The following is a 135000-nucleotide window of genomic DNA, read 5'->3' as shown; positions in this document are numbered from 1 at the left end:
AAATCCTGAAACAATTATTTTGTTCCCGCAAGAGGCTTTGGTTCTATTCTTGCTGCCCCTTCGGGTGACCTTCCGCCTATTTCTTAGCAATTTAGCAATTTCCCTTTTCCAGAATGGGTTAGGAACCAGCAGAAAAGCAATTGGGAAAAAAAAAATAATATCCTGCCAGGATGTCAGGTTAATTTATTATGACTGTTTTAGCTGCTTATTGCGGTTGAAATCTAGGGAAAATCTTCCGGATGGTAAAATCTACACGTGGCGGAAAGATCTTCCAATGGAGATTTGGGGTTCTCTACCTCTGGAATTGGACAACCAACTTCCCATAGATGGCTTGATTGAAGAGGGTTGGACTAAATCAGAGGTGTCCAATCTTTAATACCACTCTACAATGCCTTGGTAAGGCCACACTTGGAATACTGCATCCAGTTTTGGTCACCGCGATGTAAAAAAGATGTTGAGACTCTAGAAAGAGTGCAGAGAAGAGCAACAAAGATGATTAGGGGACTGGAGGCTAAAGCATATAAGGTAATATGGAATAATGAACAATCATTACAATAATGATGTGTCTGCATAATTACTGGAATAGTGCTGTGTATGTGACTAACCTAATGCGCATTGCACTTGGATACAATGTATGTAGCAAACTCTCCATTGTATACCCGTGAAAAACCTAGAGAACCTAATGTATTACAATGTGTATTTCAATGTGTATTCTTTTGTTCCTGAAAAAAAAAAGGGAAGTATAAAACTGAAGTCTGAACCCGCCCTTGGGGTTCAGAATTGCTTGTTGCTATTGCTTCTGAACCTGCACATTAAATCTCTCTGCTAAAACCCTCTGGAATTCGTAAGAGTCCTTTCATTTTCCACAAGAAGGAAAGGCTGCTGGAATTGGGTATGTCTAGTTTAATGAAGAGAAGGACGAGGGGGGGACATGATAGCAACCTAGAACTAAGGAGAAACTTCCTGACAGTTAGAACAATTAACCAGTGGAACAACCTGCCTCCAGAAGCGGCGAATGCTCCAACACTGGAAGTTTTTAAGAAGAGACAGGACAGCCATTTGTCCGAAATGGTATAGGGTTTCCTGCCTGAGCAGGGGGTTGGACTAGATGACCTCCAAGGTCCTTTCCAACTTTATCATCATCATCATCATTATTATTAACCTTGGCAACTTTAAGACTTGTGGACTTCAACTCCCAGAATTCCCCAGGGGTGTCCATGCAGGGAAGAAGAAGAGGAGGAGGAGGAGGAGGAGGAGGAGGAGGAGGAGGAGAAGGGAAGAAGAAGGAGAAGAAGAAGAAGAAGAAGAAGAAGAAGAAGAAGAAGAAGAAGAAGAAGAAGAAGAAGAAGAAGAAGAAGAAGAAGAAGAAGAAGAAGAGAAGAAGAAGAAGAAGAAGAAGAAGAAGAAGAAGAAGAAGAAGAAGAAGAAGAAGAAGAAGAAGAAGAAGAAGAAGAAGAAGAAGAAGAATCTTAAAGTTGCCAAGGTTGGACATCCTAGAATAGATGATCTCTGAAGTTCCTTTCAGTTGTACAAGTTTTGTCATTTGGATGCTGTTGTGAACTGATGGCAGCTCAACTCAATTGTCCTCAATTTACAACCACCCACTTAAATGACCGTCTGAAGTTACAATGGCACTGAAAAAAGTGACTTATGACCATTTTTCACACTTACGACCGTTGCAGCCTCTCCACGGTCACCTGATCAAAATTCAGATGCTTGGCAACTGGTTCGTATTTATGACGGTCACAGTGTCCTGAGGTCACGTGATTCCCTTTTGCGACCTTCTGACAAGCAAAGTCGATGGGGGAGCCTGATTCGCTGAACAACCTTATTCCTCAGTTAACAACTGCACTGATTTACTTAACAGCCGTGGCAAGAAAGGACATAAAGTGGGGCAACACTCACTTAACACCTGTCTCGCTTAGCAACAGAAAGTTTGGGCCCAGCTGCAGTCGTAAGTCAAGGACTACCTGTACACAACTTTAATCAGAAATCAGAAATAGGGAGTTGATTTCTTCCTCCCACAACAGGATGAATTTGATGAATTAATTGATTCCTGCCTGTTTCGTTTCTTAAGCTCTCAAACGATGGATGCAAACCCCAAACTGGGAAATTAAGTTGCGTTTGGCATTATGGGAGCAATTTTCCCCCAACCTAAAGAAATACACACAAATCTGTTACAATCATTGTGAGAACTAGCCAAGCACAAAAACCACAAGAATAATTGGGGTCACCCTTGAAAGATTTTCAGTAATTTTGTGGTTTGTGGGTATCTCCGGAAAGTGAGCTTAACTCCAAATATCTTCACAGAGTCAACAAATCTGAGAAAAAAAAACCTCATACTTTTCCTTTGGTGTCAGCTGTGCTTGGAAAAGAGTGCTTTGTTTTTTTCTTCCAACCAACACTATAATCAACACTGCTGGTATCTTACGACTCTCAGTTTGTTGATTGTCTCTTATGATTTATGACTTATAATTTATCACCTTGTTGCTTTGCATGTACAGTGAGACAAATTCTGAAGACACTGAAGGCAAATTCCTTATGTGTCCCATCACACTTGATCAAATAAAGAATTCTCTTCTCTTCTCTTCTCTTCTCTTCTCTTCTCTTCTCTTCTCTTCTCTTCTCTTCTCTCCTCTCCTCTCCTCTCCTCTCCTCTCCTCTCCTCTCCTCTCCTCCCCTCCCCTCCCCTCCCCTCTCCCCTCCTCTTCTATTCTCTCCTCTTTTCCATTCCATTCCATCCCATCCCATCCATTCCATTCCATTCCATTCCATTCCATTCCATTCCATATTTTCTATTCCAGTGATGGCGAACCTTTTAGAGACTGAGTGCCCAAACTGCAACCCAAAACCCACTTATGCATCGTTGGATGCCGAGCGGGTGTGGCCCATTGGGTGGGCATGGCTGCAGTGGTAACAGCAGACTGGGTGGGACTAAAAAGTTCGATCAATTAATTCCAACTTTGCAAGATCGTTTTTTTTTCCCGCGAGAAATTGAAATTGACTGATTGATTGAACCTTTTTTTTTTGTACAGGGCGGTGGAGGCCTAAAGCGAAAAGGTTTTATAAAACTCAGCTGAAGACCTAGGACTGGGGCCACGACGCGGGTGCCCACAGAAAGGGCTCTGAGTGCCGCCTCTGGCACCCGTGCCATAGGTTCGCCACCACTGTTCTATTCTATTCTATTCTATTCTATTCTATTCTATTCTATTCTATTCTATTCCATTCCATTCCATTCCATACTTTCTATTCTATTCCATTCCATTCCATTCCATATTTTCTATTCTATTCTATTCTATTCTATTCTATTCTGTTCTGTTCTATTCTATTCTATTCTATTCTATTCTATTCTATTCTATTCTATTCTATTCTATTCTATTCTATTCTATTCTATTCCATTCCGTTCTAAATTTTGAATTTGTTTCTGTCAAATGGTAGCTTAACCATTACCAGGACTGCATTTGTCTTCTTTATCTCTTTCAGAGTCTGAAAACAGCCCACCCTGATATTGTCTTCTCCTGAAATGGCAAATGGTACTGGTAGTCCTCAACTTACAACAGTTCATTTAGTGACCATTAAAAGTTATAATGGCACTGAAAAAAGTGACTTAAGACCGTTGCAGCATCCCCATGGTCACCTGATCAAAATTTGGAAGCTTGGCAACTGACATGTACTTATGATGGTTGCAGTGTCCTGGGTTCATGTGATCCCCTTTTGTGACAAGCAAAGTTATGGATGCTGTTGGCAGCTGAGCAAAAGAATGTGCTGTACAGGTGGTCCTCAACTTATAACACTTCATTTAGAGTTCATTCAAAGTTACGACAGCACTAAAAAAAGTGACTTCTGACCGTTCTTCATTATTATAACCATTGCAGCACTCCCGTGGTCATGTGATCAAAATTCAGATGCTTGGCAACTGGTTCATACTTATGATGGTTGCAGCATCCCAAATGTCATGATTCCAACAGATGAAACTCTTCAAAAGAACTTAGAGGCACTGTTTACCTTAAATCAGGGGTTCTCAACCTTGGCAACTTTAAGACTTGTGGACTTCAACTCCCAGAATTCCTCAGCCAGCAAAGCTGGCTGAGGAATTCTGAGAATTGAAGTCCACAAGTCTTAAAGTTGCCAAGGTTGAGAACCCCTGCCTTAAATAATCTTTATTTTGAGTAGCATAATATCGGCACTGTCTAATCGAAGCCAAAAACTGAATTCCCCTCCACTGGGCACATAGTATCAAAGCACAATTCCCTCCTCCAATTAACAGTCATAAATCACATTCCCCAATTAGCTTGAAGCACAGGGCTTCCTCTCCAGTTCTCCAACCCCCCAATTCTTTATCAGCTCTAGGCTCAATAACCTTGATTCTCACACTAAGTTTAGTGTTGTTATGTCTAGCTGGACTCTCATTCACATCCCCCCCCTCCTCCCAGCATCATCTAACTCTAAAAGTGAAAGGGAAAAAGATGGCTACATTTCCATCTGTTGTCAATGCAAAACATCCGATGTTAGCACCGTTGACACCAAGGTCACGTGATCCCCTTTTGCAACCTTCTGACAAGCCAACCAATGGGGAAGCCAGATTCACAAGGTCTCTCAGCTGGCATCATGACTCAGTATCTCCCACTTTCTGAGCCTTCACCATTACACCAAACTGGCTCTCCGAACGATATCTAAGCCCAACCTGCTTAAAAAGAGAGAAAGATTTACTGTAATGGGGGAGAATTGAAAAAATTTATCCTCGTCCCCCTTTGCTTCCTCCAGAGTTCCTTCTACAAATCTGGGCCTGGCTCTCCCCATCCCTGCAAAGTCAGCCATTTTGGTTCTGCACAGCCATGATATTCAGTCTCGCTAAATGCAATTTCAGATTGCCAATTCCTTCTTCGTCCTTGGGGGGGAAAGTGCTGGATATCTCAAATAACTCTGAGAAAACCATGGATTCTGCTGTCTGTGGGGGTTAATCAGGATGAGCAATATCTTGGAATTAATAAAAATGACAGACTTGATTGGGTTCACTGAAAGGAGAGAATCTTTTAATTCTCTTAATAAAGCTAGATGCTGCTGTGCACTTTTGAGCAGGGCAGATTTGAGATTGACATTAATAATTTTATCAGTTTAATGAAATCTCACATTTTTCGTTGTTCTGTTACTCAGAATAATTCATAAGGGCCAAAGAGGTGCATTTAAAAATCTGCAGTTAATCCTACAGCCACATTCCTTGGGAAGGTTTCCGTTAAACTCTCTGAAATTTCTTTCTGAACAAATCCAAGCACCCCACCCATTCTGAATTCTTCCTGTGCCACATGCCATTTCCAGTATTGCTAACTCATTTAATGTTTAATGTTCTCCAGGCAATTTGCTAAATGTTTAAAGGAGATGAAAGGTACCCAAAATTTAAAAACTGTTAAGTGCGAACAACCGGATCCATACATGAAAAGATCAGATCCATACATGAAAAGATCAATTAGCTACTTTGTTATTTAATGCCTATTTTACAGGCAATCTTTTTAGACTGATAGTTTGTACCTGGGAAAGACTAGATAAAGTCCAGTGTCCTTCAATGGGGGTTGATCTTGCCCTGTTGTGCCTATATAAGAATTCCAGACTAATTCCTTGCTTGAATTCCTATCACTGGCTCAACCAGTCTCTATAAAGGAGAATATTTGCAGCTCAGAGTTGAAATGAGGGGTCCTTAGTGCCCTATGAGCTTGATTGTTTTCTTGCAGACATTTCATTACCTAACTAGGTAACATAATCAGTGCTAATCCTATCCTTAGCATTGATGATGTTACCTAGCTTGGGTAATGAAACATTTGCAAGAAAACAACCAAGCTCAGAGAACAATCTTAGCCAGTCTCTCCAACATAAGAATGGCCCAGCCTTCAACAATTCCAGCTAAGTCCCACTTTTTCTAGCTAGCTAGCTTGCTTTTCTGGAGAGATTCTTATTATATTAAAAAAAGTTAAAAAAATAATTTTTCAAAAAAATTAACATTCAAATGGTTTAAAATTAACAGCTCTAGGAGTCTTCCACTTAAATTTCAGCCGGGACTGACCCTGACAATCTGGGGCAGTGTTTCTCAACCAATCTAAGATGAGTCGACTTCAATTCCCAGAATTCCCCAGCCTGAAGATGCTGGGAGTTGAAGTCCACCTATCTTAAAGTTGCCAAAGACACACTAAACTAGACCTGCAAACATTGATTGAGAGGGAAGCCCAGCCAGCAGGATTCTGGGAGTTGAAGTCCACACATGGTGGCTGGGAAATTCTAGGAGTTGGAAATCCACCCGTTTCAATATTGCCAAGCTTAAGAAACACTGCTTCAGACTATCACATCCCTTCTACCAGATGCAGAATCCGCATGCATGCATCTCAACCAACTGCCCCTCCCCACCACCAAATAATCCTGAACTGGCTGTTATAGATGAACTAAAAATCACAGGACAAAACAAAATAAATAAATAAATAAACTCAAACATTCTATAGCCGCATAGAAAACAAACACCGTATTAGGAATTAGTAACAAAGAAATGTCAAAATTCACAGCTGCGCATTATGATGACATGAGCCCTCAACAACCTATTTGCACTTCAAATGCTGTTTGCAATTTTCGGTGCTCCACCTTGATGGTGAAAAATAAATAAATAAATAGAATTGGGAAAGTGGAGAAGGGGGAGGGGGAGAAGAAGCGACGAAAATGATCTGTGGATTGACAGGTTGTTTTAAAAAAGATGAGGCTTTTTTTCCCCAAAAGGACGCATAATGGAGGTTTACAAAAATCACAAGTGGTGTGGAAAGCAGTGAACAGAGAGAAAATTATCCACTTGCTTTGATATCCAAAAAGTGAGCCGCGTCTAGGGAAATGAATAGGAGGCAGATTTAATGGAAATAAATGGAAAGATTTCAGTGTATGTACCAAGTGGGATCCTCCCACGCTGTCCAAGTCTTTTGCGATAGATTCTTGTGCAATCCAGCTATGGCTTTAAAATCCGTAAATGACTTTTTTTTAAAAAAGAGATAATTTTCTAGGCTATAGGCCTCTGTGGTTGTTTCCAGCTGAACGTGTTGAGTGCCTGTCCTCTGTGAGTAGAGAGCATGCACTGTGGTCTTTTAGCTTTTTGATTGTCTGTTTTGAATGGTGTGCAGATGTTATTTATCTCTATGTGTCTGTTGTTGGCTGACTTGCCTGAGTGCCTGGATTCTGAGTCTTTTGGTTTAGAACATAGAATAAAGAACTTGGAAGGGACCTTGGAGGTCTTCTAATCCAACACCTGCTCAAGCAGAAAACTGACGGCTGTCCAGTCTCTTCTTGAAAGCCTCCAGTGATGGAGCACGTACAACTTTTGGAGGGCAAATCGTTCTCATTATCAGGAAATTTCTCCTTAGTTCCAGGTTGCTTCTCTCCTTGATTAGTTTCCACCCATTGCTTCTTGTCCTGCTTTTTGGTGCTTTGGAGAATAGGTTGACACCTCTTCTCTGTGGCAACCCCTCAGATATTGGAAGGCTGCTATCATGACGTTCTTAGTCATTATTTTTTCTAGAGTGGCTAACTCTTGCAACTGAACTCCTCTGAACTTCGTGTCAGACTAAGAAGGGTGACTGTTTATAAGGTGGTACCCAAAACTCAGAATACTAACCAGGGGTTTCCATAGGGTAGGGCTCCAAAAGTTCAAAATGGGGGCTGCAATGTTGGGATCAAAGCTCCACCTATATTTTAATGCACATTGGATGTGCATACGTTGTAAAAACATCACCATCCCCCATGTCTTTGAGGAAATGGACTGCCATTCACAAAAAGCTTCTGTAAGAATACCTGGAACAGCCCTTCAGTTTTACTAGACTCTAGGTGTGTTCACACAATCCCTGAACCATGTCAGGTGTCTTTGCCAATAAGTGAAGATTGATTGGTCAGTGGTGGCTTAATATTATTTGATGGCTCCATTTTGCTGTCTGTCTGCCTGCCTACCATCCCCCCTCTGTCTCTATCTATCTATCTATCTATCTATCTATCTATCTATCTATCTATCTATCTATCTATCTATCTATCTATCTATCTATCTATCTATCTATCTATCTATCTATCTATTTATCATCTATCTATCTATCTATCTATCTATCTATCTATCTATCTATCTATCTCTATCATCTCTCTTTATTTATATATCATCTCTCTCTCCTAAATAGACAGAATAATCTTTCCTCCTTCCTTCCTTCCTTCCTTCCTTCCTTCCTTCCTTCCTTCCTTCCTTCCTTCCTTCCTTCCTTCCTTCCTTCCTTCCTTCTCTCTCTCTTCCTCCCTCCCTCCCTCCCTTTCATTTTCCTTTACATGGGCCTGAAGGGAGAGGGCCAGGGAAGAAGGACCAGGCTGGCGGTGTGTGTGTGTGTGTGGGGGGGGGTTGTAGCACCCCCTCCCCGAAGGAGCTCCAAGGATCCTCCTGCAGTGCCTAAATGCAGTGTTGAGTGACAGCAGGAAGAGTCTCTTGTTTGGAGATTCGTGAAGTTGCAGAGTGGTTCCAGATGGACAGTGCCTTGCATTTGGGGTCATTACCCAGGAATTATTCCTCCTCCTCCTCCTCCTCCTCCTCCTCCTCCTCCTCCTCCTCCTCCTCCTCCTCCTCCTCCTCTTTGCAATGAGTCTGTGCTAAGTGGGAAAAACATCCTTTGCCCTCCCCCCTCCTTTTTGACTGTGTGCTTCCTCTGCAACGACCTCATCTAAGAAGGCCCCTGGAGAATCCTTTTATTGGGTAATCATTTCAAGGGATTGTTACCCAGAATCCAAACATCAGCTTTTTCCCGACCGAGGCCCGTATTGTGCAGAAAGATTCCCTCCCCACCCCACCAAATGTGGTATTAAAAATGCAGTTAAGCTGTTGCCAGAAGAACCAGGAGCTCACGGCCTTTCTTGGTTCCTACACTGAACTTTCAGGTTGCATCTTGGATCTTCTGGAGGCAACGGCTTTCCTGCTGAAGTTGTAAGTGCTCCATCACTGAGGGTTTTTGAGAGGAGACTGGATAGCCATTTGTCCAGAATGGTATATAAGGTGTCCTCCTTGAGCAGGGGGTTGGACTAGAAGGCCTTTAAAGTCCCTTCCAACTCTGTTATTCTATGATTCCATAATTCTACAGGTCTACAATTCTACGGTTTTAATGATTCTATGATCTCCACCAGGTTAAGGGTGCTGCACCTTCAGGGGGTTGGACTAGAAGGCCTCCAAGTTCCCTTCCAGCCTTATGATTCCATGATCCTATGATTCTGTGATTCTATAATTCTGTGAATCTGTGATCCTATGATTCTGTGATTGTATGATCCTGTGATTCTGTGATCCTATGATTTTGCGATCCGATGATTCTGTGATCCTATGATTGTGTGATTCTCTGATCCTATGACTCTGATTCTACAATTCTGTGAATCTGTGATCCTATGATTCTGTGATTTTATGATCCTGTAATTCTGTGATCCTATGATTTTATGATCGTATGATTCTGTGCTTCTATGATTCTGTGATTCTATGATCCTATGATTCTGTGATCCTATTATGGGGAGAATCCAGAGAAAGAAATATTTTGGGGAATATTAAAAAGGCAGAATATATTTCCCCAAAGGAATAATGGAGAAGATCTTTAAAAAGACAGAAATCAGCCCCAGCCCCTCCCCCCCAAGCAGAAACTAGGCAGAGGCCAGCTTTTAGAAATGCAGATGTAATAATCCATTCAGGAAGGTTGGATCCAGAAAGCTATTAGGAAGACAAAGACACCTAAAATCTACATACCCCCACCCAAATTCTAAGGACAGGAGACATAATAGGATTAACCCATAGATACCAAAAGGACACACTCAGACTCAGGTCAAAATACAGGAAATACAAAGCCTCAAACAGGAACAGGAAACAACCACAAGAGACCCAGAAGGTATAAAAACCCACCACTCCCTGCTACATGTGGTCAGTTTTTCCAGAGCCATCTTTCTGTCTGGCTCTCCTCTTCAATAAACTACAACCTTATTTCTAAAGCAGTCTCCATTTTGTTTATTCCCAGCTTGGACTGGACCCTAATGAAGACTTTTCTTTCAACACTATTATTCTGTGATTATATGATTATGTGATTCTATAATTCTGTCCTTCTATGATTCTATAAGACAGGGATCATGCAATGGGGCCAGGCGATTTCCAGGATGGACTAAGTCCTGGCAGGGCATTGCTCCTTCTGAGGTCGACACACTGCCATAGGATACCTTTCTGTGTCCTTTGGGCATGTCTCCCACATCCAGTTCATCTCTTCTTTTGATATCACAGAGACTAGAAACAGACTAGGTTTGAAGCCTGAACCCTGGGCCAAAGAGGCAGTTCTGCCTTTCTTTCAAAGCTCCTTTGAAATGCAATAAGTTGTCTAAGTTAGAGTTTCTCTACCTTGGACACTTTAAGATGTGTCAACTTTAATTCCCCTGCTGGCTGGGAATTCTGAGAGTTGAAGTCCACACAGTCACACAGTTGAAGTCACACTGTCAAGAAATTCCTCTTTATTTCCAGGTTGGATGTCCCTCTAACTTCAACTCCCAGAGCAGGTTGTTGGACTAGAAGACCTCCAAGGTCCCTTCCAACTCTGTTATTCTGTTATAGGGCTGGAAGGAGCCTTATAGGTCTTCTAATCCAGGGGTCCCCAACCTGTGGGCCAAGGCCCACTATCGAGCCATGGCCTGCTGGCCACAGGCTATGGGACAGGCTGGCCAGTGCTCACAAGTGTGCACACGCACTCATCCCCACTCGCATTAGCCCCGTGACTGCACATCCTAAACGGGGATCTGCACGGCCTAAATGGGACACTGTGCGGCCTAAATGGAGCACCATGTGGCAAAAATGGGGTACCGCATGACAAAAATGGGGCGGTACTAGGGCCCACATGGTGAAAATGGAGCAGAGCTAGTGAGTATCACGTGGGCCCTAGCGCTGCTCTGTTTGTGTCGCGCTTGTGCTCGCGATCCTGTTTGTGCACATAATGCATGTAAAATGCTTCCCCTTCCTTTTCCCTCTGGTCCACCAATCAAGAAAGGTTGGGGACCTCTGCTCTAGTCTAAACCCCTGTGAAAGGCAGGAGTCCTCATCTCATCCTGATCAAATGGTTGTCTAATCTTTCTTTGTAAACCCCTGGCGATGGAACACCCACCACTCCAGAGGGCAAGCTGTTCCATTGGTTTAAGTTCTCAGTGTCAGGAAATTCCTCCTTTTTTTCAGATTGGATGTCCTTCTGAGGAGCCATTGCTTCTTGCCCTGCCCTCTGGGGCTTTGGAGAATAAGTCAACCCCATCTTCTCTGTGATGGCCCTTCATGTCACCCCTAGTCCTTCTTTTCGTTAGACATCACATCGGATGATGCCCCATCAGAGAAGTATTGTTTTTAGTCAATACGAATTGAGAAGCTTGGCGATTTTTCAGAGATTAGCAGCATATGGAAATTATTGGCTGTGGAGAGGTCAAACTTTGCAAAAAAGTTGGGAAGTGGAGTATGTGTTTGTGTGTGGTACCTCTAAGCCAGCGGTTCTCAACCTGTGGGTCAGGACCCCATTTGGGGTCGAATGACCATCTCACGGGGTCGCCAAACAACGCAGTCCCCCTTTTCCTTAGCTGTGCTACTCCCTTTTATTCTATTGGCTTTTGAAAGCCAATAGAATAGACTCTCTTGAATAGAGTCTAATTCTATTGGCTTTCAATAACCAATAGGAATTGTCCAGGCTGTCTCTGCCCTGCTGAGCCCGCCAAAAGCCCCAGTCTGCAAATGGTGCTGCAGGTTGTATGCAGCGAAGGCGAGCTGTCTGGAAGCTTCCACCCCCTCCCTGCTGAGCAACTACTAAAAATGTAAGTAAAAGAGGGCCAGGGGTGGGAGTGGGAGGCCGGCGGGTGCACGGAGGGTTGCTGGTGCGCGTGGGGCCCGGCAGGTGCCTTACCTCCCTTGGGCTGGGCCAACTGGTGGCCCAGCCGGTGGTCGGCCTGCGCTGTCTCTGCCGCTTGCCAGCTACGCCTTGGCTGGTATGTGTGGCGCTCCCGGGCAGGGAAAGTCCTTGACTTACGACTTACGACCGGTTGGGTAGTCCTTGACTTACGACCGGTTGGGTAGTCCTTGACTTATGACCGGTTGGGGGTCGCAGCATTAAAAAGGTTGAGAACCACTGCTCTAAGCAGAAATTGGCAATTTTATTTATTTTTTTTTTAAAATCACAACCTGGGAAGGAGAAATGCAAAATTGCTGGTGGAAATAAAGTGAGCCAAACACCCTGAGCTTCTCCTGTTGAGCACCTCTTGTTCCGGGAACCACAATTAAGGTATGGAAGTTTTTCAGCCTCCGTCACGGAGAGCCTGGCGAATTTCTTAAAACTGCTCTCCAGCACCCTTTGAAGCTTAACTCCTGTACTAAATTAAAAAATGCTAATTGCCAGCCAATAAATAAAGGCGTGTATGCTTCCCTTTGATTTCAGAAGTTCTGTGCAATAATTACTTTTGAAAACTGGATTCAAAAACAATTAGCAGCTGGGTTTTCGGCTCTGTGCAAAGAAAGTCAAGATGGCAAGATTGGGGGAATTGGGGGGAATTTACAAATATCAAGATGGCACCCACAAACACACAAAGCCTGGCTTTTTTTTGATCTGTGTTGTGCATGGAAGGCACATTAAAAAGGGGAGGGGTTTAGATCATACAATTACAGCTGCCATCTTGACTTTCTTGACCTGTTTCCACTGGCACACCTCTTTTTAGGCTGAGTTTTGCTTAATCGGAACAATGCATATTGTATTCACACCACGTGCTAAGTTTAGTTAGGGTTCACCTTTAATATTTTGGGTCATTCTGGTCATAAACTGCAGCCTCTTTATGGTTCCTCCAAGACAGGGGTCTTCAAACTTGACCCTTTTATGACTTGTGGACTTCAACTCCCAGAATTCCTCAGCCAGGCACACTGATCAAGGAGAAAAGCAACCTGGAATCCTGACAGGAACGGCTTGCCTCTGTGGGTGCTCCATCACTAAAGGTTTTCAAGAAGAGACTGGATAGCCATTTGTCTGAAATGATATGAGGTCATCTGCTTGAGCAGGGTGTTGGACTAGAAGATCTCCAAGATCCCTTTCAATGCTGTTATTCTACAATTCTGTCCTCTTCCATCTTGTGGGCTTCTGAAGGGCCATCAGACCTTGATCTTTAGGAAAGACCACCAGGGATGAGGCAATGATTGATGGAATGTGATGTATTTAAGCCTACATTTGTCATTCTGGAAGCTGCTTTGATCATACAGGAAGTAGCAACACCAAAGGCCAAATCAATCATCATCAATCAATCAATCAATTGATCAGCTGGGTCATGGCAGCTAACAGGAAAATTTGTTTACATACGTGTATGTTTAAAAACCCAAGCTGGCTTCTAGGTTCATATGATCAAAGGCCAGCAAGCGAGCGAATTGATCAAATGGCATCAGCACCATCTTGATTTTTTTTAAAAAAAAAAATCTTGCAGACTTCTTGAGTCCTCCCTAATCTGATTGCAGAAACAGAAGAGAATCTTTTGTTTCAGTCTAGCTCAGTGATGGCGAACTTTTAGAAACTGAGTGCCCAAAATTGGCCCCGCCCCCACTTCACCCCACCCCACCTGCCTGCAGGGCCACTCACTGCCTCCAAGGCCCACTGCAGATCGCCCAGGCAGCCCAGCAGTGCCATGGCAGCCACACCCTCTTCCCGCGCCCTGCAGCATCAATTGTGCGCAATGGGGTGTGAGGGCAGAGTCTTGTTTCTACGCTGCTTAGCTGCCATGTCCTTGGCTGCGCTGCTCCATGTGGGCCATGCTTGGGGGCGACTCTCCTCCAGGGGCTGCTGGTGAGGAGGGGGTCTCAGGGGGAGGCAAGTCTGGGGCAACGGCACGTATGCCCACAGAGAAGGCTCCAAGTGCCACCTCTGGCATGCGTGCCATAGGTTTGCCACCACTGGTCTAGCTAAATTTGTATTTTAGTGATTTATCTCTTTAGCTTAAGACTTACCTGAGAACTTTCAGCCATAGTCCCAAAGTGGCTCCCAATTGACCATTTTCTAATGTGGTGGAAATAATTGGTGGAAATTAAGGATGATAATCAGCAGGGTGGTTTAATTAAATGTTGTAACCTTAAGAAAGATAAATCTAATCTAATTTCCATTTAACCTTCCCCATCCTGGGCCAGAGTGATTTGTGAATATGCATACATTATGCAAACGTTTATATCTTGCTTGTACTTCCCAAACTTGATTTATGTTTTGCTAAGGTCTTTTTTTTTTCCTGTTGAATTTTTTATGACTTGTTTGTAAACTTTTACACCTCACCGGTGTCCCTTGCAATGTGAATGATAATAATAATAGAATAGAAGAACAGAATAGAATTCTTCAGTAGAATTTTTATTAGAATGTTATTATTATTATTATTGTTGTTGTTGTTGTTGTTATTTTCTAATATCATTAATATGTATTAGAATATTATTATTGTTGGAATTAGAATACTTATTACAATAGAATCTGGATAGTGGATGTGGCAGTACCTGGAGAGAGCAGAATAAAAGAGAAAGAACTGAAGAAGATAACAAAATGCAAAGACCTGCAAACAGAAGTAGAATGACTGTGTCAAAAGAAAGCAAAGGTAGCCCCGATAGTGATAGGTGCTTTAGGTGCAATCTCAAAACATCTGGAGGACCATTTGAACATCATAGGCATTGACAAATTCACCATCAGTCAATTGCAGAAGATAGCTTTATTTGGAACAGTTTCCATCCCATGATGATACCACTAACAACACCTGCCTATCCCAGGTCCTTGGAAAGGACTCAGGAGGCAGACAAAAAATCCAGATCCACTCTCTAAACATCTGGCTGACTCTATGTGACCAACCACAATAACAGAACACCATTTGACCATCGTCGGCATTGACAAGATCCCCATCAGTCAATTACACAGAAACTATCAAGCTGCAAAGCCTGTTTTTAGGACCGTTGCGTGCTTCTAGCTTGCCAACAGTGTGGGGAGGGGAAGACGGGAAACTTTTGAATCCACAGATGTTTCTTATCAATGTGAGAGCTGAAGAGTTGTTTTGGTGAACTCAAGTTTCTTCTCATCACAATTACTGGAAGATACATTGGACAATGTGACCTGAACTATTAGTGAGGGGAAGGAAAGTTTTACTCTTTTAATTATCTGTTTCCCTGCCATAGTTTCAGAGTTGGCTTTTCTTCAGACTTGCCGGATTGTTTTAAACCTAATAAAGTAAACATTGGAGTTTATCATAATCATGCCTCTAGTGCAAGGGTCTGGCTGAGGAATTCTGGGAGTTGAAGTCCACAAGTCATAAAAGGGCCAAGTTTGAAGACATCTGCTCTAGTGTTTGGCTTGGATGGGCTTTTCAGCTGGAATATGACAGAAACATAGAAAGCATAGTGGTCCCTCAAGTCTGCCTTTTGAGTTTATTTGTGTTTTATTTTCTTTTTAACCTAATTTATTATTATTATTAATTGTTAAATTATTTAAATATTTACTTATTATTACAAGAGGCAGCTTTACTGGGGACAGCTTCATCCCTGTGACAAGACTTTTAACACTATCAAAGAACAACACCTATCTCAGGCCCTTGGGGAAAACTCGATAGGTGCATAAAAGTTCCAGATCTGGTCTAAACATCTGGCTAGACTGTACAACCAACCATAACAATAATATTATGGATTTCCTCTCATTGGGGAGAGGGACTTGTGATGTCCTAATGTGGCTGAGACCTTCTACCAGAAGGTCACCCATGCCAGACAGGCCTCAGCAGAAGGGCCAGACTAAGGATATCCATCAACTCATTTAATATGATGAGAAAATAGAACAGCAATCGTAAGCTGGATTGGCCATTACCCAGATAAACAAGGATCATGTCAGATGTTAGAGTTCCTGTCAAGGTATTGATTTAGCAGCTAACCAGCTTATGCAATGTAAGATGTAATGATGGGAATGACTCCGCAGGGTCTGTGTCTCTTTAAGAGCCTTTGTATAAAGTGGAACGGCTTGCCTCCCAAAGTTGTGAATGCTCCAACACTGGAGATCTATGGAAATTCTCAGTCATCAAGGTCATGGTTGTCCCAAAGGTGCTTTTTCAAAAGGCAACTGGACTTTGTTTTTCCTTGAAGACATTTCACTTCTCATCCAAGAAGCTTCTTCAGTTCTTCAGTCAGAACTGAAGAAACGTCGTGGATGGGAAGCGAAACGTCTTTAAGAAAAAGCAAAGTTGCCTTTTGAAAAAACATCTTGGGGACACCCATCAATGGGGGGTTTTAAGAAGAGATTGGATAACCATTTGTCTGAAATATTATAAGGACTCCTGTCTTGGGCAGAGGGTTGGACTAGAAGACCTCCAAGGCCCCTTATAGGCCTCGGATTCTATGATTCTAGGACAGTGATGGCAAACCTTTTAGAGACCGAGTGCCCAAAAACTGGTCCCGCCCCCACTCCACCCCCCTGCCCACCCCCACTCTGCCCCCCACCCCACCCCACCTGCCCACAGGACCACTCATTGCCTGCTGCAGATCGCCCAGGCAGCCCAGCAGCGCTATGGCAGCCACACCCTCTGCCCGTGCCCCACAGCATCAACTGCATGATGGGGTATGACGGCAGAGTCTTGTCTACACTGCCTGGCTCTCATGTTCTTGGCTGCGCTGCTCCACATGGGCCACACTCAGGGGTGAGTCTCCTTCAGGGGGGCTGCTGCAGAGGAGGGGGTCGTGGGGGGAGGCAAGGTTGGGGCAACGGCACGTGTGCCCACAGAGAGGGCTCCGAGTGCTGCCTCTGGCACCCGTGCCATAGGTTTGCCACCACTGTTCTAGGATCTTTAGACAAGTGGGCAAGAGGACTCAAGAGTTATGGCTGGGCAACCAGGGCCTGGTCCTGTAGGATTACTGGAAGAACAATAATCACAGACAAAAAAATCCCCCATGCTGTGTTTTAAAATTGCACCATTATGCCTTTCTATTATAAATCGGAATCAACAAAGCGGTGCTACTTAAAAGAACTGTAGAAAGAATTTATCCAGATGCAAATATCAATGAACAACGATTAGCACATCAAAGGAGATTCATGACCAGAAATAAAATATTCAGGGATGCTGAAGAACTGGAAGAGATTCAGAAAAAAAATATATGGAAAAATGGAAGAGCCCAGAACAATAAAGGAATAGTAGAAGAAGTTCAGATAACAGCCACTGGAAATATAGAAGAAAACGGCCGATATGAATCGGAAAAATGATCACCGAGAAAAAGTAATAACAACAAGAGAATCAGTCCAAGTCAGTACTGATGCAACCTATGAATTGATTTCGACAAAAAGAATTAAAAGAGAAAAGCAAAATTACCAGTAAAACAACAACAACAACATGGCAGAAGTGAAAGTCTAGGTCAGGGGTCAGCAACCTTAAACCCCAAAGAGCCACTTGGACCCGTTTCTCACAGAAAAGAAAACACCGCGAGCCACAAAACCCTTTTGACATCTAAAATGAAGATAACACTACATATATCCTTTTTTACCTTTTTGCTATGTATATATATAAAAAAACTATAGTGTGTTGCATTTATGAAATCAATGAACTGCTACAAAGAAAACAAATTTTTATGCAGGAGAAAGAGGGGAAAAAAAAACCCGTTCTCCTTCATCCCAACAGGTGAAAACAATTTTAGTAGCTTATCTACCATCTTGAAACACAGCATAATTATCCCCATACTTCAGCTTTTAATTAAAGAAAAATCAAAATATTTCATTAAACGTTCTTTGCTAAAAGTTCAGTAAGGATAACATATATTCATATTCTCTCTCTCTCTCTCCCCTCCCTCCCTCTCTCTCTCTTTCCTCTCCCTCCCAACCTCTCTCTCTTTCCCTCCCTCTCTCTTTCTCTTTCTCTCTTTCCCCTCCCTTTCTCTCTCTCTCCTTCCTCTCCCTCTCTCTTTCCCCCTCTCTTTCCTCTCCCTCCCTCTCTCTTTCTCTCTTTCTTCTCCCTCTCCCTCTTTCCTCTCCCTCCCAACCTCTCTCTTTCCCTCCCTCTCTTTCTCTTTCTCTCTTTCCCCTCCCTCTTTCTCTCTCTCCTTCCTTTCCCTCTCTCTCTTTCCCCCTCTCTTTCCTCTCCCTCCCTCTCTCTTTCTCTCTTTCTTCTCCCTCTCCCTCTTTCCTCTCCCTCCCAACCTCTCTCTTTCCCTCCCTCTCTTTCTCTTTCTCTCTTTCCCCTCCCTCTTTCTCTCTCTCCTTCCTTTCCCTCTCTCTCTTTCCCCCTCTCTTTCCTCTCCCTCCCTCTCTCTTTCTCTCTTTCTTCTCCCTCTCCCTCTTTCCTCTCCCTCCCAACCTCTCTCTTTCCCTCCCTCTCTTTCTCTTTCTCTCTTTCCCCTCCCTCTTTCTCTCTCTCCTTCCTCTCCCTCTCTCTCTTTCCCCCTCTCTCTTTCCTCTCCCTCCCTCTCTCTTTCTCTTTCTTCTCCTTCTCCCTCTCTCTTTCCTCTCTCTCCCCCCCTGCTCTCTCTTTCTCTCTCTCTCTCTCTCTCTCTTCCCCCCCTCCCCCTCTCTTTTCTGGGATAACTCGGGGGGGTTACCTTTCTCAGCATCTATCACTCCCCTGAGGCCAGCTCACATCTGCCACAATCCAAATTTTCTGCGGGGGGAGGAAGCAGAACCCAAAGCTCTTTTCTCCCTCTCTCTTCCTGGCTGAGTCGGGGGCTCCATCCCAGGACACGGCTAGGCTCTGTGGATCCCCTCAGTGGGGCGGTGGTCAACCCTCCAGCTCTGAATAGTGAGCGGCAGAGCCAGCCTCCCTTGGAAGACCCCCAAAGCTGCTCAGCTGGGCTCCCTTCAGAGCAAAGACCCATAGCTAAGCAGAATCAGGAAGAGACACCCCAGGGTCTTACAGAAGACCCAATTCCCTGCCCTGCCAATCTGGGGACCTCACCGCAGCTCCCCTGCAAAGCAACCTGCAGGATACTCGGGGGGGGGGGGGGAAGCCCAGCACCGGGCTGTGGGGGGAGCTGGGCTCCCAGCAGAGGACTCTCCCCCAACATGCCCTGATCCTTCCAGGCGGCCTCCAACTTCTTCCTTTTCCCCTCCGGCTCTGGGGCTCCTTCAGCGCCCAGCTTCCTCCCCCCTGAGCCCTGAGCCAGGCTCCCCGGGAAGCCATGGGACCCCAGCAGGTGTGTTGGGGATGGGCTGGGGAGGGGTCCTCCTGCTCCAATTGGGTACCCCCCTTTTCAGAAACAACACCCGAAAGGAAAGGAAGGACGGAGCAAGCTTCCCCCCGCAGAGGATCTGGCACTCGTTGCCTACTTCCCTTTCCTGGGCGGGGGTCCCCCAGCGGATGCACCAGGCTGGCGAGAGGTCCCTTGAGAGAGCAGCTGCTGCCACCTCCCCTCCCATCTCCTGGTGGGCTTTAGGGGAAGCACGGGACTTTGGGGGCAACTCCGAAAGGAGCCCCTGACCCTAAATGGGGCAGAACGCTTTCCTGGGGCTGCGGCTTGCGGGAGGGCTGGCCCGCTCAGCGGAGGCTCCAGCAGGCCGCTCCGAGGAGGATCCCGGGGCTATCCCGCGCAGGTCCCCGGCCACCGCCTCGGACGGGGCCAGCCCAGGAAAGGGACTTCCTGGCTGTGCTTCTCCCAGGGGGCGGGGTGCCAGGGCACAGGGCCAATCAGGAGCTCCACGAGGGGGCAAGTCGGCATCGGAGAGAGAGAGAGAGAGAGAGAGAGAGAGAGAGAGAGAGAGAGAGAGAGAGAAGGGAAGCGCAAGTGCCTTTCTCTGTCTCTGTCTCTGTGCAAATGGCAGAGGAGGACTGGAGCCTGGAGCCACAGGAGAAGGCTGAAAGAGCGACATGTGGCTCCAGAGCCATGGGTTGCCGACCCGTGGTCTAGGTAGTCCTTGACTTACAACAGTTATTTAGTGACTGTTCGAAACAGCACTGAAAAAAGTGACTTATGACCATTTTTCACATTTACAACCGTTACAGAATCCCCAGGGTCACATGATCAAAATTCAGAAGCTTGGCAACTGACTTGTACTTATAACTGTTGCAGTGTCCATGGGGCAAAACTGAATTGACAAATGTCTTGCTTAGCAACAAAGACTTTGAGCTCAATTGTAGTCATAAATTGAGGACTACTTGCAGTGTCCAGAAAAGACCTGGCACCTGTAATGAAGGTTGCGAATAAGGCCCTTGCAAGGATTAAAACAACATTTATCCAACAGACTAGTCAGGTTCCTCACAGTACATCAATGCTGATTACAGAAGAACTAATGATCAAACTTAGAAAATCAAAATCATATTCAATCTTATTCAATATTTAAAGTGGAAGATCAGACTGGAAGGCAAGATAAAAATATTAAGATCAGGTGCAATTAATTTAAAGAATAGGAAAGAGCAAAATTTGAAGAATATAAGTGTGAGAAGTTAGTCCCCACCACACAGGGAAGGAAATATTAAAAGGGCAGAAAATATATTTCCTCAAAGGATCTTAAAGAGGCAGAAAAGCATGCCCAGTTTTTCTTAATAGCCCCAAGTTTCCCTCCCCCAAGCAGAAACCAGCTCTGTAGAAATGCAGATGTAAACCATCAGGAAGGTTGAAGCTAGAAGATTAAGAAGACAAAGACACCTAAAATCTACATACCCCACCCGAACTCTAAGACAGGACATAATAGGATTAACCCACAGATGCCAAAGAGGTACAAGTCAAAATACATGACACAGGAAATACTAAGCCTCAAACAGGAAACAACCACAAGAACCCCAGAGGGTGTAAAAACCCATTCCCTACATGTGCTCACTCTCTTTTCTTCCAGAGCCATCTTTCTGTCTGGCTCTCCTCTTCAATAAACTGCAACCTTCTTTCTAAAGCAGTCGCCATGTTGTTTATTCCCGGCTTCGACTGAACCATGATGAAGACTTTTCATTCAGCATAAGGATCAAGACTAGGTTAATAAAAATAAAATTGTCTCAGGACCAGAAAAATGGTAGCAGCTCTGGAAATCTTAGAGCAACAAATAACAGCAATAGCAGGGAAAATTGAATGCTATGAGGCACAAATGACCCCTTCTAAGCAAAATCAGCTCTTTCAATCAGATCAGAAGAGAATCTACCAAAATATAAATGCCAATAGAAATTCTGAAAATGGAAAAGGCATAAAGGGAACAATTCAGTTTTAGAAAGATATATGGAAACTCAAAACTCATAATAAAAATTCTGAATGGAGAAAAGAACTTGAAGATGAATTTAGTGAAAAATCAAATGGAAGAAGTGGTAATAACAGCAGGAATACAGGCAATCCTCAACGTATAACCATAATCAGTATAAAAATGGCCATTGCTAAGCAAGGATATGTGAGTTGTGACCCATTTTAAGAGCTTATGGCCATGGTTGTTAAGGGAATCACGACCATCGTAATGAGAATCATGAGGTCATTAAGCGAATCTGGCTTCCCGTGTTGACTTTGCTTGTTAGAAGCCAGCTGGGAAGATCCCAAATGGTGATCATATGATCCCAGGATCAAAACTGTCATAAGTACATGTCTGTTGCCAAGTGCCCGTTTGATTATTATACATCCAAAGGGATGCTGCAATGGTCATAAGTGTGAGACATGTGAGACAATTTTTTTCAGTGCCTTTGTAACTCTGAAATGGTCGCTAAATGAATAATTGTTAAGTTGAGGACTAGGTGTAGTTAAAAACAGAGTGAAAAGGATTAAAAACTGGAAATATTCTGGAAATGGTAATTTGCGTTGCCTTTTTGGCTCATATATTTGACTCATTTAACAGTTTAACGAAGTATTAATCAACTGCCAGTTAATAAATGGCAGAAAGAGAAAGAAAGAAAGAAAGAAAGAAAGAAAGAAAGAAAGAAAGGAGGGAGGGAGGGAGGGAGGGAGGGAGGGAGGGAGGGAGGGAGGAAGGAAGGAAGGAAGGAAGGAAGGAAGAAAAAGAAAGAAAGAAAGAAAGAAAGAAAGAAAGAAAGAAAGAAAGGAAGGAAGGAAGGAAGAAAGAAAGAAAGAATACCAGGAAACTGTATAGACTGATAACATGTCTGCCTACAATGTTTAAATTACTCACAGGCATAATAGTGGACCAAATCCAAAATTATTTAGAAGAAAACAAGATCCTTCCAGTAGACCAGAAAGGAAATGAAAAGCAGAGGTACAAAAGATCAATTTTAGATTAATAAAAGAGTTCTGGAGAATTGCAAAAGCCGAAAGACCAATTTACACATTGTCTGGATTGATTATAAAAAGGCATTTGATTCATCACCCACAGAGTTGGATTATCAAATGTTTCGAAACAAATGGTGTCGGTGAAAACATTACAATATTTATAGAAAGAAATAATGAAGCAGCAGAAGATAAAATTGGGGGTTGGAAATGAAATATAAGGGTTTGTAAACGAGAGGCATCTTCCAGGGTGACTCATTGTCACCCTTATTTATCATTGCCACGATCCCACTTTCAGTGATTTTGAAGAAAACAAATCTTGGCTCTCAAACAGCCAAAAAAAAAAAAAAAAAAAAATGCTAATAAAAATCCCCATTTGCTTTATATGGATGATCTGAAGTTTATGGAAAATCAGAAATTGAAATCCAGTCATTGACAAATACCCATAAGATTTTTTTTCCTTTTAATACAGATATACTAATGCGGGGGTCTTCAAACTCAGCCCTTTTATGACTCATGGACTTCAACTCCCAGAATTCCCCAGCCAGGCTGGCTGTGGAATACTGGGAGTTGAAGTCCATGAGTCATAAAAGGGCCGAGTTTGAAGATCCCTGTACTAATGGAATTTGGCCTAGATCAGGGGTCTTCAAACTTGGCCCTTTTATGACTTGTGGAATTCAGTTCCCAGAATGCCTGGCTGAGGAATTCTGGGAGTTGAAGTCCATAGGTCATAAAAGGGCCTAGTTTGAAGACCCCTGGCCTAGATGAATGTGCTACAGTAATACAATAAATAGGGATAAAATCAAAAATTGTAGTGCAGGGGAGTCAAGCTCAATTTCATTGAGGGCCGCATCAGCACTGCGGTTGCCCTTGGGGGGCCGGATGGGTGTAGCCAGGGTGGGTGCAGCCTACTGGGTGGGTGTGGATGGAGTGGGTGTGGCCTACTGGGTGGGCATGGCCAGCTCTACATTGTTTGCGTCAAGGGTGCCTGTGGGGGCCTGGGCAGGAGTGGGACAGATCTGAGGGTCTCTGGCAGAAGGGAGTGGGATGGGGGCAAGCACCAAGGCATGGTGCATTTCTTCATTCCTCACAAAGGGTGACACCTCCCCATCATGCACCCAGGGGGTGGTGCTGACGTGGCAGGGTCTGGTTCCTCGCTGTTTCCAGACGGCCTTGTGGAGCTAAGACTGAATGGTTTCAGCATAGATGGCCACCACAAAATTGTATATTGGCTCCCAGCTGGCCTGGGCCAGGGCCAAGGCAGCGGGGCCGTTCGCGCACTGTTTTCCATGATGGCTTCATGGGCCACATGAAACCACTTCACCGGCCGCATCCGGCCCCCGGGCCTAGTGTTTGACATGTCTGTTGTAGTAAGGTGACCATCTTTTTTACAGTGAAAAGGAGGACACAAATAAATTGAAGAAAAAATATCATAAATAAAAGAAACATTTTATTCATTGCAACAATAATACAGACAACTTGCATGTGCAAAGTTTGCCAGCTGGGTGTTTTGGCATGCTCAGCAGCAATTCCTATTGGCTTTCGAAAGCCAATAGTGGAAGTAGCACAGCTCATGCAAAAGCTGAAAAAAAAATCATCAAAAAAACAGTGCGAGAACGCCATTCTGAGCGTTTTATGAGGCAGGACACTTTTCGAGGGAGGACAGAACTTACAAAAGGAGGACTGTCCTCCCTAAAGGAGGACGGTTGGTCACCTTAGTTGTAGTGGAATTGAAATGACAAATGGCTTAACAACACTTAACAACCATGTCCCTGACTTAACTGCGGTGATTTGCTTAACAACTATGGCAAGAAAAGTCATAACATGGGACAAAGCTCACTTCACAACTTCTTACTTAGGAACAGAAACTTTGGGTGATCCGTTGCAGTCATAACTCAAGGACTACCTGTAGATTTGTCAATGAGCCATTTGTCCTGGAAGGAATTTCTCCCTCTTAATAAAAAAACCTACCAAGCTTTGAGCTTTCTTCCTGCAAAGTTCCCGCTTCTAATTTATTATATTAGGACAGTTATTGGAAGACTTTCAGGCAAACAAATATTGTATTTATGTTATTTCAACGGCTCAGCACTCTCTTGGGTTATCATAATGCAAAATGGGTTTTATCCCAGCACAGAAAAACCTGTGTGGATTATTGCAACTCTATCTGCAGTTGCTCCGAAGATTTGTTCTCCAATTATGTCGGGGGGATTGCTATAGATCCAGGAGGAATCTGTGTGAATGACTTGAGGTCATTATCTATCCCAAAATATAGGCAAACATTTCCATTAGGGCGTTTCTAAGTTCCCAGAGCAGCTATTTTCCAGGTAAGATTTAATGGCTTTCCATATGCAAAACAATCTTGCAAATTAGCATCATTATGTGCTAACACAACAAATTATTGCACCGTTTCCATAGAAAGATGAAGGAACTTCGTTCTCCCCTACCTGTTACCTTTACAGGAAGGTTTTTTCAATAATGTATAATGCTTCTGCTCATGCATTCGCTGCTTTTTCCAATCTGTAGCAAATATTCTTTCTTTCTCTATCTGGATTCCTAAACAACTGTTGCTCAGCTGTTAACACACACTGAAGCTTTTGATCTCGGTATAAATATATCTAAATCCTTGACAAGGGGGAGCTGCTTTTGATCTGTTCGCTAACCTTTTTGTGTTTATAGAGTTTTGTCTTCCTCTGCGCTAATCAGTCAAATATTTGTTTCTGAAGATGATTGTCTGGATACTATTAATAACTCCTGAAACCAGAAACAAGGCAGTAGTAATCATCTTCTTCTTCTTCTTCTTCTTCTTCTTCTTCTTCTTCTTCTTCTTCTTCTTCTTCTTCTTCTTCTTCTTCTTCTTCTTCTTCTTCTTCTTCTTCTTCTTCTTCTTCTTCTTCTTCTTCTTCTTCTCTTCTTCTTCTTCTTCTTCTTCTTCTTCTTCTTCTTTCTTCTTCTCTTCTTCTCCTTCTTCTTCTCCTTCTCCTTCTCCTCCTCCTCCTCCTCCTCCTCCTCCTCCTCCTCCTTCTCCTCCTCCTCCTCCTCCTATGACATTTCTTAAAAGTTTGGTTTTTTGTAATTATTTTATTGAAAATTCCATTCGCAACAATGAAAGATAATACAAACTGCAAAGAAGAAAGAAAAGAAAGAAAAAGAGTGCAGTGAAGCAAAGACAACCTCTCCAGGGAAGCAACTTCCCACCCTCTTCACACATATAAACAATTTCAAGATCTTTTCACCTCCTCTTAATTGCCAAAACTCTGCATTCGTTCTTCTCTTAACTCTAGGCAAATCCAATATGTTGCCAAGAAAAAGTCCAAACAGGGCTCTAAAATAGTGCTAATTAACATATATAAAACTCAACACTCCATATCTCAACTATTCAAGGTAATTATTAAACCTCATTTAAGAGGCATAACGTGGTCCTGATATCCTGGTGTAAATGAAAAACTGAAGTTTAACAAGACAAAGAGGAACTCTTTCTCTCTTAAAAAAATGAAGCTTACCAATATCCCTTATCTCTAGAACAGCAGTTCTCAACCTGTGGGTCGGGACCCCATTTGGGGTCGAACGACCATTTCATGGGGGTCGCCAAACAATGCAGTCCGCCATTTTTTCCCCTTTTCCTTAGCTGTGCTACTCCCTTTTATTCTATTGGCTTTTGAAAGCCAATAGAATAGACTCTCTTGAATAGAGTCTAATTCTATTGGCTTTCAAAAGCCAATAGGAATTGTCCAGGCTGTCTCTGCCCTGCTGAGCCCGCCAAAAGTCCCATTCTGCAAACGGTGCTGCACCAGTTGAGTAGTCCTCGACTTACAACCGGTTGGGGGTCGCAGCATTAAAAAGGTTGAGAACCACTGCTCTAGAACAATTGTAGGGAAAAAAGCTGAAATACCATGTTAACTGTAAGAAAACCTAATGCACAGCCATACTTTATTGAATTAACTGAAGTTTCTGGATTAATAAGAAACCTTCACCCATAAACCAGCCATAAGAGCAAGTTTGGTCTAGTGATGAAGGCACCAGGCTAGAAATAGGAGATGGTGAGTTCTAGCTCTGCCTTAGACATGGAAGCTGACTGTGTGACTTTGGGTTAATTACCAGGAGACGGTGAGTTCTAATCCCACTTTAGGCATAAAAGCCAGCCAGTGATTTATGCCAATCACCAGGAGATTGTGAATTCTAGTTTCTCCTTAGGCATGAAAGCTGGTTGATTGACTTTGGGTCAATCACTAAGAGATTGTGAGTTCTAGTTTTGCCTTAGATGTGAAAGCCTGCTAGGTGATTTTGGGCCAATCATCAGGAGACAATGAGTTTTAATCCTACCTTAGGCATAAAAGCCTGCTGGGTGATTTTGGGCTAATCACCAGGAGACAGTGAGTTCTAGTTTCTCCTTAGACAGGAAAGCTGACTGGGTGATTTTGGGCCAATCACCAGGAGATGGTGAGTTCTAGTTCTGCCTTAGACATGAAAGCTGGCTGAGTGATTTGGGGCTAATAATCAGAAGACTGTGTGTTCTAATCCCTCCATAGGCAGGAAAGGTAACTGAGTGACTTTGAGCCAATCACCCTCTCTAGGTCCACCTCTCAAGGTTGCTGTTGTTGGGAAAATATGAGGAGGAAGGAATACGTCTACTGCCTTGAGTTACTTATTAAAAACAATAAAGTCTTGATAAAAATAAATAAATGAACCAGGCAGTGTTTGTTCAGCACCATAGGTGGAAAAGCCAGGGATCCAAAGGATAAAACGTGCATTGCAATGCGTGTAATTGTGCAATTGTGGTTAGGCACGGATACCTTTGCTCTGATAAAGTGCAGCCAACTGATTTGCAGCCCCATTAAATTAGCCAGTTGAGCTCTTTTTCTTCGGCATCATTATCCCGGGGTCAGGTCCCTGCCTCACAATTTATCCAAGTCCCCAACTATTTTCTGGGTTCCTGCAGCACGATGCACTATAAATGAACTGCATAAAACTGGGTTCACCCAAACTGCCATAGGAAACAGGTTTGTCTGCTTTACGATTCAACATGTCATGAGGACACAGCCCAGCTGGGACTGGTGACATGGCACCCAGCCTTATTCAACGCAATAATAATACATTAAACTTCTATGCCACCCGACTGGCTGGCGGCAAGCATCACACAGAGAAACTGCAATAAAATCAATAAAGATAGAAAAATAAAAGTTGGCCAGGGTAATAAGGCCAAGAGTCTTGCTCTCCCTCACCAAAGGCCTGCTTGGATGGCTACTGCATTCAGTGGCATAAATAATGCATACATTACTAAATTCGTGCCTCTGCATTTCTCTCTCTGCACAAGGGGCCAGGTGCTGACCTGGTGCCAAGGGAGAGCTCAGGGGATGGACGAAAAAACCCAAGATGGCAGCCTTGAACCCACCATCAAAGCCTTATTTCAATGTTTAAGTGAATATGTGGTTCAGTTGCTTGAAAACTAAGTTCTTGTTCCTAGGCAGGAAAAACCAAACACACGGGTACAGTATAGGTCAGTGATGGCAAAACTTTTAGAGACCGAATGCCCAAACTGCAACCCAAAACTCACTTATGTATCGCCGGGTGGGCATAACCCACTGGGTGGATGTGGCCTCCGTGACCATGGATCCGGGCTCCAGAGGCTTGGAAAAGGCCTCTGGAGCTCGGATCGGGCTGCTGGGGGGCTGCAAAATCGCTCCATGTCCATGGATCCATGCTCCAGAAGTTTGGGAAAGACCTCTGGAGCCCGGATTGGCCAAGGGGGGGGCACGAAATCACTCTGCAGCCATAGATCCGGATGGCAGAGGCCTTTTCCAGGCCTCCGGAGCCTGGATTGGACTGCTGGCGGTCTACAAAATTGCTCTGCAGGCATACCTGGACTCGTGATGGCAGCTTCCGTTCAAAAAAAGGTGCCGGAACTCCGTTCCATGCGTTGTATGACAAAAAAAGCCCTGCCTCCACCATCCAGCCCGGATCCGCCCAGCTCTTGCAGCTGTTCCCTGACTCCCAGTGCACAGAGAAAGAGAGCAAGAGTGCTGGTGCACGTGGAGAGGGGGAGGCGAGCAGCCCAGCCCCATGTCCCTCTGGGGCAATGACGTGCGTGCCTACAGGGATGGTTCTGCATACTGCCTGTGGCACACGTGCCATAGGTTCGCCACCACAGGTATAGGTGGTACCTGGCTCAATAGTAGTAACTGTGAGATGGATTTAGGAGTCCTAGTGGACAATCACTTAAATATGAGCCAGCAGTGTAGGTCAGCAGCCAAAAAGGCCAACACAATGCTAGGCTGCATCAACAGAGGGATAGAATCAAGATTACGTGAAATGTTAATACCACTTTATAAAGCCTTGGTAAGACCAGACTTGGAATACTGCATCCAGTTTTGGTCACCATGATGTATAAAAGAGGTTGAGACTCTAGAACAGGGGTGTCAAACTCACAACATCACGTGATGTGTCACGACATATCGCGACTTTTTTTCCATTGCCAGTAATGGGGTATCGGCATGATGCATCCGGCCGATGGGCTGACAGTTTAACACCCCTGTTCTAGAAAGAATGCAGAGAAGAGCAATGAAGGTGATTATGGGGCTGGAGGCTAAAACCTATGAAGGACAGTTGCAGGAATTGGGCACGTCTAATCTAATGAAGAGAAGGCTCAGGGATACATGATAGCAGTCTTCCAGTATTTGATGGGCTACCACAAAAAAGAGGGGGAGTGTGTGTGTCAACCTACTTTATTTATTTATTTTCTTTGTAATATATTTTATTGACTTTTTAAAAAACATAAATCACTTAATAATTGGTGAACAGTGTGTTGTCTGGGTTTACATTTATAAAACAATCACTAACAATTGATTTCCATAATCCATAATCCACAAAATAGTTTTAGTTGATTTCCTCTTTTCCCACAATATCCTCTTTTGCAAGCATTGAGGTAGTACAATTCTTATTGTTTTGATAGATAACAATTAAATATATAATTTTTCCCCATATTCGTAAAATAATAATCTCATCAATATAATATTTCTTTTCTATCTGATCATTCTAGCTGCCTTATCATAGATCCTGTTACAATCCTTATTTTAATTTCTTTCTCCCACCAAATTCTAGGTATTCTTACTAGTTAAGATTTTCTCAAAAATTAATTACATTTAAAAATTTGACTCTATTTTTTCCATATCTCACACTTTTACATAAAAAATAACATACTACTTAAAATATAAATCCCTCCTAAGCTAATATACATTTATTCCCAAGATTTCTTATTCTTTATCAACCATAATTAAAAATATGTTTAATTTTTAAATATTCCAATTAATACATCTAATCATCTAATCCTTTAACTCTTATTCAAAACATTTTTAATCCATTACAATTTTCTTAAATTCAATCACATTTAAATATCTAAAACATTTCCTTTATCTAAGTCAATTCAACTTTTTTATATTACTCATATCAAGAAAGAGAATAAAAAAGGGGGGAAAAGCATATTAAATTATTTAGGGAACTCATCCCTCTTAGAATGACATATATATTCCAAATCTTTTCTATTTCTTTAACCATATTCAAACAAGTGTATCTTTTTTAAGTGTTCTCTCTGGTAAGTCTCATCATCTATTTTCTTAGTTTCCACTTTAATCTTTTTCTTTTGCCCAATATCTTTCATAATCAATGTATTTTGCTGAATCAAAAGGTTTTTCTGTATGTTCGTAAATGTTATTGTAGATATAAAAAGTAAATCAGGTGAAGTGTCTTTGTACAAGGCTTCTGCCTTTCCATGTTTGTTGAAAATCTTTTTCTTTTTCTTTCTCTCTGCTTCTCTTATCATTTCCTTTCTCTCCGATGTTCCTGACATCTCTACAGTCCATTTTATCCAATCTGTTTTCTTGTCCTCAGATTTATTTTGTAGTCTTACGGAGTAAGTTGTTTTTTCCAATTCTTGTAAAAAATTTTCCACTAGAATTAAATCATGTTTGTTTTGTTAAGTTCCATCTTTAAGTCTCTATTGTCAGTTCTATATCCATTTATCTATTTTATCTGCGCCTTCTCTATTGTTTTCTGGGAATTTTTATGTTGTAGAGGTAATTTGGAAATAGATTGATTTATATTTTCAAACTTATTTTGGATTTCTTTGTGGTTTAAAGTCATTGTTGTTTGAAATAGTTACAGTATATTATATATCTCCTCCTGTGAAGTATTTATGTTTTCATGATAGGTTCTTTCTACATGTCTCTGATCCATGATGGCCAAGAAGACTTCCGGTTTTGCATGGTAGCAACCAGTCACGAGCTTGTGGATTCCCTGCACCCCCGCGGCTAATTTCGCCCTGCCAGGGGACCCTAAATGGGTCTAAGTCACCCAGGAGTGGCGGCAAAGAAAGAAGGGTGCTCCAGCGATTCTGGAATGGCAGTAGCCGTTCCGTTCAACTTGGGGAAAGCCTTCTATCCCGACAGGAGAAAGGCTGCCCATTTTGCATCAACCAGCCCAAGCTACTAGCAACTGAAGTCCAAAAGCACTAACTAGCACAACTGTGAACAGCGTGCTTGAAACTGGGTGAGTAATCCAATCTTCTTTTTTCTTTTTTATATGTAATTTCCTGGAAAAGATCCCCAAGAAACAAAATACCTCTGAAAGGGAAGGAGGGGGATTTCCGCCCCACCCTTATACTAACGGAAGCGGTGAATTAATCTTTTTATGGAGGATCAAACTACATGGAAGTGAAATGTTGCTGACACCTAGTGGTAGATGAAGACTATGACAGCTATGACTTTAATATAAGACTTGGCAAAACCTAGGAAAAGCTAATCTGTGTCTGTGACCTTCAAAGCTTTAACAACAAAGATCAGCTTTGAAAAAAAAAGATAATAATCTGGGCTGTAAACAAAGAGAATTATAAATTTCCGAAAAAAACCTTTTTTGAACTATTTGGATTACAAATATCTATTTAATTGGAACTCTAAAGCTATTTACAGAGAAAACAAAGGAAGAGGGTGTCAACCTATTTTAAAGCACCTGAAGGCAGGACAAAAAGCAACAGATGGAAACTAATCAAGGAGAGAAGCAACCTAGAACTAAGGAGAAATTTCTGGACAGTTAATCGGTTAATCAATGGAACAACTTGCCTCCAGAAGTTGTGGATTCTCCAACACTGGAAGTTTTCAGAAGAGACTGGACTACCATTTGTCTGAAATTGTATAGGGTTTCCTGCCTGAGCAGGGGGTTAGACTAGAAGACCTCCTAGGTTCTTTCCAACTCTGTTATTCTGTTCTATTTTTAAATGCACCTGAGGGCAGGACAAGAAGAAACAGATGGAAACTAATCAAGGAGAGAACCAATCCAGAAATAAATGGAAATTTCCTGACAGTGAGAACAATCAACTAGTGGAATGGAAGTTGCCTCTAGAAGTTGTGGGTGATCCAACACTGGAGGTTTTCAGCAAAAGATTAGACAGCCATTTGTCTGGGATGGAATAAGGTCTCCTGCCTTCAGCAAGGTTTGGACTAGAAGACCTCCAAGGTCCCTTTCAACCCTGTTATTCCATGATTCCAAGTTGCCATCTTGACTTGTTTGCCTCTCCTGAGAATGTCACCACAATGCTTTGTATGAATCCATAAAGCCACTCTTGCCTTCACTCCAGATAAAAATGGAGGGGCATGTTGGACTGGGCAGATTGGTGGAGACCATATCTTTGGCACTCCTTCTAAATTCAGCTGCCTTCCTGGGAGGACTTCCCATTTAGCATTTGTAAGTGGCCTAGGGGCTCCTTAGCCAGGGCCTGGGTCTCCCTTTTCTGCAGCTCTGCAGACCCTACTTCACAGCTGAGCCTCCTTCCCTGGCTCAAGTTGCCTACCTCTCATCTGGCACCTGCCAGAAGCATCACGGTTTGATCCTGTAATCCTTGGCCAACTGGGAGGCATCCACCAGTGCTTGGCCTGGTGTCCTTCTTGTGCTATTGTCGCTTTAAAATGCAGCTGGTACCAAATGACACTTTTGCGCCACAGGCAAGTCTCTCTCACCACGCCAGGCCTGATCACAATCTCTCTCTCTCTCTCTCTCTCTCCCTCTCTCTCTCTCTCTCTCTCTCTCTCTCTCTCTGTGTGTGTGTGTGTGTGTGTGTGTGTGCTTATGTTTATCCGTGTGCACAATGCAGTGTTTAAAAAGAGGAGGTGCATAAATCACCTGGTGTGCATTGGGCATTTTACAATTCTCGCTTTCCCTCCCCTCACCCAGAAACATCCATAAATAAGCTGTCGGTGGGCTCTGCCACTTGTCTCCTGCGGATGATTTATTTGGGGGCGAAGGCATAGATCTTGGTGGGCCTACAGGAGCTGTAAATAATCCAAACTTTAACTGTTGGCTGGGGATTATTTTTGGTGCACAAATACTTCCGTGCACCGGGCGTCCACCTGTTTGTCTTCACCGGCTAGTCTTGCTTGGACCGCCGTGCCCCTGTTTTGGCAGAGGAGCATGGCAGGCAGAAATCCAGGGATGTTGCCAGCATTGCACATCTGGATTAGCACATTATGTTCCGGGAAGGTGCAAAATTAAAGAGAATGTGAGAAGCACTGCCTGGTGGGGAGGCAGCCTTGGACACGATGCTCCTTTTCAAATGTTCTTTTGAGTTTATGGCTCAAAAATGTAATGTTGCTACTACTATCCTTTACTGGAGGATTTTAAGAAGAGACTGGACAGCCATTTGTCTAAAATGGTACAAGGTCTCTTGCTTGAGCAAGTGGTTAGAATGAATGAACCTTTATTATAAAAGTAGAACATGTATACAGTGAGATTGGCTGAGCCTCCCTCCGTGCCCCCCTGCCACAACTTACAGTGATCACAACCCACCAATGTATTACCCCCTGTGAGCTAATTGCACAGCACGCCGGCCTCACAAGTCTATCATGCATAAAATTATGTCTCATTCAAGAGCCTGACAGCCCATGGGTAGAAGCTGTTCTTCAGCCTGTTGGTACGGCTGGATATATTTCTATATCTCCTACCCACTGGTTGGAAAGTAAAGAGGTACCAACCAGGGTGTGAGTCATCCCTGAGAATTTTCCTCACTCTGCCAAGGCAACGGGCCCTGGCGATGTCATCCAGTGGTGTCAGGGAACAGGCCATGATGTTTTGTGCTATGCTCACCACCCTCTGTAATACCTTCCTGTCCGCGGCTGTCAAGCCAGCATATCAAACCACAATACAGAGTGTAAGAACGCTTTCAATAGTAGACCGGTAGAAGAAGATCATGAGTCATCGTTCTACCCTGTTCTTCCGCAAAACCCTGAGGAAGTGAAGTCTCTGCTGGATCTTTCTGGGGACCTGGGCTGTATTAATTTTCCAGATAAGAAGACCTCCAAGGTCCCTTCTAACTCTGTTATTTTGCGACTCTGTTATTCTGCACTTGTGCGATTCTATTATTTTGGTCCATCCTTGTTTGCATTTTGTGGCACAAGACTGCATGGTTCTGGGGATGATATACAGCTCCAGGCTTCAAGAGTCATAAAAAACATCCCATTTCCATCAAGTAAATTGGTCCTTTGCATGTTCCATTTCTTGAATTGAACAATCAGCCAGTGGAACAGATTGCCTCCAGGAGTTGTGGGTGCTCCATCATTGAAGGCTTTCCAAAAGAGACTGGACAACCATTTATCTGAAATGGTGTAGGATCTCTTGCTCAAGCAGTGGGTAGGACTAGTCGAACCCCCTGCTGAAGCAGAAGACCCCATATCATTTCAGACAAATGGCTATCCAGTCTCTTCTTGAAAACCTCCAGTGATGGAGCACTCACAACTTCTGGAGGCAGGTTGTTCCACTGGTTAATTGTTCTAACTGTCAGGAAGTTTCTCCTTAATTCCAGGTGGCTTCTCTCCTTGATTAGTTTCCATCCGTTGCTTCTTATCCTGTCCTCAGGTGCTCTGGAGAACAGCGTGACCCCCTCTTCTTTGTGGCAGCCCCTCAAATATTAGAAGACTGCTATCATGTCACCCCTCATCAGGAAATTCTTTCTTCCATATCAGCTTCTGCAGCAGGAAGGACCTGCATGGTATCAAGGATTTGGATCAGTGCCCCAGAAAAGACCTCACCACTTTTGTTCTGGCCATCAAAAGAGTTACAAGGCTTCTGGGTCCAGATCTTTGGGGCTAAGAGAAGAGAATCTGCTTCTTTTTCAGATGCTGCTCCTTTGTTTCACAATGGGTCATTTTTAAAACAAGGTGTTTATGCTTGTTCCATTTGCTTGAAATCACTCTGGCCAACGGAAGATGTGAGTTTCACATTTTTAAGGGAAGGAAATCAAGGAAGGAGCAGTTTGAGTCTATTGGGGAGACCCAGGTCCAAATCCCCATCCGGTCATGCAGATCACTGACTCAGTTTACATAAAACGCTTAGCGTAATTGAGTTGCTGATTTAACTCATTTTCTGGGTTTATACAGTACACTGACTCATAAATTAACTATTCAGGCTAAGTTATACAATCTAGGACATGAAAGACACACTCCATTTCTAACCAAAGCAAAAACCGGTCAAGCTTAGTATGCTGTACGAATGGAACTATTAACATTCAGCAGGGATAACACAATCCAATCTGCTCCACAGGGATCAAAGCCAGGAAAATCTCCATGATGTTGCCTAAGGCCAAAATGTCATGCCCATGTAACTGGGACCCACAGAACACGCAACATCACGGGCTGTGGCCCCATAGAACATATAGGGGGTTCTTATCTTATCATTTGAGTCCCTGTTGCCTCCTGGTTCTTGGCCTGGTCTGTGGACTTTGGGGGTGAGAGAGAGACCCCAGGTCTCCAGAGGATTCCAGACAAATCAGTTTGCACGCACATAAGAGGGTACATGGATGTACAGGGTAGTCCTCGGCTTACAACCACAATGGAGCCCAAAATTTCCATTGCTAAGCAAGATGTCATGGTTCCGACAGATGAAACTCTTCAAAAGAACTTTGAGGCATTGTTTACCTTAAAGAATCTTTATTTTGAGTAGCATAACATCGGCACTGCATAATCAAAGTCAAAAACTGAATTCCCCTCTCCTAAGCACATAGTATCAAAGCACAATTCCCTCCTCCAATTAACAGTCATAAATCACATTCCCCAATTAGCTTGAAGCGAGGGCTTCCTCTCCAGTTCTCCAGCCCGTCACTTCCTTATCAGCTCTGGTTACAATAACCTTGTTTCTCACCCTAGGTTTAAAGTTGTTATGTCTAGCTGGACTCTCATTCACATCCTCCCTCCCAGCATCATGTAACTCTAAAAGCAAAAGGTAAAAGATGGCTACATTTCCATCTATTGTCAATGCAAAAACATCCGATGTTAGCAGCATTGACACAAGACTTTGTTAAATCGGTTTTGCCCATATTATGACCTTTCTTATCACAGTTCTTAAGTAAAATCACTGCCATTGTTAAGTTAGTAACACTCTTGTTAAGTGAATCCAGTTTTCCCCTTGACTTTGCTCATCAGAAGATCACAAAAGGTGATCACATGAGCCCGGATACTGCAAATGTTCATCATGTGACCGGGGATGCTGCAACAATGGTTGTGAGTCTGAAAAGTGTCCGTAAGTCCCTTTTTGCAGGGCTGTTGTAATGTCAAACAGTCACTAAATGAATGGTTGTGAGTTGAGGACTACCTTTATATATTTCGGGGGGGGGGGCTGGAGACTGTGTGTCCCAGTTGTTGCTGAACTCACTCAAAATTCAGCACAGATGCTAAGCACATGAAGATCTCCCTGATCTGGATGTAGTGATGGTAGTGATAACAATGGACTTTTTGTAACTGCAAATCAAGACTTCTGTGGTGGAATGTGGTCTGGGAGGGAGGGGATGCTTCCCAGAGGGCAAAGAAACAGCTGAGCTCAGGAAGTTTGGTCCATAGGAAAAGGATTAAGATGTCTCTTCCCTAGCAGTTCACAGAATAAATCTATAATTTTGCAGATAATTGCTTTAGTCTGGCAAGATTCTGTCTGTAGGTGGAGAACAATAAGGGAAACCACTGAGAAGTAACTCCATGAAATCAATCTTCCAGAAACTGGGAGACTGTAAATTCTTATCCCCCCTTAGGCATGAAGGTTAGCTGGGTGACCTTGGGCCAATCACCAGGAGATAGAGAGTTCTAGTCCAGCCTTAGGCATGAAAGCTGGCTAAATGATTTTGGGCCAATCGCCAGGAAATGATGAGTTCCAGTTCTTCATTAGGCATGAAAGCAAGCTGGGTGAGTTGGGATCGATCACCAGGAGATAGAGAGTTCTAGTCCCACATTAGGCATGAAAGCTGACTGGTGAGCTTAGGCCAATCACCAGGAGATGGTGAATTCTAGTCCCGCCTTAGGCATGAAGGTTAGCTGGATGACCTTGGGCCAATCACCAGGAGATAGAGAGTTCTAGTCCCGCTTTAGGCATGAAATCTGGTTGGGTGACTTTGGGCCAATCACCAGGAGACTGAGAGTTCTAGTGCTGCTGTAAGCATGAAAGTCAACTGGGTCCCTCTCTTTCCATCCAACCCACCTCCCAGGGTTGTTCTTGTGGGGAAAATAGGAAAAGAAAGAATATTAGATATGCTCACTGTCCTGAATTATTTATAAATATAATGAATGCAGGATCTTTTTTTAAAAAAAAAATAAATTAAAAAAGGCATCCAGCAGCTTGCTCCTGAAAAGAAAACGGCACAGTTAGAACTGGGCTCTCTTTGAAATTCAGTCTTTTATCCAAGTATTGTGAATTTAAATCGCACAGCTTCTGTTCAAGCCTTTGAACAGGACTGGCTGTCAGTTTAGAATGGGTCACTTTATAGATTATAGCGCCCCTAAGGATCCTGGGAATTGTAAACCATAATAACCACAGTGCCGTTATGTGTGTGTGGTAGCGATGGGAGCCGAAAGTCTTCACTACAGAGAACTTCTGGCTGGAGAAAGTGTCTTTAAGCCCTCTTGGATTAAGGAGAGCATTAAACTTCCATCAGCATCACACGTGGCTTCCATGTCATCAAACCGAGCTCTGAGATTGTCTGCAAGTAGGTCACAAAAGTGGATGAAAGCGGACTGTGTGGTGTCTTTGAAGGAGTTGGACACACAACAGTCGGCTGGGGTTTCAGTGTGTTCAAACTATCTGGAACAATTGATTGAAAAGAATACTTTGCTCGTTAACTCCATCGTCAGAAGACAGGAGCGCAGAAACAAGAGCCCGCTTGGGGATTGGGGATAATTACAGGAAGATTATAGAAAGCATTAAGAGCCGCCAGCAAAGGCCAATTTGGAACCTTAATTCCGTTGCGGTGATACTTGGCGAATCCCAACCGAAGCGTGAAAGAGGCCTGGTTGATTGGGAGGAAAAGCGAGGAAGATCAGCCGGCTGGATTTAAGGTGAAGCTCTAGCTAAAATTGGCTTTCATTGAAGATTAGAGTAACGTTTGTGTTTACCTGGAAATAGAACGAGGCTGGGGAATTACAGCCAGGGCGAATCACAATTCGCACTTCTTTAGGCAAATGTCGATGGTGTGTTTATCCAGAAAATGCCGTCAAGAAATGGTGGGCTGGCTAGGAGAACAAACACCATGATAAAATCTCTACTAAGGGACTGAAAACATTCAGAGTTCTTTTAGCTTCCCTCTCTCTGTTTGTATGTGCGTAGGAAAATAGATCTAGGTGTCTCTCTTTCCCATATTTCACACAAAAATGGAATAGTGTCATCCAGTGAAACAGAAGTGGTGCAATTCAGAATGATAACTGGATTCAATCCAGATTGCTGGACTGGACGGTCTCTTGGTCTGGTTGAGCAGGGCTCCTTTTTCCTTTCAGAATAACACAGTTGGAAGGGACCTTGGAGGTTTTCTAGTCCAATTCCCTGCTCAAGCAGGAGACCCCATATCATTTCAGACAAGTGGCAAGGAGTTCCACTGGTTAATTGTTCTAGCTGTCAGGAAATTTCTCCTGATTTCTAGGTAGCTTGTCTCCTTGATTAGTTTCCATCCAGCCTTTCCCTTTTGGCTATCCTCTTTCAGAAATAACCCCGCCCCCCCTACTCTTTGCTGATTTCCTATCAGCTAAGTCCCAGCCCACATCCCCACAGGATCAAATGGGAATCAACAGGAAGGCAGAACTCAAAGGAGTCAGGAGCTCTTTCAAGGGCACCAGAGACAAGTTCTGCCTTCAGATCAAAAGGTCCCTCAGTGCTTGTTTCTGGACAATCACAATTTGCAAGAATTCAGGGTGAACTTGGTTTCATCCCATTTGGTCCCTCAGAACCAGGTAGGAAGAGATGGTGGGGAGGCTGGGAAGATAACAGGAGGAACGTTTGTGCACATTCATGAACACCAACTAGCAGTCAGAAGACATGACGAAAACTCCTTAATTGTACAACATATGGACAGATTTTGCCACTGTATCAACTGGGAATGGAATGGAATAGAATAATGATGATAGCCTAAAGTAGACTAGACTAGACTAGATTAGACTGGACTGAACTGGACTGGAATAGAATGGAATGGAATAATGACAATAGGATAGGATAGGATAGGATAGGATAGGACAGGATAGGATGAGAGGAGAGAAGAAAGGAGAGGAGAGGAGGAGAGGAGAGGAGAGGGGAGGAGAGGAGAAAATGGTAATAGAATAGAATAGAATAGAATAGAATAGAATAGAGTAGAGTAGAGTAGAGTAGAGTAGAGTAGAGTAGAGTAGAGTAGAATAGAATAGAATAGAATAGAATAGACCAAGCTAAGTCCAAAAATGCTAGAGAATTCCTGGAAGCCTGGCACTCAGTAATCAGACATCAACAGATACATTGAGATAAATGATATTTACACTCCTTTCAAAAGAGACAATCAAAAAGCCCAAAAGGAAACAAAAGAATCAAAACCTCATTACCAGCAATCAATTGCCAGATAAGCAGAGATTAACTCCAGGATTAACACTAGACCAACAGTCAAGCAGTAAACAACATGACATGACAGCAGTGTTCCAGTATCTGAGGGGCTGTCACAAAGAAGAGGGGTCCACCTATTCTCCAAAGCTCCTGAAGGCAGCAGAAGAACAACGGATGGAAATTTATCAAGGAGGGAACCAATCTAGAAATAAGGATAAATTTCCTGACGGTGAGAACGGCTTCCCTCCAGAAGTTGTGGGTACTCTATCCTAGAGGTTTTCAAGAAGAGATCGGACAGCCATTTGTCCAGAATGATATGGGGTCTCCTGCTTAAGCAGGGGGTTGGACTAAAAGACCTCCAAGGTTCCTTCCAGCTCTATTATTCTGCATTTCTAGTTATGAAGATACGAGAACTTGGCAGGAGATCGTCCCTATCTAGTGAGGTGTGTTGGAAAACACATCACCTTGACCGTCTTTGGGAGATTCCTCTCCGAAGCTAAGCTGAGCTGTACCTGGTTTTTAATTGGAGGGAAGAGAATAGGGGAATCCCAGAGCTATTAAAGTCACTCTGGGAGATAAAGGGGGGGGGGGAAAGCATATATATCAATGCTATATTACTTCTATACCTTCACCAGGAGAATAACATGGATCTGTCCATGTAATAACCAGGAATTAGGGCTGATAAATCTAGTCCCTGGGCGATTCAGGATTTTGCACCCTGAAATAGCAGAAATGTGCAGAAAGGTGTGACTGGTGATATAGCTAGTCCAGTTTCTTCCTTATATTTAATTGCTTGTTTTCCTTCTCGAATGTCTCCAGTGGTTTTCACACTTGGGTGAAATGGTTGCTTCATTACTTCTGTGGTCTTTTTTCTCACACGGGTGAGCCTGGATGGGGGAAAAAAAATCACATTACAAGCCATCAGGTGAGGGCATTGGGTGAGAAGAAGCCGATTCGGAGGGCGAGAACTCAGATATGGCAATATATTCTGTTGGTCCATCCACGTGATCACGTCTAATACATGGTTTTAGGCAGAAAAACGCTCTAGAATATCAAGTGAGGCCTGGGCAGCAACAGAACTATAATCTCCAATTCCAAACCAAATTACAGGTAGTCCTCAATTTATGACTATTCATTTAGTGACCATTCAAAGTTGTTATTGTTGTTGTTGTTTTTGCACTCTCCTCCTCCTCCTCCTCCTCCTCCTCCTCCTCCTCCTCCTCCTTCTTCTTCTTCTTCTTCTTCTTCTTCCTCCTCCTCTTCCTTTTCTTCCTCCTTCTCCTCCTCCCCCTTCCCACAAACCCCTTATAGAACTGATAATATTCCCTAGTTGGGTCATGAAACGTCTGCAAGAAAACCACCAAGCCCAAAGAGCACCAACCACCTCCTCCTCCTCCTCCTCCTCCTCCTCCTCCTCCTCCTCCTCCTCCTCCTCCTCCTCCCCCCTAGTACTGAGTGACTTATGACCATTGCTGTATCCTCATGATCATGTGATCAAAATTCGGATGCTTGGCAACCGGCTCATATTTATGATGGTTGTGGTGTCCTGGGATCACAAGATCCCCTTTTGTGACCTTCCGACAAGCAAAGCCAATGGGGAAAGCAAGGTTCACTTAAACAACTGTGTTACTAATGCAACAAGTGCAGTGATTCACTTAACAACTGTGTCAAAAAAAAAGTTGTAACACGGGGCAAAATTCACTTAACAACAGCTTTGCTCAGCAACGGAAATTTTTGACTCAATTGCGGTCATACGTCAAGGATTACCTCTATTGCTTTTTTTTTTTTTATCAGTGTCCCTTGTAAGCTTCCTTATGTGTTTTTGGTTAGAAGGCCATCTACATGGCCTTTGGGTTTCCATAAAAGCTCTAAGCCCAGAGGGCAGTTGCCAATCCCCACTTCTGACTATGCAGGACTAGGGGCATCAAATATGCAACTGAGATTGGAAAGGAAATTTCTGCTCAGTATTTGTTGAGTCTCATCCAGGTTGATGGTGGCAGCTCTGCCTTTCTTGGGGAACTGAAGAAGGAAAAGAAGAAAGGGAATGAATAGAAGAAAGGAAGGAAGGAGATACGTTATCTAAAGACATGTTATAACAACATAAGGGGGGATTTTGGGGAAAACAGCAGTCCTTTGTGGCAGTCTGCCTTTAGTGTTTTCCCTCCGGTTCCTTCAAGATCAGGAAGAACCAGACAGAAGGTGAGAATTCACAAGAATTTTGAAGGATACAGGAAGGGCATGAAAACACCAATGTTCTTCTTAAACAGAAGAGAATACCAGAATTGGACGGGACCTTGGAGGTCCTCTAGTCTAGTCCAACCCTCGTCTTAGTAGGAGATCACCTACCATTTCAGAGAAATGGCTGTCCAATCTCTTCTTAAACACTTCCAGTGTTGGAGTAGCCACAACTTCTGAAGGTAGTTTCTGTTCCACAGGTTAATTGTTCTCTCTGTCAGGAAACTAATTAATGAATTAATTCTAGATTGATTCTCTCCTTGATTAGTTACAAAGATGGCTTTGAGTGGAAGAAATACTTCCCATCCCAGCCCCAGTGTCAGTCCTGCCTTGAATCTTTAAGCAAGAATGAACCTTGACCCAATTTTTTTGAGAAATGTATAGTTTACTAAAGATCAAGTGGAACTAACGTTTGCCCACCAAATCTCTAAGTGTAATTTCCTCCCCTCTGAAGCACATCCCATTGCTGATCCTCCCCCCCCCATTGTCCAATCAATTTGAAAGAAGATGTTTTTGAAATGGTCATTCTGACTGTAGACTGCCTTTCTTCTCCCAGGGAAACAACCTCCAATGTCCCTTTCAACTCTGATTCTGTTCTGTTCTGTTTCATTCAGTTCCATTCCATTATTTTATTCCATTCCACTTTACGAGACGTTATTCCATCCTACCTACATTGTCACTGCAAAATGTATGACCTATTGCTTTGTTGTTTGTATGTACACAAACAACCAAAGACAAGAGGCTTCTGAAGCAGAGACAAATTCCTTGTGTGTCCAGTCAGACTTGGCCAATAAAGAATATTCTATTCTATTCTATTCTATTCTATTCTATTCTATTCTGTTCTGTTCTGTTCTGTTCTGTTCTGTTCTGTTCTGCTCTGCTCTGCTCTGCTCTGCTCTACTCTACTCTACTCCATTCCATTCCATTCCATTCCATTCCATATTCTAGTCTAGTCTAGTCTAGTCTAGTCTAGTCTAGTCTAGTCTAATCGGAACTGTTCTATTCTATTCTGTTTTGTTCTGTTTTATTCTACTCTACTCTACTCTACTCTACTCTACTCTACTCTACTCTACTCTACTCTACTCTACTCTATCCCATCCCATCCCATCCCATCCCATTCCATTCTCTGTTCTGTTCATCTCAGTGACTCTCTTTTTAAGTCAGCCACAAAGACCTGGGATGGGGGGGGGGAAGCGGAAGGTCAGCATTCCTGGCCATTCCTCAAGACCCCTACAAAGAGCCCACCTACCCTCTCTCTCCCCCTTGAAGACCACATTGATAGCATCCAGAGTACAATGACAAAATCATTTTCTGGATGCTGCAGCACCGTATTCCTTGAACTGTGAGCAAAAGCTGGCAGCAGCTATAAATCAGCTCTGAGCACCAGCACCTGCTGAGACGCCCTGGGGTGAGGCCCAATTGCTTCCCCATTCGAAGATGGCTCATTCTAACATAGTTTTGAACATCTAACCTGCAAGGGGGAGCCACTGCTGTGTTCATGTTGACCTGTGGGCTTTATTTCAAATGTAGGATTCATCAGTCATCCCCCCCCCCCATAACTTAAGGAAGGAGTAAGGGGGCTGTTGCCAGACAGGTGAAATAGTGCAGAGAAGAGCAACAAAGATGGTTAGGGGAATGAAGGCTAAAACAGTTGCAGGACTTGGGAGTGTCTAGTCGAGGACAGGAAGGCCTGGAGGAACGTTGTCCATGGGGTCGCGATGGGTCGGATACGACTTCTCAACTAACAACAAATCTAATGAAAAGGAGGACTTGTGCTTCTTATCCTGCTTTCCAGTGCTTTGGAAAATAAGTTGTCTCCCTCCTCTTTCTAGCAGCCCCTCAAATATTGGAAGATGGCTATCATGTCACCCGTAATCCCTCTTGTCATTCAACCAGACATACCCAATTCCTGCAACCGTTCTTCATATGTTTTAGCTTCCAGTCCTCACGTCCCAAAGGTCCGTAGAGAGAGGTGACCCCTTAAAGCTGGTTGAAATCCAGGTCCACTGTGTCCCCTTGGCCCATCTAAATAGGAGACGCTGCCCCTTATTAACCCTGGGACACACCCACACCCCCGGGGCTGTGTTCAGATGACACCTGTGCAGTTACAAGATTTGAATTGGAATCCTTGCACTGAACAGTGGGCCGGACTTGATGACCTCTTTTACTGCAAGATTTTAAAGAGGATTTATTCAGAGAAGGGGATGAAACCCACATTTTTCCTAAATAAATAAAAGAGTTCTTTTTGCTCCCATCTCCCATGTTATGTGCGCCCATTGACGGATTAAGAGCAAGAAGGAAAAAGAGATTTTTTTTTTTCTTTTCTCCCCGTTAGTTAAAACTGGGTCCCGGTTGCAGCGTTTTCCCTTCTGACCTTTGACCATTCATTTTGGCTTAGGGAAAGCAGCAGCAGCTGTTCCCCATTAAAGTTTGTCAAACCATTCAGTATTTCATTAACCTCCTCCTTAACCTTCTGGGCCATTCAAAACAAAACCGGCAAAGTTCGCCTTTCAGAGGCTAGATAATGACCGAGGCTTCAATACTGCCGATTCTGGCATTATCCTGTCCCCTGTGAGGAATCTTGAACTTTGATCAGCTCAGTTAAAAATTACAATACATTTCAGCCTTTGGCTTTCCTGTCTTGTGTGTTTCTTTCTAAGCTTCCCCTCTATGCACAGGATCTAAAAGGCAGAATTGGCTCCCGGTGATTGCCTGCCCAGAGAGCCACAAGTGATCTCCTAAAGACCAAACAGTTGCCAAGTGTTGCTTTTTGAAACTCCAACGACATTGTGTGTTTTGCAATCTGAGTCAGAAGGGACCTTGGAGGTCTTCTAGTCCAACCCCCTGCTCATGCAGGATATCCCATACTATTCCAGACAAACAGCTGTCCAGTCTTTTCTTGAAAACTTCCAGTGTTGGAGCACCCACAACTTCTGGAGGCAAGCTGTTCCGCTGGTTAATTAACAGAATAACAGAGTTGGAAGAGACCTTGGAAATTAATAATAATAATAATAATAATAATAATAATAATAATAATAATAATAATAACAACTGCTCTGGGATTTCAGAATTCAAACAGACAAGCACCTGCAACATAACACCCCAGACTTAACAATTGTCGATAAGAAAGACAAAAAAGTCTGGATAGTGGACGTGGCAGTGCCTGGAGACAGCAGAATAGACGAGAAAGAACTGGAGAAGATAACAAAATACAAAGACCTACACATAGAAATAGAAAGACTGTGGCAAAAGCAAGCAAGGGTACTACCAATAGTCATAGGCGCCTTGGGTGCAGTCCCAAAACAACTGGAGTACCACTTGAACACCATTGGCATTGACAAATTCGCTATTAGTCAATTGCAAAAGGCGGCCTTACTAGGAACTGCTTCCATCCTGTGACGATATCTGTAATACTATCAAACATCCACATCTGCCTATCAGGTCCTGGGTAAGGACTCGATAGGTAGACAAAATGCCAAATCCAGTCTGAACATCCGAATGACTGTGCGATGATCCATAATAATAATAATAAAGTTGGAAGGGACCTTGGAGATCATCAAGTCCAACCCCCTGCTCAGGCAGGAAACCCTATACCATTTCGGACAAATGGCTGTCCAGTCTCTTCTTAAAAACTTCCAGTGTTGGAGCATTCACCACTTCTGGAGGCAGGTTGTTCCACTGGTTAATTGTTCTCACTGTCAGGAAGTTTCTCCTTAGTTCCAGGTTGCTTCTCTCCTCTTCTCTTCTAGTCCAAGCCTTCACTCAAGCAGGAGAATTTATATCATCCCAGACAAATGGTTGTCCAATCTCTTCTTGAAAACTTCCAATGTTGGAGCACCCACAACCAGAGAAGGCAAGCTGTTCCACTGATTAATTGTTCTCACCCTCAGGAAATTCCTCCTTAGTTCTAGGTTGCTTCTCTCCTTGATTGGTTTCCATCTGTTGCTTCTTGTCCTGCCTTCAGGTGCTTTGGAGAATAGGTTGACCCCCCTCTTCTTTGCGGCAGCCCCTGGATACTAGAACACTGCTATTATGGGAAGAAGCACTTGAGCAAAGGGAACCAGCAATGCCCCACCAGAAAAATAATAATAATATTATTGAGCCCCATCCTCTATAGGACTTTCTCTCAGTTGTGGGAATATGGGATGGATATGGATGGCACCACTAGAAGAGATTAACTGTAGCTTAGGATGGAATTGTGGGGTCCTTGGTGCTCTCTGAGCTTGGTGGTTTTCTTGCCCATGATGTTTTGACACCCAATTAGGTAACATTATCAGTGCTAGGAGAGGGAAGGGGCTGCAGAGAGGAGAAGGAAGAGGGGGAGGGGATAAGGAGGAAGAGGAAGAAGGGGAGGAGAAAGACTGTAGGGTCTTTGGTGCTCTCTGAGCATGGTGGTTTTCTTGCAGGTTTTCTCGATGGTTATCTTACAGATGTCTCATGACCCAATTAGGTCACCTCATCAGTGCTAGAAGGGAGTGAGTTTGTGGAGAGGAGGAGGAGGAGGAGGAGAAGGAGGAGAAGGAGGAGGAGGAGGAGGAGGAGGAGGAGGAGGAGGAGAAGGAGAAGGAGGACATGGCGGTGATGGTCTATGGGTCTTTGGTGCTCTCTGATCATGGTTGTTTCCTTGAAGATGTTTCATTACCCAACTGGGTTACATCTTCAGTTCTTGGATAGCTTTTACTAACCAGATGGGCAACATCTACATTTAACAAACAAACAAACAAATAAAGCAGAAGAAGCAGGACTATCCTTGAGATTAAATTTTGGCAGTGGAGGTAGATCTTCTCCCCTTTCCAGTTACTTTCCAACACCTCCTCAGAGATACAACAATTTTGTGTTTTCCTGAGGGATGGTGAGGGATCCCCCCTCCTCCCCCCCTCAAGTCTGGCAATTCCATCTCCCTTTTTCAGGACCCTGAGATGTCACGTTTGTCTTCTCCATCCCCTTCCATGGGAGTCTGGCAGAGAAGAACAAAGGGCTGTTGTGCCAAGGAGGCGTCCCCCGTTCACCTGAACAAGCTTGCCAATTGTTTCTTGTTGTTTTAATAGCTGTATTTTTGGGAACATGGCCAATTTGTCATTGTATTTTTCCTTTTGTTCCTCAACGTTTACAAGAGACACCGGCAATGTAATTGAGGCTGAAACGCTCTGCTTTAGCAACATGCAAATCACTTGGGAAGAGACAATCAACTCCAATCATGACGCAGAAAAGCAGATGATTTAGCCTCTCCTGGAGAACTTTCTGCCTCCTTGCTACTCCAGCAAAAATGATCTTCCATACAAAGGAATGGCAAAGCTTGGCATCCGTGATCTGCAGTGGAAATGCCTGGTCATTAATTAATTTGAGTTATTGCTAAACCTCTTCCCCTGCAATTGGGAGGTAAGGAGGCTGCAATAAAAACCGAATAACAGGATAACAGAGTTGGAAGGGACCTTGGAGGTCCTCTAGTTCAACCTCCTGCTCAGGCAGGAGTCCCTATACCAGTGGTGGCGAACCTATGGCACGCATGCCAGAGGCGGCACTCAGAGCCCTCTCTGTGGGCATGCGTGCCATGCCCCGGAGATGGCAACCGTCCCTCTTCAACCAGCTGCCCCCTAACTCACCAAGGTCCCACATGGCTGGATGCATCCCAGCATGGCTGGTTTCCCTCCCTCCCCCAGTCCCATCCCTCCTGGCCTCTCATGCTATCCTTTTCCTGGGCACGACCTACTGCATCGCCTCCTCAGTTGTCGGCTGACCATCCAGCTGAGAGGCGGCTTCTCTGAACTGCTGGCGGTGGGCTGCAGAGCCCCAGAGTGCTGGTCGAGGGGCTGGCAGGCTGTGGCTGCTGACAGACACTGTCAGCCCCCATGTGCTGGCTGGCCTCTGTGTGTGGGGGCTGATGGTGTCAGGCAGCAGCTGCCCCGGCCCCTGCCTCGCCTTGCCCTTTGACAATGGCACCCTCACCCTGCCTCGCCTTGCCTCGTCTCACCCCGCAGGATGAGCCTCCTGTCCCATCTGCCAGATCCACCTGGATCTCCAACGCTGCCTGGTCCCCACAGGCGTCCCTCCCCACGAGCAACATCAAGGTGACCACGCCTACCTTGGCCACACCCACCCAGTCTGCCGTCACCACCACAGCTACGCCCACCCAGTGGGCCACGCCCACTTGGCACCTGCTGATACATAAGTGGGTTTTGGGTTGCAGTTTGGGCAGTCGGTCTCTAAAAGGTTTGCCACCACGGCCCTATACCATGGCTGTCCAGTCTCTTCTTGAAAACCTCCAGTGATAGAGTACCCACTGGTTAAGTGTTCTCACTGTCAGGAAATTTCCCTCCCTTCCTTCCTTCCTTCCTTCCTTCCTTCCTTCCTTCCTTCCTTCCTTCCTTCCTTCCTTCCTTCCTTCCTTCCTTCCTTCCTTCCTTCCTTCTTCATAGGAAAATTCCCTTCCTTTCCCTTCCCTTCCCTTCCCTTCCCTTCCCTTCCCATCTCTCTCCCTCTGTGTGTGTGTGAAAAATATATATATGGTAACCACAATGGTAGTATTGAAGTTCACGGCGGATATGCAATATGTGCTGAAGTAGAGGAGCTTTGATTGTCTGGTCTTGGACCCCTTCCTCTTAAATTTTGACCCCCCCATGTCCCTCCTTCCTTTCCCTGTCAGTGGGCAATATCTATCCTCCATCTCCATCCTGTATTTTTCTTCATGTTTTGAGGGAAAGTCAGGGGAGGAGAGAGCCTGTGTCTGTGTACTTTGAAGTGTGATTTGTGTGTGGGGAAGGGGGAGGGAGAGAATGGCTGGTATACGCAGACAAGGGATCAATTAATTCTATATATGGGCTCCATATTTTACAGGCAATTAAATTTAACCAATGGTTACAAATTCTACTACTACTACTACTACTACTACTACTACTACTACTACTACTACTACTACTATTATTATTATTATTGATCATCGCACAGTCAGCCAGATGTTCAGACTGGATTTGGCATTTTGTCTACCTATCGAGTCCTTATCCAGGACCTGGGATAGGCAGATGTGGATGTTTGATGGTATTACAGATATCGTCGCAGGATGGAAGCAGTTCCTAATAAGGCCGCCTTTTGCAATTGACTAATAGCGAATTTGTCAATGCCAATGGTGTTCAAGTGGTGCTCCAGTTGTTTTGGGATTGCACCCAAGGAGCCTATGACTATTGGTACTACCCTTGCTTGCTTTTGCCACAGTCTTTCTATTTCTATTTGTAGGTCTTTGTATTTTGTTATCTTCTCCAGTTCTTTCTCTTCTATTCTGCTATCTCCAGGCACTGCCACGTCCAATTATTATTATTATTATTATTATTATTATTATTATTATTATTATTATTATTATGGATCATCGCATAGTCAGCCAGATGTTCAGACAGGATTTGGCATTTTGTCTACCTATCGAGTCCTTACCCAGGACCTGGGATAGGCAGATGTGGATGTTTGATGGTATTACAGGTAGAGTATTATTATTATTATTATTATTGTTGTTGTTGTTGTTGTTGTTGTTGTTATTATTTTTGGCTCCTGCCCTTTTCATGGAATGGATATCTTGACAGTGTCGATATCCACACAGATCCTACGGTGACCCCAGCACAGGTATTAACTGAGCACAAGAAAATCTGCAAGCTGACTTCAATTATATCTGACAACTCCAGAGTGACACAGTGGGAAAGCTGATCATTACACAGGATTTTGCGCGCTCTCTCTCTCTCTGTATGTGTATGTGCATACATCCCCGTGAGTTGCTCTCACACAGAGTGCCTTCCTTTGGGGGAAATCGCACTAAATCCAGGTCAGAGTCATCATCTCTTTTTTAAAAAAATGACATAATATGCCAAAAGCAAAGCTTAGAGTTTGGCTCCCTTGCAACTGGCAGCCAGGCCACTTGCTTTGGGACACACAAACAGTGCACAAAGCCCAGGGCCTCTTCAATGGCATGGCCAGCGCATTCTGTCCAGCCAAGCTGCTGGACTCCTTCAACCCCACTATGAGTGTGTTATTCTTGTCCAAATGGGGGTTGCCAGCATACAAACCATAGGTTTTTTTTGCCTATCTCTGCCCGTTTCCCATCCCGTGACTTATGGCATCCTCCTCAGTCATTATAGAGGCAATACAGATAGTCCTCGACTTACAATAATTTACCTAATGACCATTTGAAATTACGACGGCGCTGAAAAAAGTGACTTTCACACTTACAACCATCGCAGCAATCCCTGTAGTACAGGGGTGTCAAACTACCGGCCCACGGGCTGGACGTGTCATGTGGGAGCTGCTCCCATCCCATTGCCGGCAATGGCAAAACCAGCCCGATACATTGCGCGATGTCACATGACGTCGCGAGTTTGACATGCCTGCTGTAGTATGTGATCAAAATTCAAAGGCTTGGCAACTGACATATTTATGCAATTTGACTATATGAATTTTCCAAACAACAATTTTCCAATCATTTACTATAATAATCTTTTTTTTTTTAACTTTGAAATTCAAATATATCCAATCCCAATTTCTGCCATGGGCAGTTCATGCATGTCTGAACGTTCTTTGCAATTCCTATTTCTGAAAAACTGACACATTTTACATTTTATTTTGCCTGTATCTGAATGTTAACGCCTGGCTAAAACCAACATCTTTAGCCGTTCTTCATCATCTTCAGGCTGAGGTCTTCGGCTTCGTGCTTGTGCACAAATATCTATCTCTATCTCTATCTCTATCTCTCTATATCTATCTATCTATCTATCTATCTATCTATCTATCTATCTATCTATCTATCTATCTATCTATCTATCTATCTATAGGTCTTTGGTTATTCGGGTTTTCTCCCGCATAAAATTGGAAGTGTCTTGGTGACGTTTCAATGAAGTCCCATTCGTCATCTTCAGGCTGAGGTTTTCGGCTTCATGCTTGTGCACAAATATCTATATCTATATCTATATCTATATCTATATTTATATCTATATCTATAGCTATAGCTATAGCTATATCTATAGCTATATCTTTGTAGGTCTTTGGTTATTCGGGTTTTCTCCCATGTAAAATTGGAAGTGTCTTGGCGACGTTTCGACGAAGTCTCATTCGTCATCTTCAGGCTGGTGCTTTCGGCTTCGTGCTTCTAGAAGCACGAAGCTGAAAGCACCAGCCTGAAGATGATGAATGAGACTTCGTCGAAACGTCGCCAAGACACTTCCAATTTTACATGGGAGAAAACCCGAATAACCAAAGACCTACATACAAACACCCGCAAAAACCTCAGAAAACATCTATCTATCTATCTATCTATCATCTATCTATCTATCTATCTATCTATCTATCTATCTATCTATCTATCTATGTAGGTCTTTGGTTATTCTGGTTTTCTCCTGCGTAAAATTGGAAGTGTCTTGGCAACATTTCGACAAAGTCCCATTCGTCATCCTGGTGTTTTCGGCGAATACCAGCCTGAAGATGACGAATGGGACTTCGTCGAAACGTCGCCAAGACACTTCCAATTTTACACGGGAGAAAACCCGAATAACCAAAGACCTACATACAAACACCTGCAAAAACCTCAGAAAACACACACACACACACACACATATACATATACATAAACATAAACATAAATATATACATATATACATATATACATATATACATATATATATATATATATATATACACACATATATATATATATATATGTATGTATATATATATATATATATGTGTGTGTGTGTGTGTGTGTGTGTGTGTGTGTGTGTGTGTTTTCTGAGGTTTTCGCGGGTGTTTGTATGTAGATCTTTGGTTGTTCGGGTTTTCTCCCGCGTAAAATTGGAAGTGTCTTGGCGACGTTTCGACGAAGTCCCATTCGTCATCTTCAGGCTGGTGTTTTCAGCTTCGTGCTTCGAGCAGCAATTGCTTCTCGAAGCACGAAGCTGAAAACACCAGCCTGAAGATGACGAATGGGACTTCGTCGAAACGTCGCCAAGACACTTCCAATTTTACGTGGGAGAAAACCCGAACACACATACACACATACACACACACACACACACACACACACATATATATATGTATGTATGAATATATGTATGTATGTATGTATATATATATATATATATATATATATATATATATATATATATATATGCCATTGTATTTTTCCTTTTGTTCCTCAACGTTTACAAGTGACACTGGCAATGTAATTGAGGCTTCAGGTGCTTTGGGGAATACGTTGACCACCTCTTCTTTGTGGCAACCCCTCAAATATTGGAAGACTGTTGTCATTAAGGTCAAGATGTAATAATACCAATGTATACCACACTAATGAGGCCATGTCTGGTTATCGCAATACAAAAAAGATGTTAAGATCCTGGAAAGAGTGCAGAAAAAGAGCAACAAAGATGATTAAAGGACCGGAGGCTAAATCGTATGATGAACAGTAGAGGGAGCTAGGCTTGTCTAGCTTAACAAAGAGAAAATTATGGGGGTGATGATAACTGTTTTCCAGTACTTGAGGGGCTGGCACAAAGAAGAGGTGGTCAAGCTGTTCTCCAGAGCACCTGAAGGCAGGATAAGAAGCAATGGATGGAAACTAACGAAGGAGAAAAGCAACCTAGAACTAAGGAGAAATTTCCTGACAGGGAGAACAATTAACCAGTGGAACTGTCTATCCCCAGAAGTTGTGGGTGCTCCATCACTGGAGACTTTTAAGAAGAGACTAGACAACCATTTGTCTGGAAAGATATAGCATCTTCTGCTTGAGCTGGGAGTTGGACGAGAATGCCAAGGTCCCTTCCAGCCCTAAGATTCTATGTTCTTCTTTGCAAGCCAGACTCTGGCCTTCTGAGTGTTCTTCTCCTCTGTGTCTCCATTTCTCTTGCAAGCTTCCTCCATCAGCCTCCTTCCTCCACGTCTGTGAGCTGGAGAGAGGTTGGAAGCCCTTGGCGTTGCTGCTTCTGAGTCCAATCAAGCGCTCCTCCAATCTAAAAATCTCTCAGCCAGGGCCTTTAAGAAATGTCGGGGAATATAATGTGCCGTTTACCCCAGGCTTTGGAGAGGAAAGGATCCTAAATCTTGGAAGCCTCTCTTTCTCAGCGGGGCCTGAAATGTCCTCATTTTGCAAAAGTCACTCTGGTGAGATGTTCTGTTGCTGTAGGCTGCCTTCCAAAAAAAAACCCCCCATGAATTATGAGGTGTTTAATAGCAGGAGATAAACAAGGACAGTCTGGAGCAATCACAGTTTGTCGGTCAAGCTTGCAAATGTTACCTGCAGGAGTTTGTGGACCGTTTGTGATTTCGTTTGGAAGTGGAGAAAGATTTGGACTGTGTGCATTTTTCATTCAGTACCACATTCTCAAAACAAAGAGAACCCTGTGCTTTTAAGATGCTGAGACTCCCAGTAGAGCAACAAAGATGATACAATGCAGAATACAAAATAACAGAGTTGGAAGGGACCTTGGAGGTCTTCTAGTTCAACCCCCTGCTCAAGCAGGAGACCCCATACCATTTCAGACAAATGGCTGTCCAGTCCCTTCTTCAAGACCTCCACAACTTCTGGAGGCAAGTAGTTCCGCTGATTATTTTTTCTCACTATCAGGAAATTTCTCCTTAGTTCTAAGTTGCTTCTCTCCTTGATTAGTTTCCATCTGTTGCTTCTTGTCCTGCCTTCAGGTGCTTTGGAGAGTAGGTTGACCCCCTCTTCTTTGTGGCAGCCCCTCAAACATTGGAAGACTGCTATCATATGTCATCCTACTCCTTCTTTTCATTAAACAAGACATACCGAATTCCTGCAACTGTTCTTCATATGTTTTAGCCTCCAATCCCCTGATCATCTTTGTCACTCTTCTCTGTACTCTTTCTAGGGTCTCAACCTCTTTTTTATGTCATGGTGACCAAAACTGGATGCAATATTCCAAACTTGAGCTTACCAAGGCATTAAAAGTGGTAGTATCCTTTCTCGTGATCTTTTCTATCTCTCTGCTAATGCAGCCCAGGATTGCACTGGCTTTTTTGGCAGCTGCAACTCACTAAAGCACGGGTCTTCAAACTTGGCCCTTTTATTACTTGTGGACTTCAACTCCCAGAATTCCTCAGCCAGCATTGCTGGAATTGGGTATGTGAAGTTTAATGAAGAGAAGGACGAGGGGGGACATGATAGCAGTGTTCCTGTATCTCAGGGGCTGCCACAAAGAAGGGGGAGTCAAGCTGTTCTCCAGAGCACTTGAAGGCAAGACAAGAAGCAAAGGATGGAAACTAACCAAAGAGAGAAGCAACCTGGAATTAAGGAGAAATTTTCTGGCAGTGAGAACAATTAACCAGTAGAACAACCTGCCTCCAAAAGCGGTGAATACTCCAACACTGGAAGTTTTTAAGAAGAGACTGGAAAAGCCATTTGTCTGAAATGGTATAGGGTTTCCTGCCTGAGCAGTGGGTTGGACTAGATGACCTCCAAGGTCCCTTCCAACATTATTATTATTATTATCATCATCATCATCATCATCATCATCATCATCATCATCATCATTCCAGGGTCATGTGATCCCCTTTCGCCACCTTCTGACAAACAAAATCAATGGGGAACTCAGATGTACTTCACAACTGTGCTACTATGCTAACTTAACAACTCCAGTGATCCACTTAACAACTGTGGCAAGAAAGGTTTTAAAATGTGGCCAAACCCATTTAATAAATGTCTCACTTAGCAACAGAAATAACAGAATAACAGAGTTGGAAGGGACCTTGGAGGTCATGTAGTCCAACCTCCCGCCCAAGCAGGAGACCCTACACCATTTCTGACAGTGGGCAGTCCAGTCTCTTCTTGAAAGCCTCCAGTGATGGAGCACCCACAACCTCCATTGGCTGATTGTTCTCACTGTTAGAAAATTCCTCCTTATTTCCAGGTTGAATCTCTCCTTGATCAGTTCCCATCCGTTATTCCTTGTCTGGCCTTCAGGTGCTTTGGAAAACAGGCTGATCCCCTCTTCTCTGTGGCAGCCCCTCAAATATTGGAAGACTGTTGTCATGTCTCCCCTGGTCCTTCTCTTCACTAGACTAGCCAGGCCCAGTTCCTGCAACCGTTCTTTATATGTTTTAGCTTCCAGTCCCCTGATCATCTTTGTTGTTCTTCTCTGCATTTTTTTTTAGTGTCTCAACATCTTTTGTATAGTGTGTTGACCAAAACTGGATGCAGTATTCTAGATGTGGTCTTACTAAGGCTTCATAGAGTGTTGTTAGTACCTCAAGTGATCTTGATTGAATCCCTCTGTTAATACAGCTTAGGATTGCATTGGCATTTTTGGCTGCCACTGCACACTGTTGGCTCATATTTAATTGATTGTCCACTGAGACGCCAAGTTCCCTCTTACAGTTACTGCTATTAAGCCTGGTTTCACCCAGTCTATATGTGTACTTATGGTTTTTCTTGCCTAAGTGTAAAACTTTAGTTTTTTCTACACTGAATTTCATTTTGTTAGATAGAGCCCAGAGTTCAAGTCTGTCAAGATCCATCTGGATCTTGAGCCTAACATCAAGGGCGTTGGCTATTCCTGCCGGCTTAATATATCTGCAAATTTGATAAGTTCCCCTTCCATTCCCTCATCCAAGTCGTTTATGTGGTCATAACTCAAGGGCTACTTGTACTATCATTTTATCTTTTTTTAAAAAATAAACTTTCATGGCTATTTCTAAAAGGGAATTTCCATGAACGTTAAATTCTTCTCTACATTCCCAATACATTTTTACAATCCTGCTTTTCCTTCCTTTCCAAAGCCACCCTGCTAAAATCATCTTCTTTAATAACGCCAAGGTATTATCATTTAATTAACATCTTTAAATTCTTTCAAGTAATTAAGGCATTGCCATGTGCACGGCAGCATCAGATGAATCCAAACCAACATTCATTTGATCACCTAAAATTGCTGTAGACAGGATCTCTGCCAGCACCCATTCATTTCCAGACTCAGAAATGACTTGTGGCTGATATTTTGGTAAAACCAGTCAACAGCTTTGAATTTCTATAGGGATGCAGGAGAAAGATTTTTTAAGGATTTCTCTCTGTCATGTATCCACCCACAGTCCCCTCTCCAGATGCAAGTTCCATCAATCAGAATAGAGATGGAAGAGACCTTGAAGGTCTTCTAGTGCAGGACTTTTCAACCTTTTCACCCATTGTACCACTCTTAGGATATGACAATATCCAAGTACCACCAGTTGCCTAGCAAGGTGTCAAAAACTTGATGATCCCCCCCAAAAGGAAAAAAGTGATGAAGTACAGGTAGTCCTCAACTTACAACAGTTCGCTTAGTGAGTATTCAAAGTTACAACGGCACTGAAAAAAGTGCCCCCCAAGCCACCGCCAAGCAAGACACCTGCCTGCCCACCCGGCGGCGCTCTTCCTCCTGGCCGAGGTTTCCATTGTTGTGAGCATTTCTGTTGAGGATTGGCAGCGGGGCTGGGGGGTGGGTGTTTGGTCTTTATTGCCGTCTGCTGGGTGGTTGCAGCAGGTTTTGGTCACGTCACATGATCCTGGGACACTGTGACCATCATAAATATGAATCAGTTGCCAAGCATCTGAATGTAAATCACAAGACCCTGGAGATGCTGCAACTTTCCACCTGATCGGCACTTCTTCTGGGCTCATCAGAAGCACCAGGATCAGCGCCGAACTCCAGCTGGAGCCTGGCGCTGATCCTGACGCTTCCACAGAGCCCTGACAGACCCTGACAACCCTGCTGAGCCCTGACAACCCTGCTGAGCCATCTCTCGCTCAGGCTTGTGCTGTGCTGCCACCGATTCAGCTCATTCACTTCCCCCACTACCACTTTTCTAGGATGGTCGCATACCACCTGCCAGGTGCCAATGTACCACAGGTGGTACCCGTACCACTGGTTGAAAAGCCCTGTTCTAGTGCAACCCCCTGCTCAAGCAGGAGACCTGTACCATTTCAAACAAATGGCTGTCCAGTCTCTTCTGGAAGACCTCCAGTGTTGGAGCACCCACAACTTCTGGAGGCAAGTTTTTCAACTGATGAATTGTCCTCACAGTCAGAAAATTTCTCCTTAGTTCTAGGTTGCTTCTCTCCTTGATGAGTTTCCATCTGTTGCTTCTTGTCCTGCCTTCGGGTGCTTTGCAGAATAGGTTGACCCCACTCTTCTCTGTGGCAGCCCCTCAAATATTGGAAGATGCTATTATGTCATCCCTGGTCCTTTTGTTTGTTAACAATACTTCCAAATGCTTCTTCATGCAATCATCAATCATTCTCCAGAATTGACACCCACTAAATTTCTTTTAGTTACAACAGGCATCTCAGTGGATCTGTCACCATGGACATTTTGCTTAATAATTGGCCATGCCTAAAAATGGTGGTGCTTCTATTTTATTTCTTGGGCTTGTTGTGCTCACAATGGTTATGATCTTTGTTGCAGCTGCTTATTTCCCACTAGAAGTGAAGACATCCTCAACACTTTACTTCCGTTACTTCAAACTTCCACTTTCGTTTCATCTCAAATTCTCTTCTCTGGTTCCTTTCCAAAATTCATTTAACTCTCTTCTCTTGCCTTTGTTCTTTCAGCTCTCCCCCCTCCCGCTCCCCGCATTGTATGGTCTTTAATTAATTTATTAATTCATTCATTCAATCTATCACATAATTGTCCAGTTATGTTCACAGGAATCTGCCAAAGTTTGTAACTTTGCTACAGAGGCATTGTGTACTTTGCTCATTTCCTTGTAAAGAAACACCGCTGTAAGATTTCTTGGTACGTCACAACTTTAAGATTTCTTTAAAAGTACCTGCAGCTTTTGCTTATCAGACACCTGGTCAACGGGGGAAAATGGACATTGTCATCCTCTCCAACAATTTGCAGTAACAAGGCGGCCGGTAATTTCATCCTCTTTTTATCTGCTAACCTCTTAGAAATAGTCCTCAGCTTTTTATCCTTTGATTATCCCAAAGGTGCTTTTTCAAGAGGCAACTGAACTTTCTTATTTTTCTTGTAGACCTTTTCTTGAAGACCTTTTGCCTCTCATCCAAGTAGCTTCTTCAGCTCTGACTGGGTGGTGGGGAATGGAAAGATTTATATTCCTTGCAATCGTCTGGTTTTTAGTACTCTTTCTGAACATGGTTGAGACCACCTGGAGGTGTGTCTGTGCCCTTGGATTCCCCTGAATCAGAATGCAAATGGGTGTGGAACCTTCTTGGAACTGCTGAAAGGACTTTATAGATCAGGGGTCCCCAACCCCCAGGCCATGGATCAGTACCAGACCATGGCATGTCAGCAACCGATCCACCCAAACTAACAAACAAAGCCCCATCCGTGAGATGCAGGCAGCACACAAAACCACACAGCCTCCAGTCCGTGGAAAAACCTATTTCCATGGAACCGGTCCCTGGTGCCCCAAAGGTTGGGGGCCTCTTGTGTAGATGGGTGATGCCGTATCCCCCCCCTCTGTTGAGGGAGGGCTGTTCAATTTTGAGATAGATGGCCTCTTTGACCCCTCTTTCAAACCAGTGGTCCTCTCTGTCCAAAATGTGGACTTTGCTGTCTTCAAAAGAGCGACCCTTGTCTTTCAAATGCAGATGGACTGCTGAATTTTGACCTGATGGGTTTGTTGTCCTATGTCAGTGATGGTGAACCTTTTAGAGACCGAGTGCCCAAACTGCAAACCAAAACCCACTAATGCATCGTTGGATGCCAGATGAGTATGGCCCATTGGGTGGGTATGACCCATTGGCTGGGTGTGACCCATTGGCTGGGCGTGGTTGCTGTGGTAATGACAGACTGGGACTAAAAAGTTCAATCAATCAAACCCAACTTTGCAAGATCTTTTTTTTTTCTGTGAGAAGTTGAGATTAACTGATTGATTGAACCTTTTTTTTTTTGTACACGGTGGCGGAGGCCTAAAGCGAAAAGGTTTTATAAAACCCAGCTGAAGGCCTAGGACTGGGGCGACAGCGCGCGTACCCACAAAGAGGGCTCTGCGTGCCACCTCTGGCACCCATGCCATAGGTTCACCACCACTGTCCTATGTTGTGCCATGCGTTTGTGAGGTGGTTGTTTCATTTCCCCAATGTACAGATCTGCACATGGCTCATTGCACTGTACTGAATATACCACATTGCTCAGATTGTGTCTGGGTGTTTTATCCTTGGGTCTTTCAATATTTGAGGGGCTGCCACAAAGAAGAGAGGGTCAACTTATTTTCTAAACTAAAGCCCCTGAAGACAGGACAAGAAGCAACTGATGGAAACTAATCAAGGAGAGAAGCAACTTGGAACTAAGGAGAAACTTCCTGACAGTTAGAACAAATTAATCAGTGGAGCAGCTTGCCTTCAGAAGTTGTGAATGCTCCAACTCTGGAAGTTTTTAAGAAAAGATTGGGCAACCATTTGTCTGAAAGGGTATAAGTTTTCCTGCCTGAGCAGGGGGTTAGACTAAAAGACCTCCAAGGTCCCTTCCCACTCTTATTATTTAGTTAAACATCGTCTAAGATCACAAGGAACCTAGAAGTGAAAACTAAGGAAGAAAAGCTAGGATCCATGTAGGGTTGAGTTGAACATTCCAGGATGACTTCAAGGGCTGGAGAACCATCTGCCTGCACACCCAACAGTCTCTTTTCATCTACTCATTTACACCTATTACAATTCACTTCTAAGAAGTGCAGCTCACCAGGACACCCACAGGGCATCCTGCTCACCTACTTTATTTAAAAATCTTTTTGAATTAAAGGAAGGTTGGAAAAGGAATCAGGCGGGTTGCATTGCGTCTTCCATCCTAGTTATTTGTAGAAATGCTTCTTTTGGGACAAGAGAGAGAGTCTTCTCCTGGCTGATGGGCATTGGACAATTGGTCAAAACCATCCTGGCAACTCTTAAGCTAGGTTTCTTAAGCTTGGCAACTTTAAGATGGGTGGACTTCACACAATCAGATTTCCCCAGCCAGCATGTCTGGGCATCAACTCCCAGAATTCTGCTGGTTGGTGTCCTCAACATTTGGAGATTTAGTTCAATGTTTCTTAAGGGTGGCAGCTTTAAGATGGGTTGACTTCAACTCTCAGAATTCCCCAGCCAGAATGCATCACTGCATTTATCTCCAGAAGTGCCCAAGAAGTATCCAAAGTAGTACTTAATACCAGCTCCTGGACATCATGAATGCTCTGGGATCATCTTTTCCTTGACCACAAAAGGAGGAGAAGGTTGTTCTTCTGCCCTTCCCAGGTTCATCAATAAGATGGTAAGGGACATAGAATCATAGATTCCTAGGGCTGAAAGGAACCTTGGAGGTCTTCTAGTGTCCACCCATCTGCCCAAGGAAGGAGTCCTTATTCGGAATGAAGACAAATATACAGCAAATGTAAGGCAAGTATCCTGGCAAATATCCCAGGATAATTTTGCAGGAACCAATCTGGGTGGGTCACTGAGACCAAAGATTTAATCTTCTGAGCTTTTGGACTTGTACTGGAGCCCATCTTCAGGGATTTTCTCAACAGAATGTGTGACACAGAATGTGTGACAAGAGAGAAATAATAATAATAATAATAAAAAATAAATAAATAAATGAAGAACAGAATAGAGGCATGGGAAGACAAAGCACTACATGGCCAATACATGAAAAAAATAGCTGGAAAAGCAGATAATAACAAGACCTGGCAATGGCTAAGAGCAGGAAAATTGAAGAAAGAGACCGAGGGACTAATTCTGGCTGCACAAGACCAAGCCTTAAGGACAAATGCCTATAAAGTCAAAATTGAGAAGACAGCAACAGACAGTAAGTGCCGCCTATGCAAAGAAGCTGAAGAAACAGTGGACCACCTGGTAAGCTGTTGCAAGAAGACTGCACAGACTGACTACAAGCAGCGGCATGACAAAGTAGCAACAATGGTGCATTGGAAGATCTGCAAAAAATATCATTTGCCTGTAAGCCAAAACTGGTGGGATCATAAAATAGAGAAAGTCATAGAAAATGATAAAATTAAACTGCTCTGGGACTTCAGAATTCAAACAGACAAGCACCTGCAACATAACACCCAGACTTAACAATTGTCGATAAGAAAGACAAAAAAGTCTGGATAGTGGACGTGGCAGTGCCTGGAGACAGCAGAATAGATGAGAAAGAACTGAAGAAGATAACAAAATACAAAGACCTACAAATAGAAATAGAAAGACTGTGGCAAAAGCAAGCAAGGGTAGTACCAATAGTCATAGGCTCCTTGGGTGCAATTCCAAAACAACTGGAGAACCACTTGAACACCATTGGCATTGACAAATTCGCTATTAGTCAATTGCAAAAGGCGGCCTTACTAGGAACTGCTTCCATCCTGCGACGATATCTGTAATACTATCAAACATCCACATCTGCCTATCCCAGGTCCTGGGTAAGGACTCAATAGGTAGACAAAATGCCAAATCCAGTCTGAACATCTGGCTGACTGTGCGATGATCCATAATAATAATAATAATAAAGTTGGAAGGGATCTTGGAGGTCATCCAGTCCAACCCCCTGCTCAGGCAGGAAACCCTATACCATTTCGGACAAATGGCTGTCCAGTTTCTTCTTTAAAACGTCCAGTGTTGGAGCATTCACTGCTTCTGGAGGCAGGTTGTTCCTCTGGTCAATTGTTCTGTCAGGAAGTTTCTCCTTAGTTCTAGGTTGCTTCTTTCCTTGATTAGTTTCCATCCGTTGCTTCTTTTCCTGCCTTCAGGTGCTTTGGAGAATAGCTTGACTCCCTCTTCTTTGTGGCAGCCCCTTGCTTAGTTTCCATCCATTGGAATGGAATAATAATAATAATAATAATAATGATAAAGTTGGAAGGGACCTTGGAGATCAACTAGTCAAACCCCCTGCTCAGGCAGGAAACCCTATACCAGTGGTTCTCAACCTTTTTAATACCGCGACCTCCAACCGGTTGTAAGTCGAGGACTACTCAACCGGTCGTAAGTCGAGGACTACTCAACTGGTGCAGCACCGTTTGCAGAATGGGACTTTTGGTGGGCTCAGCAGGGCAGAGACAGCCGGGACAATTCCTATTGGCTTTTGAAAGCCAATAGAATTAGACTCTATTCAAGAGAGTCTATTCTATTGGCTTTTCAAAAGCCAATAGAATAAAAGGGAGTAGCACAGCTAAGGAAAAGGGGAAAAAAATGGCGGACTGCGTTGTTTGGCGACCCCCGTGAAATGGTCGTTTGACCCCAAATGGGGTCCCGACCCACAGGTTGAGAACCACTGCCCTATACCATTTTGGACAAATGGCTGTCCAGTCTCTTCTTAAAAACTTCCAGTGTTGGCGCATTCACTGCTTCTGGAGGCAGGTTGTTCCTCTGGTCAATTGTTCTAACTGTCAGGAAGTTTCTCCTTAGTTCTAGGTTGCTTCTTTCCTTGATTAGTTTCCATCCGTTGCTTCTTTTCCTGCCTTCAGGTGCTTTGGAGAATAGCTTGACTCCCTCTTCTTTGTGGCAGCCCCTGAGATATTGGAAGGCTGCTATCATGTCCCCTCTCATCCTTCTCTTCATTAAACTAGACATACCCAATTCCAGCAACCGTTCCTTATGTTTTAGCCTCCAGTCCCCTAATCATCTTTGTTGCTCTTCTCTGTACTCTTTCTAGTTCCTGAGGATGGGCTCCAGCACAAGTTCAAAAGCTTGGAAGACTAAACCTCTGGTCCCAGTGACGGACCCAGATTGCATCCTGCAGTCCTTATTTCATCCCAGACAAATGGTTGTGCAATCTCTTCTTGAAACCCTTGAGTGGTGGAGCACCCACAACTTCTGGAGGCAAGCTGTTCCACTAGTTGATTGTTCTCACTGTCAGGAAATTTCTCCTTAGTTCCAGGTTGCTTCTCTTCTTGATTAGTTTCCATCTGTTGCTTCTTGTCTTGCATTCAGGTGCTTTGGAGAATAGGTTGACTCCCCTCTTTCTTCTGACAGCCCTTCAAGGGTTTGAAGATGTCCATCCTATAAAGAAGGGAACTCCACAACTCATCTTGCTTGAGCAGGGCATTAAACTAGAAGACCTCCAAGGTCCCTTCCAACTCTGTTATTTGTTGCTAGACTAGAGGATGTTTATGGAGATTCTCGGTCATCTAAGTCATGGATGTCCCAAAGATGGTTTTTCAAGAGGCAACTGGACTTTCTTTGTTTTTCCTTCTCAGAATAACAGAATAAAAGAGTTGGAATGGATCTTTGAGGTTTTCTATCCCAACCTCCTTCTCAAGCATGAGACTCTGTACCATTTCAGACAAATGTCAGTCTAATCAGTTCTTGAAAGCCTCCAGTGATGGAGCACCCACAACTTCTGGAGGCAAGCTGTTCCACTGATTGTTCTCACTATCAGGAAATTCTCCTTCAGTTCCGACTGAAGAAGACCTGAAGAAGCAAAATATCTTCAAGGAAAAACAAAGAAAGTCCAGTTGCTTCTTGAAAAAAAAAACCCTTTTGGGTTGCTGGAGGATGTTCGGATTGTTGCAGCCCATTTCTGCACCATGGTTAGCCACCCAAAATGACAGTTGCGTTTGGCCTTTAGATAAGCAGTTCATTTCAGATGCAGGAGGCTCAGAAAACAGTCCCTGGAGCAAATCTGAAAAAAAACAAAACAAAACCCTGATTTGTATGGAGGAAGGTTGTCTGTGCTGGATTGTTTCAGAGGTCATCCGATATGCTACGTGCGTTCACATAGCAAGCCAGACAGGGCTGGGGGGGTCTAGCCAGTAAGTTCTCTAGCAGGTCTGCACCTTCTCTAGAAAAAAAAAGGAAAAAAGAAATTGGGGCCAGGGAATTTCCTGGGAATAGCAAGGCACACTTCCCAAAATTAAAAGTCACAAGGTTTCCTGGAAGCCTTTCAACAGAAGCAGCTTTTACACAGAGGATGGGCCATTAAAGCAAACATGCAGATGGTGCTTATCATCTTTGCCAGCATATGTAAGAATGGCTGAAGGAAAATGGAACAGAAAACAGAAAATGGAAGGAACCTTGGAGGTCTTCTAGTCCAACTCCTTGCCTGTGGCAGGAGCTCTTAGAAAAGCAGAATAATAGAACAGAATAACGCAGTTGGAAGGGATCTTGGAGGTCTTCTAGTCCAACCCCTAGTTCATGCAAGAAATCCTACACCATTTCATGCAAATGGCTATCCAATCTCTTCTCGAAAACCTCTAGTGATGGAGCACCCACCACTCCTGAAGACAAGCTGTTCCACTGATTAATTGTTCTCACTGTCAGGAAATTTTTCCTTAGTTCTTGGTTGCTTCTCTCCTGGATTAATTTCCATCCATTGTTTCTTGTCCTGTCTTCAGGTGCTTTGAACATATTTCTCGACCTCAACCACTCTAATGTTTGTGGACTTTAACTCCCAGAATTCCCCAGTCAGCTGTGTCCATCCATCTTAGAGCTGGCAAAGTTGAGGTATCAAAATGTGGACTCTAGGAATGTCCAGAGACCCCCCCCCCAGAAAAGTCTCTACAGCCTGGATGAGGAAGATTCTTGACACTGTTTTGGGTCTACAGCTCTGCCTTGAAAGATGATAATCAAAAATGGTTGTTTTGTCGCTGAGGGCTCATCAGATCTTTGATTGAAAGAATAAAAAGATGAAGCTTCACCAGCAGGAAGCTAATTGGATTCTCTTATATCTTTTCCATTTAGGAGCTGATTGGAGATGGCGGGGAGCTTCGAGTTGACCTCAGGGAATGCCATCCAGCCAGGCTGCTCCACGAGAGATGCCCACGGTTTCATGAACATGTAGCAAATGATTGTAGTTGGAAATATCAGAATGCTGCATCCAGGCATGTCCAACAGGTAATGGAAAAATAGCTGTGATAGCCTGAAGGTGTAGCATCCTGGAGGTCATAGAATCACAGAATCATACAGTCAAAGAGCTGGAAGGGACCTTGGAGGTCTTCATCCAAACCTCTGCTCAAGTAGGAGACCTTATTGCATCCCAATGGAGCACCATAACTCAGGAAGGCAAGCTGTTCCATTGGTTAATTGTTCTCACTGTCAGGAAATTCCTCCTTATTTCCAGGTTGGATCTCCCTCTGAGGAGCTTCTATTCACTGCTTCTTGAGAGGTTGGGATGATTCGGAGGGGAAGGTCCAACTGGTGAGGAGAACACTCAGGACTTGATTACTGCTTATGATTTAGAACAGGGGTCCCCAACCCCCAGTCCATGGACAAGTACCGGGCCGTGGTATGCCAGCAACTGGTCCACACAAACAACGAAAGCCCCATTTGCAGGGTACAGGCAGCACACAAAACCACATCCCCTCCGGTCCACAGAAAAACCTCTCTCCATGTAACCGGTTCCTGGTGCCCAAAAGGTTGGGGACCTCTGATTTAGAAAGCACCACTGAACATAGTAGAAGAATCAGAACTAGACCATAATTTGGATCAATCAATCAATCAATCAATCAGAATAGAGTTGGAAGGGACCTTGGAGGTCTTCTAGTCCAACCTCCTGCTCTAGTCCAACCTCCTGCTCTAGTCCAACCTATACCAGTGTTTCCCAAACTTGACAATTTTAAGGCATGAGGACTTCAACTCCCAGAATTCCACAGCCAGCAACGCTGGCTGTGGAATTCTGGGAGTTGAAGTCCACATGCCTTAAAATTGTCAAGTTTGGGAAACACTGCCCTATACCATTCCAGACAAGTGGCTGTCCAGTCTCTTAGAGACCTCCAGTGATGGAGCAGCCATAATGTCTGAAGGCAAGCTGTTCCACTGATTAATTGTTCTCATTGTTAGGAAGTTTCTCCTTAGTTCCAGGTTGCTTCTCTCCTTGGTTAATTTCCATCCATTGTTTCTTGCCTTCTGGTTCTTTGGGAAATAAGTAGACCCCCCTCCCCTTTGTGGTAGCCCCTCAAATACTGGAAGACTGCTATCATGTCCCCCCCCAGTCCTTCTTTTCTCTAAACTGGCCATACCCAATTCCTGCAACCGTTCTTCATATGTTTTATCCTCCAGGCCTTTAATCATCTTAGTTGCTCTTCTTTGCACTTTTCCCAAAGTCTCAACATCTTTTTTGTAATGTGGTGACCAAAACTGGATGCCGTATTCCAGGTGTGGCCTTAACTAGGGATTTATAAAGCGGTACTAATACTTCACATGATTTTGATTCTATGTTTATACAACAAAGGATTGTATTCGCTTTTTTGGCTGCTGCCACACACTGCTGGCTCACGTTTAAGGGATCATCCGCTAGGACGCCAAGGTCCCTCTCACAATTACTGTTTTTGACTCAGGTTTCATCTAATCTGTACTTGTAGCTTTGATTTTTCCTGCCCAGGTGTAAAACCTTGGACTCTTTGCAGAAGAGACCCACCCAGTGGTGGGATTCAAATAGGTGAACAACCAGTTCTCTGTGTGGATGCTGCTTCTGGAAATCCATTCTGGGCCTCGGCAACAAAAATTAGCTACCGGTTCTGCCGAAGTGGTGCAAACTGGCTGAATCCCACCATTGGACCCACCCCACATGATGTCAGGATTTAGGAGACAGAACCGATGGTCCTTGGCCTGCATAACTACCCAGTGGGAAGTATGAAAATTACTTTGGCCTAGAAAAGAGTTAACAGAGGAAAGAAATCAAAGAAAGCACTGGGGTACAATTTATTCGGGATTCCCAAAACTATTGAACAATCTCCTTCCCCAGAGACTAGTAAAGAAAATAGATGCTTGTGGGCCAAGGGGCAGCATCCTGTTGTGGATCAAACCTGGAGAAACGAAGGGGGGGGGGTAAAGGAAGTGGAACCCTGAAGGCTTCAGCCAGCCTGGCTCTTTATTAATCTGTTGATGAACGGTGTGGAAAGCTGAGGGGGCAGAAGAGGTGATGAAATCTCTTCCAGTGACAGAGAACTATTTCCTTTGAAAATGGATTTCTGGAATACAGAGAGATGGGAGCCAGGAGGGATCGTGAGAAACACCAGAAGGCTTTAATCAAAAGTGGGGGGAGGAGGGAAAATGGAGGGGGTGAAGAAGATGTCAAGAATATAGGTGAGAGCTGGAAGGGAGACAACTCTGCGGTTGGGGCCAGGAGGCTCTGGGGCTGACACTGGCTGATGTTCAGTCGGGGAAGTCTGAGCAGTAGAATAGAATAGAATAGAATAGAATAGAATAGAATAGAATAGAATAGAATAGAAAATATTGAATGGAATAGAGCAGAGCAGAACAGAGCAGAGCAGAGTAGAGTAGAGTAGAGCAGAGTAGAGTAGAATGGAACAGAACAGAACAGAATAGAATAGAAAATATGGAATATAATAGAAAATATAGAATGGAATAGAGTAGAGTAGAGTATAGAATAGAATAGAATAGAATAGAATAGAATAGAATAGAATAGAATAGAAAATATGGAATAGAATAGAAAATATGGAATGGAATGGAACGGAACAGAACAGAATAGAAAATATGGAATGGAATAGAAAATATGGAATGGAATGGAATGGAATAGAATGGAATAGAATAGAATAGGATTCAGCCAGTTTGCACCACTTCAGCAGAACCGCTAGCTAATTTTTTGTTGCCCAGGCCCAGAATGGACTTCCGGAAGCGGCATCCATGCAGAGAACCGGTTGTTCACCTATTTGAATCCCACCACTGCTGTGGGGGCTCCATCGCTGGAGGTTTTCAAGAAAATATTGAATAGCCATATAGCTGGAATAGAATAAGGTTTCCTGCCCTGGATAGGGGTTGGACTAGAATAGTGCTTTTCAACCTGTGGTACGCATACCACTGGTGGTACTTTGCCACCTGGCAGGTGGTATGCGTACATCGGGTTGAAAAGCCCTGTAAAAAAAGAAGTGTTAAAAAGAAGTGTAAAAGTGTAGCGGGGGGATGAGCTGAAGTGGCGGCAGCACCGCAGAGGCCTGTGGCAGAGTCAGCTGAAGCTTGGGTGGGTTGCCAGGGCTCTGCAGACCACCCAGGATCAGTGCGTGGCTCCAGCTGATTGGCACTTCCGGAAGCAGCGTGAAGCCTTGGGGAGAGGAGTGAGCTGGAGTTGCACTGAAGAGAAAAGGAGAAGGATACTGGGAGAGAGGGAGGAGAGGATATCAAAGGAGGCAGTTTTGGTGGGAAAGGGAGAGAAACAAAAGACAGCAGAGGGAGAGAAGGGGGTAGAACAGTGCAAAGATTAATGTCAGAGAAACAGGCACAAGTTTAAAAGTTTGGTAAGTGGGTGTAGGTCCTCAACCTATGACCACAATTTAGCCCAAAAATTATGTTGTTAAGTAAGAAATTTGTTAAATGAGTTTTGTCCCATTTGGTGACTTTTCTCGCCACATTTGTTAAGTCAATCTCTGCTGTTGTTACACTGGCAACACCGTTGTTAAGTGAATCTGGTTTCCCCGTTGACTTTGCTTGTCAGAAGATGGCAAAGGGGGATCACATGACCCAGGGACACGGCGACCGTCATAAATATGAATCAGTTGCCAAGCATCCCAATGTAAATCATGTGAGCCTGAGGCCATGCTACAACAGTCATAAGTGTGAAAAATGGTCATAAGTCACTTTTTTCAGTGCCTTTGTAACTTCAAACAGTCACTAAGCGAACTGTTGTAAGTCAAGGACTACCTGTACTTTATCACTTTTTTTCCTTTTTTCCTTTTTTTTTTGGTCATCAAGTTTTTGACACTGTCATGGTTCCGACAGATGAAACTCTTCAAAGAACTTCGAGGCATTGTTTACCTTAAAGAATCTTTATTCACGTACATAAGCGAAGCTAAAATCTGGATTCCCCTCCCCTTAGCACATAGTATCAAACATAATTCCCTCCTCTAATTATAACAGTTATAAATCACATTCTCCAATTAGTTTGAAATGCAGGCTTTCCCTCCTTTACTCCAACCCGCCATTTCTTATCATCTCTTATTTCAAAAGCCCTGAGTTCACACACTATTACAATATTTTTATATCTAACTAACTCCCATCACATTCCTCCTCCTCCCCCAGCATCATCTAATTCTAAGAGTTAAGCATAAGAAAGAAAATCTCCATATGTTGTCAAAGCAAGAACATCCAATGTTAGCAGCGTTGACAGACACCTTGCTAGGCGACTGGTGGTACTCAAATATTGCCATATATCAGTGGTTCTCAACCTGTGGGTCAGGACCCCATTTGGGGTCGAACGACCATTTCACGGGGGTCGCCAAACAATGCAGTCCGCCATTTTTTCCCCCTTTTCCTTAGCTGTGCTACTCCCTTTTATTCTATTGGCTTTTGAAAGCCAATAGAATACACTCTCTTGAATAGAGTCTAATTCTATTGGCTTTCAAAAGCCAATAGGAATTGTCCAGGCTGTCTCTGCCCTGCTGATCCCGCCAAAAGTCCCATTCTGCAAACGGTGCTACACCAGTTGAGTAGTCCTCGACTTACGACCGGTTGAGTAGTCCTCAACTTACGACCGGTTGGGGGTCACGGCATTAAAAAGGTTGAGAACCACTGCCATATATTAAAAGTGGTACAATCTGTGAAAAAGATTGAAAAGCACTGGTCACTAAATGACCTCCATGGTCCCTTCCAACTTTATGATTCTATGGATACATCCATACAACCAGATCCTAACAAGATCCTTGAAGTCACTGAGAAGCCAGTTGCTCCAGCCAGGCCTTGCATCTCCTCCACTCCCCTGGCTCCCTGTCTGTCATCCTTGACAAAACTCATCACTCCCAAGCATTGTTCCTACAAATCTGCTGAAGCAGAGGTCAGCCAGGAAGGGACAGACCCGCTTGCATTACAAACGGAGGGGAAGAACATCAAGTCAAGGACTCCAAGCTCACAGCAATGAGCTTTCAGGACGGTGTGGATGGTGTCCTTCAGCTCCTGCTGGGCTTGGTATTTTCCAGCCTAGCTTGGGGTGGGGGTCAAGAATCCCCCCCCCCCCCGCTTTTTCTGGGGCTTCCCCACCTTTGCATTCCATTCACACAAAGATCCTGTGTGGGTCTTGACGAACTGTCATCACGAGTTTCACAGCACACTTTCATATCTCAGGGGCTTTCACAGAAGGATAAAAGAATATCCAAAAGTCCTCTTTGGTTTTTGTGGGAGATGCCGTCAATTGTAGGCATGAATCTCTCCCCCCCCCCCTTCACAAACCAGCTGGTGCAATGTCCTTCATGGTTTTTTGCTCCTCCGTCCCACGTTCAGGCCAAAGGACACTTTCTCCCTTGTGTGAACAGAAAGAAGGCCTGGTCGGGAGGACTGGAGATTGAAAATCACTTGGTCTGCCCTTGTCCTCAGGGGGGATAAGTTCAAAATGTGACGTTCACGTGGTGAAGGTGAAGTTCAAAACGTAGCTCTGCTGTGACTTCTGGAGAGAGAATGGTAAATAGAAAGTACTGTAAACAATAGCCTTGGAGAAGTAGACTTTGGGAATGCAGACCTTCCCGGCTCTGGATGATCAACCAGGGTGATTGTTTCTAATTCTATGCCATGTTGGATTAAAAGTAATACTGATAGAGGAGAAGGTGTGTAGCTCAAGGTTAAACTGTGGGTCCTTGGTGCTCTCTGAGCTTTGTGGTTTTCTTGCAGACGTTTCATGATCCAAATTAGGTAACATCATCAGTGCTAGAAGGGAAGGGGGGTTGCAGAGAGGAGGAAGAGGAGGAGGAGGAGGAGGAGGACCGAGGGGTCCTAGGTGCTCTCTGAGCCTTGTGGTTTCCTTGGAGATGTTTCATGACCCAACTAGGGAACATCTTCAGGGCTGGAAGAGAGGGGGATTTGTAGCGAGGAGGAGGAGAAGGAGGAGGAGGAGGAGGACGACGACTGTGGGGTCCTTGGTGCTCTCTGTGCTGGGTTGTTTTCATGTAGATGTTTCATGACCCAACTAGGGAACATCTTCAAGGCTGGAAGGGAGGGGGATTTGTAGAGAGGAGGAGGAGGAGGAAGAGGAGGAGGAGGAGGAGGAGGAGGAGGAGGAGGAGGAGGAGGAGGAGGAAGAAGACTGTGGGGTCCTTGGTGCTCTCTCTGCTGGGTTGTTTTCATGCCGATGTTTCATGATCCAACTAGGGAACATCTTCAAGGCTGGAAGGGAGGGGGATTTGTAGGGAGGAGGAGGAGGAGGAGGAGGAGGAGGAAGAGGAGGAGGAGGAGGAAGAAGACTGTGGGGTACTTGGTACTCTCTCTGCTGGGTTGTTTTCATGCAGATGTTTCATGACCCAACTAGGCATCATCTTCAGGGCTGGAATGGAGTAGGTTTGCTGTCCATTTATATAACTGACTTGCTCCATCAGTATTGATGGGAGTTTTGTTATCTTTTTGATAGTTCAACTGCCAAGTCCCAAAATTGCTGAGAATATAACAACAGCCCTACTATTTTATGTTCAATGTTCTATGTTGTCGTGGTGACTTTTTATCTTTTGTGCAAAGCTCAGACTCTGCTTGTAGTTATGATGAGGATAATGGTTTAAATGTTTTCCAGATCTAGCCGTTTGGCTGGTTTATGGTTCACTGCATTGTGTCTTGTACAAACTCAAACATTTTTCGGTAGTTGAGATGAGAATTCATTTATTTTATTTAGAGCTGCTATTTTAAACAACATGATTCTGATCAGCCTATAAAAATCTGAACAACAAATGCAAAACACAAATAGCGCAGAGCACTGAAAGCAACTCACAACAAAACAGCAGCCAAAGCTGAAATATAACTTATTAATTGGGGACACTGCTCATGCTGACCCAGGAAAAGCTCCAGGTCTTGACTGCTTTTCTAATAGCTTGCAGGGGTAGGGCCAACCCTGTACACAGAAAGTTGTGTAGAGGCAGCTGCGGAATATTAATCAACTCAGTGTAAAAGAGACGTTTTTCTTTCTTTTTGAAAAAAATGAATGGCCATTTGTGCTATTTATGTTGCTTGGATCTCACTGTTTCTAATTTGTGTCTTCCCCTGGAAACACACACACACACACACACACACACAAATACACACACTCATCATGGGTGTGAATATGTACCCTTTTGGGGATGATCTTAAGTGCATCCAATGAATGAAATCTTACTCCATCAAAAAAAAAATTTAAGTCTGCATAAATGTTTTTTTAAGATGCCCCCAAAATTCTTGAATCGAGAGATTTGTGGTGAAATCTGGTGAACCAAGCAATTACACATTTTGGCACGATTCCCTAACTGCAAGTGGCACGTGAGGATAAGCTCTTAGGAGACCTTCTGTCCAGTGAAGAACACCCATCTGGAGTAAGCCAAGAGAACATACAACATGGAATAACAAGGCTGGAAGGGACCTTGGAGGCCTTCTAGTCCAGCCCCCGTGGCAGGAGATCTTATACCATTTCAGACTTTCTTTGGACTTGATGAGATGGATACATGTGATCACAGAAATGGAAAATTTAGACTCAGTCATGTAATGCCATTGCGCCTGTTTCCAAGTCACTCCATTAAATTTTTATTAGTTTATAATATGGCATACAAAGAAAGTACGAAAGTAAATAGTAGGGAAGTTAGGCAAGGGAAAGGGGGAGAGAAAAGTGGGGAAAAGCAAGGGGGTGTGGGAAGTCAGCCCCCCCCCAAAGAAAGAAATATTTTTGAATATATTTCCCTAAAGGATTTTAAAGGCAGAAACCAATCCCGCTCCCAAGTCTCTCTTTCCCAAACAGAAACCAAGTTTGCAGAATTGCAGATGTGATAATCTTGTCAGAAAGACTGGAGTCAGGAAACTGGAATTAGGAAGAAAGATCCCTAGAATCAACAATCCCTCACACCAAAAATCTAAGAGTTATCAGCCCCAGCCCCAGGGAAGCAAGATATGACCTTTGGGACATAATAGGATTAATCCACCACCATCAGAATACCAGAAAGGCACACTCAGACTCAGGTCAAAGTTCATGCCACCGGAACAATTCCAAACAAAAGGCTCAAGAAGGTATAAAAACCCACTCCCTACATGTGCTCCCTCTTTTTTCTCCCAGAGCCATCTTTCTGTCTGGCTCTCCTCTTCAATAAACTGCAACCTTCTTTCTAAAGCAGTTGCCATGTTGTTTATTCCCGGCTTGGACTGAACCATGATGAAGACTTTTCCTTCAACAGGGGAAAAGAAAAAAAAAAGGCATTGACTTCCGACCCTCTTTGGTGCAGTAGAATAAAATATTAACATCAAACCTCAACTTTTTACTTTTACATAATAGTATAAACTAGCCATTTCGATAACAACTAATCTATCTAATCGATAAATCAAAGTCACTCCTAATGTGCATCTGGTTCCTCTGCAGAGCCCAAGGTAAGTGTGGGATCTAGAAGCCCAAAGTTGTGCCCATTGCACAGGGTGCATGGTTGGCTTGGAAGGCAACACAAACGCAATTGCTACAGCTGTGGAAGGCGGGCCGAAGACTCTGTGTACATTCAGAGCTGATTTCCCCATGGACGTTGCGGGTCACTGGTGCTCTGACCAAACACCGCCATGGGGCAGATGGCAGGCCTCAGAAAGTTGGCTGTTGTGATGGAGCCCTGGCAAAGGGCCAAAGAGAAGGCCCAGCAATTCCCTACTTTAGGCAGGAGGGAAGAACCAAATTGCTGAAGATGTAGGAGCCTGTTTAGGAAATTGTGGACCAATTTTGCAAAGGGGGAAAGCTATTACTGCTGAAATATATTTATATTTCAGTATCCCACCAGGGTGGGGACAATCTATGTGCATGTTTGTTATTTTGTTTGGGTGCTGTGCTGGTCCAGTATATAGCCATCTGGTCAGAGTATATAGCTAGTTTAGGAATTAAGAACTGTGTGTAGAGCAAATAGCACTTTAAGGGTTAAAATGCTATCCCCTTAAGGGTGGCCTTCTGGGAAATGTAGTTTTAGTTGTTACCTGGTTATATCTGTGTTCTAACTGGCCACTGGGAGGGACTTGTGTTTTTATTACGGGATATCTTGTTACGTGCCAGTCTATTATCTCTCCATGAATCCTAGCCACGAGGCTGGAAGCTCAGTAGAATGGGGAAATCTATTATCCTTTTACCTGTGCAATGGGTCTAAATTACAACTTATATTGCAGATGAACTTCTTCACCAACTGTAAGTTATTGACTTGAGGATACCTGACAATAAAATAATTCGCATGATTCGTCCACAGAGTTATTCTGCCTGTTTCAAGTGAAATCCAGTAATCTCTTTGCTTGAGCCAGGAAAGGTACATTTTTTTTGTTTTGTTTTCTTGTTCTCGTTCTGTTTTTTTGTTTTTTGTTTTAGTTTTGGATGTTGTAGCTTTTGAAATAAAATAAAACATTATTTAAAAAAAAGATTTAGGGGAACAGGGAAAAAAAATCAGGATTGGTTCCAGCAGGACAGAACAAGGTTGCCACCCCCTCTGATGGGACTGAGGCTGTCAAAAAATCAAGATGGCACACATAGACACTCAGAAGTAGCTAAATCATGCAACTTTATTGTTTTCTGCGTAGACTACAGGAATCTTCCCAGACTGCTCTGGGAAGCACCAGGTAAGGTTTCATGGAGCTTGGAGGGGGAAGGAAGATCAACCTTATGCCTCTTGCAGCTACACAAGGACTCAGGGCTAATTCCTTTGTTGGAAGAAAAGTCTGCATCGTGGTTCAGTCCAAGCTGGGGATAAACAACATGGCGACTGCTTTAGAAAGAAGGTTGCAGTTTATTGAAGAGGAGAGCCAGACAGAAAGATGGCTCTGGAAGAAAAGAGGAAAAAAAGGGCTGAGCACATGTAGGGAGTGGGTTTTTATACCCTCTTGAGCCTTTTGTTTGGAGATTATTTCCTGTTCCTATTTGAGGCTTTGTATTTCCTGTGTCATGTATTTTGACCTGTGTACCTTTGGCATCTGTGAGTTAATCCTGTTATGTCCTGTCTTAGACTTTGAGTGGGCTATGTAGATTTTAGGTGTCTTTGTCTTCTTAATCTTCTAGCTTCAACCTTCCTGAATGGTTTACATCTGCATTTCTACAGAGCTGGTTTCTGCTTGCGGGAGGGAGACTTGGGGCTATTAAGAAAAACTGGGCATGCTTTTCTGCCTCTTTAAGATCCTTTGAGGAAATATATTTTTCTGCCCTTTTAATATTTTCTTCTCTGGGGGGCTGACTTCCCACACACTGCTTGACCCTTCCTTCCAGCCCGGCTGGCAGTTTCCCAACACAGCCAGAACCATTTAGTGAAAACTCCTCCCCTTTTATTATACACTTTGCAAGTCCTATAAAGAAAATGTTAGGGCTTTGACGGGATGGTTGTGAGCATCATCTTGACATGGTATCACTCTGGTCATAAGGCTGCTTGGTTTCTTTCTACACGCTCAGTTCTGCATCTCTTTCTGGCTTTCTTCCATTACCACCTCTTTTCACAACACCCCTCTTTCTTCCTGTGACCAGTTCCTGCCTTGCCTCAAGCGCGTCCCTTCCAAATCGCTCAGTGGTGGGACTCAGCCAGTTTGGCAGAACCGGTAGCTAATTTTTTTTTCCTATTATAAAGTTTTTATTTTCTATTTTACAATACATTACAATCTTAAAAATACTTCAGATAAAAAATAAAACAAATTGATACACACCACTTTCGGTATTGCCCACCCATTTCCCCCCAAACCGCATCCAACCCCAACCAACTTGCCTCTTTCCCTCTTCTTCCTCTTCCTCACTCTCCACCTTCCTACTTGCTTCTCACCTTCTTCTACCTTCTCGCTCCGGATGCGGTCCAGGGGAAATGCCTGAGCAATTCCTCTCTCCAAATTGAAACATTAATATTATATACAGTAAAACTATTTCTACTTCATCTGAACTACTTAAACTTCAACCCATCCACCCCCCCACCCCCTCCCCTCCCACCCCCCCACCCGACTTCCCAGAGCAAAGTACAGGATTATACAAACATATTAAACATAATCTATTTAAGTTTACTAATTATACAATGAACAAAATCATATTAACCCTTAACTCTCTTCAAACTTTAACATCATAAATTTATAAACAAGTTCATTACTCATAAAATAAGTGAAACTTTGTAGTTCCATACTTCTTCTGAACATATTCTATCCATCTTCTCCATACATTAAAATATCTCTCTTGTGAATGGTCCTTTAAATAAGCAGAAATTTTAGCCATTTCTGCTAAATTAGAAACCTTAAATACCCATTCTTCTAAAGAAGGCAGAGTATCCTTCTTCCAATATTGACCCACCAATAATCTTGCTGCTGTTATTAAATTCAACAATAAAATATTTTCTTTAACATTAAAATCCACAAAAATGCCCAAAAGAAACAGTTGGGGAGTAAACTTAATCTTCCTTTTAAAAACCTGGTAGCTAATTTTTTGTTGCCCAGGCCCAGAATGGACCTCCGAAAGCGGCGTCCACACAGAGAACCGGTTGTTCACCTATTTGAATCCCACCACTGAAATCGTTGCAGGAGGAGGCCCTGATGAACAAGTGGTGGCTCCTCTTCACCAGTTGCTCTCCTACCTTTCAGGAGGTCACCGATCTGAGTGTGGCACCAGGAATGGGGCGGGGCGGGCTTCAGGAGTCCACCTGGGCTTCTCCTGGCTGCCTTGTCTGATCCTGCCCCCTCCCCGACATCACAGCTGGGCACCTCCCCAGTTAAAACGGTGTGCAATCAAGACACCTCTGGAAGAACCCTGGGCAGAAACAAGCCCAAAGAGGAGAATGGGGGACTTAGAGCTGGAGGCTGGGCAGCCCCTGGGCAGCTGCTCCGGGACTTCAAGGGGAGGAGAGCCAGCAACTGAAAGGGATGCTGAAATCACCACACAAGCAGCAGGAGCCCTGCTCAGTGGGTCTAGGATAGTGTTTCCCAAACTTGACAATTTTAAGGCATGAGGACTTCAACTCCCAGAATTCCACAGCCAGCGTTGCTGGCTGTGGAATTCTGGGAGTTGAAGTCCACATGCCTTAAAATTGTCAAGTTTGGGAAACACTGGTCTAGGACAACTCTCGCCACGGCCAACTTGCCACAGGACAACTCGTTGCCGGGCAAAAGTTACACTAATAACAAAGAAATGGTGGAACAGAATCATTAAAGAAAGGATGCGAAAGGAGGGATAGAATGAAAGATGATCAACAAAAATTAAGATACTTTTTAATTTATTTTAAATAATTGAATAAAATTGTTAAATTGTTCCACAGCAAGTTGTCTCGCAGCAAGTTGGCTGTGGCGAGTTGGCTGTGGAAAGTTGTCCAATTCCCCTGTTCAGCTTTCCTTCCTTCCTTCTTTCCTTCCTTCCTTCCTTCCTTCCTTCCTTCCTTCCTTCCTTCCTTCCTTCCTTCTCCCTCGGTCCTTCCCTCCTTCCTTCCCTCCCTCCCAACTTCTTCCTTCCTTCTCCATCCCTCCCTCTCTCTTTCCCTCCTTTCTTCCTTCCTTCCATCCTTCCTCCCTCTCATCCACAAACCTTTCTTTCTTCTCTTCCTTCCTCTTTTTCCCTTCCCTTCCTCTTTCTTTCTTTCCTTCCTTCCTTCCTTCCTTCCTTCCTTCCTTCCTTCCTTCCTTCCTTCCTTCCTTCCTCCCTCTCACCCACAAACCTTTCTCTCTTCTCTTCTTTCTTCTTTTTCCCTTCCCTTCCTCTTTCTTTCTTTCTTTCTTTCTTTCTTTCTTTCTTTCTTTCTTTCTTTCTTTCTTTCTCTTTCTTTCTTTCTTTTCTTTCCATCTCACTAGTTGCAGCAGCTCTAGGCAGCTAACAAAATGATAAAAATGTAATACACAGCAATGAGCCTCTAGTCTAGAGCATTAAATAAGAAATTAAAAACCAAGAGGATAGGTGACAAGGGGGCACGAATCCTCTGCCACCCCCCAGCATAAAGTGTCTCCCGGCCAGCTGGCAGAGGTGGGTTTTAAGGCTTTTTCAGAAGGCCAAGCAGGTGGGGGCTAACTTTACCTGTCTCGGTTAGCTCCACCTAGCCAAAGCAGGCTCCATCCTGGCCTGTCTGCAGATATGAATTGCAGCAGGATATGAATTGCACCAGGAGTGAATGAACTGACTTCTTCGATTAGAGAGGAGACATTATCCACTGCAAACCTCTTATGGACTTTTTGCATAAACACAAAGAAAATGAGCTGGTGATTTACGGCTTGGATGATTGAACAGGAGAGACTATAGAAAGAAGAACAAAACGATGCAAATTTAGAGAGAGAGGTTAAAATAAAACTCTACTTATAACTGCTGGGAAGAATATCAGAAGCCACTTCTTTCTATCTGTAGTTCTTTCCAGGCCAGCCTGGAGTCCTAGGTCCCATCAGGCCAGCTCCAACCTTACTCAGATTTTGGAGGTCAGCCAAGGCCAGCTGGATGATGGCTAAGTGGAAGGAACTTGTGCCAAATGGCAACCATATGGTAGCTGGTAACTCAAGAAGAGAACGGAAGGAATGGAAGGGAGAGTCTGCTGGTCCCCCCCCCCCCAGTGGCTATCTCAGTCCCTTCAAGGCTTTTTCATCCCAAAACAACTAGGGGGGCAATGTTCTCCCTCTTCCTCTGATATATGATTTCAGTTGAGAAGAACACCTTTGGTGCATTTGTGCCTGCAGCCAGCAAGTGTGCTAGCATCCAGCCGGGAGGAATTTTATGGATGGATGGATGGATGGATAGATGGGTGGATGCATGGATGGATTTAGTTTGCAACCCATCTTACTGCAAGGCAACTCTAGGCAGCTTACAACATCAAAATAAAAAGATAAATGTATATCCCAATGTATAAAATCACAACAGAATCACAACCCACGACAGAGTCACAATCATACCCAGGAATTGGGTATGTCTAGTTTAATGAAAAGAAGGACCAGGGGTGACAGGATAGCAGTCTTCCAATATTTGAGGGGCTGCCCCAAAGAAGAGGGGGGTCAGCCTATTCTCCAAAGCACCTGAAGGCAGGACAAGAAGTAATGGGTGGAAACTAATCAGGGAGAGAAGCAACCTAGAACTAAGGAGAAACTTGTTAATGGTGAGAACAATTAATCAGTAGAACTGCTTAACTCCAGCAGTTGTGGGTGCTCCATCACTGGAGGTTTTTAAGAAGAAATTGGACAGCCATTTGTCTGGAATGGTATAAGGTCTCCTGCCTGAGCAAGGGGTTGGACTAGAAGACTTCCAAGGTCCCTTCCAACTCGGTTAGTCTGTTATTATTATTATTAATAACAACAACAACAACATAATAATAATGTTGTATATGCCGACGTACAAGGCGACCCGGCGTATAAGACGACCCCCGTCTTTGGCACCGAGTCGCATTCCTAGAACATCGTCTTATACGCCGGAAACTACCAGTATTTCCAGCGTATAAGACGACTCGGCATATAAGACGACCCCTGTCTTTGGCGCCGATTTTAACGCTTGCGGAAGTCGCCTTATACGCCGGCATATACGATAATAATAATAATAATAATAATAATAATAATAATAATAATAATAATAATAATAATAATAATATTCTGTTATGCTGTTCAAGGGTAGCCCCATGTAGACTACATTGAAATAGTCCACGTATGAGATGACCTGGGTCTGAATGACAGCTAAGGGAATCAATGGCATCCTGGCTCATTTGGAGGCATGGACTAGTCCAGGGGTCTTCAGACTTGGCCCTTTTATGACTTGTGGACTTCAACTCCCAGAATTCCTCAACCAGCATGCCTGGCTGAGGAATTCTGGGAGTTGAAGTCCACAAGTCATCAAAGGGCCAAGTTTGAAGACCCCTGGACTAGGCCATGATCTGGGTCTCAAAGCCAACTCTCTGCAAGGGTTCAATTCAGGCTGGAAACTAAAAGGGGGAACCTCTCCTTTTAAGCAAGTCTTTCTTCCTTTGATGGTGAACATGTTGTCAGCTCAGCTCCAGGTGCCATATTTTAAGTAGGATAGAGGCAAATTGAATTGGGTTCCCATAATGGTAGAGGAAGCAGGGAGTTGGCACAGGAGAGATAGTGGAATAAAGTGGTTAATAAGGAGGACAATAACAGGATAAATTCTTTCAAGCAGAGGAAGCTGCCTTGATCTTTGGGATCCAGGGACTAGTGTTGACATGAGCTACAGACATAATCTCTCTTACCTGCTGGCTTGTTTCTACACAACCATCCCCCTAGGGGTCAATGAACAAGTCTTCTTTGGCAGGAACAAGGGGACATCTTCAAAATCCCTTAGGGGCACCTTAAAGAGGTGGAGATAAGCTCCTACAATAGGGGTCAACCTATTCTCTAAAACACCTGAAGGCAAAACAAGAAACAACAGATGGAAACTAATCAAGGAGAGAAGCAACCTGGAATTAAGGAGTGTCTGCGGAGATTCTCAGTCATCCAGGTCATGGTTGTCCCAAAGCTGAAGACGCTTCTTGGATGAGAAGAGAAACATCTTCAAAGAAAAACCAGAAAGTCCTGTTGCCTCTTGAAAAAGCACCGTTGGGACTGAAATTAAGGAGAAACTTCCTGATAGTGAGAACAGTTCACCAGTGAAATGGCTTGCCTCCAGAAATCATGGGTGCTCCCTCACTGGAGGTTTTTAAGAAGAGACTGGACAGCCATTTGTCTGAAATGGTATAGGGTCTCCTGCTTGAGCAGGGGTTTGAAGTGTTGGAAGAAAAGTCTTCATCCAAGCTGGGAATAAACATGGCAACTGCTTTGGGAAGAAGGTTGTAGTTTATTGGAGAGGAGAGCCAGACAGAAAGATGGCTCTGGCAGAAAAGAGAGGGAACACATGTAGGGAGTGGGTTTTGTATACCCTCTGGAGTCTTTTGTTTTGAGTTGTTTCCTGTTCCTGTGGCATGAACTTTGAACTCAGTCTAAGTGTGCTTTTCTGGGCCTTGGTATCTGTGGTTTGATCCTATTATGTCCCAAAGGTCATATCCTGTTTCCCTGGGGCTGGGCTAATGACTCTTAAGAGTTTGGGTGAGGTATGGAGATTTTAGGTCTTTGTCTTCTTAATCTTCTAGCTCCAACTTTCCTGAATGGTCTGCATCTGCATTTCTATAGAGCTGGTTTCTGCTTGGGGTAGGCAGACTTGGGACTATGAAGAAAAATGGGCATGCTTCCCTGCCTCTTCAAGATCCTGAGGAAATACACTTTTTCTGCCTTTTTAATATTTCCTTCTCTGGGGGGGCTGACTCCCCACAAACCTATCGTCAAAAGCACCATAAGGGAAGACAAGAAGCAACGGATGGAAACTAACTAGGGAGAGAAGCAACCTGGAATTAAGGAGAAATTTCCTGACAGTGAGGACAATCAACCAGTGGAAAACAAATTGCCTTCAGAAGTTGTGGAATGATAGAAGGTCTCCTGCTTGAGCAGGGGGCTGGACTAGAGGACCTCCAAGGTCCCTTGCAATTCTGTCATTCCGTTATTCTACATGCCTCCAGGATGTTGATTGCTTTTGGGCCAAGATATGGAAGGATAAGAAGGCTCTGGACATCTACGTGAAGGGCTAGATAAGACTATTCAAACAAAACAAGTCAAGATGAGGCAGCCCCAGGCATCTCTAGAGGTGGCTTTGGTAGGTTTTAAGAAGAGATTAGACGGTCAGTTATCTGAAATTGTATAGGTTCTCCTGCTTGAGCAGGGGGCTGAACTAGATGACCTCCAAGGTCCCTTGCAATTCTGTCATTCCGTTATTCTACATGCCTCCAGGATGTTGATTGCTTTTTGGCCAAGATATGGAAGGATAAGAAGGCTGTGGACATCTACGTGAAGGGCTAGATAAGACTATTCAAACTCAGCAAGTCAAGATGAGGCAGCCCCAAGCATCTCTAGAGGTGGCTTTGGTAGGAGAGGAACACCTGAGCTTTGGCAGAAAGGTACTATCACGTTAATGTTAGGAGACCCAAAGGCACTTTGAAGAGAGAACCAAAGTCTTTCAGCTTGAGTGTTCCTGTGCTGAAGAGGTCTCCATGATTGCTTGGAAAGCCAACATCGGTAGGGATCCTTCCCTTCTAAATTCTGCCTCAAAACAGATGAGGTGGCTGTCAAGATATTTCACTGTCTAGGAATCTGCAACATCCTGATTCAAACTGATGTTCTCCAGATGTGTTGGGACTCCATCCCCAGAATCTGCCATCAGAATTTTAATTCTGTCGGATTCGAGATTCAATTTGAGCTCCTTGAAGGTGGAGGAGAGTTCCTCCCAAATAGGTCTCCCTGCCTGTGGCTTAAAAGGGCCAATTGACTATGAGCCAGCAGTGTGCAGCAGCCGCCCAAAAAGCTAATACAATCCTGGGTTGTATAAACAGAGGCATAGACTCAAGATCATGTAAAGTATTTATAAAACCCTAGTGAGACCACACCTGGAATACTGCAACCAGTTTTGGTCACCATACTAGGTGCTAGGCTGCATTAACAGAGGGATAGAATCAAGATCACGTGAAGTATTAATACCACTCTTCAATGCCTTGGTAAGGCCACACTGGGAATCCTGCATCCAGTTTTGGTCACCACGATGTAAAAAAGATGTTGAGACTCTAGAAAGAGTACAAAGAAGAACAATAAAGATGATTAGGGGACTGGAGGCTAAAACATATAAGGAACGGTTGCTAGAATTGGGTATGTCTAGTTTAACGAAGAGAAGGACGAGGGGGGACATGATAGCAGTATTCCAATATCTCAGGGGCTGCCATAAAGAAGAGGGAATTAAGCTATTTTCCAAGGCGTTTGAAGGCAGGACAAGAAGCAACAGGTGGAAACTAATCAAGGAGAGAAGCAACCTGAAACTACGGAGAAATTTCCTGACAGTGAGAACAATTAACCAGTGGAACCACCTGCCTCCAGAAGCAGTAAATGCTCCAACACTGGAAATTTTTACGAAGAGACTGGACAGCCATTTTTCCGAAATGGTATAGGGTTTCCTGCCTGAGCAGGGGGTTGGACTAGATGACCTCCAAGGTCCCTTCCAACTTTATTATTATTATTAATATTATTATAACATTAAGACTTGTGGCTGAGGAATTCTGGGAGCTGAAGTCCACAAGTCTTAAAGTTGTCAAGGTTGCAGACTCCTGCTGTAGATCCCTCTGGAAACAGATCAGGCTTTCATGGAATTCAAACTCCTGTTCTTATCTTCTTGGGAAAGACAACTGAGTTTCAGATACAAGAACTGGAGTTCACCATAAAAAGAGCTTGACCTCCAGCCGATTGGATTCTCCAATGTTAGTCCAAAATGAAACTACAAAGTGTTTCTTTAGGCCACCCTGGCTCTTTTATGACTCATGGACTTCAACTCCCAGAATTCCTGAGCCAGCATGGCTCAGCTTGGAAACCTCTCCCTTTCCCCTCAGCAAGGCTGGCTCAGGAATTCTGGGAGTTGAAGTCCACGAGTCATAAAAGAGCCAAGGCTGCCTACCCGTGGACTAGGCCTACCTGTTTCTGATAATCTATTCCTGTCAGGCTTAATAGACTAGGCCAGGAGTAGGCCACCTTGGCTCTTTTATGACTCGTGGACTTCCTCCCAGAATTCCTGAGCCAGCATGGCTCAGCTTGGAAACCTCTCCCTTTCCCCTCAGCGTGGCTGGCTCAGGAATTCTGGGAGTTGAAGTCCACGAGTCATAAAAGAACCAAGGCTGCCTACCCGTGGACTAGTCTATTAAGCCTGACAGGAGTAGATTATCAGAAATTGGTAGACCTAGTCCATGGGTAGGCAACCTTGACTCTTTTATGACTCGTCGACTTCAACTCCCAGAATTCCTGAGCCAGCATGGCTCAGCTTAGAAACCTCTCCCTTTCCCCTCAGCGTGGCTGGCTCAGGAATTCTGGGAGTTGAAGTCCACGAGTCATAAAAGAGCCAAGGTGGCCTAGCCCTGCTTTAGGCCAACATCATAGTTTTTCTAAGGATTTCCATAGAAACAAAGCCCTGGGACAAACAAGAAGACATAGATGGAATTAAAGTTTGTTTCTTCCTGTTTTTTGGTTAGGTGGCACTCTGCCTGTGCTCAGAGGCATGTCCTTCAGAATTATGTGTTCTCGAAGTATGCATCCAGGGGACATTCAGGGTGACTGCTCTTTTGAGATCCCTCTTTCTCTCTCTCCACCTCCATGTGAATGAATTTGGAAAATGAATATAGATCTGTTTTAATGGAGAACATTAAGCGAGGCATTAAAATTCAGGGACTATTGTCTGAATCAAGCCTTTTTTCCATTACTTTGTGCTATTGTTAGGAACAGTTGAATAATGCTTTGTTCATGCAGATCTTGCTTTCCATTTGGCAAAAGGGGAGGGGGCTAGGAGGGAAAGATACCTATTCCTTAAGCTCCAAGAGTGAGTGTAACCAAATAATAGAATAACAGAGTTGGAAGGGACCTTGGAGGTCTTGTAGTCCAACCCCCTGCTCAAGCAGGAGACTCCATACTATTTCAGACAAGTGATTGTCTAGTCTCTTCTTAAAAACCTCCAGTGTTGGAGCACTCATAACTTCTGGAGGCAAGTTGTTCCACTGGATAATTGTTCTCACTAGCAGGATATTCCTCCTTCATTCTAGGTTGGTTCTCTCCTTGATTAGTTTCCATCCATTGGTTCTTGTCCTGCCTTCAGGTGTTTTGTATCTTCACATACTGATGGAGATGCCCTGTTTTCTCTGGGCAAGGCTTTTGGATCTGGCAAACCGGTCAGTTCTAGAGGAGATCAATCTTGACTGCTCTTTAGAAGGTCAGATCCTGAACTTGAAACTCAAATACTTTGGCCACCTAATGAGAAGGAAGGACTCACTGGAGAAGGGCCTAAGGCTGGGAAAGAATGAGGGCAATAGAAGAAGCAGATAACAGAGAATGAGGTGGCTGGATGGAGTCACTGAAACAGTAGGCATGAGCTTCAATGGACTCCAGAAGATGGTAGAGGACAGGAAGGCCTGCAGGAACGTTGCCCATAGGGTCGCGATGAGCCGGACATGACTTTGCAACTAACAACAACGGCTGCTGGAATTGGGTATGTCTAGTTTAATGAAGAGAAGGATGAGGGCGGACATGATAGCAGTGTTCCAATATCTCAGGGGCTGCCACAAAGAAGAGGCAGTCAAGCTATTCTCCAAAGCGCCTGGAGGCAAGACAAGAAGCAACGGATGGAAACTAATCAAGAAGAGAAGCAACCTAGAACTAAGGAGAAACTTCCTGACAGTTAGACCAATTAACCAGTGGAACAACCTGCCTCCAGAAGCTGTGAATGCTCCAACACTGAAGTTTTTAAGAAGAGACTGGACAGCCATTTGACTGAAATGGTGTAGGGTTCCTGCCTGAGCAGGGGGTTGGACTCAATGACCTCCAAGGTCCCTTCCAATATCATCATCATCATCATCATCATCATCATCATTATTATAGATGGTCAACATAGCCCCCTCCCTCTTGGAAAAGCCCTCCATCTTTCAGGCAGAAAGCAATAGCTTAATCAAGGCATGACCAAGGAGAAAATCATACCCTTAGCAGCATTGGAAAGGCAAGCCACTGTATATAAACAGAGAGCAAATTCCCCTGTCTTCTAGCATTGATGATGTTCCCTAGTTGGGTCATGAAATGTCTACAAGAAAACAACCCAGCTCAGAGAGCACCAAGGACCCCACACTTCACCCCTGAGCTACAAATACCTTCTGCGGACTTTCCTTCTCCTTTCCTCTGGCTCCACAAGCATCAGCAGAAATTGTTGGATGAAAACTTGCCACAATTTGATGAGAAGATTCCATAACATTGAACTTGCCCTGGAAGTGAGTTTCTGTGGGTGGCTTTGATCCCCAACCTTCCACCCCATGGCCTATCAGCCCAAATTAGTGTAAATTCTTTCCTGGCTCTCCTCCACCCTTAACCGTCCCGCCTTTCTTCTTTTCTCTCCCTTTCAAGGAGTTGAATTTGAGACTGTAATCTCCTTTGGGCCAGGAGCTACCCTCGGCTGCTTTTTAATCATCAACAATATGTCAATAGCACATAAATAAGGAGTAAAGCAGCACTTTTCTTGGGCACCACTTAACAGCTCGCTGCCCTCAACCTGGAGTAAAAAGCTTTTGTTTGCTCATTTCAGCAAAGGCTTGAAAGCATGTCCATCTGGTTGCATTTGCGGAGAAGGCGAGGGGGGTGGGACCAGTAGCCATGGCTTCTGTCTCCTGAGCAGATGTTTGTTTTGGCTATTGTGAAGTTGCAAAAAATAAATAAAAATGTAAAAAAAAAAAACCCCGATGCCATTAATCTGAACCTGCTTTGAGCAACATACTTTTTCTGCTTTGTAAGTTTTAAACCAGTAGACAAAAGAGGGGTTGGATATTTCTTTTCCAGCCCCTGCTGTCTTGAAATTAAAGCAGAAACGGATTGTTAAAGGCCTGAAGCTATGAAGTTGGCTGAACTGTGCATGCTGTCCTCAATTTACAACAGTTTATTTAGCGACACCCCCCCCCCCATCTTTTTTTTTTTTTTTACTATGTTCCCCCAGATCACAAGAATAAAGATCAGGAAAAGAAATACAGAAACAACGTTTCCTTCATGAACTTGAGTAACCCCAGTCATTCACAAAAGGGGAAACATGGACTCAAGGCTGCCTATTGACTAAAGGAGGCAGGCTAGAGGCAACAGACTAAAGATAACAGGATAAAATCAATTACATTTGCTTGACAGGATTACGACCAAGGGAAGCCAATACTTAAGACCCATCACAAGCCTTTGCGAAACAAGTAAAACCAATCAAATAATAAAAGCACACAAAGCAAGCCTCAACATTACAAAACATTACTTAGAACTAAGGAGAAACTTCCTGACAGTTAGAACAATTGACCAGTGGAACAACCTGCCTCCAGAAGCGGTGAATGCTCCAACACTGGAAGTTTTAAAGAAGAGACTGGACAGCCATTTGTCTGAAATGGTATAGGGTTTCCTGCCTGAGCAAGGGGTTGGACTGGATGACCTCCAAGGTCCCTTCCAACTTTATTATTATTATTATAAATACTGTAAACTGTATAAACATTCTTGCACTCACCGAGCTAGGATCTTGACAGACTTGAACATTGGGTGCTATCTAACAAAATGAAATTCAGTGGTGAAAAACGGAAGATTCTACATTTAGGCAAGAAAAACCAAATGCACAGGTATAGTATAGGTCAGTGGTGGCGAACCTATGGCACGGGTGCCAGAGGCGGCACTCGGAGCCCTCTCTGTGGGCACACGTGCCGTTGCCCCAGCCTTGCCTCCCCCCGCGACCCCCTCACCAGCAGCCCCCCTGGAGGAGAGTCACCCAGCGCAGCGCAGCGCAGCCAAGGACATGGCAGCCAGGCAGCGTAGACAAGACTCTGCCCTCACACCCCATCACGCACAGTTGATGCTACGGGGCACGGGCAGAGGGCATGGCTGCCATGGCGCTGCTGGGCTGCCTGGGCGACCTGCGGCGGGCCCTGGAGGTGGTGAGTGGCCCTGCGGACAGGCGGGGTAGGGGCGGAGTGGGGGCAGGGCCAGTTTTGGGGCACTGGGTCTCTAAAAGGTTTGCCATCACTGGTATGGGTGGTACCTTGCCCCATAGTATTTTATTTAAAAATAAAATAAATAAAATAAATAGTAGTAACTGTGAAAAGGATAATAATAATAGTAGTAGTAAAGTTGGAAGGTACCTTGGAGGTCATCTAGTCCAACCCCCTGCTCAGGCAGGAAACCCTATACCATTTCGGACAAATGGCTGTCCAGTCTCTTCTTAAAAACTTCCAGTGTTGGAGCATTCACCGCTTCTGGAGGCAGGCTGTTCCACTGATTAATTGTTCTCACTGTCAGGAAGTTTCTCCTTAGTTCTAGGTTGCTTCTCTCCTTGATTAGTTTCCACCCATAGGATCTCGGAGTCCTAGTGGACAATCACTTAGATATGAGCCAGCCGTGTGCTTCAGCTGCTAAAAAAGTCAACACAGTTCTAGGCTGCATTGACAGAGGGATAGAATCAAGATCACATTTGTTTATACTATTTTATAATGCCTTGGTAAGACCAACTTGGAATACTGCATCCAGTTATATAAAATATATATATATAAGATGTTGAGACTCTGGAAAATGTGCAGAGAAGAGCAAAAAAGATGATTCGTGGACCGGAGGCTAAACTGTAGAATTGTACAGTTGAGGAAGCTAGGTATGTTGAACCTAAAAGAAGGATTAAGGGGGGCATGATAACTGTGTTCCAGTTCTTGAGGGGCTGTCACAGATCAGGGGGTCAACCTATTCTCCAAAGCATCTAAGTGATAGGACAAGAAGTAACGGGTGGAAGCTACTCAGAGGGAGACCCAACCTGGAAATAAGGAGGAATTTCTTGACAGTGAGAATAATTAATCAGCGTAATGGCTTGCCTCCAGAATTTGTGGGTGCAAACCCCACACTTATTAACACTGACAATGTTACCTAGCTGGGTAATGAAACATCTGCAAGGAAACAACCAAGCTCAGAAAGAGCAAAGAACCCCACAGCTACAAATATTATCTTCTATTGGTGTTTGTATGTCCATCATATCCATCCATCCATCCATCCATCCATCCATCCATCCATCTTCTATTTAGATTAATACTAGACCAACAATCAAGCAGTAAACAACAGCCTAATCAAGGATCCCCCAAGGATCCTCCCATCAACAGTCACAGAACAAGCCATTTGTATATGAACAAAGCGCAAACCCTACTCTCTTGTAGCACTGATGATGTTATCTAGTTGGGTCATAAAATGTCTGGAAGAAAACCACCAAGTGCAGAGAGCAGCACGGTTCAATCCTGAGCTATAGAGATTCTTTTCTATTGGCGAGTATAGTTTGTAGAGAAAAGTATAATGTTTTCAGTCTTTAAGTTTAATTCAACTGCTTAACATTTTAAAGATTGTCCTTTTATTAGTTTCCTCTTTTAATTATCTTGTGCTTATCACTGATTATTTTGATGCTTGCTGCTTTGAGAACAAATACCGGGGAAGTGCTAATGCGAACAAAACACACAATATCATCAATGCAACAGAATAAATCAGATTTCAATGAAGAGTTGAGGGGATTAGCCTCGCAATTGGGCAAATGGATTTTTTTCCCCTCAGCATAGACCTTTTAGATGAACAGCTGATCAGTGGACTTTAAACTTTTGCAAAAAGCAAAATTCGAAACATTCCTTCAGGTTATAGGGAGTCCTCAACTCACCACAGTTCATTTAGTGACCGTTCAAAGTTACAATGGCATTGAAAAACATTTTTCATGCTTACGACCATTGCAACATTGCCATGGTCAAAATTCAGACATCTGGCAATTGGTTCATATTTATGACGGCCAACTTATGACTGTTTTTCACACTTACGACTGTTGCAACATCCCCACGGTCGTGTGATCAAAATTCGGGCGCTAGGCAACTAGCTGTATCACTAACTGTTCCAAGGCCACACTTGGAATACTGCATCCAGTTTTGGTCACCATGATGTAAAAAAGATGTTGAGACTCTAGAAAGAGTACAGAGAAGAGCAACAAAGATGATTAGGGGACTAGAGGCTAAAACATATAAGAAACGGCTGCTGGAATTGGGTATGTCTAGTTTAATGAAGAGAAGGACGGGGTGGGGGAGGACATGATAGCAGTGTTCCAATATCTCAGGGGCTGCCCCAAAGAAGAGGGAGTCAAGCTATTCTCCAAAGCGCCTGAAGGCAGGACAAGAAGCAACGGGTGGAAACTAACCAAAGAGAGAAGCAACCTAGAACTAAGGAGAAACTTCCTGACAGTGAGAACAATTAATCAGTGGAACAGCTTGTCTTCAGAGGTTGTGAATACACTTAACACTGGAAGTTTTTAAGAAGAGACTGGAAAGCCATTTGTCTGAAATGGTGTAGGGTTTCCTGCCTGAGCAGGGGGTTGGACTAGAAGACCTCCAAGGTCCCTTCCAACTTCTTCTTCTTCTTCTTCTTCTTCTTCTTCTTCTTCTTCTTCTTCTTCTTCTTCTTCTTCTTCTTCTTCTTCTTCTTCTTCTTCTTCTTCTTCTTCTTCTTCTTCTTCTTCTTCTTCTTCTTCTTCTTCTTATTATTATTATTATTATTATTATTATTATTTAACAACTGCAGTGATTCCCTTAGCAACTGCGGCAAAGAAGGTCGTAACACGGGGTAAAATTGACTTAAGAACGGTCCCACTTTGCAACAGAAATTTAAAGCTCAATTGTGGTCATATGTTGAAGGCTATCTGTGCTACCGATCTCGCTCTGGCTCTTATTTATTTATTTATTTATTTTAAGGAAGGAGAAGAAAAGAAGCAATTAATAATCCAGAGATGGAGCAATTTCTAATTATTTGTGACTAAGTCAGACAATGGTTTTGAACATCCCTGGGGATTTGGGACTGCCTATTTTATTAATTAAAGATAAGTTAAAATGCTGAGGATCTCTTGGCTGTACCACCACTGAGAATTGCTCCATTTGGGGTTTATTTATCTGTCTACCTCCAGATCAGCAACATTCAGCTCCTGTCCATAACTTTGGCGATAAGGAGAATTTATTATGATGATGGTTCCGTGCTTTGAGGATGCTGTTGCTCCCATTTATGAGCTGCTAAGACGCTTGTTCCTGGGGAGGAAAGCTATGGCAAATCTAGACAGCATACTAAAAAAGAGAGACATCACCCTGCCAATAAAAGTACATATAGTCCAGGCCATGGTTTTCCCAATTGCAATGTATGGCTGTGAAAGGTGGACCAAAAGAAAGGCTGATTGCCAAAGAATGGAGGCCTTTGAACTCTGGTGCTGGAGAAGACTCCTGTGTGTCCTCTGGACTGCAAGGCGATCAAACCGGCCAGTCCTAGAGGAGATCAACCCTGACTGCTCTTTAGAAGGCCAGATCCTGAAGTTGAAACTCAAGTACTTTGGCCACCTAATGAGAAGGAAGGACTCACTGGAGAAGAGCCTAATGCTGGGGAAGATCGAGGGCAAGAGAAGAATGGGACGACAGAGAACGAGGTGGCTGAATGGAGTCACTGAAGCAGTAGGCGTGAGCTTAAATGGACTCCAGAAGATGGTAGAGGACAGGAAGGCCTGGAGGAACATTGTCCATGGGGTCACCATGGGTCGGACACAACTTCACAACTAACAACAACAAGAGATGTAGGGTATCCATGATGAAAAGGATATCACCCATTTTTTTCCCCCACAGGGGTGTTGCAAACTTAGGAACCAAATTCTTTTGACTCTTTCACTGAAGACATACAGTCCCCGAAAAATGGAAGTGTTGAAGGGAAGGGAAGTCACATCTCATAACACCTAAGAGTACTGTATGATCTTATCAGAATATGTGAAGTGGACTGACTCCAACATCACCTCTGCTGCAAAGGTCCACCCTGAATTAAAAATAAAACATAAGAAGAAAGGTTGCAGGAATTGGATGTGTCTGGTTTAATGAAAAGAAGGACTAGGGGGGATATGATAGCAGTGTACCAATATCTAAGGGCTTGCCACAAAGAAGAAGGAGTCAAACTATCCCCCAAAGCATCTGAGTGCAGCAAAAAGAAGTAACAGATGGAAACTAATCAAGGAGAGAGTCAACCTAGAACTAAGGAGAAATTTCCTGACAGTCAGAACAATTAATCAGTGGAACAATTTGCCTCCAGAAGTTGTGGGTGCTCCATCACAGGAGACATTCAAGAAGAGACTGGACAGTCATGTGTCTGAAATGGTATAGTGTCTCCTGCCTGAGCAGGGATTGGACTAGAAGACCTTCAAGGTCCCTTCCAACTCTGTTATTCTGTTAAATCAAGGCAAAGAATATATCCAATATACTTTCCTCCTCCTCTTTTTTGCATAACAGCAAACCTGTGAGGTGAGTTGGGCTGAGAGAGAGACTGGCCGAAAGTCACCCAGCTTGCTTTTGTATCTAAGGAAGAGCTAGAACTCACTGTCTCCTAGTGATTGGCTCAGCCATGCAGCTGGCTTTTATGTTTAAGGCAGGATTAGAACTCACTGTCTCCTGGTGATTGGCCCAAGGTCACCCAGCCGGCTTTCAAGCCTGAGGCGGGACTAGAACTCACTGTCTCCTGATGATTGGCCCACCCAGCTGGCTTTCAAGCCTAAGGCGGGACTAGAACTCACTGTTTCCTGGTGATTGGCTAAAGATCACCCAGCTGGCTTTCAAGCCTGAGGCGGGACTAGAACTCACTGTCTCCTGGTGATTGGCTCAAGGTCACCCAGCTGGCTTTCAAGCCTGAGGCGGGACTAGAACTCACTGTCTCCTGGTGATTGGCTCACCCAGCTGGCTTTCAAGCCTGAGGCGGGACTAGAACTCACTGTCTCCTGGTGATTGGCCCAAGGTCACCCAGCCATCTTTCAAGCCTGAGGTGGGACTAGAACTCACTGTCTCCTGGTGATTGGCCCAAAGTCACCCAGCTGGCTTTTATGCCTAAGGCGGGATTAGAACTCACTGTTTCCTGTTGATTGGCCCAAGGTCACCCAGCTGGCTTTTATGCCTAAGGGAAGACTAGAACTCACCGTTTCCAGATGATTGGCCCAAAATCACCTAGCCAGCTTTCCTTTCTTCCTGCCTCCTACATTTGTACAGGTGTCCCACGTCAATTTTAAAGATCTTCTGGTGTCAGTTGTAGATATAAAATATGAAACATGACCTGAATCAATTGAAAAAGATTTGTCGTCAAAATGTCCATGATAGAATTCCAAGGAGTGCAGAGGAGGAAAGAAATTATATATTTCAGGACCCCTTGGATTAAGTGATATTTTATACGGTGAAAAAGGTGATTTAGGACTAGCTTGGAACTCGATTTTCACGTCCACCCAGGGCTCGCTATCTGACGCAGCTAAAATACGGTAATGAAACTCAGGGCAAATATTTTAATATCTTAATTCATTCAAATCAATTTCTTAAATGTATTCTCACCGCGAAAACATTAAGATGTATATTGTGAGGCCTTAAGGCTTAACAGTTGAATTAAATCTTCATTATTCTGCTATGCTTGCAAACTCTGAGCTTGCTGTCTCTCTAAAGTGGGCTGCAAGAATTTTAGATCTGAGCTATTTGGCAGCTTGAATGTCACATTTATCTTAATTAATGTGCAAAGTACTTGAGGTATTCTTGTAAGCCACTTTGATCTAGTAGCTGTGAGTTTCTGGAGAGCTTTAATAACTATTAAGGCCTAAGCTTGCAAGATCAAATCAGCTCAGCTCTTCTGTAACTGCACACCCACAATTTGCACGGGGGGGGGGGGCTAAGGTGTGTTGCAGAGTTTTGGTTTAACTCCAGCCAGCTCCAATCTTGGAGTGACGAAGCTATTTAGAAACGGAAGGGTGGTTTCAAAAACTTCCATGAAGAGGACAGAATGAAAGCAAACTCGGGGATTTGGATGCTCCAGAAGGAAGGAACTGTCAGGTGTCAACTGTCAACTGTTGGATGGATGGATAGATAGATAGACGGAGAGACAGACAGACAGACAAAGGGATAGATGGATGGATGGATGGATGGATGGATATAGAGACAGAGATAGATAGATGACAGAGATAGAGATAGATAAAAGAGAGAGAGAGGGGGAGGGAGGGAGAGAGAGAGAGGGAGGGAGGGATGGATAGATAGATAGATAGATAGATAGATAGATAGATAACGGATAGATAGATAGAGAGAGACAGAGACAGAGACAGACAGAGAGACAGATAGATGACAGATATAGGTAGGTAGGTAGGTAGGTAGGTAGGTAGATAGGTAGATAGATAGATAGATAGATAGATAGATAGATAGATAGATAGATAGATAGATAGATAGATAGATAGATTAGGATTAGATTAGATAGAGGTAGATAGATATAGGTGAAGGTTTTCCCTGTCCAGTCATATCTGACTCTATGGCACAGTGCTCATCTCTGTTTCTTGGTGAGGGAACCAGCGTTGTCTGAAGACATTTCCATGGCCAGCATGGCTATACGCCAAAGGTGCATAGAATGCTGTTACCTTCCCATCAAAGTGGTACCTATTTATCTACTTGCATTGCATGCAGCTGCTAGGTGGGCAGGAACTGAGGCAAGAAACAGGAGCTCATCCCATCGTACAGTGCTTGGTTCTAAAACCAGGGCTTTCCAGCTGACAAGATCAGTGTCTTTAACCACTGAGCCATCGCACCCCTAATAGACACACACGCTCACACACACACCTGTGTCCAGTTCTCTTTCCATCCACCCAAAGTGCAGTCAATATAACCAGTAGAGTAGAGCTGGTGGTGTTGCCCATTAACCCCTGCCATTGTTAAACAAGTAAAGGCCATTCTGGAGAGTTTACGAGACTTTCTTTCTTCCTCACCTTTTTCTTTTAAATCGGGCTTTATATTTTTCGCATTTCTTTGTGTTTTCTCCGTGATCAGGAAGGCACCGGTATTGATTCCAAAGTAGATTTATAATAGCTTCAGGCACCGGACACGGAATGCAAAGGTTGCTAGCTTCTCAAAGGCTGCCCTCATTGACGGAAATGTAGATATGATCCTCTCCTTCCTTTGAGCCCCGAAGCAGAACAATGACGGAGACATAAAGATCGACAGCCATCCTAAGCAACATGTTAGACTCGGAAGATAAAACCTAGACAGGTCTTGTTCCAGACACAATACAAAGGGCGATTCCTTGTGAACTTTGTTTAGAAATATCAGATGAGCTGGGGTTTTTTTTTAGCTAGGTCCTATGTCTACCACGTAGATGTGATTGTGGAGAGATTCAAAAAAAGTCAAGATGACAGCTGCAATAGGGTGATTGAAGCCTTACTCTTTATTATTTTTTTTATGTGTTGCACCTTGCTTTTTAATACCTCTCCCCCCCCCATAACTCCCCTGCCACTGGACTACCTGGCTAGATTCAGAAGAGTCTTGCTGGATCCTGGATGTTTCTTGATTTGAGGAATATTTCCTCTATGTTTTTTTTTTTGTAGGCTTACTCAATTGTTTTATGTATGGAGAACTGACTCATTGGGAGGGGCAGTCTTTTGCCCCTTAGTACTAAAGTGTCGTTTGTGTAAGCTGGAAAGTGGTAGTCACAGTTGCAGCAATGGATTGGGGTACAGAACACAGAATAAGAGAGTTGGAAGGGACCTTGGAGGTCATCTAGTCCAACCCCCTGCTCAAGCAGGAGGCCTTACACCATTTCGGACAAGGAGCTGTCCAATCTCTTCTTAAAAACCTCTGTTGATGGAGCACTCACAACTTCTGGAGGCAAGTGGATTGTTGATTGTTCTCACTGTCAGGACATTTCTCCTTAGTTTTAGGTTGCTTCTCTCCTTGATTAGTTTCCATCCGTTGCTTCTTGTCCTGCCCTCTTGTGCTTTGAAGAATGGGTTAATCCAGTGGTGGGATTCAAATATGTCAGCAACCGATTCTCTGTGTGGATGCCACTTCCGGAAGTCCATTCTGGGCCTGGGCAATAAAAAATTGGCTACCGGTTCTGCCGAAGTGGTGCAAAAGGGCTGAATCCCATCACTGGGTTAACCCCCTCTTTTTGATGGCAGGCCCTCAGATATTGGAAGATATCATGTCCCCTCTAGTCCTTCTCTTCACTAGACTAGCCATGCCCAATTCCTGCAACTGTTCTTCATATGTTTTAGCCTCCAGACCCCTAAATATCTTCGTTGCTTTTCTCTGCACTCTTTCTAGAGTCTCAAGACAAGTGACTATCATCCAGAGATCCAGCTGAAGTCAGTAGATCTGTGCTGAATATGGTCTCATTCTGATACCCTGAAGACACACATAATTGGGAGAGGAGAGCAGAGGAGGGGAGGGGAGGGGAGGAAGGGAGAGAAGAGGGGAGGGGAGGAGAAGGGAAGAGAAGAAGAAGGAGGAGGTGGAAGGAAGGAAGGAAGGAAGGAAGGAAGGAAGGAAGGAAGACATGCGCACACAGGAGCCAACAGTAACTGTTGAAACCCATCCTGACTAAATAATATCAGAAATGAGAGCAGCCTCTCCTGCTTAATCCAGGCACGGCAAGAGTCCCACTGCACTCTCGGTGACAGCTGTGGTGACATGTGATGGGGAGCTGCTGGCCCAGGAGAAAATGAAGGGTCATGCAAAGCACTTGTCAGAACACGCCATCTGTGCCCAGAAGCATCTGTGGAAAGGTCTGTCACCTCCAACAGCTCTAGATTCGCTGTTACAGCCCGTTGACCATGAATGTGGGTGTGTCTGAAGCTTGAGCAATTATAATAAATAAAAATAGAAGATAAACAGATTCTGCTTGAGTTCTAATTATCACATAATATCCTAGGTCCAAAAAGGAAGGAAGGAAGGAAGGAAGGAAGGAAGGAAGGAAGGAAGGAAGGAAGGAAGGAAGGAAGGAAGGAAGGAAGGAAGGAAGATAGGAAGATTTATTTTTTGTTCTTTTTTTACTTTTATTCCCCGGCTACATTTTTTGTTCATGGCATTTCATTAAACAAATTTGTTGTGTTAGACCACATGTAGGCAACCCAGATGTCAGGACAGTAGACAGAGCGCAGTGATCTGATTGACTGGCTCATCGGTTGCCATGGCTACCCTAATCAATCAGCAGTGACAGCAGGTGATGCTGGAGACAGGAGGGCAAGGAAGATGAAGGCAAAGACATCTAAAGCTTTATTAAAGGAACACAGAGATGTCTGCAAAGCAGGCCAGAAGATCAATGTACACAAGAAGAGCTTCCTGACACACACAGCAAAATACAAATTCTAGGCAACGAGACTCCGCAGTGATTCATGCCAGACTGCTAATGAATCTATTATGTTTTCCTCAATAGCCATGGACTGCAAGGAGGAACTTTCTGACACAGCTGGATAACCAGAAACCCAGATGAACTTGCATGGACTCGGCCAGTTATTACTCCAAAGACCCAGAGGAATAGAATCCTGCATTCTGCACAGTTGTATTCAATAGAAGAGAATCTCTGTAGCTCAGGCTGGACTGTGGGGTCCTTGGTGCTCACTGAGCTGGGTGGGTTTTTTTTTGCAGATGTTTCATGACCCAACCCGGTAACATCATCAGTGCAAGAAGGGAGAGGGGTTTGTGGAGAGGAGAAGGAGGAGGACTGTGGGGTCTCTGAGCTTGGTTGTTTTCTTGTAGACATTTCATGCCCCAACTAGGTAACATCATCAGTGCTGGAAGGGGATGGGGAGAAGGAAGATTGTAGAGTCCTTGGTGCTCTCTGAGCTTGGTTGTTTTCTTGCAGACATTTCATGACCCAACTAGGTAATATCATCAGTGCTAGAAGGGGGGGAGGAGGAGGAGGACTGTGGGGTCTTTGGTGCTCTCTGAGTTTGTTCTTGAAGACATTTCATGCCCCAACTAGATAACGTCATCAGTGCTAGAAGGGGGTTGGGAGGAGGAGGAGGAGGATTGTTGAGTCCTTGGTACTCTATGAGCTTGGTTGTTTTCTTGCAGACATTTCATGACCCATCATCAGTGGTAGAAGGGGGTGGGGAGGAGGAGGAGGAGGAGGAGGAGGAAGAGGAGGAGAGGAGGACCATGGGGTCTTTGATGGTGTCTGATCTTGGTTGTTTTGTTGCAGACATTTCATGACCCAACATCCTCAGTGCTAGAAGAATGCAGGGTTTGCTCTCTCTTTGCCCTGTCAGTGTTGCTGGGAGTGTTTTGGGTGGCTCCTTGATTAGGCTGTTTGCTGTTGTGTTCTATTGTAGAGTTGTAGTTGGAATGTGAGGAGGAGTTCTGAGATGAAGGAGAAGGCCATGGCCGACTGCAGAAGCTGGTCCTGCAAAAGCTGCCTTGCCAGAACCTTCCATATCTACTCCTCCACTGTTCTTCCTTCATTGTTCACCTACTTTCTCCAAGTTGATGCTTTAGCTGCAGAGACCATCTGGGCTTCATGGTGTCCCGTTCCTCCACCATTCCACTCCCCTGTGAGAAGAAGACCTACCCAAAGGAAGAACCCACCCTAGGGATCAACTCTCCTGGTCCCTGCTGGTGGGAGTCCCTCCTGCACTCAGCTCCCCCTGGCTCTGTCCAGGGTCCTGATGCCACCCCATCTCCTGCGTGGTCCTGCTGTTTGTCCTCTAGAGTTTTTGGCATGCCTGGTTGTGTTGTGTTGCCCCTCTACAGGACAGTTTTTTCTCTCCAGGCATCTCTTCTTCCCCTCTCACTTCTACCGCACTCTTTTGGTTGATGTAGAGCTTTTCTCTTAAGTTCTCCACTCTCCCTTTTAACCAACGCAAAAACCAGGTGAAGGTCTTCTTCATAAAGGACCTGTGAGCTTCAGATAGAAGGCAAGAAGAAATAGCAGAAGGAGATGGAGGGAGAAGGGAAAGAAGGAAGGAAGGAAGGAAGGAAGGAAGGAAGGAAGGAAGGAAGGAAGGAAGGAAGGAAGGAAGGAAGGAAGGAAGGAGCAGCAAGCAGCCTGGGGTTGTGGAGAACTATCCTTCTGGACAGCACTGTACAACATTTCTTGAATGCTGAGTATTTTTCAGCAAGTCCTATATTAAGAAAAATACAACTGATTAGTCAGGTCTGGTCTTTGGTTTCAGCTGTGTCCTGCAACTGCCCCCATGGCTGCACAAGTTGAGGTCCTTCCTAAGCTCCCAGGAAGCAGAAGACCCCAAGGTTGCAGCTTGGACCCTCTCTCTGTGGTCACCGGGGTCTGTAAGCAACCTCCCTCGTACTTGGCATTCACAGCAGAGAGAGAGAGAGACAATTCTGTTCTGCATCTAAACAAACCAATTGCATATTAAAGGCAGGCAGCCTCTCTTGGAAAGCCGAGAATGTCAAGCCATTAGAGATCTGTCACTAGCGATCCTGGAAATGAGATGCCAAGGAGAATGGCGGGCCCGCGGCTAATGAGATGGCGGGAGGGCCAGCCATGCAAGGAGAGAGGCTTCGCCTAGCAGCTGAGGGTCTCTTTGCTGGGATGTGATGGGCCAAGATTTGTGCAGGGGTGGGTGGGTGAATCCATCAGTGGAGAACAATGAGTGGGGCTGAACCTTGGCTCAGGGAATGAAATTTGCAGGGAAATTGAGACTAGATTCGTTCAGAAACCAAACCTGGTCACACACAGATCGCTTGCTTGCTTGCTTGCGTGCTTGTTGCTTGCTTGCTTGCTTGCTTGCTTGCTTCCTCCCTCCCTCCCTCCCTCCTCCTTCTCCTGCTCCTTCTCCTCCTCCTTCCCTTCCTTCCTTCCTTCCTTCCTTCCTTCCTTCCTTCCTTACTTACTTACTTACTTACTTATTGCATCCTTGGTGTTCTCTGAGCTTGGCTGTTTACTTGAAGATGTTTTATTACCCAACTGGGTAACATTGTTAGAGTCTAGCACAGTCCTCCTCCTCCTCCTCCTCCTCCTCCTCCTCCTCCTCCTCCTCCTCCTCCTCCTCCTCCTCCTCCTCCTCCTCCTCTTCAAACCCACTCTCTCTTAGCACTGATGTTGTTGTCTAATTAGGTAATGAAATGTCTGAAAGAAAACCACCAAGCTCAGAGACCACCAAGGACCTCATATGAGCTGGTTTAATATCAATGGTCTGACTAGCAAACTCAACAAAACGAACCCTTAAGCCAATTAAGTCCCAAAAGGTACGACTTTATTGGATACACCATCTTGGAATTGAAGAAGCAAAACCAGCTCTTGTTTTTCCCATGTGAAAACTTGCCTAGTTAAACAATAGCTTCCCTTGTCCCCACCCCTCGGGCGTTCATATTGTCCAATAGTAAAACCTCTTTATGTTATTGGAACAGTCCACTTGCATTAGGGACTTTGGTGTTTTGCAGGCTCTCACAGTTCATGAATGGCTTCTGTTTCCCCCCTTTGCTTCCCCCCCTCTCCCCTTTTCGTTGGTAAGTTGATTAGTGGAAGAATCTAGAAGGCATATATCCCAAAGATGCTTTTTCACAAGGCAACTGGACTTTCTTGTTTTTCTCTGAAGACATTTTGCTTCTCATCCAAGAAGCTTCTTCAGCTCTGACTGGATGGTGGGGAATGGAAAGATTTACACTCCTTGCAGACAGCTGGTCATTTGCATTCTTTTAGAGCAGTGGTTCTCAACCTTTTTAATGCCGCGACCCCCAACCGGTCATAAGTCGAGGACTACTCAACCGGTCGTAAGTCGAGGACTACTCAACTGGTGCAGCACCGTTTGCAGAATGGGACTTTTGGCGGGCTCAGCAGGGCAGAGACAGCCTGGACAATTCCTATTGGCTTTTGAAAGCCAATAGAATTAGACTCTATTCAAGAGAGTCTATTCTATTGGCTTTCAAAAGCCAATAGAATAAAAGGGAGTAGCACAGCTAAGGAAAAGGGGGAAAAATGGCAGACTGCGTTGTTTGGCGACCCCCGTGAAATGGTCATTCGACCCCCAAATGGGGTCCCGACCCACAGGTTGAAAACCACTGTTTTAGAGAGTTGTTAGTGCTACCTGGAGGCTTATCTGTGTCGCCAGGGTCACCTGAGTGCAAGTGGCTGTGGAGCCTTCTTGGAACTGCAGAAAGGACTGTGTTGTAGACTGGAGATAGATGATGTCGTATCCCTCCCCCTCTGTTGAGGGAGGGCTGTTCAGCTTTGACCTAGATGGCTTCTTTGACCCCTCTTTCAAACCAGCGGTCCTCTCTGTCCAAAACATGGACTTTGCTGTCTTCCAAAGAGCGGCCTTTGTCTTTTGAATGCAGATGGATGACTGAATCTTGTCCTGATGGGTTTGCTCTCCTATATATAAATATATAAATATAAATCCTTCCAACCTCCACCATTTAGTCAGAACTGAAGAAGTTTCTTGGATAAAAAGTGAAATGTCTTCAAGGGAAAAAAAAGTCCAGTTGGCTTTTGAAAGAAAGCACCTTTGGGATAACCAAGATCTGGATGACTGAGCCTCTCCATAGACATTCTTATGATTTGAAAATTAGACTTTGGCTGAGGCATCCAACAACTGCATTTGCACTCCTGGCAGGTGTATCAACATCCTGCGGTCTCATATTGAGCTCTCAACGAGCTTATTCCCCCTTTTGTACTGGAGCATTTCATTTCTGTCTGCTGCCTGCAGAGTTCTGCCTTTGCCTGGGTTATATTTCATTCGGTTACTTTCAGCTCATTTCTCCAAGTGATCACAATGGAATGTCTGAATTTTATTTCTGTTTTCGAGGGCATTAGCTATCCAATCCAATGATAAACGACAACTAACACAACAAGAGGATTCTTTTGTGAAGAAAACAATTGGAGTAATGGCTTTAGCAAACCTTTCTTTGCCCGCTCGCTGTTCATTTTATTGAACGGTATATAGGTGCACGTTATTGGGATTCAAATTAAGAATGGGAAATCATATGAACTTGATTCTCTCAACAGGAGCATTTATTCTGAAGACCCTTGTTGCTCTTCCTGTGCATTTATTGTCACAATTCAGATTACCATCTGTGAATCAGGAAAGGAGAAGAAAAAAAGAGGAGGAGATGGAGAAGATGAAAGAGGAGAAGATGGAGGAGATGAAGGAGGAGGAGGAGGAGGAGCTTTGGAGTACCTGATAAAATCATAGGGCTGAAAGTGACCTTCGAGGTCTTGTAGTCCAACCCCTGACTAAGCAGGAAACCCTATATACTTCTGTACAAATAGCTGTCCAATCTCTTCTTGAAAATCTCCAGCGATGGAGCACCCACAACTTCTGGTGGCAAGCCATTCCACTGGCTAATTGTTAATTGATAGATTGTTTTCACTATCAGGAAATTCCTCCTTAATTCTAGGTTAGGTCTCTCTTTAATAAGCTTCCACCCATTATTTCTTGTCCTGCCTTCCGGGGCTTTGGGCAGTAAATTGACCCTCTCTTCTCTGTGAGAGCCCCTCAGGTGCAAGAAGACTGCTATCAAGTCCCCACTGAACCTTTTGTTGCTGTTGCTGTTAGACTAGACATAGCTCCTTCAACCATTCTTCATAGGGTTTAGCCTCCAGACCTTTTATCATCTCTGTTGCTCTTGTCTGCACTCTTTCTAAGGCCTCTGCATCTTATTTGTATTATGGTGACTGGAACTGGATGATAGAGGAGGAGGAGGAGGAGGAGGAGGAGGAGGAGGAGGAGGAGGAGGAGGAGGAGAACAATTATGGGGTCCTTGGCACTTTCTGAGTTTGGTTGTCTTCTTGCAGACGTTTCATGACCCCACTAGGTCACATCATCAGTGTTAGAATGTTGTGGGGGGTTTGTGGAGAGGAGGAGGAGGAGGAGGAGGAGAATTATAGGGTCCTTGGCAATCTCTGAGTTTGGTGGTCTTCTTGCAGACGTTTCATGACCCATCTAGGTCACATCATCAGTGCTAGAAGATGCTGGGGTTTGTGGAGTAGTAGTAGTGTGGCCTCACCAGGGGTGGTTTACCAAGACTCCTAGTTCCCTCTCATAGGCTGTTCTGTTGAGCCAGATACTACTTATTCTCTACTGTGCATTTGGTTTCTCCTGGCTAAGTGCAAAATCTGACTTTCTGTCCCAATGAACCGCATCTGGTGGACCCTGCTGGTGGAACCAGTGAAGGCCCGATCCTGTTCTCCTTCCTTCAAACTGTATCATCCCTGTGTGACAGGTCTTCTCATCCCTTATGCCAAGTCTTTACAGGTGCTCTGGCTTTTTATTACCTTGAGATACAGTCGATACCCAGTGCTTGGCAAGGTTTCTGCCGTTGCCATGGTTACAGCTCTACCTTGAAGCACCACAATTACTCTCCCCCCCCTCCCGCTCCCACCCCACAGTGGGCTTCTCCCGCCTTGTGCCCTGCCTGCAGGGTCGCCTCCCCATGAAAGTGTCCCTAATTGAGCGTGAAATGCGATGGGCCCAAACTGTACCATATAATTTATGCGGAATTAAATAGTTCTAAGATGCTCTTTTGTCAGTCTGGGGTCCATTTTTGACCGCTCCGGCTGAACTCTCCTGAATTAGCCTGTCGATGTGAAAATCTGGAGCCTGTTTGGCTGAGGACTCGGATCATCAGATATCTCTTCCTTTTTGACAGTGAAAAGGAAGAGTGATTATGCAAAAAAACCCAAAAAACCAACCAGGATGCAGCTCACTTTTTCAACCGCGCAACCAACATTGTCCTTTCCAAGGATGTTGGGTGGAATTTTTGTGCCTGTGTTTGTGTGAATGTCAGCTTGAACCTCGTCTTCCTGGGTTAATTTGCAAATTGGAATGCAATTATCTATTCTCTCATCCTTCCCAAAGAGTTTCAGAGTTTTTTTTTTTTTTAAGTACAAAAATAGATCTTTAGATGGTGTGTTTTGCAGGGAGGAAAAAGCATGTTTTAAGCAGGGCTCGGGGATGCATTTTCATATGGAATTGGTTTTTTTTTTTTAGAACTTGATCATTTTTTAATTGTTTTTTGTTGCTGTTTTTTTTAAATAATTTTTTATTTTTTCCAAACTCTCCCCCATACATATACCGTGATATTTATCAGATGTTAACATACATTCTTTTTACATTCATATATAAGATACTTTTAATAAAATGAAATAATATATACACATGACTTTTGGTGTTGCTCGCCCATTTCCCCTTTCACTGTATCCACATTCCTTCTTCTCTACCTTCTTTCTCCCTTTCTTCTCTTCCCTACTTCCCTCTTCTTCCTCTCCTCTTCTCTTTCCTTCACCACTCTCCTCCCCTTTCTCCCCACTTCTCCTCTTCTCCTCCAACCTTCCTACTTCCTTCTCTCCTCCTTTACTCTTTTCTCTCTCCTCTCCTTTCTTCCCTCTCATCCCTCTTCAGATACAATTCAGGGGTAATGTCCGAGCAACTCCTCTCTCCAAATTTCCCTATCTGTATTATATACAATAAGATTAATTTTCTCTTACATTAATACTTCTATTTATCTAACTTTCTCGGTATATACTTCTATAAATATTTATACAACCTCCAGTTATTCAATAATGTGTCGCCTGGGTCTCCCTCCTTATCTGCTCCTTCTTCTTCCACCTAAATTGATGTTAACTATCTTTTCAGCCAATCATAAAAAGTTCCCCAGATTTCATAGTAGTCTGACTCTGTCTTATCTTTAATTGTCATTATTAGTCTATTCATTTCTGCACATTCCAGTATTTTCCCAACCACCTCTCCCTCTGGGGGGGCTTTCAGTGCTTTCCAATTTTGTGCAAACACAATCCTGGCTGCCATAATTATATGAACAATTAAATATGTTTTCTCTTTATTGTATTTCCCTGGTAGAATACCCAACAGGAATATTTCTGGTCTTAGTTCTATACGTTGTTGTATCATCTTTTCTATCATATGGAATTGTTAAAGCGGAAGATGAATGTAATAACGAAGCCAAGTGAGCATATGAGGAAACACATGTGAAATGGAATATTATCAGAATTTGTTTAGACACTAGTTCCTTATTCAATATGTTCCTCAATAATGAAGGTATCTCAGTGCTTCACAAGAGCCCCAGGAATACAATACAAAAAACGCCGCTATGAACTCTACCGTCTAGGCAAGCGACAATTAAATGAGATTTTAGATTTAATATCAGACTTGATCCAAAACAGTGCAATTTAATTTTAAATTGTAGAAGTTCAACAATGTACAACGCCAACAAGTTAAGTTCAGTAAACCTGGATCATTTGTATATCTAGCGAATAGGGGATCTAGGACAACTCAGTGCTGCCAACTCACCATGGGACAACTCACTGTGGCACAAGAGTTACGCTAATATCCAAGACATGATGAAATAGAATCATTAAAGAAAAGATGCCAAAGAGGGACAAAATAAATGTGAATGACAACAATTAAAATGTTTTTAAAATTATTTTAAATACTTAAATTGAGAGAGTTGGCCATGGCGAGTTGGCCATGGTGAGTTGGCCATGGTGGCTGTGGCAAGTTGGCTGTGGTGAGTTGGCCATGGCAAGTTGGCCATGGTGAATTGGTCATGGTGAGTTGGCCATGGTGAGTTGGCTGTGGTGGCTGTGGCAAGTTGGCCATAGTGAGTTGGCCATGGTGAGTTGGCCATGGTGGCTGTGGCAAGTTGGCTGTGGTGAGTTGGCCATAGCAAGTTGGCCATGATGAATTGGCCATGGTGAGTTGGCCATAGTGGCTATGGCAAGTTGGCCGTGGTGAGTTGGCCATGATGAATTGGCCATGGTGAGTTAGCCATAGTGGCTGTGGTGAGTGGATCGTAGTGAGTTGGCCACACCAAGTTGTCCCATTTTGCTAATAGGAGGTCTGATCATGATGTCTGGAAACCGATGGGATTTGAAGATGGGGAACAGATAAATATGGTAAGTCCAAAAATAGGCATATTGAAGGTGAACGAAGCAGCAAACAAAGAAACCAGGATGGAATCACTGAAGGGTAGAAGAGTCATCCATTAGACTGTCTGGACATACCTCTCTCCTTTCCATTTTTCCCAGACTTAGATGATGGGTTTTAGCAAACATTTGAGGTCCAGGAAGTATTCTACTTAAGACCTGTGCTTGGCTATAAATCTGGCCTAAGCAACCTTAGAATCATAGGCCTGAAAGGGATCTTGGAGTCTGATAGTTCAATCCCCTGCTCAAGGCAGGAGTCCCCATACTATCCTGGAGAAATGACTGTCCAATCTTTTCTTGAAAACCTCCAGTGATGGAACACCCACAACTTCTGGAGGGAAGTCATTCCATTGATTAATTGTTCTCACTGTCAGGAAATTCCTCCTTACTTCTAGATTGGATCTCTCATTATTGATTACTTCTGGCCCTGCCCTCAGGTGCTTTAGAAAATAACAGAATAACAAAGTTGGAAGAAATCTTGAAGGCCTTCTAATCCAACATCCTGTTCAAGGCAGGAGACCTTATACCTTCTGGACAAATGGCTATCAGCGTCTTCTTGAAGACATCCATCAATGGAGCACCCACAGCTCCAAGAGGCAAGCTCTTCCACTGGTTAATTGTTCTCACTGTCAGGAAATTCTTCCTTACTTTTAGGTTGGATCTCTCCCAGTGAGCTTCCATCTATTGCTTCTTGCTGTGCCCTGTGGTGCTTTGGAGAATAACTCAAGCCCCTCTTCTCTGTGACAGCCCCTGAAGTAGTAGAAGACAATTATCATATCCCCCCTAATCCTTCTGTTGTTAGACTAGACCAAGGGATGGGGAACCTTGGCTCTTTTATGACTTGTGGACTTCAACTCCCAGAATTCCTGAGCCAGCCAGGAATTCTGGGAGTTGAAGTCCATAAGTCATAAAAGAGCCAAGGTTCTGCACTCCTGGGCTAGACATACTTAGTTCCCTCAACTGTTCATCATAAGATTTAGTCTCCAGACCCCTGATCACCTCTGTTGCTTTTCGCTGTACTCTGCACTCTTTTTAGAGTCTCTAGGGTCTTGAATGAAGAGTGTCTGTTTCTCTGCTCCTTCTTCTCTAATCTCTGATCCACAGCCTGACCCATTGCTTTCTCTTGTGAACCCCCTATTGTGGGCTCCTTCCACCTCCTTCCCTTCTCATGGTTCAACCACAACACAACTGTAAACCTCAGTCCAAATGTGGACCTCTTTCCTAGACTTACTTCGGACAACTTCGCCCTTGTACATTAAATACTTCTTGTAGGAATGTTGCTGAGAAAGTTAAGATCCCTGAAGACAACCCCTCAAATTTTCTTAGGTTTCCCAGGAATGTTCTCCCCCAAAAAACAAAAGTTAAAGCTCAGTTGTGTGGGCCATTTCTCCTCTGGGTGGGAGCAGGCCCAGGAGTTCGCCCTCCGAGTTCCCATCTTCAGATCCCATCTGTTACTGGAGTGGGGAACTCCAAAAACCTGGAGAAATTGCTACCATGTGTCTCCATCACCTCCCGGAGATTAGCCCCAGATGGGGAGAGCGGAGGGGGAGGGAGTAAAGGGGCTCCTTTTCACATCCATTTGCATTCTACGTTTGATCTAAATTTATAGCAGACATCTTGAAAATATATGCGACAAGGCAGGAGATAGATTTCAAACATCACCCAAACTGGCTACTTCGTGTGTTATTTAAAATATATGGACAGGATCATTAGGGGATGGACACACCCCCCCCACAAACCCACTTTTGTGTTTCAGCATATGGCGGTAACTTTTTCCAGCGTGTTCTTCCGGTTGCGCTCACACCGGGGTGTGGGTTTTCTCGCCAAGGATCTGCTGTCTGCAATGTTTCATCAGCTGCGGTGGGTGGGCAGAGCAAGGGGCTTTTCCATGCTCGGGGAACAGTGTGCCCAGGGGTGGGGGGCTTTTAGTGGGGGTGGGAGGGTGTCTTACATGCCCAGCCTGACCACAAGCCCCCCCCCATCCTGACCAAAGAGTCTGAGGCCAACAAAGGAGGGTGCGAGGAGGGGTGTTTCCCCCTTTATTGCTTGCTGAGCACCCCATGAAGGACTTGGAGCACATTAAAGACCAGGCAGGCTGTGGGAGCGTCAGATGTTGTGGTCTGGAGTCATGCACTCAACTTGCTAATTGGGTTTTGTCACTAATTGGTGGTTTGCTTTTCTTTGCTGTGCTTTAATTGTGGTTCAGAAGATGGGAGGCAGCTATTTAATGCAGCCACCCATAGTGGGGTTTTGCAGGCAGGCTGGGTTTTCCAAGCCACACTTCCTCATCTAGCCTTGAGAATTCAGGAACTATCAGAGCAGCAGGAAGCTATGTGAAACTTTTTTGTCTCTTTCTCTCTCTCTCTTTCCTTCTCTCTCTTCTTTCTTTCTTTCTCTTTCTTTCTTTCTTTCTCTTTCTCTCTCTCTTTCCTTCCTTCCTTCCTTTCCTCTTTCTCTTCTCTCTTTCTTCCTCCCTTTCTCTCTCTCTGTTTTTCCCTTTCTTTTTCACCCTTTTCTCTTTCTCTTTTTTCTTTTCTGTCTTTCTCTCTTTCTCCCACTCTCCCTCTCTTTCTTTCTTTATCTTTTTCTATCTTTCTTTTCCCCTCTTTCTTTCTCTCTTTTTCTCTCATTCCCTTTCTCTCTCTCATTCTTTCTCTTTTCTTTTTCTCTTTTTCTTTTTTCCTTCTTTCTTTCTTTTTCTGTCTCTTAGGATTCACTCTCTCCCTTTCTTTCATTCTCTCTCTCTGTGTTTCTCTTTTCTCTTTTTCTTTTAGATCCCCACCCTCTTTCTCTCTCTCCTTATGTGTGCCTATATGAGGGCTAGAGTAGAAAAGGCACTTGAGGACCCATATGTACAGTTCATGTTCATTACAGGAATCTGAAGAAAATCATCCTGGTCAGATGGGTGTCCAACGTTTGCCTGAACTCATCCAAAATAACAGAGTAAATTGAAGTTGGAAGGGACCTTGAAGGTCTTCTAGTCTGACCCTCTATCCAAGGAGGAGATCCTATACTATTTCAAACAAGTGGCTGTCCTTAAAAGCCTCCAGTGATGGAGTACCCTTAACTTCTGGTAGGCAAGTCATACCACTGAATAACAGAATAATAGAATTGGAAGGTCTTCCAATTGGAGGTCTTCTAGTCCAACCCCATGCTCAAACAGGAGACTCTATACAACCCTGGACAAGTGGCTGTCCAGGTCTCTTAAAAAAACTCCAGTGTTGGAGCACCAACAACTTCTGGAGACAAGCCATTCCACTGGTTAATTGTTCTCACTGTTAGGAAATTTCTCCTTATTTTCAGCTTGTTTCTTTCCTTGATTAGTTTCCATCCATTGCTTCTTGTCCGGCCTTCAGGCCCTTCAGAGAACAGGTTGAAGAACAGCCAAGTATCTGTCTCAGTCAAACTGTTTTTATTCTCAGAAGGGTTTCCCCCCCTCCCTCTTCATTTGGTTGGAATGCACCTTCACAGAACTTGAATTTCTCCCATGGGACATTTTTCTCAAGTGCTCGGAGAAGGCTGTCATATCTTTCCTTTCTCAAGGTTAAAAAAGTTAAAGACCACTCCTTTAATAGCTCCTCCTGGAACTTTGTTCCTGTCCTCTGACCAACTTCCTGCCTTTCTCTGAGCCAGTTTCCATTTCTCTGAATCTTCCTGGAAGCACATTTTAAAGCCCAATGGATCCTTTTAGTAATTTAGGCTGAGAATCTGTGGGACACAGAGTAACCATATCTATTTCTGGCCACAAAAAAAAAAAAAAAATCAAGAATGACACATGTAGATGCTAAGTGAAGAGAATATTTGCAGAGTTGAATTGTTGTGTCTACCAACTCAGTCAAACAATCAAGGAACCACCAAGAAGAAAACAACACTGACAGGGCAAACCACTTGTATATAAACAGATAAAAGACCAACTTTCCCCCTAGCACTGATTGTGTTCCCTAGTTGGATCAAAAAACAACCAAGCTCAGAGAGCACCAAGGATCTCATAATCATCATCATCTTCTTCTTCTTCTTCTTCTTCTTCTTCTTCTTCTTCTTCTTCTTCTTCTTCTTCTTCTTCTTCTTCTTCTTCTTCTTCTTCCTCTTCCTCTTCCTCCTCCTCCTCCTCCTCCTCCTCCTCCTCCTCCTCCTCACAAACCACATTCCCTTCCAGCTCTGATCATGTTACATAGATAATGAATCATCTGCAAGAAAACAACCAAGCTTAAAGAGCACCTATAGTTCTATTACTACTACTACTACTACCATTACTACTCTTGTATATAAACAGATAACAGACCTTCTTCTTCTTCTTCTTCTTCTTCTTCTTCTTCTTCTTCTTCTTCTTCTTCTTCTTCTTCTTCTTCTTCTTCTTCTTATTCTTCTTCTTCTTCTTCCTTCTTCTTCTTCTTCTTCTTCTTCTTCTTCTTCTTCTTCTTCTTCTTCTTCTTCTTCTTCTTCTTCTTCTTCTTCTTCTTCTTCTTCCTCCTCCTCCTCCTCCTCCTCCTCACAAACCACATTCCCTTCCAGCCCTGATCATGTTACATAGATAATGAATCATCTGCAAGAAAACAACCAAGCTTAAAGAGCACCCATAGTTCTATTACTACTACTACTACTACTACCATTACTACTCTTGTATATAAACAGATAACAGACCTTCTTCTTCTTCTTCTTCTTCTTCTTCTTCTTCTTCTTCTTCTTCTTCTTCTTCTTCTTCTTCTTCTTCTTCTTCTTCTTCTTCTTCTTCTTCTTCTTCTTCTTCTTCTCCTTCTCCCTCTCCCTCTCCCTCTCCCTCTCCTTCTCCTTCTCCTCCTTCTCCTTCTCCTCCTTCTCCCTCTCCCTCTCCCTCTCCCTCTCCCTCTCCTTCTCCTTCTCCTTCTCCTTCTCCTTCTCCTTCTCCTTCTTCTTCTTCTTCTTCCTCCTCCTCCTCCTCCTCCCAAACCCTCCTCCCTTCTAGCACTGATAATGTTACCTACTTGGGTGATGACATTTCTCCAAGAAAACCACCAAGCTCAGAGAGCACCACGGACCCCACATGTAGCTACTTCTGCAAAGTTCCTTTATTATTGCTTACCTACTAGCAAAATGTTGGCAGATTAAAGCAATACTCTGCAATAACTATAGATATATTCTGTGAGTTGCTGTGCAGGGTCCAACCTTTCTCTCTTCCTGCCCACCAGACAGTCCAAGCTCTGCTGTCTCTTGCCTTCTGGAAAGCAGATCCTCCCTCCTGGGACTCCTGACTACATTCTACCACAGTCTCCACCAGAGCCTTAATCAGGTCAAGCACATGCCTACATTGAGTGGTGGGATTCAAATATGTGAGCAACCAGTTCTCTGTGTGGACGCCGCTTCCGGAAGTCCATACTGGGCCTGTGCAACAAAAAAATTAGCTACCGGTTCTGCAAAAAAGTGATGCGAACTGGCTGAATCCCACCACTGCCTATATTTATGAAGGAGAATTTCTGTAGCTCTGGGTTGAAATGAGGGGTCTTTGGTGCTTTCTGAGCTTGCTTGTTTTCTTGCAGATGTTTCATTACCCTAACTAGTAACATCATCAGTGCTAGTAAGGAGTTGTGGGAAATCATCCCCCCAGAGAAGGAAATATTAAAAGGGCAGAAAAATATATTTCCTTAAAGGATCTTAAAGAGGCAGAAAAGCATTCCCAGTTTTTCTTAATAGCCCCAGGTCTCCCTCCCCCAAGCAGAAACCAGCTCTGTAGAAATGCAGATGCAAATAATCCAGGAAGGTTGAAGGCCCCCAGCTAGAAGCTTAGGAAGACAAAGACACCTAAAATCTACATACCCCACCCAAAGTCTAAGACAGGACATAATAGGATTAACCCACAGATACCAAAGGGCACGCTCAGACTTGGGTCAAAGTTCATGCCACAGGAAACAACTCCAAACAAAAGGCTCCAGAGGGTATAAAAACCCACTCCCTACATGTGCTCTCTCTCTTTTCTGCCAGAGCCTTCTTTCTGTCTGGCTCTCCTCTTCAATAAACTACAACCTTCTTTCTAAAGCAGTCGCCGTGTTGTTTATTCCCGGCTTGGACTGAACCATGATGAAGACTTTTCCTTCAACATAGTACTATTTGCTTACTTGATTGTTGGTCTGAAGTTGACCTTGGAGTTAATCTATGCTGATCTGAGTGCTGATTCCTGGTGGGGAGATGCTGGAATCTTTTCCTCCTTGGAGCTGGTTGATTGTCTCTTTTGCATAGCCTATAGATGTTGTTAATGTCTATGTGTCTGTTGATGGCTGATTTGTTAGACCAACAATCAAGTAAGCAATACCCCAGTCAAGAAACTGCCAAAGAGCCAATAGTAAGCAGCCCAGCTGAAGAATCCTTAAGACTGCCCCAACCCACCCAGACAGGCAAGACACCAGGATATAAATTGACAGCAAACCGCACTCCTTACTACCACTGATGATGTTACCTAGTTAGGGTAATGAAATGTCTGCAGGAAAACAAGCAAGCTCAGAGAGCACCAAGGACCCCTATATTTGCCAGACAGCATGTCCTAGGTTTAAGCTGATCGTCTGGATTATAGATGTGTATTTGTTTCCAGACTGGGCGAGTCTTCCAACATGCTTCCTTCCCTCCAAGTCATTATTTATGCTACAACATCAATAAGAACAGTAACCAAATAAATGTAAAGTTCTCAGTGCAGGTAAGATGGAGTGGGGGGCAGAAATCAGAGATGAATTTTCAAGAAGGAGGGAGACCCCCCCCCAAATCTCAGAAGTGAGAGGACCCGATCAGTTTTTAGTTAAGGCAGCTGGAGGTCAACTGGATACGTTCACACAACCTATTTAACCTGGTCACTGAAGGAATCTTATTCAGGGGAGGGTTTTTTTTGACAATCCAGAAACCCACAAAGGAGAATATTTGTAGCTGAGGTTGAAATGAGGGGTCCTTGGTGCTCTCTCCGCTTGGTTGTTTCCTTGCAGACATCTCATGAACCAAACTAGGTAACACCATCAGTGCAAGAAGGGAGGAGGGTTTGTCTAGAAAAGAGGAGGAGGAGGAGGAGGAGGAGGACAACGACGACGACTGTGGGGTCCTTGATGCTCTCTGAGTTTGGTTGTTTCCTTGCAGACATCTCATGAACCAAACCAGGTTACATCATCAGTACTAGTATGGTATGTGGCTAAAAAACCATACTTTATCTACCAAGGCTGGGTTCACACAGGGTCACTGGAGATTTTTAAGAAAAGACTAGACAATCACCTGTTCGAGATGGTGTAGGTTCTCCTGCTTGAGTAGGGGGCTGGACTAGAAGACCTCAGGGGACTCTTCCAGGTATTCTATTCTATTCTATTCTATTCTATTCTATTCTATTCTATTCTATTCTATTCTATTGCTTATTCTATATCCTATTGCTTCTCCTCTCCTCTCCTCTCCTTTCCTCTTCTCTTCTCTTCTCTTCTGAGGCACTAAGAGAAAATCCCCGTGCATTGCCAGCATTCTGAGAATGCACTCAGTAGGCTTTTACTGACAAATGGTGGAGTCACACCCAGTGTGCGCAGCAGCCCTTTCTCTCTTCATTTCCAGGTGAAGCAAAATTCAGCAGCCCCCTTTCCTGGTGAGGGCAGAGAGAAGGACCCCGTGCTTTAACCTTGGCAGTTGGTGCTGCTGCCGTTAAAGCTACAAATCTACGGGGACTGAAAATTTCAGAGCAATATATTTCCTCACCTTGGACAGGCTGTCAAAGGGAAGCTTCGGCTCCTTGGGTTTGGCTGCTAAGGGAGCTCTTCTTCCCTCTTGCTCCCCCTGACGACACCCCCCCCCCCGACTCTCATTTTGTCCCTTGAAGGATGGGGAAATTATTCTTTGCCTCTAATTCAACCAGAGGTCACTTTCTATGTCTCTTCATCTCCCCTGAGCTCATCGGAATGCAGTGAAGGTAACCAGGGGAGGCTTCCGAGGTTGAGAAAGAGCCAAGCTGCAGGCAACGGAAAGAAACTCACTCCTTGCCCCTTGTGAGTCCCCTTCCAGCTCTGATCTGAGGAAAACCCGTTGAGGAAACCCGCTGAGAGGCAAGCTTTCTGGATCAGGCCTTCACTGACTGATAGACCTTCGCCCATAATCCATGAAAAACCTGCAAGGCCGCTTCAGATCTTCCAGGGAAGAGCAGTCAGCTCCAGATGTTAGGCAGGCCATGTGGGGTCCTTGGTGCTCCCTGAAGTGGGTGGTTTTCTTGAAGATGTTTCATGACCCAACCAGGGAACATCATCAGTGCTAGAAGGGAGAGGGATGTTCAGGGAGGAGGAGGAGGAGGAGGAGAACTGTGGGGTCCTTGATGCTCCCTGAGGTGGGTGGTTTTCTAGCAGATGTTTCATTACCCAACTAGGGAATATCATCACTGCTGGGAGGGAGAGCAGTTTGTGAAGAGTAGTAATGGTGGTGGTAGTAATAGTAGTAGTAGTAGTAGTAGTAGTAGTAGTAGTAGTAGTAGTAGTAATAGAACTATGGGTGCTCTCTAAGCTTGGTTGTTTTCTTGCAGATGATTCATTATCTATGTAACATGTTCAGGGCTGGAAGGGAATGTGGTTTGTGAGGAGGAGGAGGAGGAGGAGGAGGAGGAGGAAAGGAGAAGGAGAAGGAGAAGGAGAAGAGGAAGAGGAAGAGGAGGAGGAGGAGGAGGAGGGAGGAGAGGAGGAGAAGGAGAAGGAGAAGGAGAAGGAGAAGGAGAAGGAGAAGGAGAAGAAGAAGGAAGAAGGAAGAAGAAGAAGAAGAAGAAGAAGAAGAAGAAGAAGAAGAAGAAGAAGAAGAAGAAGAAGAAGAAGAAGAAGAAGAAGAAGAAGAAGAAGAAGAAGAAGAAGAAGACAACGACGACAGTGGGGTTCTTGGTGCTCTCTGAACTTGATTGTTTTCTGGCAGACTTTTCATCATCCAACTAGGTAACATCATCAGTAGTAGAACGGAGGGGTTTGGTCTCTGTTTATAAGCAAATGGCTTGGCTGGTCACTGGCGGTGGGAATGTGGTTTTCTTCTTGATGTCTTTTTTTGGTTAGATTGCTGTTTACTGCTTGATTGTTCGAGTTGATAGTTCTTGATTGGGTATTTGGTATTAATCTCTGCATTCTGGTTGTTGATTGCTGGTCACAAAGTGTTGTGGTCTTTTAACTTTTTGACTGTCTCTTTCGAATGGTGTGTAGATATTGTTTATCTCTGTGTGCTTGATGATGGCTTTTCATTTACTTGAGCTATTTTGGAGGGCTTTCTCTTCTATCGTGACCGCCGTGTGGTTGCAATAGTATGTGGGTGGCTTCCGAGATGTTTTTGACGTATGGCAATGTTTTCCTTTTCACAGCTTGTGTTGGCTGAGCTGCAGTGGCTTGAATGGCCAACCAAAAGACCCTGCAGCCCCAGAAGAAAAAAATAAAAACAGAAATCACATACAATATATAGCGTAAGGACTTTTTCAGGCACTACTGCAGTGATGGCAAACCTTTTAGAGACCGAGTGCTCAAAAACTGGCTCCGCCCCTGCTTCACCCCCTGCCCCACCCCTGCTCTGCCCCACCCCATCCCCCACCCTACCTGCCCACAGGGCCACTCACCGCCTCCAGGGCCGACTGCAGATCACCCAGGCAGCCCAGCAGCGCTATGGCGGCCACACCCTCTGCCCGTACCCTGCAGCATCAACTGCATGATGGGGTGTGAGGGCAGAGTCTTGTCTATACTTCTTGCCATGTCCTTGGTTGCCCTGCTCTGTGTAGGCCACGCTCGGGGGCGACTCTCTTCCAGGGGGGCTGCTGGTGAGGAGGGGGTCGTGAGGGGAGGCAAGGCTGTGCAATGGCATGTGTGCCAACAGAGAGGGCTCTGAGTACCACCTCTGGCACGCATGCCATAGGTTCGCCACCACTGCACTACTGTATGTAGGACAGACAGGCAGAGAGTATCCAGCAAGCCAGTGCAGAAAAGTACTGACAATTCTTCCAGGCCTTGATCTGCACAGGCTAATCATGACTTGTGCCAAGCACACTTTTGCCTGGTCTGAGTCTCCCATCTATTAATTTCACCTCCTCCAGGAAAGCTGGGAATGTTTTGCTGGCTCAGGGTTTGTTTGTCAGGTCTGGGGAAGACAGTGAGATCTTCTGGGGGGGGGGGTGTTTCACCCTGCCACACACTCCAGTTGATTGGGAGGGATGTCTGTGTGGGAAGTCAGCCCCCCCCCCGAGAAGGAAATATTAAAAGGGCAGAAAAATATATTTCCTCCAAGGATCTTAAAAACGCAGGAAAGCATGCCCAGTTTTCTTAATAGCCCCAGATCTACCTCCCCCAAGCAGAAACCAGCTATATAGAGATGCAGATGTAAATCTAGGGAGCTAGGAGATTAAGAAGACAAAGACCTAAAATCTATATACCCCATCCAAACTCTAAGAGTCATCAGCCCCAGGGAAGCAGGATATGACCTTTGGACATAATAAGATTGACCCATCACCATCAGAATTCCAGAAAGGCACACTCAGACTCAGGTCAAAGTTCATGCCACAGGAACAACTCCAAACAAAAGGCTCCAGAGGGTATAAAAACCTGCTCCCTACATGTGTTGAGCCCTTTTTTTTCACTTCTCTTACTACCAGAACCATCTTCCTGTCTGGCTCTCCTCTCCAATAAACTACAACCTTCTTCCCAAAGCAGTTGCCATGTTTATTGGATGAACCACTATGAAGACTTTTCTTCCAACATCTGGAAGTTCAGTCATGGCAAACTGGACTTCTTTTCTTTTTGGCTTGACCCATTTCCCTGCTGATCCAAGTCGCTTCTTCAGTCTGAGCAAGTTAGTTAGGGGGACTCCATATGTGTCCTCCAGAGAAGTGTCATTTCTCACCTAATCTGGAGAGGCTCCTTCAGTGAGTAGGCCAAGAATCCTTAAGGGCCATTAAGGGCTCCTAAATCCTTATCTTAGTTGGATCGTTAAGTATGATCTCCCTGGTGAACCTATGAAGTGGTTCTGATCTTTCTGGGAACTGATGCAAGAGCTGCATAAAAAATGGGGTACAGGTTGTGTACCTCTGTTGAAGGAAGAACTTTCCACTTTAACATAAATAGATTCTTTCACTGAGGACTCCTTGGTGCTTTCTGAGGTCGGCTGTTTTCTTGCAAACTTTTCATTACTCAATTAGGTAACATCATCGCTGCTAGAAGAGCTTGAGGAGAGGTGGAGGAGGAGAAGAAGGAAAAAAGAGGAGCAGGAGCAGCAGCAGGAGGAGGAATGTGGGGTCTTCAAATGTTCTCCTTATTGGATTTCTTCATTTCTCTCTCAAACCATCTATCTTCCCTGTCCAAAATGGTCTTCAAAAGAGCATTCTTGTTTCTTAAGTGAAGGTATAATGTTGATTCTGATTAGGTGGTGTTACTTCTCCTATGCCAGGGGTAGACAACCTTGGCTCTTTTATGACTCGTGGACTTCAACTCCCAGAATTCCTGAGCCAGCATGGCTGGCTCAGGAATTCTGGGAGTTGAAGTTAATGAGTGATAAAAGAGCCAAGGTTGCCTACCCCTGTCCTATGCTCTCCTCTTCATAGACATATTGGGAGGAATGGTTCAGCTGAACCATTATGAGCCTGGAGATGAAAACATAAGAACAGTTGCAGGAAATGGATCTGGCTAGTCTAGAGAAAACAAGAATTAGGGATGACATAATTGCAGTCTTCCAATATTTGAGGGGCTGCCACAGAGAAGAGTGGGGTCAACCTATTCTGCAAAGCACCTGAAGGCAGGACAAGAAGCAACGGATGGAAACTAATCAAGGAGAGAAGCAACCTAGAACTAAGGAGAAATTTCCTGACAGTTAGAACAATTTATCAGTGGAACGGCTTGCCTCCAGAAGTTGTAGGTGCTCCAACACTGGAGGTTTTCAAGAAGAGATTGGACAACCATGTGTCCAGAAAAGTATAGAGTTTCCTGCTTAAGCAGGGAATTGGACTAGGAGGCCTCCAAGGTCCCTTCCAACTCTGTTATTCTGACTATCAGCAGAGGAATTTCCCAAGACAGATCGACATTCCAAACTGTGGTGCCAAACTGAGAACAGTCTTAGCAAAAAAGATAACAACAACAAAAATGAGCAAGGAGGCCCCCTTTGTGACTCTCCAGAAAGCAGCCAACTTCACTGGTCTGTTGTACCAAATGTAACGAAAGAGCGTTGTGACATTGCAGATTCACACATTTGTTGTGGGCTGCATTCCTTGGACCACAATCCGCTCCATCAGATGTTCAGCCAGAGGCAGCCAACAAAAGCTTCCGGAGATTCAATTTGAGATGCCACAAGACTCCCTTTGATAAGAACCAGTTGCATTCAGTTCTTTTTCACCCGACTGCAATGCTTTCAGTGACATGTGCAGGGGTGGGATGTGTGTGTGTGTGTGTGTGTGTGTGTGTGTGTGTGTGTGTGTGTGTGTAAACGGCTGGAGTGGGAGGGTTGTGTTATCTTCACAATGCTTCCAAAATTAAGATAGGGTTGGATGTCTTTTTCCCCTGCAGCAGTCTGTGTCTCTGCTTTCATAGGAAACAGTCATGAAGCCAAAAGCACACTGCTCCCACTCAAGGGGTCAGGATAAGGTTCATAAGTAACCGCTGATGTACTAAATTCCATGTAAAAAAAAGTCATAATCATTTAATATTGATAAAGTACTGAAATTTAAATGTTCAAAGCAAGGCAGGGGAAACATGGGGGAGGAACATGGCCACGGCTTCCAAAATAAATAGCAAACACCAGAGCAGAAAAGATAGACTTTCTTTGGTCCCAAGCTTGCAGGAGGAAAAAAAATCAGAGAGGTCTTAGCACTTAGGAAATTAGGACCTTTCGGTTAGATGCTACTTAAGTCCTGGCTGATCTTGTTTTCCTCCATTTTATCACTATTACTGTGGGGTACTTGGTGATCTCTGAGCTTGGCGGTTTTCTTGCAGATGTTTCATGACCCAACTAGGCAACATCATTGGTGCTAGAAGAGAGTAGGGTGTGTGGAGAGGAGGAGGAGGAGGAGGAAGAGGAAGAGGAGGGGAAGGGGAAGGGGAGAACTGTGCGGTCTGATCGAAGTAGGTAACATTATCAGTGCTAAAAGAGAGTGGAGTTTGCTCTCAATTTATATTCTAGTGGCTTGTCCTGTCAGTGCTGGTGCAAGGGTTGTTTACACCTTGGTGGTTCCTTGATTAGGCTGTTTGCTTGTTTGTCTGAGTTGGTAGTTCCTTGATTGGGGTGTTCTTTACTGTTTTATTGATGTTGTAGCATTAATCCTGGGGTTAATCTCTTCTTATCTGAATATTGATTGCTGGTGAGGTGGTGTTTTTGTGTCTTCTTCGGTTTCTTGATTGTCTCTTTTGAATGGTATGATGATGTTGTTTATCTCTATGTGCCTGTTGATTGCTGATTTGTCTGAATGCCTGGCTTCCAGGAATTTTCTGGCATTTTTGAATTTAGCTTGGTCTGAGATGCTGACTGGTTTCCAGTTGAAAGTATGGTGAAGTCTGTCCTTGTGCTGTGCAATTAAGGAGTTTTCATCCTGTCTTCTGAGTGTTAGTTGGTGTACATCAGTGGTTCTCAACCTATGGGTTGCGACCCCATTTGGGGTCGATCAACCATTTCACAGGGGTCGCCAAGCAAGGCTGTCCGCCATTTTTTTCCCCTTTTCCGGCGGGTGCCTTACCTCCCTTGGGCTGGGCCAGCTGGTGGCCCAGCCGGTGGTCAGCCTGCTCTGTCTCTGCCGCTTGCCAGCTACGCCTCAGCCGGCGCAGGGGGCGGCACCACGCATGCGCGGCGCTCCCAGGCAGGGAAAGTCCTTGACTTATGACCGGTTGGGTAGTCCTCGACTTACGACCGGTTTAGTCCTCAACTTACGACTGGTTGGGGGTCGCGGCATTAAAAAGGTTGAGAACCACTGGTGTACATGGATGTGCTCCGCTCATCTGCTGTCTATCTGTCCTACATAGTGACTGATACAGTCCTTAAACTATATGTTGTAAATGATTCCCGTTTTTTTTCTGGGGCTGCTGCATCTTTTGGTTTACTTAAGATACCAAAGTACATTACATTTTCAAACAGAATGCCATCAGATCAAAGACAGGATTCTGCCTAGGACTTTTGATCCTGGTCTGCAGGAGGAGCAGCAAGGTGAAATGAGGAACAACAAGTGGGAACTTTTTGTGATATTCATATTGACAAGTTGTAGACGGTGGTTTGATGGCACTACAAGAAGATAGGTCCAGAATGGTTGACTGCACTCTGAGAGTCAACATGGATGGCTCAACAAAAATAGAGAGCAATTGCCAGTAGAGTCCTTCAGGAATCTGTCTTGAAGGTGTTATTCAACATGTTTACCAGTAACATAGATAATGCCGTTGATGGGTTGCTTCTCATAGTTGTGAGTGACACAAAACTGGGAGATCTAGCAAACACCCAAGATGACACAATGAGAAGAGAGTCTAAACTGGGCAGGCTGAAAAACTGAATGGAAACGATCAAGAGAATTTTAATAATAATAGTAATAGTAATAATGATGATGAGGATAATAATAATAATAATAATAATAATAATAATAATAATAATAATAATAATAATAATAATAATAGAAGAGAAAGAACTGGAGAAGATAACAAAATACAAAGACCTACAAATAGAAATAGAAAGACTGTGGCAAAAGCAAAAGCAAGCCAGGGTAGTACCAATAGTCATAGGCTCCTTGGGCGCAATCCCAAAACAACTGGAGCACCACTTGAACACCATTGGCATTGACAAATTTGCTATTAGTCAATTGCAAAAGGCGGCCTTATTAGGAACTGCTTCCATCCTGCGACGATACCTGTAATACCATCAAACATCCACATCTGCCTATCCCAGGTCCTGGTAAGGACTCGATAGGTAGACAAAATGCCAAATCCAGTCTGAACATCTGGCTGACTGTGCGATGATCGATAATAATAATAATAATAATAATAATAATAATAATAATAATAATAATAATAATAATAATAATAATAATAATAATAATAGAGTAGGGACCTTGGAGGTCTTCTAGTCCCACCCCCTGCTCAGGCAGGAAACTCTATACCATTCCAGACAAATGGTTGTCCAATCTCTTCTTAAAAACTTCCAGTGTTGGAGCATTCACCACTTCTGGAGGCAGGTTGTTCCACTGGTTAATTGTTCTAAATTTTGAAAAGGAAAGAACATAACATATCATATTTAGGGAAGAAAAACGTAAGATATGCATAAAATATGTGGGATTCCTGGCTGAGAAAATACTATATTTGAGAAGAATTTGGTTGTGGTCATTGACAACAACAACAACAAAACAAAACAAAACAAAAAACAACCTGAACATCAGTCAATGTGTGAGCCAGCAGTTAGAAAAGGTAACGCAGCTCTGGGCAACATTAGAAGTTCCATATTAAAGATACATGTGGTCATTATTCTTCTTTGTTTGTGCTGGTGAGACCACACCTGGAATATTCTGGATGATATTGGCCACCAGGTTTCTAGAAGGATGTTGGTAGGCTTGGGAAGGTTCAGAGGAGAGAGAGAAATGTGAAGACATACCCTGTGACTGGGTTTCTCAGCCTTAGCAACTTCAAGATGGGTGAACTTGAACTCACAGAATTGAGTTCTGAGGAATTCTGGGAGTTGAGATCCACTTTACAATGCCTTGGTAAGGCCACACTTGGAATACTCCATCTAGTTTTGGTCACCATGATGTAAAAAAGATGTTGAGATTCTAGAGAATGCAGAAAAGAGAAACAAAGATGATCAGAGAACTGGAGATTAAAAAACACATAAGGAACGGTTGCTAGAATTGGGTATGCCTAGTCTAATGAAGAGAAGAATGAGAGGGGATATGATAGCCATGTTCTAATATCTCAGGGGCTGCCCCAAAGAAGAGGGAGTCAAGCTATTCCCCAAAGTACCTGAAGGCAGGACAAGAAGCGGCTTCCGGTGGTTAAGGCGGTGGAGATGGCGGCTACTTTGTAGCCGTCCTCCTGAGATGGTGTTAGATCCTCGGAGCACAGCGTTCATCAGCTGGCCCGCGGCTCGCAATCCTCTTCCCGGGCGAAGGGAAGGGGTAGAGATCGCATGAATAGAGGTAGAACCTCTTAACCTTCCCTGGATTTTTATTTTAGGGGGGTAAAAAGAGTGCTCCCTCGGAGTTCATTGCCTTCTCCGCCTCTCAGCTGTCTTTGTTTCTTCGGAAACAAAGCGAAACGCCGCTACCATCTCCGTATTTAAAGTAACCGTGAGTAATTTTAAACCGGACAGAACTGTTTAAAGGACTTTATTTATAGTTTAGCTTTATTTTATTTTTTTTTAGCTTACTTAGTTTATTTAGTATGTGCTGATTTTTTTTTTATTTTTTGAGCTTTCTTTTTTTTTTCTCGCGGGCGGAAAAGTGAGAGTGAAAGTAAAATGGCGTTTTGAAAGTTTTTCTTTTGAAAGACGGACTGGCTGAATTATTGTTTAATACTGTTTTCTTTTTTAAGTTTTTTTTTTATCTTCTGGGAGTTTTCTAAATTGATTCTATTTTATTCTATTTTATTTTATTTTTAATCTTTTGGATTTTTTTTTTACTGGTATTTTTATGAAGAAAGGAAGATAAATTAAAATGGCTTCAAAACGACAACCAGCCACTACAGCTCTTAAGGTAATCTCTTCTCCTGTTACTTCTACTGGGCAACAACAACTTAAAATAATACCCTCAGTGCAGCAACCTAAAACTACTCCACCTTCACCTCCCCCATCTGGTACATCATCACAAGACATTAAAGAAATAATGGTAAATGCTGTGTCACAGTTTAGGGAGGAAATGAAGCAATTGTTGGAACAGAATAAATCTGAAAGTAAGGAAGAAATGAAGCAAGAGATGAAGGAACTTTTAGAACAGAATAATACTATTTTGAGGGATGATATACTTTTAGCTTTATCTGGAGTGGCCTCAGTGGTTGTGAAACTGGACTCTAGAGTGGAGGAAATTGAAGAAACAGTAGAACTTTTGGATTATAAATTCCAAGATATGGAGAAAAAAGTGGAAGCTTCACAAGATGATATTCTTATGTTCCAGTATAGACAGATGGAATATGCTTTGAGAATAAGAGGCCTGAAAGAAGACAAAACCCAAGACTTGATGGAAATGGTGATTAATGACTTGGCTGTTATTTTGAACATAGATAAAGATGAGTTACGTGGAGAAGTGGAAAGAATTTATAGAGTTAATTCTTGGATTGCAAAACAGAAGAATCTGCCTAGAGATGTGGTGATATATTTTGCTAAGAAGTCTTTGCGAAACCAGATTTTGCAAATTTTCTACAACAAAAGATTTCAGATTGCTGCCCAAGATATTATTATATTAAAGGAAATTCCACCTAAAATTTTAAGAAGCAGAAAAGATTTTGCTTTTTTAGCAAATGAACTTAAAGCAAGACTGATGCCATTTAGATGGGAGATTCCGATGGGTATTGTCCTGAGACATGCGGGGACACGTTACAGACTTAATACAGTTGCTAAAGCTAAGGATTTTTACAAAACGGTCCTGGGTGCAGGCTCACCTCTGCCCATGATGCACAAAGTCTTGAGTGATAAAGAGATGGACCAGAAACCTGAAGGTACAGGTGTGATGACTGCTGGACAGGTGGTATGGATGTCCCAAGCAGAGGTTAAAGAACAGAGAATGACCCGTGCAGCACATAAACGCAAAGAAAAAGAACAACAGAAAAAAAGAAAAAGAAATCAAAGAATCTACTCAGCAAATTGTCTCAATGCCGGTGGGAGGAGCAAGACCCAAAAGCTCTGCAACATACTCTTCAGTAGCAGAATTTGAGGGGATCTTCTCCAGGCTCAAGGCCAAGGGAGATGGCAAAGCTCCTGACCTGGAATGTTAATGGAGTAAATATTCCTCAAAAGAGAAAAAAAATCTACCATTATTTAAAGCAACACAACAATGATATTATCTGTTTGCAAGAAACTCATATTACATCTAAAGACCAAAAATACTTAAACAATCCTCGTTTGGGATCTCATTTTGTATCTCCCGCCCCTGGAAAAAAAGGGGGTGTGGTAATCTATGTTAAGAAGAATTTATCTGCTATCCTGTTAGAATCAGATCCTCATGGAAGATATGTTATGCTTGAACTTGGTTTATATGGCAAGAAAATTCTTATCGTGGGGCTGTATGCACCAAACCAGCAACAGGAGCAATTCTACAGGTTGCTACATCAGAAAATAACCTTGTTGGACTATAGATCTGTGATTTTGATGGGAGACTGGAATGGTGTCTTAGATATACAAAAGGATAAAAAAGGCTCTTCTACTTTTTTTAAACAGGCTAAACTACCTAAAGCCTTCTTTGACATGAAAGAAGATTGGGAATTGAGAGACTATTGGCGTGAACGTAACCAGGAAGAAAGGGACTTTACCTTCTTTTCAGATAGACACCAATCTTTCTCAAGAATTGATTTTTTTTTATTACAACAGATTTATACAACAGGGTGAAGAATGTAAAAAATTTTCCTAGGACATTGTCTGATCATAGTCCAGTTTGGATGGAACTGTTTGCTGAGAAAGAAGACAGGAGATCCTGGAGGGTGAATGAGAATTTATTTAAACAAGAAAAAAATGTCCATAAATTAAAGGAATGTTTAAAGGAATATTTTGCTTTAAATATGAATAAGGGAACATCAATGTCAATGGTGTGGGATGCAAGTAAAGCTTTTATGCGTGGTATTTTGATAAAAATGAATAACTTGCATAGACAGAAACAGATTCAGAAACGTAAAGATTTAGAAGAGGAGATTAAATTAAAAGAGAAACTTCTAATTTCAAACCCTTTAGATGAAAAGGTGAAAGGAGCTATAAAACTGTTAAAAACACAATTTAACATGTTGATGGCTGATCAAGCTGCAACCAATTTACTATTTATTAAACAAAATACATTTTGTAATGCTAATAAACCAGGGAGATGGTTGGCTTATCAGTTAAGAAAGAAACAGAAACAGAGGAATATAGATAAAATAAATTATAATGGTAAATTGGTTTATCAGAAAGAATTGATTAAGAAATCTTTTTTAGAATACTACCAAAAATTATACAAGAGTAATAATATTCAAACTACAGATATAAACAATTATTTAGGTAAAGTTAATTTTCCTAAATTAACAGAAGATCAGGAAAAAGAGATTAATGGTTTAATTACTAAGGAAGAAATTGTTACAGCTATTAAACAATTGAAATTGGGCAAAGCGCCGGGTACGGATGGGTTGACATCTATTTATTATAAAACTCTAGTAGAAGAGATGACTCAACCGTTGTGTGAATTGTTTAATAACTTATTACAGGGGTTAGAAATCCCTCCATCTTGGCGTAATGCATTTATATCACTGATTCCAAAAGACAATCAAGATCTTACATTGCCTAAAAATTATAGGCCTATATCTCTTTTAAATGTGGATTATAAAATTTTTGCAAAAATTTTAGCTAATAGGTTTATGGGGATTTTGCAGCAGATTATTCATAAGGATCAATCGGGTTTTATAACTGGAAGGTATATGAAAAATAATGTTAGACAAATTATTAACTTATTAGAGTATTTAGAAAAGAATAACCAAGTCTCTGCAGGCTTTATATTTTTGGATGCTGAAAAAGCCTTTGACCAAGTGAACTGGCAGTTTATGTTATGTTTAATTAAGGAGATGAATTTTGGACAAAATATATTACAAGTACTATCTAATATATATCAAAAACAGACTGCTCAACTTATTGTAAATGGGGTTTTGTCAGAGGCTTTTGTAATAGAAAAAGGTACAAGACAGGGATGCCCGTTATCCCCGTTATTGTTTGTTTTAACATTGGAAATATTGTTGATTAAAATTCGGGAGTCTCAAGAAATAAAAGGAATAGAAATTAATAAAAAAGAATATAAATTAATAGCCTTTGCAGATGACTTGGTTGTTACTTTGTCTCAACCTATTTGTTCGGTGGTAAAATTATTACAATTGATCCAACAATATGGACGTGTTTCTGGTTTTAAAATTAATAATAATAAGACCAAAATATTAGCTAAAAATATGAATAATGGTGATAAACAGGTTTTAGTTAAGTTAACAGACTTTGAAATTGTTGATAAGGTAAAATATTTGGGGTTTACATTATCTGCTTCCAATGCAAAACTGTATAAAAATAATTATGAAAAGTTGTGGACGGAGATACAGAAGGATTTAAAAAATTGGAACAATTTACAGTTATCCCTTATGGGTAGAATTGCAGTTATTAAAATGAATGTCCTGCCAAAGTTTATTTTTTTGTTTCAAATGTTACCTATTTTAAAGAGTGATCGTAATTTAGATGAATGGCAAAAAGGTATTAATAAATTTGTTTGGGCAGGGAAAAAACCAAGGGTGAAACTGAAAATAATGCAAGATTTTCGTGAGAGAGGCGGACTCAAGGTACCAAATATGAAATTGTATTATGATGCTGTAGTATTAACATTGATCAGCGATTGGGTGAATTTAACAAATATAGAAATACTTCATTTGGAAGGTTGGGATTTACTTTTTGGATTGCATGCCTATTTAATATTTAATAAAAAAGTGGATTGGGTTTTTAAGTCTCATATTATAAGAATCTCTTTGCTTAGAGTGTGGAGGAAGTATTATAAATTTGATTTTAAAATACCATTATGGGCTATACCTCGGCATGCCATAGAAGGTATAAAGAAAGGGGTTAATATGGATATGGTTTCTTATGCACAGTTACTTAGATGGGATGGCCAAGACTGGCAGTTAAAATCTTTGGAAGAACTAACACATGAAAATCTAACTTATTCATGGTTCCAATATAGACAAATAGTGGACAGATGGAAGATGGATTGTAAAATGGGCTGGCTTAGAGAAGATGAAACTCTCCTAAAACAAGTAAGAGATCAAAGGCCAACCCATATTAAGAGAGTTTATGGGGTTTTAGTGGAATTGGATTCAGAATCTGAATTAGTTAAAAATTGTATGATTAAATGGGCACAGAATATTGGTGAATCGATTTCAATGGATACTTGGGAACTTATTTGGACAAGAAATGTTAAATTCACACAAGCGCAAAATTTAAGAGAGAATTTTTATAAGATGTTTTATAGATGGCACCTTGATCCAAAGAAAATGTCCATTATGTACTCTAATTTACAGCCGAACTGCTGGAGATGTGGACACTTGGATGCTACTTATTATCATATCTGGTGGACGTGTAAGCATATAAAAGCTTTTTGGATTAAGATATGGTGGAATATTCAGAGAATTTTTAAAAGGAGGGTAAAATTTACTCCGCAATTATTTTTATTAGGTATTGTTACTGATTGTGATGCTAGGGAGGTTATATTGATGCTAAATTTGATTACAGCCGCTAGGCTGTTAATAGGACAATATTGGAAGAAGGAATCCTTGCCTATTTTACAAGAGTTGTTTTATAAAGTTTCGTATTTGGCAGAAATGGCAAAGATTTCGGCTTTTTTAAAGGAGCAATCTCAAGAGAAATTTTTTGCGGTATGGGAAAAATGGATAAATTTTATACAACATAATTTAGATATGGAAAAATATTATTTAGCCTTTTTATAACTTGTAATGATTGTTTTTCTTTCTTTCTTTCTTTCTTCTCCTGTATTATTATTTATACACTTTTCTATATATGTTTTATTTTTCGCCTACCTCTTTCTTTTTTCTTTCTCTCTCTCTTTTCTTTTTCCCTTTTTTCTTCTTCCTTTTTTTTACGTATATTATTATTATATATATTATTATTATGATTTTTATTATTATTATTAATTATCTTATAAATTGTATACGTTATTTTTTAAAATTTGTTAAATAATCCTATACTCAGTTCTGGGAAGTCGGGGGGGGGAGGGTGGGGTGGTTTGGGAGGGGGGGGTGGATGTTTATTTGTAAAATTTTTGAAAAAAATTCAATAAAAAAAAAAAAAAAGAAGCAACAGATGGAAACTAATCAAGGAGAGAAGCAACCGAGAATTAAGAAACTTCCTTACAGTTAGAACAATTAACCAGTGGAACAACCTGCCTCCAGAAGCGGTGAATGCTCCAACACTGGAAGTTTTTAAGAAGAGACTGGACAACCATTGTCTGAAATGGTATTCCTGCCTGAGCAGGGGGTTGGACTAGATGACCTCCAAGGTCCCTTTCAACTTTATTATTATTATTATTATTATTATTATTATTATTATTATTATTATTATTATTATTATTATATATGGATCATCGCACAGTCAGCCAGATGTTCAGACTGGATTTGGCATTTTTGTCTACCTATCGAGTCCTTACCAAGGACTGGAATAGGCAGATGTGGATGTTTGATGATATTACAGATATTGTCGCAGGATGGAAGCAGTTCCTAATAAGGCCGCCTTTTGCAATTGACTAATAGCGAATTTGTCAATGCCAATTGTGTTCAAGTGGTGCTCCAGTTGTTTTGGGATTGCACCCAAGGAGCCTATGACTATTGGTACTACCTTGCTTGCTTTTGCCACAGTCTTTCTATTTCTATTTGTAGGTCTTTGTATTTTGTTATCTTCTCCAGTTCTTTCTCGTCTATTCTGCTGTCTCCAGGCACTGCCACATTCACTATCCAGACTTTTTTGTCTTTCTTATCGACAATTGTTAAGTCTGGGGTGTTATGTTGCAGGTGCTTGTCTGTTTGAATTCTGAAGTCCCAGAGCAGTTTAATTTTATCATTTTCTATGGACTTTCTCTATTTTATGATCCCACCAGTTTTTGCTTACAGGCAAATGATATTTTTTGCAGATCTTCCAATGCACCATTGTTGCTACTTTGTCATGCTGCTGCTTGTAGTCAGTCTGTGCAATCTTCTTGCAGCAGCTTACCAGGTGGTCCACTGTTTCTTCAGCTTCTTTGCATAGGCGGCACTTACTGTCTGTTGCTGCCTTCTCAATTTTGACTTTATATGCATTTGTCCTTAAGGCTTGGTCTTGTGCAGCCAGAATTAGTCCCTCGGTCTCTTTCTTCAATTTTCCTGCTCTTGGCCATTGCCAGGTTTTATTATTATCTGCTTTCCCAGCTATTTTTTTCATGTATTGGCCATGTAGTGCTTTGTCTTCCCATGCCTCTATTCTGTTCTTCATTTGGTCTTTTTTGTAGGCCAGTTTGGTCTCTCCAGTAGTCAGTAAGCCTTCCTGATATACTAATTTCAGTGCATCTTCATCATTGTTCTTCAGATATTCTTCCAAAGCCATTTTTTCTTCTTCAACCATCTGATGTACTTGCAGCATTCCACATCCACCTATTTGCCTTGGTAGATAAAGTCTGTCAATGTCACTGCCTGGATGAAAGGCATGATTCATTGTCATTATTTTTCTGGTCTTCCTATCCATTGCTTTTAGCTCTGCTTGAGTCCAGTCCATTATTTCAGCTGTGTATCTAATGACTGGAATTGCCCAGGTTTTGATTGCTTTCATGGTATTTCCTCCATTGAGTTTGGACTTTAAGATCTTCTTCACACTCTTGAAGTATTTACCTCTAATCTTTTTCTTGACTTCAGTGTGCATGATGTTGTCAGTGTGAAGGATACCTAAGTATTTGTAGTAATCTTCCTCATCCAGACTCTTACTGTTATTTTCATGGGGCATCTTGATTCCTTCAGTTTTCACTATTTTTCCTTGTTTGATAGTAAGTGTGGCACATTTGTCCAAGCCAAACTCCATTGCAATATCTTGGCTATATATATGGACAGTGTTGAGCAGCGATTCTATTTCAGATGATGTTTTTCCATACAGCTTCAGATCATCCATCATCATCATCATCATCATCATCATTATTATTATTATTATTATTATTATTATTATATCTTGAAGTTACTGAACTTGAGTAACAATGTCCTATGACCTGAAGAACTGGAGATGTTTTTCTCTGAGAAAAGAAGATTGGAAGGAGTCATTATGCCCACCTTCGGGTACCTAAAGAAAAGCTGCAGACAAGATCTTCATGAATGGTCTTCCATGGCTATAGAAAGTAACTAACGCCAGAAACAACCAGGATGAATTTACTCTAGATTTCATTCAAGGAGGAGGTTCCTGACATTGGAAGAGTCCACCTATGGAGATTATGTGTTCTCCATCTTTGGAAGTTTTCAAGAAAAGGCAGGACAGCCAGTTTGTGATGATGATTTAACTGGTTGCAGAAAGTTGGAGGATTTGCCAGCTCCACCACAGTTCCATGATTCAATGAGAACAGTGAATAACTCAGAACAGAGGGATTCCACCCCCCCCCCAATAGTTATTTATTACACTAAATAGCAAAACCAGTCGATTCACTTGGCCACAATGGGATTGTAGCAAAAATGAACTCCTGGAAAAAAAAGAATAAGCTGCATTTGTTGATTAAGTGCCTTGTTTAAAAAAAACAACAACAACCCCAGTCTTCTTCCAAAAAACATTTCTGGGACAACTTAAGCAGATAGACCATTTTTCAGAGAGCAATTCTGCTTGCAAATTTACCTGACACTTAAGGAAAAAGAGATGGGGAGGAAAGAGAAAATAAATATGTGTGCATTTTATTATTAAAGCTCAGCGGTTGCTCTGATTCAACGCTCGAGAACAATAGGAATGTCTCTGAAAAGATCTGTTCCTGTTAGGATATCATAGCCTACTCCAAATTTCTACTGCATGTCTCCTTGTCCTTTTTTTTAAAAAAAAATTATTTTGCTAAAGATGTTTCTGGTTGTTTTTCTTCCAACGTTTGTTTTCCAGCTGCCAAAATCTATATTCTGAGTCAGTTGAAAAATGACTAATAGCTCATCGCAAATAAATAGATGGAGAAAATGTGGACCTGGATGCTTAGATAGAAAATGACTCCACCATTGTATGGGATGATTTTGTTTCTCTGTATTTATTTTCACACCACAGCTCTCCAGCCGTGTTTAGCCTCTCTCTTACGGGGGATGAATTTTAAAAGATCTGTCAGGGTTAATGCGATGATCTCGCTTTTTTTCCTCCTGCCTCAACCCACAGATTTCATGTCAGTTCGTGCATGGGTGCTTCTCTCTTCTTATCCAGTCAATGCTTCCATCATTGTTATTTTTTTGTCCTTATGCCTTTCCTTTTAGCTGCATAATATCCTAGTATTTATCCCTTAATTGCAACTTTTAATCTTGACTTTAGGACAAGGGAAATCCACTGGACGGAGATCAGATTGAGCACAATGTGGGTTCCTTTTGACTGCCAAACTGCCCATTCAGTGCTTAGCCTGCTGAAGTTGGAATGGAATGGAACGGAATGGAACAAACAGAACAGAACAGAATAGAAAATAGAATGGAGTGAAGTGGAATGGAACGGAATGGAACAGAATGGAACAAAGTTGAACAGAACAGAACAGGTGGAGTGGAATGGAATGGAATGGAACAAAACAGAATAGAAAATAGAGTGGAGTGGAGTGGAGAGGCATGGAATGGAATGCAATGGAACGGAACAGAACAGAACAGAACAGAACAGAATAGAAAATAGAATGGAATGGAATGGAGAGAAATGGAATGGAATGGAACAGAACAGAATAGATGGGTTGGAATGGCATGGAACGGAACGAAACAGAACAGAACAACCTTTCTTGTTAGTTTTCTGTATACCCAATAACAATAGCAAGAACACTTAGATATTGCTTCACAGTGCTTTACAGCCCTCTCTAAGTGGTTTACAGAGTCAGCATGGTGCCCCCAACAATCTGGGTCCTCATTTTACTGACCTTGGAAGGATGGAAGGCTGAGTCAACCTTGAGCTAGTGGATCAAACTGCTGGCTGTGGGCAGAGTTTCCCTGCAATACTGCATTCTAATTATCTTTGTTGCTCTTCCCTACACTCTTTCCAGAGTCTCAACATCTTTTTTCTATCATGGTGACCAAAATTGGATGCAGTATTCCAGGGGTGGCCTTATCGAGGCATTATAAAGTAGTAGTAATACTTTGCGTGATCTTGATTTTATATCTCTGTTAATGCAGCTAGGACAGTGTTGGCTTTTTGGGCAGCTGTAGCACATGGCTGGCTCATATTTAAGTGATTGTCCACTAGGACTCCAAGATCCATCTCGCAGTTGCTACTATTGAGCCAGGTACCACCTATTCTCCACCTGTACATTTGTTGTTATTGTTTTCTTGCCTAAATGTAGAACCTTACTTTTCTCACCATTGAATTTCACTTTGTTAGATAGAGTCCAGTGTTCAAGCTGTAGCTGTGAGACCAGGCTGATGCTGCCATGCCTAAAGGTGAAGGAGGCACCTAAGCAGGATGGATGATAACCAGGTATCAGAATAGAATAGAATAGAAAATGGAATAGAATAGAATAGAATAGAATAGAATAGAATAGAATAGAATAGAATAGAATAGAATAGAATAGAATAGAATAGAATAGAATGGAATGGAATGGAATGGAAGAATAGAATAGAACAGAACAGAATAGAATAGAATAGAATAGAATAGAATGGAATGGAACGGAACGGAATGGAACGGAACAGAACAGAATAACAGAGTTGAAGGGAGTTTGTAGGTCATCTAGTCCAACCTCCTGCTCAACCAGGAGACCCTGCACCATTTCTGACAGATGGCAGTCCACTCTCTTCTCAAAAGCGTCCACTGATGAAGCACCCACAACATTTGAAGGCAACTTCTGTTCCATTGGTTGATTGTTATCACTGTTAGAAAATTTCTCCTTATTTCTAGGTCGAATCTCTCCTTGATCAGTTTCCATCTGTTATTCCTCATCTGGCTTCCTTGACTTCCAGTTCTGTCACTCTGAGATGGGCAACCATAGAAATTGAGCAAACAAGCAAATAAAGGACACAGGGATGGAGGATACCTTGGTCTTGAATCAGCCAGTCAGACAAGGCTTGGCTAAGCCTGATCAGGAAGATTCTTCACGTTCTCCTCTTCTCCTGTGCTGCAGCGGCCTCACAACTCTTATAGTTTTAGCACAGCTGGGGGCTGCTGAGGGATCTCTGAAAGGTTTTGCATGCAGGAAAAGCAGCCAAACCTGTTTTCGTTTCTCTACTTTTCCCAGAAACTAATCCCCTGCTGAGATATCGCTGGGCCTTCAAAAGTTGAGAAGAGAAAGGAAGAAAGTCATGAAAGGAGGAGGAAGAATATTCAAACTGCCTCCCCCCCACACACACTTCAAGGAGCAGAATTGCAGAGGAGGGGAAATGAGTACACCAAAGGCGTTTGTTTTTTTCCCCATTTATGGAGATGGGACTGTAAATCAGAAGCGACTGGCATCCGTCGCTCTCCCTCACGCTGCAAAAGTGATCTGGACTCCTCCTGAAAAGTGCCTTTAGCTGCCTCCTGTCCCCAGCAAAGGGACTCTTCTGCAAGCTGATCTCATGGAACCTAGAATAATGGGTTTAGAAGGGACCTTGGAGGTCTTCTAGTCCAACCCCCTGCTCAAGCAGGAGACCCTCTATCAGAGGTCCCCAACCTTTTGGGCACCAGGGACCAGTTCTATGGAGAAAGGTTTTTCCGCGGACCGGGGTGTTGAAGGAAAAGTCTTCATCATGATTCATCCAAGCCGGGGATAAACAACATGGTGACTGCTTTAGAAAGAAGGTTGCAGTTTATTGAAGAGGCAGACAGACAGATGGTTCTGGCAGGAAAGAGGAGAGAAAAAAGGGCTGAGCACATGTGGGGAGTGGGTTTTTATACCCTCTCGAGCTTTTTATTTGAAGAGTTTCCTGTTCCTGTTTCAGGCTTTGTATTTCCTGTGTCACGTATTCTGACCTGAGTCTGGGTGTGCCTTTCTGGTATTCTTGATGGTGGTGGGTTAATCCTATTATGTCCCAAGGGTTATATCCTGCTTCCCTGGTGCTGGGGCTAATGATTCTTAAGAGTTTGGATGGGGTATGCAGATTTTAGGTCTCTTTGTCTCCCTAAGCTTCTAGCTCCAACCTTCCTGATGGTTTACATCTGCATTTGTACAGAGCTGGCTTCTGCTTGGGACAGAGAGACTTGGGGGCAGGATTGGTTTCGGCTTTTAAAATCCTTTTGAGGAAATATATTTTTCTGCCCTTTTAATATTTCCTTCTCTGGGGGGGTTGACTTCCCACAGGAAAGTGTGGGGTTTTGTGTCCCACGAATGGGACTTTGCTTGTTTATGTAGACAGGTTGCTGGCATGCTGCGGCCCACTACCGGTCCACGGAGCATGGGTTGGGGACCCCTGCCCTATATCATTTCAGACAAATGGTTGTCCAGTCTCCTCTTAAAAGCCTCAAGTGATGGAGCACCCACAGCCTCTGGAGGTGTAAGGTCCCTGGCCCTTAACTTAAATTTGAGATACCAAGTCTAATCAGGCAATTCAAACGGAGGCTTCTTGAGGACACAATGCTCTAATTGACCAAATAAGATGGCTGGGTGGCAGACAATCTGGAACGCTGGCAGAGTTATGTCCACAAGTGCCACACCTTAGAAAGTTAGTAGCATATACACTTTGTTGGTCAATGAAAACCAGACAACAGAGCCATTACATCGTAAGGAAGACATCCATTATTCCTGTACTCTCCCTTATTCCCTCCTTCAGTACATCCCATCCATGTACATGTTTCCACACTTGCATGAAATTTGTCCCCGATGCAAACGCTGGTTACAAAAGCGAGATAGCAATAGTTAGGCTAAACAATTTCTTTTTGTTCCAGTTACAGAACCCTTCAGAGGCAAACTGTTCCACTGATTAACAGACTGATGGAGTCGGAAGGGACCTTGGAGGTCTTCTAGTCCAATCCCCTGCTCAAGCAGGGGAATCTGTACCAGATTCTCTTCTTGAAAACATCCAGTGATGGAGGACCTACTACCACAGAAGGCAAGCTATTCCACTGCTTAATTGTTCTCACTGTCAGGAAGTTTCTCCTTAGTTCCAGGTTGCTTTTCTCCTTGATCAGTTTCCATCCGTTGCTTCTTGTCCTGCCTTCAGATGCTTTGGAGAATAGCTTGACTCCCTCTTCTTTGGGGCAGCCCCTGAGATATTGGAACACTGCTATCCTGCCCCCCCCCTTCCCAGTCCTTCTTTTCTCTAGACTGGCCATACCCAATTCCTGCAACCATTCATTCTGTTTCACACACACACACAGTCCCTAATCATTTTTGTTGCTCTTCTCTGCACTTTTTCCAGAGTCTCCTTTTCTATCATGGCATCCTAAACTGGATGCATTTTCCCTTCTGCCTCTCTTTCCCATTTCCATCAAACAGTCCATTCACGTTAGAAAGATAACAGGGGACGTTCAGGCAATAGGAAGCTCAGAACAAACAGTTATGCTGTGTCCTAATAATACAACTTTTGCTTATGTTCCAGAAACAAATCCCAATCCCAAATCACAGCTAGGCAATTCTAGGGCAAGTAGGGTCATTTTGAACAAAAATTGCTTTTGATTTTTTTTTTTCAAATGGAAAGGAAACACTCAATGAAAATCTCTCTGGGATGGACAAGCAGAAAGAGAGAGAGAGAGAGAGAGAGAGAGAGAGAGAGAGAGAGAGAGAGAGAGAGAAACGTGTGTGCTTTTATCTCTATTGTGTTGCAATCCCTTCTTCATTTTGCAGTTACACTTTAATTACATCCTGACATAAGTCTTAATGAGGCAAACCCTCACCAGGGTGATTTACCGGTCAAGCAATGAGATGGGGTGATGGTGATTACTCTACCAATGTTTGAAGAGCTGCCACAAGGAAGAGGGGGTGGGTGTCAACCTATTCTCCAAAGCACCTGATGGCAAAGACAAGAAGCAACGGATGGAAACTAATCAAGGAGAGAAGCAACCTGGAATTAAAGAAGAAACGTCTTAACAGTGAGAACAATGAACTAGGGGAACAACTTGCCACCAGAAGCTGTGGATGCTCCAACACTGGAGGCTTTGAAGAAGGGACCGGACAACCATTTGTCTGAAATGGTATATATGGTCTCCTGCGTGAGCAGGGGATTGGACTAGATGACCTCCAAGGCCCCTTCCGACTCAGTTATTTTCTTATATTCAAAACCAGAGAGGTGTGCAACAGAGCAGAAGACTTGATCCTCTTCCAGCTGCAAAGTAAGGTAATTTTTTTTAATGTGAAATGTTAAGGCAATTAACTTAAAGCAACTGTTTGTCTGAAATGGTCTAGGGCAGGGGTAGGCAACCTTGGCTCTTTTATGACTCGTGGACTTCAACTCCCAGAATTCCTGAGCCAGCCATGCTGAGGGGAAAGGGAGAGGTTTCCAAACTGAGCCATGCTGGCTCAGGAATTCTGGGAGTTGAAGTCCACGAGTCATAAAAGAGCCAAGGTTGCCTACCCTGGCCTAGGAGGCTCACCACTTAGAACAGGAGGACTTAGGACAGGGGTAGGCAACCTTGGCTCTTTTCTGACTCGTGGACTTCAACTCCCAGAATTCCTGAGCCAGCCATGCTGAGGGGAAAGGGAGAGGTTTCCAAGCTGAGCCAGGCTGGCTCAGGAATTCTGGGAGTTGAAGTCCACAGTCATAAAAGAGCCAAGGTTGCCTACCCTGGCCTAGGAGGCTCACCACTTAGAACAGGAGGACTTAGGACAGGGGTAGGCAACCTTGGCTCTTTTATGACTCGTGGACTTCAACTCCCAGAATTCCTGAGCCAGCCATGCTGAGGGGAAAGGGAGAGGTTTCCAAGCTGAGCCATGCTGGCTCAGGAATTCTGGGAGTTGAAGTCCACGAGTCATAAAAGAGCCAAGGTTGCCTACTCCTGGTATAGGGTTTCCTGC

General features: G+C 43.5%; 1 long non-coding RNA gene across 2 annotated transcripts; it reads left to right on the top strand.

Moving 5' to 3' along the window:
• The first annotated feature begins 37414 nt into the window (after positions 1-37414).
• LOC120313467 lies at positions 37415-131759 on the top strand. 2 transcript variants are annotated; one of them, XR_005558147.1, is made up of 3 exons: positions 37415-37524; positions 63876-64028; positions 131311-131759. It is a non-coding gene; the product is annotated as an uncharacterized LOC120313467 (long non-coding RNA). The 2 variants fall into 2 exon arrangements; XR_005558148.1 differs by lacking the exon at positions 131311-131759 and adding an exon at positions 89527-89883.
• Positions 131760-135000: the final 3241 nt, after the last annotated feature.

The sequence above is a fragment of the Crotalus tigris genome, unplaced genomic scaffold (genome assembly GCF_016545835.1).
Source record: "Crotalus tigris isolate CLP2741 ecotype Arizona unplaced genomic scaffold, ASM1654583v1 scf7180000018684.1183181, whole genome shotgun sequence".
Lineage (NCBI taxonomy): Eukaryota > Metazoa > Chordata > Lepidosauria > Squamata > Viperidae > Crotalus > Crotalus tigris.
This window is presented reverse-complemented; position numbering and strand designations above follow the sequence as displayed.